The sequence below is a fragment of the Rhyacophila brunnea genome, unplaced genomic scaffold, assembly GCF_057557595.1.
Source record: "Rhyacophila brunnea isolate RB1 unplaced genomic scaffold, BYU_Rbru_1.0 scaffold_1, whole genome shotgun sequence".
In the NCBI taxonomy this organism is placed as follows: Eukaryota; Metazoa; Arthropoda; class Insecta; order Trichoptera; family Rhyacophilidae; genus Rhyacophila; species Rhyacophila brunnea.
In genome coordinates this window covers 43865198-44009376 of record NW_028232751.1, presented here as the reverse complement: position 1 = coordinate 44009376, position 144179 = coordinate 43865198, and the positions used below count along the sequence as shown (strand labels likewise).

The following is a 144179-nucleotide window of genomic DNA, read 5'->3' as shown; positions in this document are numbered from 1 at the left end:
GAGCAAACGCGGCACCCATCTTGCAGAAACTTTTTTCATGCCCAATTTGTCATGTAAAATAGAAATGACGCTACCTTTTGAGATCCCTGTAACCTCAATTATCTCACTCAACTTTAATCTTTGGTCACTTAACACCATATCGTGGATTTTATTGATCATTTCTGGTGTAGTCACCACTACAGGACGTCCTGAGCGTGGTTCATCCTTTGTTGATGTACGACCACGTTTAAATTCATTTAACCAGTTATAAATAGTTGCAAGTGAAGGAGCTGATATGCCGTGAACTAAATCCAACTCATTTTTTATTTCCTTTGCTGTTAACCCTTTTATATTAAAATGTTTAATAACAGCTCTAAACTCAATTTTCTCCATTTTTGTAAACAAGCAATTTTTTTTTTAAATGTACGAAAATAAAAAACAACAACCCGACCAATCTGATTGAAACTTCGCAGCATACTGAATCGGTAGTGCCGCTGCATGAAAACAAACCGCTTACAGTACTAGTCGCGCCACCTGTCGGCTTTTCTAAGGACTTATTGACCCACCCTCGTAAATGCAATGTTTTATCGTTCACTAAAGCCTCACGAGTATTGTTTTTCCAGTACGATCCGATGCATGGCAGAGTTCTCTCGCGAATATCATCTGTAAGAGATCTTGGAATTACGTTTGACGGTAAACTGACGTTTAGTGGTCATTTGTAAAAAGGCGCTAAAGATGTTGGGCTTTGTCTTGCGTACTTCCCGGGTCTTTTCGGATGTTACGGTACTAAAAATTCTCTATAATTCCTTAGTTAGAAGCAGGCTTGAGAGTGGGTCTATCGTTTGGGCCCTGCATCAGTTGAAATACGGCCTTATGATGGAGAGAGTCCAAAAGAAATTTTTAAGACTCCTTTACTTTCGGCTGTATGGATATTATCCGTGGCTCTATCCGACTGATTTTCTCTTAGGAATGCTTACATACTGTAGCTTAAAATTTAGAAGGGATCTTTATTTAGCTACATATTTTTTCAGACTTATACGCGGCGTAAATGTGAACTCTGCCATTTTTGGTGGTATTGGCTTGTGTGTCTCTGATAATTACCTTAGGAATCGAGGGCATCCGTTGTTTGTTCTCCCACGGTGCGGAACTAACCTGCCATTAGTCGTGTCGTGAACGCTTTGAATTTATAATTTGTTATGTTCATTATATGTAAAATAAATAAATTTGATTTGATAGGTTGTCACATTGGTTTTGTTGCATTATGTAGGAAGGAATGAAGAAGATTTTTCGACTTTTTACAATATCATTGTGTCTTACGCCAACAAGACAAGTGTTGTCTGCCAAAGCTTTAAATATGAAAGAAATCATGGATATTAAATTTAAGATAGGTATCTAATTCGATTCGTGCAACAGATGCGCCTTTTTAAACTACAAGTGGAAGAAACCAATAATGATGGACCGTCCGAATTGAGTAGGCATACCTACTGATGTTAGGTGGTTAAGTCCGTGTCCGGAAACTTGTACGTATGCAGTTCACCGTATCACACTTCACCGTGAAATGTTGTATCGGAAATATATGGCCGTATATTAAAGACCGTCCGCCCTCTTCCAAGTAATTCCAGGAAACCTATCCGACACTTTTCCATATGGATATGTTGAAACTTGAAGAGGAAATAATTTCGCTGCAGTAAGATATTTACATTAAAACAAGAGCTTCGGAAGATAAACTTTTGTAATATTTACCATATAGATCAGATAAGTACCTATTCAAATCTATTAAAATATGCTGAAAATTTGTCCGCCTGTTTTGGTTCGACTTACTTGTGCGAATCAGCGTTTTGCAAATGAAAACTATAAAATCGTAGTACAGAACAACTTACTTTAACGGACGAACATTTTGGAATGAATTCGATTTAATGTTTGAGAAATGGTTTGAGTAATTATACTCCCAATTATACAAAAATTGTAAACAACTTACAAAGTAGGGTAGGTAATTAATTCAAGCTCTGTAGTATCCGGAAGCTCAAAATAAAATGTAGGTATGTATTCAAAATAAAATAACTACAGCTATGTAAGTACCTACATATATTTTTCTATAAAAAACCCTTTATTTAATTTTAATTCTTCTTATTGTGCCATCCCCTAGCGGAGGTTGGCCACCACCAAGGCGATCTTATCTTTGTCGTCTGCTACCCGGAACAGTTCGGTGGAGCTGCACTCGTACCAATCACGGAGGTTCTTAAGCCACGAAATGCGGCGCCGTCCTCTACTACGCTTCCCATTGATCTTTCTCATTAATCATGAATGAGACATTGACCATTGATCTTGAATGACAAGTTGGGGAATGCTGTATTTTTGTCCTCTCATAATGTGGCCGAGATATTGTAGTTTCCTGGTTTTGATACTACGTAGAACTTCTCGGTCCTTCCCCATTCGATTGAGAACTTCAACATTTGTCACCCGGTTAGTCCAAGGAATTTTGAGGATGCGTCTATGCGTAGGATGCGAATAGTTGTAATATCATCACAATTATTAAGGATTCCAATCCCGGGATCCCGAACTATTTTCGATACCTATGAATCCCGGGATTTATTTTTTTATCAATTTTTATAGAAAATAAAATAAAAACGAAAATATAATGGAAAAAAATACTTCTAATAACAAATAACTACATTAGAAATAAACTGGGTTTGATTTCAGTTTATGCGTTCCTTCATAAACCAGTTCCATCAGATTTCAGTTGCGCCGTGGGAGGATGGCCTTATACCCATGTGTAAGTTACCGATTCATTTTATTTTTTCACATAAATTAATAAAATCTTTTCTTTCTTCTGATGAATTATTATGAATACAAAAATAATACTTTAATACTGGTAGAACATGAACTTGAACTAATAATTTATTTACATTGTAGTAATGACAATAAACCTGTGAAATGACCATCTTCCGATACGGTTGGTCACCGAGGAAGATCGCAACCAAAACCCTCCAAAGGAAAATACAACCACGCTAACAAACCTTGCATCTATTCCACCATCCAAAACACATATCAACCTACAATTGAACAAAAGGGAAACGCTACAGAGGAAGACCCCATGCGAGATGGCAAGACGACATCACAAAAAAAACAGCAGGCCCAATTTGGTTACAAATAGCCAGAGTCCAGTGGGATTTATTTCTTTGGAGGAGGCCTTCACCCGAAGAGGGGTTCTTACAAACCAAACAAACTAGTATCTTCACACTAAAAATATTATTTAAGTTACAAATACAAAAATATATACTATATTATAAACGTTACATTATAAAAACATTATTTATCAGTATTATACACAAAATAAAAATCTTATTATAGGTATATATGTATTATAAAAAATCATAGATAGATAGATAGATATTATATACATGATAGATATAATCATAGGTTATAATCGATGTTCCCTACGTAAACTCGGACATCTAACAATAAAGCATTTTTTCCTTTTTTATGCCAAAACACTTAAAATAAGTGCAGGTGGCCTAAACAAAGTATGTTAGAAACGCACGTGTATTATTTTGACTGTTTTCGTTCGTTATATCAGTTAAGAGGTATTTTTAAATGAGCAGTCACAACAAAAAATGTCGAAAAAAGTCGAAAATAAAAAATTTGAAAACCATCGTAAAAATCCCCGAAACAAGCATGGTCTTCATAAACTACAAAATATGTTGTTTATCGTAATGAACGCTGGTAGGTACCTACGGACTTCACAAACCTTGGATTTTTCAATCATAATATGCGTAGATACTTTTTCATTATTGTCGGCGAAAACAACAATTAGGTAGGTACTTAGACACTTAACTAGTGAAAAAAAACTTGCTAAAACAGTGAACAAATGTATGGAGAAAATCATAAACCAAAATGTCAACGAATGTTTCCTCATTACATCCGAGATCTCGCTATGTCCGAGATCGTAATAACCGAATCCGACTGTAGTGTGATTATTATTATGAGTGTGTTTTATTCGCTGAATGATACCAGTCTCAATTTTTTTTAAATAAAAAATGTTAGTTAATAGGAAGATAATAATATTCTTCTAAATAGTTAAAATTATGAGGATTTCAATAGTAATAAGTAAAGTTGCTAATAATTGATATGAATTCTTTCCCACGTAAAGTGAGACATGTGGAAGTTGTCTCATTAACGGATGTTTGGTCGACGTAAAGTCGGACAACTACAGTTCTACCAAAAGTATATAATTTAGAAAGAATGTAATAATGAGTAAATAAACTGTGTATAGTATTTATAATACTCCCTGAATTTCAGGTGCCTAGTAATAAAAACATAGAAGTTCAGAAGAAAACAAACTATTTTTACTTCAAATAGCTCTCCTGTAAAATTACGCTTTTGTAGATGTCCAAGTTTACGTAGGGACCGTTGAATATACATTAGATATAGTCAATTCACTGTTATTTACTTTTTTTGTCTGTAAGAAATAAAAAGGCTTTTTAATTTTGTATTGTTTTATAATGACAATGAAAACAAATTGTTGGACAATTAATAAAAACTACATTTCTTACAATTAAATTAGTATAATAATTCAAATCATATCGTAAGTGGAGCGCAAAATCAGATTTGCTGTTATAAAATAATTTAACATTGCAACAGTCTATTATCGAAACCAGCTTATGTCTTATCCTATACTATTAATTATACCATGGCTCATCATTTATTGGGTTATCATGGGTTATGTTATCATACATTATTCGAGAAGAACTGTTACTATAATTAAGTATAAATCACATTTATAGTGTATCACAATATAATGGAACAAGACAACATAGTGATGGCACCTTGCAAAGCCCAGAGCCTATAGGCAGTGATATCCATCCTTTAATATAACCATCTCAAACCATTCCGAAAAGAATGATTAAATGGGAAATAATAAATTATAAATAGAAATATAATCAACGAAATTTCTGTCAAGAAAAATTCTAAATCAGGATTTTAATGTATAACCTTCTTATTGTACTTACGAATTGGCGGCTGAAAATCACTGCCCTACCATTCTAAGCGTACTTTAAAATATAAACAACACTTTTGGCGACAAGATAAGTGGTTAGATCTCTCATATATGTTTGGTGAGTGCCTTAGTAATAAATAGAGTATCCCATATCTGCATCACGAATGTAATGTAATTATGTGCAGAAATCACTCGCTTAGTTACATTAATAAAATGTAATCAATATTGACATTTCTAATTGTGTATTTTTCTTTCTTCTATTAAAATTTCAATTCAATTCTATTCATCTACTTATATAAAAATACTAATGAATAAAATCTAATAGTAAATAGAAATAGCTAAAACTAAAACCACACTTTCCGTCATTTCTCTCAAAACAATTGGTTTGCTGGGTACGTTAAGTACGCTTATGACTGAAATGGTGAAGGTAATGAGGGAAGACAGGCTCTGTTTTATTTTTTACAAAATACAAATTTCGCTACGTTAAATATAAACTACAACCACAGCTAATGCTGTCTTTTTAGTTAAAATCACAGAATATTATAATATGTTAATAAATAGGCACAGAATTCACATGAATATTAAATCTAATGAAGTAAATTTTTGCTTATTGATAAATAATTAGTCAAAAATACTTTGGCGATATTGTAAAAAAACATTTAAATAAACTATAATGTCATAAACAAACTCTTGCCGAGACTTTCGCTGATAACATGTGAATACGTGTATTAATTAAGGCGCTAAGTACCAAATTAATAAAAACTGACATTTTTATAGAAAAATATTCTACATACCAACGCCAATAACTTCAACTATAGTCTAAGTGCCTCAAGCAAGTCAAAAAAACACAGCAAAATAATTAAACCTGTCGACGTTGTAAGTCCGTTGGCGTGTTTTATTTATAATGGTGTAAGTAGTACTGCAGTGGTCAACGGCATTCAATATAAAATAGCTGACGATGGTGTGTTGACACTTGCGAGTTCTTAATATCTAAAATTATAGAATCTGCCGTGATTACTTCACACTGTAAAACTACATTTTTCAAAAGGTCTGCTTCATGAAATTTTACTGCAATGACTCGGTATTTTGTAACTACAGGCAATACTACTTTTTGGTACTTACAGCCTTATTTAATACACGTATTCATGTGGTGCATGAAGGGGGACAAGTGCGCTTACGACTTTCTCGCGCTTATACGTGGTATAACAAATTTTTAAAATATACTTATTTGGCAAAAACTAATGAATAAATTTTACAAGAGCTTGTAAAAAATTGTATTTAGTACTTATCATTTATCCAATGGAATTCTACGAAGTAAATACTGACTCAATTAATAGTCTATCATCACATTTGGAATACAAATAAAAATATTTCAATTATACTTAGGTAAGTTGGTAAGTATATGTTTGTTAAATCTAATAGGCTGGTAATGTATTGCTGGTCAGTGCAAATACATAAAGGTAAAAATTACCAAAATAGGTCTAACCTTATTTCTAGTTGAAGACATGGTATATTATATTATTAAAAATAATTTCAAATATTATTTACACTATTCAAGTGAATGTAGCAATGCGATTACCACATAAAATATTGCATCAATGAAATAAAATTAACTAAACCCTTTACTGCATTCTGTCGCACATTTCAAACTACGGTAGAATCTCGATTATCCGGACTAATTGGGGATGGAGATAGTCCGGATAACGATAAATCAAAAAAATTGAAGGAACAAAAAAAACTTAAATATTTTACTCCCAGAATAAACCTTTAACAACTTTTGAAAAATTCACGTTTTTTTACTATCGATGAAATTGTATTTCGATACAATCAACACTATCAATGTAGGTATATTACTATTTAATATTACATTTTTTTCAATGCCGAGAATACTGTTTTACTATTAAAAATCTATTTTATCGGCATACTTATGTCTAATTTCTTACCATATACCTAGTTAATAATACATCATGAAACTGTAGGTAGTGTTCAGTAAATTAAAACTATAATTATTATTATTTATTTATGACCCTTCTACACAGTGTAATTTGCTCATAAAAACCACTCAGTATAAAGGGATAAATTAGGTTTATATGTTATATATAAAATGACACAACAGTTGGAGTACGATATTTAGTAGATTAGTAGGAATACACCAAACCAGGTATAACACCTTTGAACTATGTTAAGTATAGAGTAGGAACGTTTATATATAGAAATATCTATCGTCAAGAAATTTTACTAACTCTAACATTATAATTTCTACTAATATTATATTATAAACTTCAATATTAAACAAAATCACTTCTGTGTAATTACTTAATAATATCCACATGGCGAAACAATAATGTCGCAGTGACAACAAAAATGGGATACCTACCACAAATTGGTAATCCCTTCAATAAATAAATAAAATACTGGTTGTGCCATGGTTTAACCTATTTTTACAAAATATAAAGCAATACCACCTAATCATCTAAATTATAATTTAAATCTGCACACATTTACCAAGCCTGCTTAGTTATCGATACACCTCTGCTTACTAAATTAAAATAATACAATAATATGCTCTTATTCGTGATTGTTTTTGCATACAATAAACTAATTAAATTATTACTAGTCAGTTCTTTAATTTAACAGGAGTACGTCTTCAGATAATAATTTAATAGTACATAATATGTCATACGTTTCTTTTTAAAGCATAAGTAATAATATAAAAGTTTTAATAGTAACAATATTTTCAACATCATTATGTTTTTTTAACAATAAAAAATATGTTTTGAACATGAGAATTTAACGAAATCCTGTTTTTGAATATTGTGCCGTAGTACCCAGCTAACTTTTATCGAACTTTCACAAATATTAGTACCTAGTACATCTTTTAATTATTGCAACACATTAATTAGATTAATATTTTTTTAGCTATAGGAATTCAGGGCAGCAATTTGTACGTTTGGCTTTCTGTGGTTAACTGGTTCATTGGTTAACTTAACATAAAATATCTGAATATCTAGATATTTTGAAATTTTAGTAAAATGTTTGTAGATTCTCAACAAACTAAAATTTAAAAACATTCCACAGAAAACCAACCTTACCAGGAAACCAAGCTGCACATTACACAGTAGATAGAACCACTTATACTGTGCATGATAAGTATTGTAATATTTAAAAATATATATAAATTATATAAAATAGAGTCCTAATTAGACCAATGATATTCACATTATTCTAACACAACTTGATATTTCAACGGCAGGAGACAAAAATTAAAATTATACATAATAATCAATTAATCTGTTGGCCGTTAAAGCTTAGAAAGGCATTTAGAGTTTAGAGATAAATAAGGCACAGCGCTTTCATTATAAATAATTATCTTATAAAATGATGAGACTGATAATAGTGTTACACACCTCATTTCAAAGCAAATACAGTAAGAGACAAATGACAGGAGTATTGCAATATTTTACTATAATTATTCATCGCTAATTCTTAAATTACTGGGCAGTCTTTTACAAAATTAAGTCTTAATTTACAATGTAATTTTTTTTGAGATCGTATAACACAGTAGCTTTGTGTACATAGTGAAAAAAATTAGATAAATTTGTACCCTACACAGCCTCCAACAAACACCAATCATTCAGCATCAAAATCATGATCGATATTATATAAATATAAATCATATTAAACACCAGCGAAGGCTTCCTCATCTTCTGTCGAAGAATCGGTATCTGAAAATAAATAATATCAATTTATTATATAGTTAGGTATAAGGTAAATCATTTTACAGTGGCACCATAGGCGATTCGCGCGTGTATTGAATTGCTTGCGACAATGCCTGTTTCAATGCTAGCAAACAACACCACTACAACTGCAAGCCGCATTTGCCGTACCCATGGTGCCACTGTAAAGCGATTTACCTTATATCAGAGTAATGATAAAGAGCGCCTATTTTTCGGCAAAATAAAGCCGTGTTTCTGGCATATTATAACGCACAGTAGAACCTCAATTTTATTATTATCAACTTAACTATGAAACGTTATACCATCGTGTTGCGTCTACTGACTACGACTTCTACGACTACCAAATTTAAACACGACATAGTTAATGGCCCACGTGCGTCGCGTAGGTCAAAATGGAGTTTTTATGGTATTTTCAGAACAATATGATCATGGACATTCCTAAACGTTGTAGATAATCTATTTATATAATTTTGAAGCCTCACTATTCTTGATATTTATTTTAAGCATTTGATGACTGCATAAAGTATTTTTATTACATAAAATAGTATTCTTTTAAACCTCTCGATCTAATGTTTTAGAGTATAGTCATATTTCAGTACATCATGTGCAGTGGTTTAAGATTTATTATTTTTTAAACGCATTTATAAAACCATTTATAAAATTAATGTTAACATTATATAGTGAAATATTTACGATAAAAAAATATATTTTATAATCTCTGTGATCCCAAATTTGACAAGAGTTAGGCATTTTATTATTCAAAAAATGGGTACGATTGACACATTTGAAGATAATTCTAAAGATACTGATTATAAGCTATGTCTTTGACCATTCAAATGTGGTACACATCCTACGAATGATGATTGTTTTATAATAATTATTGACCTAAAAATAAAGTAGTATTTTTTTGAAATACGCCATTTCTATTGGCATTTCCCAGTGGTCAAGCTACAACATACGGCTGTAGCCAAAAGTTGACAAACGATACATAAAGTAGGGAATAAGATCATGTTAACGCGCGTGTTTGAACATGTAGCGTTAAAAAAAAGATTTTTTTTCGGTTAGGTACATGTTCAAACACGCGCGTTAACATGATCTTACTTGATGCCTGGCTGCATGGCTAAGTCAAAATTGATGTCATCGCAAATTATATTATTTATGTTATTTTTAATCAAGAATATTTAAGGACAACCTCAGTAAATTATGAAAACGAAAGGTAAATAATATATGAAAGTGAAACGTAAAAAGGTTATGATTAAAATTAGATATTTATGTCATCTCGCAGTTTTCTCTGACATGGCTGCACTCAAGAACATTAGTGAATGCAAAAAAAGGTCAAAACGGAAAGGAGGGCTTTCAATTTAAAACATAAATCATAAAAAATAAGCGATTTTTAAAAGTGGCGAAGGGTGGAGGTAGACTGCTAAGATCCGACATAAATAATACACAGTAAACTTTGTCAGTGATACTTATTTGTTTTCATTGAACTAAGTATACAAATTGCTGGTTAGTTTTTAAAAATCATTTAAACCCTGCCTAACCAAACCATAATAGTTTACGTATGCTATGGGCGATCTGACAAAAATAGAGCACACTTTTTCAGTCATACTTATTTGTTTTCGTTGAATTAAGAATACAAAATTTGTTACAGATGGCGTTAGTTAGTTTTTTTTGCCTAAGCCAAACCACAATAGATAAAAATTATTCGTCTATCTATTAAGTACCTATCTAAATTTATGTATAATTTAATGACCTAATTTTAACAAATATTTTTTGACTATTATCTATTAATTAGAATATTGAATTTTTTCATTTTTTAATTTGAATATTTAAATATTGACAACGCGAAGAAAACTAACGTATTGTGTAATAGCACCTGTCCTGATCCAGATTTCCCTCTGATTAGCCACGGAAAAAACATCGAGAGCGTCGACAGCTTCATGTACCTGGGGGTACACATCACGGGAGATGGCATGAGCTCGCTATCCGAATGGGAATGGCTGGAGCAACAGTCAACTCGATGCGGAATGTCTGGGACTCACGATTGTACGCGGTCAAAATGCCGCCTATTCGACGCTTGCATTCTGACGGTGCTGTTTTACGGTAGCGAATCATGGCACCTGATTATGCGGTGGTATGACTTTAAGAGCAATGAGGAGATCGCACCAAGCTGCCTCTCATCACGCTGAAAGTGAAGAGGCGACGTTAAGCCTGGCTCGGCCATGTGCTGCGGATGCCAGAAGAGAACCTTAACCTGGCTTGCCTGTTCTTCAAGCCAAACGGATTCCGGCATCCTGGAAGGCCGCTAAATACTATCTACAGAGTGTATACGGCGGAGCTACGGGATCCTGGTTTGACCTGGAACGAAGCAAGAAGACTGGTGAGCGACAGGGATTCTTGGAGGCGCCGCGTGGTGTCCATATGCCCCAATTAAGGGGCGGATATGGCCAAAGAAGAAGAAGATTATCTATTATGGCTTGGTTACGCAGGGTTTAATTGAATTTTAAAAAACTAACAAACACTATCTACAAATTGTAGTCTTTGTTCAATCAAAGCAGATTTATGTATAACTGACAAAGTTTAGTCCCCACTATTTATGTTGGATCTTAACAGCCTACCTCCACCCACCGCCACTGGTTTTAAATTATCTGCGAAACCAGCTTTTTTTTCAGACAAGACATAGAATTTCTTATCCAGATAGATGCAGATACACCTAAAACCCCCATCCTTTATAAAAATAGTGAATTATTAAGATACAAGATGGTATTGGTATGGATGGTATGGTACAAGATTAGCCTGCCATATTTGCTCACTATTAACAATCGAAAAATTAAAAATACGTAGAATTCCAGTTTAATGGTTACTAGATTATTAATTTATTTTCATAAATGCATGCACTACGGATAGAATGTCATTAGTATTATTTTTCTTTAATATTAAAATGGCAATACACTCGTCATGTTCATTATTCACAAATCTCGAGAAAAATAATTTGTGAAAATTTTTAATTCAATATATATGGTCTTTCTTTATCGATTATTATTATACGATTTTGATCCAAAATAAGTAAACAGCACTCAATACTGTATCTAACTTTGGTTCAAATTTAGCACATTTTTACAACTACGTAAAGTTGCCTTTCTACAATCCATATTATTGGGTAAATTTAATATATTTTCAAAAGGTTCAGCATTATTAATTTAGTTGATGGCAATTCCACCATCAGCAACTCGGAAAATATTTTTTAAGTTATTATAAAATTGCACCAATACAAACAAGTGGTTATTTTTCAGTTTGAAAAATAAAATTGAATATTGAAAATGTGCCATCACCAATATCAATTTCAAATAAGTATATTATTGTCATTCGTACCTGATGGTCCTTGATCCATGAAACATTGAATTGCAAGCGAATCGATTTCAATTACAGGAATTAAAGGAATTATGGAATCATTGGATTCTTCATCAACGTCAAGTACTATCGAAAGATCTTCAGAACTACCCACATTGATTTCAAAGACTATGTGTGATTCGGGGACTTGTTCAGGAACTTCATAAACAATGTTAACGATATGATCTTCATTAATCCTCGGCAATGTTTCGTTATTATATTCATAGACAACTTCAAAATCTTCTGGGTCTTCATCATCTTGCATGACGCGGAGAACAGCATGCGGAGGTACAAAATCAAATTCGAGATCGTCATCGTCAAATTCAGGATTTATATGCTCATCTTGCACTTCTTCATTACTGCCTTGATTTGGACTTGAATGATAAAAAAATGGAAAGAAAACATTTATTATAATCCTTGTAAATATTTATAAAGTGCATAAAATAATTTACCAGGCGAAACACCTGACCATTCTGTAATTAGTAATTAGCCATTTACTCACTCACTCAGTGAGTTGAGTAAGTGAGTGAGTGAATGAGTTGGCTTGACTACCTTTTATCTTCAGGACATGCAAGATAGAGGATTAAGATTGTATGGATTCTAGTGTCCAAAAATGGTGCAAGATGAAGCTTAATAGATGTCTTTGGCAGAGCTTAGCTTAAACAAGAGAATAAGAACAGTAGAGGAGGGTGGGTGAATGGATAGTAGTGAATATCAAAGTCGTCGCATGGTGGTCATGTGCTCCACCTACAAAGAAAACTATATGCATAGTATTTACTATTGATGCATCTAGATTTTAAATATAAATATATCAATGCTCTTTTATCAATTACTATTTATTAACAGTAAGATAACGCAACAAAAAAAAAAAAATTTGCTGAAGATCATTTATTGTCATATTTTATCAAGTATCTTCAATCATGAAAAGATATTTATTATATTTCAAATATTGTTTTTATTTAATCTAGTGAATATTCAAAATTACACGTGCATGGATTTACTGTGCACAGTAAGAAAATATATGGGGAAACATGTATTATCCTGCAGTTAGCAAGATTGCGTGCATGAATCAAACACGTTTGGAAACTTCTGAATTGTTCTGATTTGTTATGGCGAAAATAAGATCTGCGCCTGCGCAGTAGAACGATATTGGCGGACCTGCCGCTAAAAAAACGAACAACTCATTTTGAGGATAATGGATTTTCAATACGTCCTGTCAAAATAGTACTATAAAATGTCAACATCGCGTCTCGCTTACTCTTGAAGAATGAGATTGGAGAGACAGTCAGCACTTTTACATGTAAACAGTTATTGTCACGATATTTTAAAATAAGCACTATTGCCGACAGTAAATCCATGCATGTGTACAGGCACTATAAGATGTAAAATAGACTAGGTAGGGACATAAATACATTACAAAATAATTCTAAAATATATACATATAAATTTTTGGAGATTGGACAACATTCTACTACAGTACACCCTCAGTAATCCGTCGCTCACTTACCGACAACTACTATAATCCGCACAAAATCAAGCTCTATAATCCGCCGGTATGCGTATGTCAAATTCAGTAGTCCGCCGCGTGCCAATATTATGACTTACGACTCTTATGAGCTGTATGGCGTCTAGCCCAGTTCCGTTGGCCATTAAATTTAACCTGGGTAAATAATATTATCGTTTTCTTTCAGTTAGTCCGCTGTGTATTCTAGCAACTGACGCATGTGTTTCTATTCGTTTCTTCTGCCACGTTCTTTGAATAAGTTTAAAAAATGGAGTCTTCTCGAAAGCGTAAACATGACACATTCATTAGGTAACTTTAAAACAAAAATTGTAAATTTTACAAAAGATAGATAGCGGTGCTTCATTTATTGACATTGCTAAAATGTACAATATTGGTCTCTTAACTGTTTATGGTATAAGGAAGAAGAAAGCAAGATTGAAGATTTTGTGACAAGCACTGACTCTGGAATTAGGCACCGGCAAACAATGAGGACGGACGATTATCAACAATTAGAGGAAACGCTTTAATCGTGGTTCTTGCAAGAGCGTCAGTGGCATACATTGATTTCTGCAGATATTTTACACCAAAAGGCACTGTTCTTTTATGAGAAAATTTATAAAAAAACCATTTCTGAACTAGCGAAGGCTGGTTAAGTAAATTCAAAGGAGGATTTGACATCGACATTTTAACTATGACCGGAGAGAAGTTATCATAGTACAAACTTCTCAATAAAACTATTTTTACTAAATACATACCTGTTTTAATTTTTACCATATTATTTTGTATGACGTATGCACTATAATCCGCTGTTTCCACTAATTGGACACATGTCTGGTTTTTGGGGTGGCGGATTACTGAGAGTGTACATTTGAATCAATAAAATCTGTATCTGAAATGCAAAATATAATAACCAGGCCTCTGATTTATCTTTACTGAAAGATCGTATTGAGACTTAAAATAAAATAAGTACTTATGGTAAGTAAACAAAAAACATTGATTTAAAAAAAATTGTGTGCGACATAAAAATATTAGGAATTTCACGCAAGTAGATTTTTAGTGAATTAAGTTCATGCAAAATTGGACCACAATGCCCATCCACATCCAAAAATATCAGTTTTTTGGTTCGGTAGATGGTCAAACACGCGCGTTAACATGATCTTACTCCCCACTTCAGTAAAGTTGTTGTAGTATTTTAATTTTCCAGTTGAGTGAATCATGGTCATCTGTAAAATATAGAAACTGAGAACTATAACTTTACTATAACTGTTTTCCCAAACGCGCCAAAAGAAGTAAAACTTCCAAAATTATTTATTAAATAGGTATCTAAATTTATGCCATTAAACTGATTAAACCATACACAATTTTAGATATTTTCTAAAATAAAATATTAAAATAATTTTAGAAATACATTATTTACAATATTACAAATACAAAAGTATTATTACTTAATAAAAATATATAAGTAATATATTCATATTACATCAATCATTTTTTTTATCGTCAATTGTTTAATCTAAGCAAGTCTTGATGAATTAAAATACACATTAATAATTAAATACAATTAATATAAATTACTTAATAGTTTAAGACATACTAATAATGAAATACAAAAAAGTTGTATCTGCCAGGAATCGAACGCGGGATGTCTGCATGGCAGGCGAGCATTCTACCACCGAATCACTTATAAATTATCGATGATTGTTATATTTCATAATATAAAGGAAAGAACAACTCGCAATTTTATTTCATATTATTAGAATACATATAATGTAAATTAATAATTTAAGAAATATATATTAATAATAAAATAAAACACATAAAATATAAAAATATTTGTCAGAAGTAGGATTTGAGCCTACGCCTCGCCAAAATTTTTGTATAAGTAATCCAACTTGATTTCACGACTTATTCCCAGTTGTGAAATTGTTATTATTATACAGTGAAACCGTCGTTATCGCAGTATCTCGTGGCGTGAAAGCTGCGCGTGCGGCTAGTAAGCGAAAATCGGTAGTTCGAATTCACCGGAGTGCATTATTTTTTTTCAATTTCAACGTAATACAATGATTAGTGATTATTTGAAGTAAATTTAATAGTTTCGACAGTAATCGGACGAGACCATCAGCCACTCGGCTGGTAACATTCTGCGTTAACATTTGAAACTTATGCACAGAATTTTATTTTCATAGTCACGGCGAGCAGTAAAACATAATATATATATATGTTAATAATATATAAAACAGGCTACAAGTAGGTATTATGCTTTCTATTGACATAATAATATAAACGTCAACGCACAAGAGAATAGAAAACAAGACAAAATACATTAGTAGCTGCCAGACATCATAATCTATAAACTGACTAATTTTGTTGATCTAGATGATTCTTAGTGTTAATTTAATTTTTTCATCAAAATCAATATTCATCTTCCACATGCATGCCCTGCACACAACAATTGTATCGTTTGCTGAACTTGTATCTGATCACTGCCAGAACCGAGTTAACTCGTAAGAGCATGTATGTCACGTCAGGCCATGGACGAGTTAACTCATGCGTTCTTGTAAACGTCATAACTTATGAATAAACTGTTTGTGTACATTTTCTAAACAATATTTATCATTTTAGTGTTTAAATATTCACGATAAACTCGAGAAACATGTTGATTTGATAAATTATCATAAATATTAATCATTCTGCTCCTATTTAATATTTTTAAGGGATTTATTTTATTCCAAAGATAGCTGGCCTACAAGTAAGTGTCCAGTAAAAATTGGCTGGCAGAAAAAATATTAAATTAGTAAAAATATTGGATTTACTTGTTGCGGTTGTTTTGCTCCATTTTACATATCCAGTATGAATTCCCAGTTCTTATCTAAGAAAACAAAAACATTATAGTATCATAATAAACATAAACCAGTAATCTCTTAATTATTTCTTTGTGAAAGACCACAGTAATTAAATGAATCTAATCTTATACTTTTAGTACCTACTTCTTATAATATGTTCCATTGTTTTATAATATCGTGAGTTGCTGCCAAAATAGAACATATCATATTATAATATGTCACCAACGAAACTGGTATTGATTTATTTAAAAAATAAAATGGTTTTCATTTATTTATTTGGAAATATTATAAACGTCACTAACTAAAAATATCAATTGATTGCCGGAATTAAAACGATTACAAAAAATATATTTATATTATTACATGACAGCAATGGGTCTACACCAGTGGTTCTCACGTGAAATTTAACTGTGGCTGCACAATTGACATTAACAGTTCTATGGAAACGTCTGGTGGCCGCACCAAATTTCACTTTTGTTGTGATTGAAAAAATTAAAGCTTTGTTTTATTTACTAGGAAACGGATCAATTTATTTATAGACAAGTCCATTTAATAAAAGACATTTGAACATTTTAGTACATATATATTTATTTAAAAATAATGCAAATGGAAATTCCTCAATATCTACTCCTTTTTTCCAATGCGAGCCGCATGGCTGCTTCTAAGTTTACATCTCTAAACTGGCCTCGATATTTGTTTTTTTATAAAGTGCATTATACTGAATGATCTTTCACAATGCTCAGTAGTAGGAAAAATTGACAATATTAATAAAGAAATTGTTGCTGATTCTTTGAATTGACTTGATTCTTGGTCAACATATAACTTCGACCAAAATTTTTCAATCGTGGTATTATTAAAATGGTTTTTAAGTACTTGGTCATAACTCATTTCCAATTATGCATATGTTTGACGTTAGCTCAGTTAATTAAAAAATTAAATACTGAAAATGATGTTGGTGGTTGCAGCAAAATCCTGGCCGCACATGAGAACCACTAGTCTACACTCACACTACTTTATTACCTACATCATCAACGTAAGATCTCCAATAGTGAAAATTAAAGCAGTGCGTAGGATTTTCGGTCATGAGGGTAAAGAATTATTAAATTGCACTAAGAAAATTCTCATGTGTATAATTACCATTGATATACTACTGGATGAATCATATGCTTCTTAAAATGGCGCCCGATTTTCAGCGAGTCGGCCTTTGTTAAAACTTACTGAGTAAGCCCGGTCTAGCTTGCATCTTACTCTAACTAATAGTCAGCGCATGACGACTTGCTCTGTCCGTTTTGCGTTGCAGCACCCTTAGGTTCACTATTCCAAGAACGCAAATTTAGTTTTACAACCAGAGCAATACGGGTGAAATTCGGGAATCGGGAATTCGGGCATTATACCTACAAGGAAATATAATAAGACGATATTCGTTAGATCTTCTGTGGTACATTTTTAAAATGACACTTGTATGGGAACTGCTCATCTAGTAGTATATCAATGATAATTACTAAAATTAAGCAGTTTCTAATGAGCTATAAAATACTCTCAATAAATCTGTTAACTTTAATCACCCACAATTACGGTTTATATTAATTGAGTGGTTTCAGTAATTGTATTTTATTATTAAAGTTATTATTTGTCTCTTGTAAGGCGTTTATTTCACAGTAGTGATAGCAGATAACGAAAGCCAAGTTGTAAATTTCTGTTGGATGTACATGGGCATTTTTCAAAAAAATATAAAATTAAAAATATTTAGGGTTTTAACAAAATAAACATCTACAAATATTAGCAAGTCTTGCCTTCTTATTGCGCACACCATTGTCCTGAGTCAATGTCTTAATAAAATAATATGAACAGAATGGAATTCAGAGATACCTAAAACCACTGGTAGTCGATGATAACTGATGGAGAACGGACGGCTGATAAAAATAGTAGAATTTGTCTACCCATAACGTCCAATAATCATACAAAAAAATTGTTATATAAAAATTATTAGTAAGTTCAAGTAAGTTACAACAAAAAATCTTGGAGAGATCCATGACGTCGGTTAGTAATTAAAGTAATATCTACTTTGATTTAAAATACAAAAGCCGATCGCCAATAGTAGCTCAATTTGGAAAGCGCTTCAGTGAGTATTAAAAGCCATTAGTTAAAATGTGTCGCAATTAAGTATGACTCCGTTGGCATAGTAGTCTATGTGCGTGGGCGCGATACCCGAGAGATGCAGGTTCGATTCCTGTCTTACTTTTTTAAAAAAGATATTTTCTATTGGTTATAATATATTTTCTCAGAAGTAGTGTTTTCAAAATTAGGTGTGTTCAATTTATTATTACAGTATAACCCCTATTTTACGTTTTTTAAGGGACTGAAAAAAATAAACCTAATTCGAGGGAAAATGTAAAAGGGGGGTATTGAAAAAAAGAACATTTAAGTTGTATGTTTCTTAAAAAATAACGTTTTATTAAAAAACCAACATTCAATATAAATTTTTGCGCCGAACTCAGGGCAATCACAGCGTCGTTCGCCGACCAATCACCGTGCGCCGTTCTAAAGACACGGAGTTTTCCCTCCAAACACCTTACGCCGTTCGAATGTCACGACCCAATCATTGTCAAGCGCGCGTAACTCGCATATTTTGAATATTTCCGACGTAAATCGCGGGAAAGAAAAACGTAAATGCGGGTATTAAATGTACTGAAAAACATCGGGACTGAAAAAATTACACGCAATTGCCGGGAAAACGTGAATTCCGGGCACGTAAAAATTAGGTTATACTGTATATAGAACAAGAAGAAGAACATACAGCGTACAATTTACAATATAATTAAAATGATTTTTGATATTAAAATTTATTCAATAGATTTGCAAGTTCACATAATATTGATGATACATACAACACAGTAAAGCCCAAAATAATAATAGTACAGCGCGCAATTAAAATTATGTTGCTAATAATTGTCTAGCTATCAATTAACATGAAGATTTTCTATTCCACACGCATGGCATCACAGCAATACTTTTATAAAGCAACCAATTTTATATTATTCACTTAAATATCTACAAAGTACCTATATATCTTACAATCAGGGTCGCCATGCCTACATAACATTTCTTTTTTTTTAGAATTATTAATAACCATGTCCTTGCTTTTTCCTGACGGGGAATCGAACACAGAACTCTCGGGTGGAAGGCAAGCGCCTTACGCACTGCACCATAAGAACCGCCCTACATAACATATTGTTGTCATTCGAAATATAAACAAAAAGTGCGCGAGATTAATAATACATAATTTCTGATAATTATGTATTGGCTCAAGTAATAAATCGAGGGTTAAGAAACGACACCTGGTAAGTGACATTTTGTTAAAAATACGTTATTTGCCACCAGCGACCTTTCAGATGCATGCGAGTAATCCTCATACTATTCACTATAGATGACAAAAACATCGATTTACTATTATATTATACTACTATTACTATAAAGTTGTTATTTTGTCACTTACGAGGTGTCGTTACTTCACCCTCGAAATATTGAAATGCTGATCTGGTGTTCACTTCAGACATAGAAAAATCAATATTTTGACATCATTTAAATGTAAATCTTTCGCGCTACGAGGGTTGTCCAAGAATTAAAGACCTTTATTCATTTTCGGCGACGCGGATATTATTTCTCAAAAGATGGCAGCATTGGCATGTAGCGCAGACTTAACTCTCCAGAACGAGTTGTGAGCCGGCTCGATAGCTGCTTCAGTGGAACCAAGTATATTAGTCTATGGTGGGACCTTTGCGACCGTTTAAGAAGGACGCTCCGCTGTCGAATCCCGCTGCCTGCGTCGCGGGGTGCGTTCAATAAATCCCCTTTTCAACCAGGAGGGAGTCCACCCTATTGAAATTCATCGTCATCTCACGTCCATTTATGGTAATGTGATGAACCAGCGAAATGTCAGAAAACGGTGTGCTGAGTTTTCGAGTGGTAGAGCGAGTGTTGACGAGGAGGAGATAGGAAGGAGGTCCTCAATTGGTGACGTTTTGTTGAAAAAAATCAATGATAAAGTTCGTGAAGATCGCCTTCTGACTGTGTTAGCTCGCAATTTTGATCTCAGACATCAGTAAGTCTACCTTATAAACAATTTTGAGAGAAAATTTGGGGTATGCAAAGCTGTGCTCGTTGGGTGCCCAAAATGCTGACAGAAGCTCACAAGCAAAATCGTGTGAAAAGCGCTCAGGTCGTTATGGACCGTTTTTCTAACCAAAGTGAGCCTTTTTTGGACTCTATCGTCACAGGCAGTGACGTCCCTAAAAAAATGCCGCCCCTAGGCATTGCCAAAATGCCGCCTCATTTTTTATACATTATTTTTATAATCCTTTCATGAGTCCAATATCTAAGAAATGTGTTATATGGATACATTACTAACGAAATATCACACTAATTATTCGCAAATCTGCACGTGTCGTTTCTGGTCACCAATGACGTCGAAGGGAAACGGAAGTAAACTAGACATCGTGAACCCAGCAAATAAATACAGTCCTGTTAAACCTTTTATGTTAATTAATACATTATGTTTCTGGCCAATAAGCTGAATATTTGATGGAAAGATATTTTCGTTGTTACTACGTTTATGTGGCTATTTCTCCTCGATTTACCGCCGTTCGAGTAACTGCCGCCCCCAAGCGACGCTCAATCTGCCTACCCCCACGGGACGTCACTGGTCACAGGCGACGACACATGGGTACATACACTACCAAATCCCAGAGTGAAAAAGGCAATCAATGACATGGCTCCATCCCTCTTTACCTTGGTCCCGAAAATCAGACAAACTCATGTCGGTAAATCCTGACAACTGTATTTTGGGATCGAAAAGGCATTATTCTTGTCGATTTTTTGCCTCAAGGGACAACCATCAACGTCGATCGTCATTGCCAAACGTTAAAAAACCTCCAAATGGCTATCCAAAATAAGCGACGTGGAAAGCTGACCAAGGGCGTGTGTTTTCTGCATGACAACGCTCGGCCCCACACAGCCAACGTCACCACCACACTTTTGGACTCATTCAGATGGGATGTCCTCCGTCATTCTTTTTCTTCACCTGATGCAACATCTGGCCGGAAAACACTTCAAGACCGACGATGATGTGGAGGAAGAGGTGATGAAATTTTTGAGGACAGCGGCGTCGGAGTTCTACGACAAGGGAATTAAGGACCCAGTGCACCGATCGTAATGGGAACTACTTCGAAAAATAGTGGGGATACGTTTTTAAAAGGTTGTAGGTACTTATGTTTTTTTGTAAAAATAAAAATTTCTTGATTTTTAAAATAATAGAGGTCTTTAATTCTTGGACAACCCTCGTATGTTTTATACAATATTATTAGTTGCAATAAAAAATGTCGGCCAGTATATTTAAAAATAAAATTAATCAAACTAAATTTTGTTTTTATCATAGATAATAAGATAGTGTTCTATAATATCTAGGAAGACAGTAATGGGCAATGATAGATCTTTAACTGGTTCTATGCCTTCAGCGAGTTTTCTCGCTCTATGAGGACGTGATCGACAAGCCGGACATTCAAATTTCACGAATTATCTCGTCCGACTTTAAACTCAAATTACTAGCCACTGCATAATCTAAAAAATTAAACACACAGTGACATTATGACTATACATATTATACTGTTTGTATAATTTATTATGAAATACTAAACCACAAATAATCGATACTACAGCGATTTTAGTAAGAGCTTCGCTCTACATTCAACATGACGTGTCGTTAAAAATCTGCGATAATATCGTGAGGCAAAGGTTAATAAGTATTTTACATAATGACATCTATAGATGGGATAATTATTCATAACGCTACGCATTTTTTATATACTAATAACTGCAAACTATTCTATGGATTTTAAAAATAGCCACATATTTTCAATGTTTTTTGATGTGTATATTTTTATTAGTTAAAATACTTTTTCTGTAAATAATATTGAATCACACATTTTATAATAATTCTGACACAAGATATCTCTGGTAGCACTATACTCCTTGGTGAATAATTCATTTTAAACAAATTTAGCGATAACACAAAGGAGACCCATGTCTGGAAACTTGTACATAACTATCCAGTTCGCCGTATCATACTTCACCGTGAAATGTTGTATAGGAAATATATGGCCGTATGTTAAAGACTCTTTGGGTCGTATAGTAGTGACATAAAATTCATGTCTAAATAAAACACGATTCTTATCGGTTTACAGTTTACAGGAAGCCAGCAGCAAACAAATTTTTACGTTTATTTTACGTTCAATTTACATGTAACCAAGGAGATCAGCGTTTATCAGTAGAGCGTAATTTGTATTGATATCAATGTGATGCAACAATGCAATGAAGGATGGTTACAACCCATGACTGTTGACAAGTTATGCCTTTCTCCAGAACATCTACCAAATCTGCTTTCACATATGTGAGATACTTAATTACTAATTTAGTCCAGAAGAAACTTTTTTTAACGAAGGTACATTGATTCTAAAAAGTCTTTACTGAGCCAAGATCCCTCAGATGTCTGACTTTCTCAACTGAAAAGGCAAACAGGAAACATTTTGAAAATTATATCTGAGGTGTTTATTTTTAAAAAATATTATAGAAAAAATCTAATAATAAATATGTATTACAGATTAGATATAATAATAAATATTCTATAATTTTATTTATGTAATTTAACACATTTATAACTCCTAAAAACCACCAAAAGCACAAAAAACTAAAAGCCTAATCACGTAATGATTGATATATTATTGAAATCATACAAACAAAATATGTCCAATGTTATTTTGCTTGTGTCTATTGCAATTAAGGGTTAATCAGCTAATAAAATTTTTAATAAATGATATGTGGAAAACATTAAAACTGACCATTTACACTTGAAACAAAAAAATATTATTTTTTGGACAGATCGTTAGATGTTTTGGTCCCGGCACAAATTAAAAATGCTTAGTGTTCAAAATCAATCATTAATTAATGAAACTATCCATCCACAATGAATTCGACTTGACTGACTCCAAAATATGTTAAAATTCTGGTGGTATATGACAGATAATATGGGCGATAACTGTATAAAATTTGTTACAAATATGTTTATATTCAATGCGTTAAATAGCTTATGACTTACTTAACCATTAACCTTTTCGGTTCAGTACAGGTAACACTTTCATATAAACAGTTCTCAACATAAATAATTTCAAATCTCATAGAATTAACAAAAACTTTGCTTCCATCACTTTCATATAAATTTAGGCTCCATTCATATAGAACAGATTTTCTTCACTGTCTTCACTAATAATACTTATTTATCATATACAATTTGAAAACACCTCAGATATACCTATATACATACTAGAAAATAATTACAAGATAAAAAGAACTTTTTATATACAACGTTTTGAAATTTTCTGTTGAATCATATAAACTTGACTTGACTAGCTTAAACGATCAAAAAAATTTGTACTTGATAGAAATAATACTGAAATGTCATATTGACTTCCATAGTAACGCACGTACATATTAATAATTTAGTTGCTAGGACTCCAGACTCCTAGCAACCAATAATGGTGCCGAAATAACTTTTCATACAAAACAGAATTAACTGAAAATGAATTCAATTCTACTTAAAGATGGCTAAAAGTATTAAAAAATGCATTGGCATCGTGTTCTGATGTATTCTAGAAGTTTCAAATGTCTATCTAGTCGGGAAGTTAGTTAAAAATCGATTGCAAGATTTGTACCGGACAAAGAACCACTAGACAAATAAGAATACGAGCTAAGAAAAACGTTGTAAAAATAGTCCATTGTAAACTCTGTACAAAGCTTTCACAAAAATACTCTCCAACCGCATAGAAGCTGTGCTATGTGAAAACCAACCGGGAGAGATACCAGATTCATAAGAGGCTACAGCACAATGGTTCATATAGGTATAGGTTGTTAGGGAAGATATAGTATAGAGCGATATTGAATGTATATGAAAAGGTATTTGGTTCCAGTAAAAAAATCCTCAATTTTAGATGTCTTGTACAGCCAAGGCACTATATATATATCTCCGACCATGTCCGATCCTAATATGATCATATGGGCCTCCACAGGGTAGAGGTTTCTATTAACAGATTTTGTTTTTACGAGAAATGGATGTCAGCCACTTGATCAACCTATTAGGTACCCTTAGGTATACCCTGACTCACACACAAATTGAAAAACAATATGTGTACTTGCCAGACCCAGGATTCGAACCTGAGACCTACAGCTGATACATATATGAGCGAGACCTGAGATATATATATATATATATATATATAATAACATAATATTATTATTATACAGTGATGCAACAGCTAGCATTTAACGAAGGTTTCCTATTCGCAAGGGTGTCCGGCAAGGTGACATGATTATTCACCATTAACGGCAAATATCTCAGTCACCAATGCTTTACAGACAACATCGTTGTCTTTGCATCGACTCAGATGACCTTTTAAACAGGATGTAGGTGCTTGCAAATGAAAGCCACAAGAGTTAATTTAAAGATAAATGTCTCGAAGACGAAAGTAATAATAAATACACTGTTTTGTGGAATTAAAAGCGATTCTCATCAATGGCACTCAAATCAAACGATCAACAACTACGTCTATCTCAGAAAACAAATGTCATTTGACGGTTGGTATGTATGATGAGATCGCACACAGACCCAAATTGGCATGGACATTCCATTCTAAAATAATTTTATATTGTGAGAGGAAGAACTATGGCCGGAACACATTACGATCACGTCACATGCTGAGTTAGAGGTAAAAGACTGGTGCAAGAATCGGAGACAAGACTTTAATATTTGAAGATCAGACTATGCTACCAATTTGATGACCATTGAGTCAGTGTGTTTGTTAGCAAGTAGTTCGATATAGTTTCGAGTCAACGTGGTGAGTGACTGCAAATTAACAATTCTCGAAGATATCCACATGAATGATAGTGAACCAGGTACCTATGAGAAAAGTGGAAGAAACAGGAGATGGGTATATCCCGCAATTGACGTAAATTAGACTGCAGTTATTATGAAAACCATGCGTGGAGCATAGATCGATTGAAATTGAGGCAAGCTTTAAACATTCCATTATTAATATTTTATTTACGATAAAAACACAGAATTGTGTCTTACCTACAGACACGGTGACGGTTTAGTGATATCCTCTGTGAAGGATGAAAGGCGACAGCAGCTTAAGAAGAGATTGTGGGTAATTGAATAGACGTATATTCTAAATCCAAATGACACTGTTCGCAGATAAATTAATGAGATTTTAATTATAACAAGATGCATAAAACTCAGAGAAAAGGACACCAACCGTTTGAAACAAGTCATAGACAATAAATTGAAAAAGTGTGGCCAACGTATAATTTTATTGCCATGCAATTTATTTTTATATTTGGAAACCTGAGAGCAATAGTTTTATAAATAATATATCTATTTTATTGCAAAGCGATTCAGTCTATTTCATTTATTGATTATAATATTATTATTGTAGCTACGAATTGTTTAATTTTACATATTTTCTCACTTGTTTTGTTTGACTCTTTTATTATTAGTTACTATTACTATTTCTATATTTTTTATTAATTTTTCTCAATGTTATTTAATATTATGTAGCCAAAGAGATTGAAGACTGGGAGAAGTCCAATCTCTTTGTATGTACCTAGCTATTTTTTATAATTAAAAAATATTATAATAAAGTTATAAAAATAGAAAAAAAATATATCAGCTATTGACAAGCCAAAACACCGCGGCTTAAAGTTTGCTGGCTATGCAAGTAAAATAATCGATCTTTCGATAGATATGATAATAATATAATCTATCTCTTTAATACTTAGGCATATAATTATCGTGAAAAATTAATGTTAAGTGAAGTTAAGAGATAATAATAATAATAGGTATTTAGGAGTGAAAATTTTGAAAGACGCATCAGACCAAAGAGGTTGGACAGTAGCTGAGAAAAACTTTATGGCGATATGGCAATACTTGCTTGACACATGAATTTGATAATCAGAATTTAGTTTATTATCTATGTTCAGTTCAGATTTCAGAATTTGATTAGAAATCTGGTAGTGCGGAAGGTCGTCCAAAGATTACAAACCGAGAGCGTCAAATTGCGTGTCACTCTTCTTCAATACTTGATTGATAACTATTGTATTCTCTGCATTTATATAACAGCTGAGATCCACCGGACACAAGGTATGTAACATTAATACATGACATTATCGAAGCTTGTTTGGATTTGGCATCAAAGATTTGGAGTTTGAATAACTGTTTTATTGACCACTGTTAATTAATTATTGAAGCAGTTAATTATGTACTTGAATTGTTATTCGACTTTCTATAATTGACTTTTGTGTACCTATGTGGAAATAACTTTTTGCTTAAGATTCATATTAAGTAAAACGATTTCCTTGGATAGATCAATATTATATAGCTTTTAACGTTATAACTTCACTTATTTTTATTCCAAATACTATGTAAGAAGACATTTATATTTTTTAATATGTACCTTAGCAATAAATGTATGCTAACAACAACTTGTAATAATCTGGCACTCTCATAAACACATTGACTTGTATGCATATAATAATATCATAATAAATCATAATAATATCATAATAAATCAGATTATTATAAGAGACCAACCTAAATCCATTATCATTTGTATTGGATTGCTAAAATTAATGCTTGGTGCACAGCATTGCTTTAGATTAATGTTTGCTATTATTGAGTGAATTATCAAAAAGAATGAGTTGATATTTAATAAAAAGTTTTGTCATTAACATTTTTAACAGAGGTGTTATATTGAGCGCTTTACGTATCAAAATAATTATATTCTCAAATACCAAGCAGGTATACAGTTACCTCTTACTGGCAATTTATGTCTGTATAATAATTGTTCTTTCTACACTGGTTAAGATTCTCATAGATGTCATCATGGCGTCTAATAACAAAAACCAGTAACATTTAGATAATATGGTTTAACCTAAACCTAACAAAAAATATGTCCATATTCTAAGTGCAATTCTATACAATATTAAATTTAATGGTCTATAACTTCTAAAAAAAATGTTTGAAAACTGAACGGTTTATAGAAACTGACTAGATATTTAAAGTAATATAAATAGATCTTGACATGTCCGTATTTATTTTTAATCAGCTTTTAGAAATATGCATATTGTATTTGTTTGAAAATATAATACATACAGCTACAGCTGTCATTACATTGCCGGGAATTTACCGCGGGGAGGTCAACAAATGGGACTTGCTAGCAGTTTGGCATTTTCCAACTTTTGCTATGGATACATGTCCTGTCGTCAATTTGGTCACTTGTGCGGATAGCCAGCTATTGACAACCAAACCGTTTTTTATTAGACCTCATTTATTAATACAATTGAGACCTTTATTACAAGTATACATATGGATTTATGGCAGTAATGATATTCACTGATTGTGTTGTCATCATTACTTAGGTTGTTATTTTTACAATGATTTGTAGTCATCTGACTGCCGATCATGATATTCTGTCGGAAAAGCTTTGATTTCTCAGTTAATTTGGGAGCTATTTTAGAAATCGTCAAATATATGTCGTATTGTCTTCAGACAGCTTTTTAACACATTTTCTGGTTTTATTCATGACTCAAACTTGGACCCGTTATTGTATACGCTACAGTTACAATACAATTATAAATGACATAGCTAGTACCATCAAAAGTGCTATATTGTTGTATTTGGAAAATTACTTGATATAGATATTGGGTAAATATTAGATCGAGGCAGATTTAACAGACTAAATGTCATTATTGAAAAATGTAATCTTTTGTCGCTTACTAGCCTGGAGTATTTTTTTAATATTCAATGGTTCGCAAAGTTCTCTTGCGAATATCATCTGTAAAGGATCTTAGCATTACATTTGAGATATGTATAGTTAAAATTTGTAACAAAGCACTGCAGATGTTTGGCCTTGTCTTGCATACTTCCCTGTATTATTTTTCTGGATGTTGCCGTATTAAAATTTATTTATAATTCGTTGTTTGGCCATGGTTATAAATGTCATATTTCATTTGATTTCTCTTTTAACGATACTTAAATGCTATCTTATTTTTCAGAATGCCATCTTTAACACCTATTGGACCTCTGATAGGAGCAATAGATGAAGGGACTTCCAGTGCACGATTCATTCTATTTAAAGTGGGCTCATCGGAAGTTGTTACTTTTCACCAAATCAGTCTTGACCAGCAGACTCCGCAGGAAGGATGGGTAGAGCAAGATGCCATGCAAATTATGTCAGTGGTTAATGAGTGCATAGAGGAAACCGTTAAAAAACTTATCAAGTTGGGTGGCTCAGTTAAGGTAATATAAAATATGTAGTTCCCCATTATTAAACATGGTATTTTGAGATATAAGTATAATTCAACATGTTTAGTTTTATTTATAAATCAAGGTGATGACGCACGTACCATATGAAGAATTTCGGGCATCGTAGTTCACCGAATCGCTATGATTATTAACACAACAATTTAACAGTTCATAGTGTAATGATAATTTGAAATAATAATTGTTGAAATACATACACTATTATCAGAATAGATTTAGTATTTGGTTCATATTATGCATCCAAACACATCAATAAAACAACATGTCATGAGTGTAGTACTACGAGGTCGTAAGTGTTATTGGCCAAACAAAATTAACAATAAAGCAGTTTTCTAAACTACCCCAATGTTACTTTTGTTTTGCACAAAAATGGATACTTCGAATTTTGTAATACGCTCGCTATGTGCATTTACCGGACCAAAGATTTGAACCGAAAATACGAAACTTCGTAAGTGGACACTTTACCACTTGTCCATCGCGGGGCTAACATTTACTTAAACTTAACAACGATAAAAAAATAATACTAACTGATTAATGATAATAATAATTATCACAAATTTGCATATACCAAATATAATATTATATAGTCAGAAATAAATGTAAGTCATAAAATTAACTGAATTTTGAGTTTTTACAGTAACAGAAACGTTTGTTATCTGAAATGATTAATTATCTATGAGTTAACATTACAAATAGTTCATAGCCTCCTTAATTCAATTGTTATCAACCAAGTTCCAATGTCTATTTTTTTTTCCGTAAATTGTTAACATGATAAGAATGTCCTACAATCGCATTGTTTGTCAATATTTGATCAATAAAATAGTATATCACTTTTATAATTCTATGACTCACAACTTGTGTACTTTTATAATTTTTATTTAGTATTGGTTAATATTTTTTTGTTAATCAAATAATACACAAGATTTATGAATGTAATATTCTTTACCGACTTTCTTACCTCAGACACATACATTGAAAATACAATATACAGTCGAACTTGGTTATTACGAGTAGGGAATCCAATCCCGAGCCAAAATTCTGATCCCGGGATTTCGGGATTACAATTTGACAATCCCGGGATTGGCATTTTTTCCATTGTTTATAAAAAAAATTTATATTTACAAATAACATTGATAAAATCGGTCAAAAATAAATCTAGTATAATTTATACTATTTAAGACATTTATTGTTAATATTGTACACGTTCAATCTTGGAAATACACAAGTTTAACGGAGTAAATAATATTGTAATATAAATAATAATGTGAATGTAATAGGAGATTGCTGTTTCTGATAGTAAAAACTTAATGAATGGATTAGCGAAATTTAAAATAGTATAGCAAATAATCATGGCGTACTTATGGCCTTTCCGCTTCATAAATCTAATTAGTCAGCCAAATCTGAAAACCATCGTAAAATCCCCGAAACAAACATGGCATTCATAAACTACAAAAGAAGTTGTTTATTGTACCAAGCATATGCGTGGATACTTTTTCAATGTTGTCGATGATAACACCAATTAGGTACTTAGTAGACACTTAACTTGTATCATAAACGTAATCCGATCCCGGTGGCATCGGTCGTATTTTATTGCTTAGGGTCAAAAATGTCGTTTTTAAACGATCGACCATTAACAGTTTTGCTCGGTATACCCGAGAAGTAGCTCGTTATAAAAGTGAATAGATGTATGGAGAAAATCATAAACTGAAATGTCAACGAAAGTTTCCTCATTACATCGGAGATCTCACTATTTCCATGATCTTAATCCTTTCTATGCCGCAATTAGTTAATTGATAGTAATTAACATAAGAATTGGTGTAATTAGGGCGTCCAAAGACGCTTTGGGCACTTAACCGGTTAATAACCAAGTTCGACTGTACTATGAATCAGAAGCGGGCAAAAGCATTTTTGTTAATATATTTATTATTTACAGGACATAGTTGCTATCGGCATTACAAATCAACGAGAAACTACAATTGTTTGGGATAAACACACCGGAAAACCCCTGTATAACGCTATCTTATGGTTAGATACACGCACTACATCAACCATAGAAAAACTTATGAAGACTGTGCCGCATAACTGTAATGAAAATTTTTTAAAAGTAAGTTTTATGTACCATTATTATATGTGTATTTTTGTGATCTTAAGTAAGGCCATAATGACCTTTTGGATTAACTAGACATTCTGGGTAAAGTTTGAAACCACCAATAAGAAAAGATTATATAATATATTTAGAATTAGCGAAAATCGCTATAAATCGAATTTTCCAAAAAAAAAAATTTTTTTGTCAATTTGTATGGAGACAATGTAGTATTGAAAAATAGTATTACGTGGTATTTAGCTGTGAAAAAAGTAATTCAATGGTGAACTAGTTCGAAATATGTGTTTTTACACTTTGTAATTAAGCACTAATTACTGAGTAATTAGACATCCAGTTAGATAGGTACCTACCAACAATAAAAATTCTTAAATAAGAATGTTGTTCCTTACGAAAATCTAATCTAGATTCATACAAATTCACAGTAAAAACGGGTACCTATGTAGGTGTGTATTGTATTTAAAATAAAATTCTTTAATATTCTATAAACAATAATAAAAATGTCAAGTGAACTCATTCAGTCAATTAGTGAACTAGTCCTGTCAAACAAAGGGTCACTTTGTATTCATTATTGCCAGTTTAATCTAAACATTCAGTTGTTATCAACTTAAATTTTAAAAGAAAAGAAACTCATTGTTTATTAAAATACATATTAAAAACGTAATTCTGTCAGTTTAAAAAAATGTCACTTTCACTGAAAACCATTTAATGGCTATGTGGTAAGATTACCTTGTAAAACAACATGTTTTTCACATTAATAAAATAATGGATTCTTAATTTACATGAACCTTGATTGATTTTCACTGCAATAATAATATTGATGCTTGGATAAGTCATTTGTGTCATAGTACATTAGGAGTTTTTGGGTATTTCCACAACTTGAACTTTGGGTTTTGCCTCCCATCAGTAAATTTGCAGGTGGTTGCCTACTTAATTGCAGTCATTAAATTTATTACATTCCAAGAAAATAAGTATTTTACTATTATTTATTTCGATTATTTGGATAAAAATGGCCTTTGGGACCAAATTTCAATTCGAATTTACGAAATATTTTATTTATAATGAACTTTTTGTATGAAAAATGATTCTTGGGGGTTAAAATTGACGAAAAATTCGATTTAACGTTTTTCGAATTATCGAGGTTCTACTGTATAAACGATTCCAATTAAATTTGAATTTGAATCTGAAAAAAATGTATGTAATATCTTATAATGTTAAAAATTAACAGTGACGTCCCGTGAGGAAAGGCAGATTGAGCGTTGCTCAATCTGCTCGAGCGTGGCAAATCGAGGAGAATTGTTTGGAATATATAGAAATAGCTAAAATCAATTTTTTACTTACATGTTATGCAATAATACGAGGGTGGGTCAATAATTCCTTAGAAAAAAGCATTAAAACAGTTTTTATTTTTGTATTTTTTTTTTATTTCTCAACATAATCTCCTTGGAGCTCAATACACTTGGTTAGACGTTTCTCAATTTTTTTTAAACCGTCAGAAAAATAAGTTTTCGGAAGGTCCTCAAAATAAGCATTTGTCCGATCGATGACTTCTTCATTTGAAAAAAAACGTTGTCCACTTAGCCATTTTTTTAAGTTTGGGAAAAGGAAAAAGTCACTGGGGGCTAAATCTGGCGAATACGGTGGGTGGTCGACCAATTCGAACTTCAATTCTTCAATTTTAGCCATTGATCATAAACATGTGTGAACACGGGCATTGTCCTGATGAAAGAGGATTTTTTTCCTGTTTAAATGAGGCCGTTTTTCTTCAATTTCGTTTTTTAGCTGGTCCAATAAAAATGCATAATAATCCCCTGTTATTGTTTTTCCTTTTTCCAAATAGTCAACGAAAATAATTCCACGTGCATCCCAAAATACAGTAGCCATAACCTTACCAGCTGATTTTACGGTTTTCGCCTTCTTTGGACATGGTTCGCCTTTCGCAATCCACTGCTTTGACTGTTCTTTCGTCTCGGGAGTATAGTGGTGTATCCATGTTTCATCTACAGTCACAAAGCGACGAAAAAATTCATCCGGATTGCGTTGCATGAGCGACAACAGGGCTTTAGAGGCCACCACCCTATTGCGTTTATTGTCGACTGTGAGCAAACGCGGCACCCATCTTGCAGAAACTTTTTTCATGCCCAATTTGTCATGTAAAATAGAAATGACGCTCCCTTTTGAGATCCCTGTAACCTCAATTATCTCACTCAACTTTAATCTTCGGTCACTTAACACCATATCGTGGATTTTATTGATCATTTCTGGTGTAGTCACCTCTACAGGACGTCCTGAGCGTGGTTCATCCTTTGTTGATGTACGACCACGTTTAAATTCATTTAACCAGTTATAAATAGTTGCAAGTGAAGGAGCAGATATGCCGTGAACTAAATCCAACTCATTTTTTATTTCCTTTGCTGTTAACCCTTTTATATTAAAATGTTTAATAACAGCTCTAAACTCAATTTTCTCCATTTTTGTAAACAAGCAAATTTTTTTTTAAATGTACGAAAATAAAAAACAACAACCCGACCAATCTGATTGAAACTTCGCAGCATACTGAATCGGTAGTGCCGCTGCATGAAAACAAACCGCTTACAGTACTAGTCGCGCCACCTGTCGGCTTTTCTAAGGACTTATTGACCCACCCTCGTAGCATAGTAAAAATGGTATCAAAATAATAGCTCTGTGTACGTATTGCTAAATGGTACAAACCAAATGTGTCAGAAAAATCAACCAAATAAACCTCGAGACTTGTGTCTAGCTTAATTACCTTTATTATATTTACTTGTTCGCTTTTTATAACTAAATTTAATTTTGTATGTTTTAGTGGTGTATTTTTTTAATAATGTACCTATACATACAATACATCCCTTAGATAATGGAGTCATGAAAGGACGATAAAAAATAGATAACATATAAAAAAAATGGGGCAGCATTTTGTCTAAGGACGTCGCTAAAAATTAACATATGATTTAAATTTGAATCGAGCATGTTAATATTTTATAAATATTTATAGCAAGTATACAAATGGAGAACGAAGTTGCTGTCATTTTAACGGCAGACTCATTGACCAATCTCTCTTGCACCTAGTGTGAATTGGAATTGAAATTCTGCCGAAACTCGAAATTAAATTGATTGATTGAATTGAAGGATGGTGGAGTTGAGATGGGTGGGTGGTTGCTGTCTGACAACAGTGAGGTGTCTGAAACAACTCCACGGTGACATGATGTATGTTTGTGTAAATTATTTTTAATAAATAATAATATTCTCTTTATTTTTAGCCAATCTGTGGTCTTAGGCTTGCGACTTATTTCAGTGCTGTCAAATTACATTGGCTGATAGATCATGTAACAGAAGTGAAAAAAGCTGTCGAGGAAGATAGATGTCTCTTTGGGACAGTTGATTCATGGCTGCTCTGGAATCTTACAGGTTTGTCTTCACTGTCTCATGTATTCTCGTATCAAGTTTTTATATAACACAAGATCTTTAATCATTATCGAAGGAAAAAACTGTGCAGAAGAAATTATAATAATTTAACGGCTGGTTAGTTTACGATATTGTCATAATGTTTCATATTGAAAATGTAGAAATTTGAATGAAATATACCATAATTATCAGAAATTTAGTTGTTTCTTGAATTTTTAATTACCTTGTCATAATGATATGTATGTAATTAAGAATAAATTAAATTATTGGAAAATACATTTGCCATATTTATTTCATGTGTGTCATATTTGTTAAACTTAAAGTGATAGAGATATAAATCATGGCTTTTTGATAATATATGTAATATTAATGGCTATCTGCTTATTTAAAATATTAATCATTATTTTCAGGGAAACATATTACCGATGTCACAAATGCTTCACGTACAATGTTGATGAATATTAAGACTTTACAATGGGATCAAAGGCTTATGTCATTTTTTGAACTTCCTCGTTCAATGCTTCCTGATATTAAATCCAGCTCTGAGGTATGTTGTAATTCCTAGTTAATAAGTATGAATGTGTAGAGCATGATCTTGCAATCGTGAATACATTGTTTCAACATCACCCTAGGAGTTTATATACACGGATATAATCCAGTGATCTCTACAGAAACTAGATTGATTTCATAACAACCAATAAAAATGATGGCGATTTTTAATGTAAAAACCTTCCTAGGTCCAGACTGCGACATGAGACTAAAGTTGAAAAAGACCAAACAATCTGAGAGTACTACACTGCGCTGTCTCACTTTGAGGTTAACCGATTTTCACGACGTGTCAAATAGTATTATAAAATGACAACATCGCGTCTCGCTTACTCTTGAAGAATGAGATTGGCGAGACAGTCGGCACCTTTATGTGTAAACAGTTATTATCGCGATAGTTTAAAATACGGCTACAAGAAAATTGTACATATTGCATTTCACCGTAGCACAGTTCGCCGTAAGCTTTCTTATCAAAAAGAGATGACCGTATACTATACGGTTATCTCTATATCACCGAAATGAAAAAATTACACGTTCGTGTAGCATTGAAGACAATAATGTTCCTTCAAGAATGAAAACCTAACCGAACAAGTAATCGAATATATATCGGCCACGGTGGCCGTGCGGCATAAGCGTTGGACTATAAAGCCGTGGGTCCCAGGTTTGAATCCTGGGTCTGGCAAGTACACATATTGTTTTTCAATTTGTGTGTGTCAGGGTATGGACCTAATAGGTTGAGCAAGTGGCTGACATCCATTTCTCGTAAAAAAAAAAATCTGTCAATACAAACCTCCACTCTGTGGAGGCCCATATGATCCTATCAGGATCGGACATGGTCGGAAAAAAAAAAAAATTGAAAATTTGTTTGCCACTCACTGGCTTCCTGTAAACTGACAAGAATCATGTTTTATTTAGACATAAGATAAGATTTAGATATAACCCAAAGAGGTTGAATGGTCGTTAATATAAGACCATAGACACATAAAATACGCACTATTTTTGCAAGTAAATCCATGCTCGTTTACAGGCGCTATAAGTTGTACCAGCCGGAATTAAGTTTTTTTATAAAATGAACTATCATTACTGACATCATAATATAAAATTGCAAGTAACAATAATTAATACCGCAACAAGAAACCTAGTAACAAGATCCTTACCAGCAAGTCGCTACAATCTTTTTATTTACTAAGAATGTATGTATTTGGTTCAATCGCTAGACTTATTCCTTTTGTATTAGTCTAAACTCTCTGAAGTGTACTTAACTCTATTTCAGATATATGGAGAAATTAAAGATGGCCCCTTAAAAGGTGTTCGTATTTCGGGCTGCTTGGGTGATCAGCAGGCAGCTCTGGTCGGTCAACAGTGTATGAGTCCCGGAGATGCGAAGGCCACATACGGAACTGGATGCTTTATTTTGTACAACATGGGGACGACTCCTCATCAGAATTCTGAAGGCCTGATAACTACGGTTGCTTATCAGCTTGGACCTGAAAGTCCGCCCCATTACGCTTTGGAAGGTTCTGTAAGTAAACCAACCAAAATTATCATAATGATACTAAATACTAATAAACTCCCTACTTTTTACACTAACATTAATATTCTTACCACTACTTAAACGCTGGTCCTTGGCTGATAAGCTTCCAAATGACTTACTCCAAAGTTTTCGCTCGCCACCAGAACATAGTAACCTTTTTGCATCCTTGTGCAAACCAATGGTAATATACAAAATATCAAATATGTTTGCATTGAAATATTGAAAAAATAAAAGCTTGAATTGTTGAAATGTCTTCGGTAAATTACTGTTCGACGACAAGAAATCGGCGATAACAGGAAGTCACTGTAGTCGCATATAAAAGACTTCTCAGTGACGTACCTATCATAGCGGAAACGCGTGTTTAAATAATGTATCGGCTCTCTTTTTAGACGCGACTCCTTTTCTTCTTTGCAAAAAACCAAAAATTTACTAATAATAATTTTAACATCACTCCTAATCGTTTTAGACATATTTTTATCATAAAAAGCTTCAAAGTACATAAATTGATAGATCTGTAAACCACGGCAGTGTAAAATGAAATGTTAAATTTAGGGGCATTCCTCATTTGAAAACGGAAGTGCGATTAGCTTTATTGGAGGGGATTGTTAGTACACAGTTTTAACATGTGGGCAAGAAGTATATTATTCAATAAAAAAATACAAAAACTCCTCTACTTCTCTTCACTAACATAAAATTTGTGATTTTTCAAAAAAAAAAATTTAAAACATGTGACATACCATGGTGACTACAGATTCCAATCCCGAATCTCGGGATCCTGAACTATTTTCGATACCTATGAATCCCGGGATTGGTAAACATAATCCTGAAACTTTCGGGATTGATTTTTTTTATCAAGTTTTATCAAAAATAAAATAAAGAAAATATAACAGAAAAAATACTTTTAATAATATATAACTACATTAGAAATAATCAGAGTATGAATGAAGTTTGATTTATTACCCATGTGTTGCTAATTCATTTTATTTTTTCACAAAAATGAAAAAGATTCAAAAAAACATTGCTTCGCGCTTTTAACAAAGTGATTCCACCATGATCTCATACGTTTTACGACAGTTTGATATTTGGCTGACTAATTAGATTTATGAAGCGGAAAGGTCATAAACCATGATTTACTTATTTTAAATCTCGCTGACCCATTCATTACGTCTTTATAATATATGTATGTTATCTCATGTAATATATGTGAACACTAAATACAATTTTGATTCTGTGAAATTTTATAAATGAAAATCGCTTAGACTTATAAATAGTTTAACATAAATTAAAAATTCCACATAATAATTATGTACGTTACAGGTAACATCCGTGAAGTGACTTAGCATTTACACCTAAACTGTCATCTTTTTATAGAAAGTAAATCGTGAGACTCACTGGGCACAGGGGGAATCACCGGATAATAAATAACCATTTTTTGCTGCCTTACGCAATCGTAACATCAGAAAAATAATAAATCAGTTTATTTAAATGAGTTTAGAGGATGAAAAATATTAAAAAGAAAAAGTAGAGCTCGTTTAAGGTGATACATAATGTTTTAATGAATGTAAAATGCATTAAAATCTGAACTCTATCGTAACATCTGGGGAAATTAATACATTTGTCATTAATAAAAACGTTATTTATTATCTCTCCTTTTAAAATAATAACAATTGAAATTTGAAAATATGACGAATCAACAAAAAATCACAGGCTGCCTGGGTACCAAAATTAGATCCAGATTAAATGACGAAACACTTGATGCTTTGGTATTACTTCGGGCATATTATTCAGAATAATGTTTAATTACTTAAATCTTTAATTTTTTATATTGTACAAGCTGAAGTACCCGGCTTAAGGGGTCTAACGGGGTAGTGCATGTGTACCACACGACACTGTATCCTTATAGTGTCGCATAGCCTCTCCTACTCAATTCCTATCTCTACCTCCACGTGGTGAACCCTGGAAACCTGAGCAACTACACCTAAGATCAGTTAGTCAACCCTGGTGGAAGGTGTAGTCAGGGCTAACGGAGAAGGAAGAAATGGCCCTCCGAAAAGGGGGTTGGGCGTGGGGCTAACAACCTCATCCCGTGAAAAAACACATTGTTACGAAACCACAACAACAGCCTCGGAAACCGGACACTAAACTCAGACAACCTGGCAAATGCTTTAAGGAAATACGATTTGGAACATGGAATACATTATCACTCTTATACGTTTCACTTTCACATACTTATACATTATCACGATATTACGGCCCTACAGGAGATGCGATGGATAGGTCAAGGAGTGATGTAGAAACGCGACTGCACTATACTCTATAGCTGCCATGATAGTGAACATCACTTTGGGACTGGATTCATCGTAAGCAAACGAGTGAAACATTTAATTATTGGGTTCGAACCAGTCAACCCAAGGATCATGCGACTTTGAATTAAAGGAAGTTTCTTCAATTACTCGTTTATAAGTGTACATGCCCCTACAGAGGATAAGTCGGATGAGGAAAAAAAGGACTTCTACGATGCATTAGAAAGCATGTACAACAGTTGCCCAAATCACGATGTGAAAATAATACTCGGTTATCTAAATGCCAAAATATGACGGGAGGAGATCTACACTGCCATTGTTGGGAAAACATAGTCTTCACAATGAAAGTAATGACAATGGTACCCGACTAATTAACTGTGCAGCGTCACTAAATATGGTTATTGGTAGCACAATGTTTCCCCGTAAGGATATATATAAGGGAACTTGGAAATCCCCGGATGGGTGTACAATAAACCAAATAGACCATATTTTGATAGACAACAGGCACAGATCGGATCTAATGAGCATATGAGAATAAGAGAATGACATACAGAGGGGTAATGTAGACTCAGACCATTTCCTAGTGTGTGGAAAAGTTAGAGCAAAGATCTCAAACACCAAAAAGGAAATGGGAGCAAGAGCAAAACCCTTTGACACAGAGAATGAAGATTTCGCAGGAACTGGCTCGGTACCAGGAGAGCTTGAACACTCACCTGAGCGACAATGTTGAGGTTGGAGACCATCAAGAGGTGAATCAACACTGAAAAACAGGTGAACGATCAGAATGGTTTGACGAAGATTGCCGCGAAATCACTACGAGAAAGAATGAGGCTTACTTAATGATGCTACAGAAGAAAAAATGGGCATCAGACGGTGAGTATAAAAAGCGCCGGCGTGACGAAAAGAAACTACACAAGAAAAAGAAACGTGATTATTTAAAAAAGAAAATGATCCTACTACAAGAACACTATAAAGCCCAAGAAAGTCGGCTGTTCTATAGAAAGATAAATAATGTTAGAAGGGTTTCAAGCCTCGTATCACGATGTGCAAGGATGACAATGGCATGATACTCACAGAAAAGCACTGTATTCTTGCCCGGTGGTTGGGTTTCTTTGATCAACATTTAAATACCCCCCTTAATGATGCCGGCAACTCTAACATTAATACTCATAACCAGGAATCAGTACAAAGTGGCATGGATGAACACGAAGAACCACCGACATTAAATGAGGTAAAAGGTGCCATGTCAAGGTTAAAAACAAACAAATCGCCTGGAATAGATAACCTACAGAGTGAATTAATAAAATGTGGGGGAGAAAGCCTGCTCAAACATTTACGTAGCCTAAAGCCGGGAATATACGGGCAACTTCATGTTGCTGCTGCCGGCAGTGGCAACTCGGAGATCCCCAATTTTTCATACAAAACTCATAATGGACACACACACAGCAACTCACTGTTGCCGACCTCGGCAGCTGCAGTCGACGCGCTGCCTGGAACCGCCGAGTTGCGGCAGTTAATTTGTCGCCGCGTCAAAAATACACTCGGCAGCTCTAGCTGCCCGGTATAGCAACTCAGCCCCTCCCAGCTCTCTCACCGCCTGGCGCCTAGTCATGCGCACCGTCATTCCAGTCCCGAGTTTTTGCCAAATATGGACGACAATAATTTTGACACGGACGCTTTTATAAGTGACATAAAAAACTATGAGTGCATTTGGAATCTAAAATGTGAATCATATAGTGATAGTAGTAGTTCGTAAACTCCAGCTCCCGCTGACACATTTGCTGCCAAGTACGGCAGCATAAGTTGCCTTGGTCGGCAGCTCTTTTGCTGCCGATCACGGCAGCACGAGTTGCTGTAGTCGGCTGCTTGTTTGCTGCCAGCAGGAGCAACACGAAGTTGCCCGTATATTCCCGGCCTAATCCACCAAGTATGGACTTCAGAAAAGATGCCAGAGGAGTGGAAGGATGGGCTGATTTGTCCTCTGCACAAAAAAGGAGACCAACTACAATGTAGTAACTACAGAGGGGTGACATTCCTTAACTCTGCATATAAACTGTTGTCGATTCTGATATTCCAGCGGCTGGAACCCATTGTAAAAGGAATACTCGGCACTACCAAGGAGGCTTTCGACGAGGGAGATCATGTGTTACTCAAATATTCACTCTAAGGTAGATTCTAGAAAAGACCACTGAATTCAATATTAACACGTATCACCTGTTCATCGATTTTAAGGCAGCTTATGATAGCATTAATCGATACCGGTTATACGAAGCAATGCGAGAATTTTAAATTCCGAGAAAATAATTAAACTTGTAGAGATGACAATGACACCAGTACAATGCCGGGTAAAGCTTCAAGCGGAAATATCCGAGCCATTTATATCACTGAATGGCCTAAGGCAAGGTGACGCTCTGGCATGCCTTCTTTTCAATATTGCGCTAGAAAAGGCGATACGGGATGCAAAGATTGATGCCCGTGGCAGCGGCACGATATTTACTAAACCTGTGCAGTTGGTGGCGTATGCCGATGATATCGACATCATTGCCATATCAGAATTGGCACTGAAATAGGCATTCACAGCACTAGAAGCCTCTGCCAAAAGAATGGGTTTACAAATAAACGAGGCAAAAACTTAATTCATGCCTGTCTATGTCACACCACGAGAAGTTGCACCAAAGTTAGATATTGGTGCATACAAGTTTGATACGGTCGACAGTTTCATATACCTTGGATCTCTTGTAACTCGACAAAATGATATTACAGAAGAAATCAACAAGAGAATCATGTCTGCGAATAAATGCTACTTTGGTCTGTTAAGACATTTTAAGTCCCGCTTACTATCTCGCCGAACTAAAAGCACTCTTTACAAGACACTTGTAAAGCCAGTGCTCACCTACACATCGGAAACCTGGACATTAACTCTGCGAAATGAACGAGCCCTGAACATCTTTGAAAGAAAAATTCTCCGCCGTATATATGGACCGATCAGGGATGGCACCAATTGGAGGAGAAGATATAATGCTGAGCTCTACGGACTGTACGAAGATTGCAGCGCAGTTCAATCAATTAAAGAGAGTGATGTCCAGCAATCTAATAGGACGTAGAAGACGAGGGAGGCCGAAGATTCGCTGGTTAGATGGAGCTGCCATTGACTGCCGTATTCGGGGGGTACCAAATTGGAAAGCGGCCACACTGGATAGGGACAGGTGGAGGGAGCTGTTGGAGGCCAGGACCCACACCGGGTTGTCGCGCCCCTGATGATGATGAAGTACCCGGCTTTGCACATGGTCGCTTCGTGGATACATTTATCTTAGATATTTAAAAAATAATAAAAAGTAATTATCTTTTATAAGGGTAAAAGAAGGGACCTCCTTAATAAATTCGTAAGGGGTTCGTTGTGTTGTTGAAGGTGGAACTATGGCGAAACCCTGAGCTTGAGCCTCGCTCACCACAATAGCTCACTGTACTCTGATAGAGTCACGGCTAACTGTGTATACCGTTGTCAGAGCAAGCAAGACTACTGTGCTGAGCTGGGTGTGCAAGAATAGCCCACTGTACTCTGATAGAGTCACGGCTAACCGTGTATACCGTTGTCAGAGTAAGCAAGACTACTATGCTAAGCTGAGTCAGGGCCAAGCTGGCCCGAAGTTAACTAATGGTTTAAGGCCGTGTATCGCCTTATATAGCAAACTAGGCGGCCCCTTCTTCGCCGTCCAGCTGATAACGCCGGTGCGCTTCGGTGGGGGAACACCAGATAGCAGGGACCCGTGGTGGTGGAGACGCCCGCGTTGACTGTAGGTGACGTCCGATGTGCGAGCGAGAAAGTATTCGGAGACCCCGCGCTATACTTTTTAATATTAAAATATCTGTGTAATACGATATGGCAATATGAAAATAATTCTAATAGGAGTAAAGGTCAAACAAAAGAACACTAAATTAATATTGAATCCAAAATATGCAAACATAGCATTAATATGTAGTAAAAAATTCAAAATTGGATGGAACAAATATACAACAAACTTTGTATTTTATTTAATACTAATTTAGAAACCTTCGCGGGTGTGCGCACAACAACTGACAAAAATTTCATTGCAATCGGATGAATGGTATAGGAACGCATACGAATAGAAGTGAATAGAATAGAATATAAGAAGAAGAAGATGTTTGTACTAATTCAGAAACCTTCGCGGGTATTGGCATAACAACTGACGAAAGTTTTATTGCAACCGGATGAATGGTATAGGAACGCATACGAATAGAAGAAGAAGAAGAACATTGTTGTACTAATTCAGAAACCTTTGGCTCGGGATTGGATTCGCTAATGGTGACGATGATACATTAGATTATAATGCCCCTGTTTATTATCATCCTTGTTGACTTTGTGTGTAATTTTTTTAATACAGGTTGCAGTTGCTGGGCTAGCCTTTGAATGGCTTCGGCAGAACATTGGAATGATGGAAAATGTTTCAGATGCACAGTCCATTATAGAGAGGGCCCCCGATGCTGGAGCTGTTACTTTCGTGCCAGCGTTCAGTGGACTGTTTGCTCCGTATTGGCAATCCGATGCTCGAGGGTATTTATGATTATTCTATGGAAAACGCAGTGCTAAATTTAACCTTTTCTAATTCATTTTATTATTTAACAAATAAACATAGGTAATAGACAATATACATACTGTTCTTAAATATATATTTTTTATTTTATGACTTTAAATTCATTTTCAAATGTCGAGTCCTATTAGACCCTAAGAGTTTTAATGGTTAACATAATCTAAAATAATGCTGTCAATGTTTTGATTACTATTAATTTTAGCTTTTTCACGCCCGGACAGCAATTTCCAGCTGATGTGTAATGAATTATTGTCACAGCCAATACAAAAATCTTAATGAACATTTGAATTATAATATAAATGATTTGTTTTTGGTACAAGTCGACAATGTGAAAAGTTTTAAATAGTCAACGTGTGTAGTAATTAATTAAACAATTCTATCCATTTACTTAAAGCAAATTCAGATTTCAGGGTTTTTGTTGGCGATATTTGTTAAACTTAATGTTTGCTGTTTTTAACTGATGCCGGCTGTAACAATGTGAAGTTTGCTAGAAATTAATGCGAAATGATCTGCAACTAATTTAATAATTCATATAAATAGGCTCATTTATATAGAGAGGTTTTTGTTCAACGTTTTGTTAGTAATAAATTTACTATCTACATCAGTGGTTTCCAAACTTTATGTTACCATACCTCCTTTTTCAAAATTTTTTATCTTGGCGCCTCCCCCCTATATTTCATCAAATTATACAAACACATTTTAAATTTTTGTTTAAATGAAGTATCGAATGGTAATTCTATCAATTTACCTTTTCAATAGTAGTCAATCCAAATTCATCATCTTATTCATCGACAAATGGATTCTATATCCACGTGAACTTTGTAAAATCGAGATTTTCTAAATAAATAATGCGAAAAGTGCATTAGCAAACTATCCAAGTGTCGAGTAAATAGATTTTTGTTTGCTTCAATATATCTGGCGCAGAAATCATTTAAAAGTAGATACAAAAACTAATTTTTTTGAAATTTCGATTTCCATAGCTCCATTTTTTATGAATGTTTTCACATTGTCTTTTTAAACCAGTGAATGCATTAATGGTCCTTGCATTGATTTATTCAAAATACTCATTTTTTTAAATTTCAACCAAGCAGACAAGTTTAACAATAAAGTTATTGTTCCAAATGAAATTTGCCTCTTCTATATGATTATTAGACCCTTTGAATCAGTTTTTCACGAGATAGCCAGCACTTCACAATTCAGTATATAAGTGAGATTATAATAAAATTAGTATCCATATCTTCAGACAAGGTTGCAAATAACCCACCTTTTATAGGACTGTTTTTTATGTAGTTTATAACTAGCGGCTGTTTTATGAACAATGCATATTTTCGCACCACCCCTTGCAGCAGTCCGCGCCTCTCAGTTTGGAAATCACTGATCTACATCATGAAATTATGAAAATGACGAATTTCTTACTAAAAAAGTACATAATTCAATGACAATAAAGTAGTTTGGAAAGATTGTAACATTTCAATATGATAATTATAGCATTATGCGGGTCTGCCTTCTGGCAAGTTGGTTTACTAATTATGTATGGATTTACCCAAAAAGAATACATCGAAGACTAAATACAGAGTAGGTATTCCATACATTTTAAACACATACAGTGGTTGCCATGAGTAATCTTATTTTTAATATAACATGCATTTATTTTCTCAGTGGTTAGTTTAGAAATATAAAAAAAAATATCACCGGATGACATCTTTATATTTTTAAGTGTATTGATATATGAGGGAGTTTGTTTTTGCTATTTATCTTTTTACGACCCATAGTCATTGCCACAGAATAGATTAATAAGGTAGGAGTGTAAAAGCTGTTATACCGCAACAGTAGTGTAAAGCAGTTCTCATTGATTCTATGTACCCTGATATAATTGATTTCATTTTATTCACACACTTCCTGGTTATATATAAAAAAAAATATTGGTTTGATCAGTTATTTTATAAAAACATTAATATTGTAGCAAGCATATTGACTGTTAAGGCACAAGTATCTCATATGAATAACATTGTTGCGCTTGCGAAACTGACTGTTTTTTTGCAAAACTAGGGACAAAAAACATTATTTATCATTGCAAAAAAACAACATTCAATTATTATGACATACTTTTGTTTATTTGTTCGGCTGTTGATGATAACGTATTATGTGTATATCCCTATTTTATTATTATCTTACGTTTAAATAAAAACCTCTTTGTTTTTAGGGTGATCTGTGGAATAACAGAGGACACTGAAGCTCATCATTTTGTCAGAGCTGCCCTTGAGGCAATTTGTTTTCAAGTTAAGGATGTTGTGGACGTCATGAGTGAGCAGTGTGGTCTTGTTGTTCAGAGTTTAAAGGTTAGTATTTCTAAATAAATCATACAAATCACTTTTTAATATTGTTGTGCTTATGGTTGGTATATCACAAAATTAATAATCAAAGTAGGTATCTATCAAATTTTATGTATTTTTTTATATCTGTCAATTGGATATCTCAATTTCATATTATTATAAGCCCTATATTTCAAATATAGAAAGAAACACTGTAATACTGAAATACACAGAAATACAGCTCCATTTTTACACGGTTTTTTTTTACACGAGACCAATTTGTCCAGAATGTGTTAAAACATGGTGAATAATTTTTGGTTCCTTTGATTTTTAGTGTATACTTTTTTTAACACGGTATTGTGTGGAACATTTCTACTGTGTAAATGGGGAGTTCAGTATATAGGGTTTTTTTATTTAGAACCAGTGACCATAGAAATCCATAATCTCCCGGAATGCATGTGGCACTGTGGTATTGGAATCACATATTTGTTAGATCCATACCTTCCAATTGAGACCAAAAGAAATATCCCAGATCATCAAACGGTATCGGCCGCACTTTAACGATCAGTGCAGGACCAGCCTCATATTGGAATAAATAAGGGCCAATGATACTGCTGCCAAACCAAAGTCCGCACCGGATGGTCATTTATTTTATAATGTAATTCACTCACAGGAAGCCTACCATCGATTATAGCCCTTTGGTTTCCAATTTGTCCACAATTTGATGTGTAGGATTTTTGGTTTACGGTCAATAAACGGTTGACCGTAAACCAGAAAAAATCGGACATCAATTTTGATGATAAAATTTATTTATTCATTCATGTTTTCTTTTTCGAGTAAATGTGTAACGTTTTTTAGTCATCTTTACACGATTTAAGAATATATACCTCCAACGCCATCATAAAACAAATTGACGTGCTCACAGCTTGACTATCGCTCTCCGATTGGCAACGAGTGCGAAACTACGTCCCACCTATTGTTGAAAATTATTTGCCGTTTCACTGAAGTATGTTAACACATTTTGCGCGGGCCTCAGTACAAATTCACAGGTACACGCAGCGGGCGAAAACCAGCGGCAATTGAAATAAAATCGAATTTTACAAAAATCGCTCTATCTTCCAAACTATCAGTTATTTTTAAATGAAATTTGGAATTCACACTCACGATATATTGCTCCTCAGTGCTGTGTTTATTTTTAGAACAAATTGTTTAAAATAACATAAGTACATGGTGCTAATCACATATTTACAGGAAGGTTTCGTAAAAAATATTCCATTCACTATAAATAAATTCCCGCACAAAAATTATTATTCTAATATTTGGATAAAGTATGATATTTATGAAAACACTCACCCCTGTGTAGGGGGATGTCACAAAATGTACACATATAACTAGTCAAACTTTTCTTTTTGTGCACCGAACACACTCGACACTGTCTTTGTGGGTATTTTCTTTTACCATCTGTAACAATTTTTATCATTCGATGCTTCTTCAAATCGAGTGATAACCTACCAGGATGATCACTTTTACCCACTCTTCTTGGTAATCGTGATGTAGATGGCCCTGCTTCTTCCAAAATTGCGTCGGTTTCAACGATATGGTCGGCTATCCAAAATTTGCTTATACTACGCAAAAACTGTTTGTAAGTTAGCCTTTTGGTCGGATTTAATACTTTATAAACTAAAAGAATTAAAAAAAGCACAATTTAACAAATACATGACAATTTGTCCATTTTTTTGTTCTTCGTATGATCGAGTAGTAAGAGAGATACTGATCCGCACGGTCAACCCCTTTCATATATTTATTATATTCGATAACACATAGCGGTTTCCAAATGTGTAGTCTCATATTCCAATCGGTGTTGTGACTCTCTAAAATGGTAGATGGATGTATTGTTGAAATCATTCGAACATCTCTCTTTGATTTCCAGAGTTGTAACAATACATCCTTTCGCCGACGGAAAATACTCTGTCCTGCACTAAGATTGACGTGTTTAAAACATTCTGGGAAGTCTCGGTTTATTCGCATTGTTCCACACGTCCTAATTTTATTTTCTAAAAGTGCTTCACTGGTTTTTACACTATTATAATAATTGTCCATATAGACATGATGCCACAAATTTAAATACGGACCAAGAAGCAATTGGATGGTGTCTAATAGTGGTCTTCCTTGCCCACTGTAAATGAGCATATTACAGATGTATCCCGTAGTGGCTTCACTGACCATGCGCACTAGGATACCGTATTTTATTATCTTAGATGCATTATATACTTTAAATACAAGTCTTCCCCGCCACGGTATAATACCTTCATCTAAAGAAAGTTCCCTTTGAGGCTTATAAACCGAAGAAAACTTCGGTATTAGGTATGTCATAATTGGCCTAATCTTTTCAAGGCGATCGCTGGAATCCGTAATGATATCGTTATTTGAAAAGTGCCACGATTGCCAAATTTGTCTAAAACGATCACGACTCATTGTTTTAGAATATATTGGTGTTTCTATACTCGGATCAGTAGACCAATAATCATCTCTTGTGTCTTTTCGAACTTGTCCCATAAGCAAAATGAGTCCGAGGAATTTTTTCATCTCACCAAGATTTACAGGCTTCCATTTGATAGATTTCTTCATTTTCTTGATTCGGGATTCATTTTGTGTGCGGTATCGATTGCTTTCTTCTACCATCATGCTAAGTAAATCATCTCCAATAAATAAACTAACTATATCCATCACATTTTCAGAATTGTTTGGTGCTACGCAAACACCAACGTTGCCTAAAAATGGTTCAATATGCGGTGGGTTGTCTATTTCAGACCATTCCATGACTTCCTCTTCCTCCACTTCACTGTCTTCAGAATCACTGATTTGTAACGGTATCACTGGTACCCTTCTCGTGCGAGGGAACTCTTCACTATCGCTGTCGCTATCACTGTCGCTGCCTAATTCTGGTAAATCTTCACCAGAATAGGCAGACAAATTATCGGCAAATATTTCGTCATCGCTTTCATAATTGTCTATATTCAATATAGATCGTAGTAGATTACAGACATCTAAATAACATTGGTTTCCACTCATGTTATAATTTATTGCTCCGCTCGCATACCTGCGTTATCGCACCGCACAATATCACTTACAACAAGTGCGAAGAATGCATTCCGTCTATCACAAATTGTCGTCTTTACACTCGCTCACAAAGGATAATATTATAGTATGAAAAGGAGGCCTATATATTTATCACACATCATAAAAATATACATATAATCGCATTCACAGTACAGCGAACAAACCATGTTTAAAGAATACATCGATATTTCACAAAATGTTGTCTTCCTGCTCACCCATCAAAAAATAAACAAGTGTAAAAAGAAGACGCATATAGTTTTAGCATTCTTATCGTCTACAGAAATATAGTTCGCTGATTTAGGACTCTAAACAAATTTCCTGATTACGCACAAGCTCTCATATGGGCTGCGCAAGAGTGTGTGTGTAAGTAAATGAATCGACGGTAAATTATTTTTTTTTGTAGATGTGTGTGTAGTTTGAAACATTTTCAAACCGTTGACATAAAATATTCGTATGCAATAATCGGGTAGAAATACCTTTCCCGCACTTCAAGTAGAGCCGGCGTAAAAGGTATTTCTACCCGTCCCGCCGACGAACACCGGTCCGGCGCGCGGGTAGAAATACCCTTCCCGCTCAAGATGTGTTAAGCAAAAATTTAAAAAAAATAACTTTATTACAGCTACAGCCTACATTACAATGAGAAGGGGGGTGATTGCATTTTTCAATGTAATGTAAAGTGGGAAAAAAGTTCTGATTTTTTTGTCATGAAGAAAGAGGTGAAGTTCATTACTAAGTTCACAATTCTTATGCATATCGGATAAAGTATTGTGATGGTGTAAAAATTCGACCTCGAGATTTTGACTGATTTGTATCTGGTATCGTCCAGTGATCACATTATGATTTTTGTTTTTTCAAATACTGAAATATTTCGCGGCTCCTTTGCAGGAGCTCCATGGCTCCCCGGGGGGCCGCGCCTCCCAATTTGAATTTGAGAAGTACTGGATTAGACGGCTAACTGATTATAATTGTTACAATAAGTGCTAACTAATAATTCGATACAAAAAGTGAAAAACTACCCTCGATAGCAGTCTTGTGTATAGAATAGATGCGCAGGATTATATCTTTCAGTTTAGCATCCATATATCGGTATTCCTTAACTTATAACCGAGTTATGTTTCTACGCTTTGGTGATAAATTGAGTAGAATATTTTAATTATCTAATTCAGGGTTTCCCAAACTTTTTCTGCAATGGAACACTTTACAAACCCGGAAATTTTAACAGAACACTTAGCTTATTTTTTAGATTGATTCCTACTAGTTAAAATTAAAAAAAATATATTAAAAAACATTATTTATTTAGTAATAACATATTTTTAAATATACAACTATATATAATATAAACATAAACAAAGCACTTAGGTAATGACTGATAATTTTGAGTCCTTTAATTGCATATGTTCTTGATATCGGGCACAATATTGGTAAGTTACATTTTAATATCTGGTGTGGCATCGAGCTTGTTCCTGCACTTTGACTTTGAGTGTAAATTCGTCATATCGCGATGGATTTTTAATAACATTATTTGTTTTGTTTTTCAAATCCCCCATTGTTCGCAAAATTTTGCTTATCATGACCCTGTCCAAAACCTATCCCCTGCGTTCGATTACCAGTATATAACGTTAATTGTAATACATTTTTAGGTTGACGGTGGCATGACAGCCAATGAATTACTCCTACAAACTCAAGCTGATCTAGGGGGTTTCGACGTGGTGAAGGCCGGCTTATCGCAGAGCACAGCTCTTGGTGCGGCCATGGTGGCACAGTGGGGGGTCGGTATCGTCGATCAAGGGCATACCTTTATCATGAAGGAAGGCCAGCGATTTTCTCCAAGAATGGAACTGTCACAAAGAAATTCCAGATACGATGAATGGAAAAAAGCTTTAGAGCGGTCCTTTGGATGGAGTATTGCCAAAGAGGATTCCGCGCTATCTTAAATGCTTAATTACTTTGATTATCATATAATGTTTAAGCGGCCCAGATTAAAATGCACTTCAGAAAAATTAATTTAAGGTTTATAAGCTAATTTTATAATTTAATTTGTAATCTAAATAAGGATCGTTGATTCCCGAGACATACGGTTGCCTAAATCATAGTTTCTTAACCGGTGGTCCGCGAAGATTTTTGGGTGGGCAGCAAAAATTTTCTCCATTTCAAAAATAGTTACCTTCGAACCCAAGATTTGAAGTGAGGTTGTATTATATTTCGACAATTTTTTCAAAAATATTGTAAATATAATTATTTATTATTTTATTCCAATGTTTATGCTTCGCAAAATATTTTTTGATATTTTTGTGGTCCGCGGATGTAAAAAGGTTAAGAAACATTGGCCTAAATCATAACTTCGTAATCGTACCTTGATAAGTCTGTGGGCGATCTTGAGGTTTAGTTTTCAATGTAGAACCAGTCTTTTCGAGCCTTTTAATTAACTCAATATAGTATAGTACAAGCAATTCTTGCTGCGCCATGAAGTGACTCATAAAGACTGAAATTCCCAGAACAGTGCTAGCAAATGATGCCACCCACGCCCTTCTTGGGTTATATATTAATAAACTGCATTTTTTTTCTGGGGAGTTACCCTATAGTATAGGTAAATCGTTTGACAGTGGCACCATGGTTACGGCAAATGCGGCTTGCAGTTGTAGTGGTATTGTTTGCTAGCATTGAAACAGGCATTGTCGCAAGCAATTCAATACACGCGCGAATCGCCTATGGTGCCACTGTAGAATGATTTACCTATACTGATGATAATTTAGGGCTATGCCACAACTTTAATTCAGCAAATAAAACATACACTTTTTCTTTTGGTGCCATCTTCAATCGTTCTAATCTTCTGATAGCCCGTTTCCAGGCTTCGGCTCCATAATTACAATGTAGCATAGAATGCTGAGACTTATCACAGAAATGAAGACAGATTACAGAAGAATTTTCTTTCATTTACTTATTCAAAACTGATTTTTGCCGACTTATTGAACATGGATTAAGATATGAATCTTTATCTCATGGTCTGGGATCCAGTCTTTGTGTGGATGGCATCTCAAGTAGTTTGTAGTGTGGTGTATCCAGTTTTCCGGCTTATCGACAATCTACAAGTGAAAATTTTTGCTTACTGATTACCAGATTTATGCAAATTCATACTATGTAGACACAGATCACAAATGACATGAAAAGTGATCACACGTAGGTATATCATGTATGAAAAATAGAGGAAGGATGTATATACCTACAAGTATGTTTTATTTTGGTTGCAGAGTACCCTTAAACTATCACATGCGGTATGTACATATCATGTTAAAAATAATTATCTTGTAAAAGTTCCTTTACGTTTACTTAGTGAGCCTTAATTATGGATAATTATAATAAGATTAAAAAAATGTGTAAAGTGGCACTAATAATTACTTTTTGAATAAAGTACACTTTTGAAGGTTAATATAAAAATGCACACTATTTTATTAAAAAAAAGCTCTTTATAAACGGTGTTTGGAATATTATGTTGGATTGCTTGATATTTGGTTTAAGGGTAAAGTATTATGCAAGCTTGTATGTTTGAGTGCCATACAGGGTTAGTTTAGATAGTTTAAGTATTTTGGACTATAAGCTTGTATCTATATGTAACTGTTATTGCTAGGGCAAAAATACATCAACAATTACTGTTATGAGGTGTCTATTTTCAAAAACTATTGAGTCTATAATTCAATATGTGTCTGCCGACCGTAACTGGCCGGTTATAACGTTAGTTTCTTTTCCCATTGTATTGTATTTTCAAATACGAACAATATGCCTTATTTTGTTGACTGATAAACCCTATATTGCATATTAACATTAAACAACTGAATACTGAACTATTCTAACTCGCATTTGAAATATTTTAGAAGAGAGTTCTTTGAAACAATCTACTTAAATTATTTATTACTTGTATAGATAAATGTATCCTTACATCATATTTTAGTAAGATTATTGATGAAAATAATGATGTATAAATGTGTACATAAATAATAAATAACTTAAATAGGATGTTTCGAAAAACACTCCTATAAAATATTTAAAATGTAAGTTAGAATAGTTCTTCATTCAGCGGACGATTTATTTGTATCATTTTAAATAATAATTGGGTTTTGTAATACAGGCTCTTTATTGCCACGCAGGTCAGGCGAATTAGAGAAATAGCATTCTAAATAAAAAGCCTTCTCAGCAAAGTTTTTCACATGGATGGTGCATTGTATTGCACCATACCTCACCTCCGCTTTACAATATGTTGGCGTGGTGGACTAGTCTGGTTGGCATGTTGCTTTGCAGTGAAGGCTTTTTGTTTAGATTTGCATTTTTTAAGTCTTCTGACTTGCGTGGCAATGGTAGTATTTGTCATATTATTTTTAATAAATTTGTACGTATTTTTTATGTGGACTTATGGATTTTTGCAAATCGACGCCTCCATATGTTGTATATTAAAGTTTATATGAATGTTCACATACTTTAGCATTAGCTATTGTTTTATTATGTGTTTTTTGTATACTAAATCTGTACTTACATTAATAAGTTACCTATTGTGCCAATCACTTAAAGAATTCCACACCATTCCTTAGTTATTTCATTGTTTGCACTATCTGTTTGCACTTCATTATTATTTACACTATTATACACAAAATGATAGGTTTTTATTATTTAGATATTATGTATACGTACGTACCTTTATACTATATAAATAGTATCCATCCACCAATTGCAACACTATAGAATATAATATCTCTCAATTTATCATTGATACTAGAAAAAGGTGAAACTCCATTTTAATTATAAACATTAATAATTGATATATAGCATTTAATTTACTTATTAGAATTCCATTTTATAACATATATTAAATTCCATAAAATTTGTGTTTTAGTCAAAGTTATTAAAAATTGGTTGTAACCAGAGGGTTGGAGCGGACCCTTTTTTGAGTTGCTCCGCTCTCGGACCTAATACTTGCTCTAGGCTCCGGATAAAAAAGTTATAATCTGTATTATATGTCTAATGTTAAAAAAAAAAAACAATAAGTAGATTTACATGGTTTTTTATTCATCATTTTCATTATTAATTCTATTAAACAAAATTCCAGACAGCAAATCATCTTTCATTATCTGCCTCTTCTGTCAAAAAAAGTAAGGTTATTTATCACTGGGCAGTGTTACCGTATTTAAAATACTTCAGTGTTGTAAAGTGTCAAATATAATATTTACATTGGATTTTAGGATGAAAATTTAATAATAATTAAAAAAACATCTGGAATAGTGGAGCACTACAAATTTTCGGTGCTCCTGCACCGGGTAAAACCCCATTGTTCCACTGCTTCTAGCTCCGTGCCAACGCTCTGATTGTAATACCATTATTAAATCATATTACGAAATGGTAATATATTAATTGCTGGGGTTTAGTGCACTGATGGTGATGTATTGAAAATTATTAAGTAAGACCAATTAGAATTTCATGGACCTTGAGTTTTCGCAAATTTACATAATGAATAAAAAGGGACAACAGAAAGTTATGAGGCAGACAGGCATTTTTTTTTAATATTTTAATTTCAGTAAAAATTGTACATGTAAAATCTGCACGTTAACACATTGATATGTACATTCAAGTTGTCGATACCCTACTTCTATAGGGAAACAGCTCAAAATTTCACAGTTTTGAGTTAATAATGCCTGAATTAATAATAATGAATTATAATGAAAGTTGTTTTCTTTATAATTCAACAAAAATTTCTTCAACGGGTTATAAAATGGAATTACACTTTCTGGGATTAATCGTTAATTCAATTATAAACTGGAATGTCTGGGTTGATTATTTGTTAAAGTGTAAAATTTCATAGTACATTACTAATTTAATTAGAACTAAACAGAATATAAACACATTTACCTATAAATCAAAGTCAAACTCCTTAAATGAGAATTTGTATAAAATTTTCAAACGCCATTATCTTAGAACCAAGTATTTTGTGTTGTTTCGCTATAGAAGTTGTGTATCATTATGTACAAAATCAACAGGTCTATTCTTAACGGTTACCACTTTAGCACGTTTCCATTATTTTCATTGGTCAAAATTAGCATGGGAGGCATCCTATAAACAAAACAGTTATTGACTGCTATCTCTAATTCATAATATGTACGGTGAAAATTTAGATATGCCAGTCAAATTTAGATATGTTTGTAATGCCAAACCCAAGCGGATAATACTGAAAACAAGCGGATAAAGCCAAACGAGCGCCATCTAGTTGGTAATGTGTCGAACACAAGATTTTTTTATTGACACATCGGACATATCAACGTAACCTACAATTTTCGTAGTCATGTCATTGTGATTGCAGCAAAACCGTCAGATCTTGCGTCTTAATTTTCAATATGTAAAATTGACATACTCTGTCTCGTTCTCAAAGTTAGCACGGCTAAGCGAGGGGCTGTTAAAAGATAGCACCTTTTGACAGTTCAGACAGTTAACTTTTTTTTACATAATTTACCGCCAGAATACGTAAAGTGATAATTGTGATATATTTATCACAATTAACTCTTTTTTTATGTTAAGTGATATGTTAGAATAGGCCTGCAGCTCTGTATTTTGTATTCTTCACTATTCTCCTCTACTTAGAGTTACAAACTTTTCTAGTTTCAATGAATAATTTTACTGACAATAATACTCTTTATATTTTACACGTCATGTTATTTGCCATACATTGCCACAATTTTCATAAAAAGAAAAAACCTGTTTTAAGTTTTTTTGTTTATTTTATTATTTAAGAGTTATCAAGACATTGTGTAATAATTATTTATATTTGTAATATTATGTAACTTGTTTATGTGTTTATGAACAGTATTATATTAAAATAAAATGATGAATGATATCAATGTCTTATGGTTTTTATTGTTATGTATTTTCTTGAAATAATATTTTTATTCAGATAAATGGTTTATTATAATAAAATATCAATTGTTTTACTTATATTTAACTATCGTTCAAATCTTGGTAGCACACTAGCGTTATACTTTGGTGGACTGACTGTGATACCAACATTGGGCTTGATGGAAGGCATAATACCGTTGGTCGTTACAATTTTAAAGCGCTGCATAACTCCCGCGAAGAATAGGAAGAAACATCCACGGGCAAGCGCTTCTCCAAGACACCTCCTACGACCTGCAAAATAGAAATAATGTTAATAGGATCCAAGTGTCAATTTAAAAATATTATTAAAAAAAATATATTCCAATTCTTTATTGAAAATATAATATAATAGCTTAAGAAACATACTTATTAGACAAAATCTTTAAAAAATATTTTAGTCAGTGGGATCTATTGCAATCTGGGTGAGTACTTTAACAATTAGCTCATTAAGTCAAAGTGTCTGCAGATAATATTTCTAATATCCATGTAAGTAAAGATGTTTTCAAATTCCCTCAATTGATAGCTACCATCTTTGTAATTCAATCAATATAACAACACTACCAAATTAGATCCATTGATGGCGTTCGGTTTCAAAAATTTTTTTTTTAATAAAGAATGCTACATTATTTAATCTTTTGTATATCACGATATTAATTATTAATGTCGCTAACTTCCTGAAGATTACCAATTGGACTATAAGAGATAACCAATTCTATTATGCTAGTATCAATTTAGGCAATAATTGGCTCCTTAAATTGAAGATCATCATTATGTTGATGCTTGTAGGTAGTCTAAATCAGTAGTCTCGAAAATCAGGTATATGTGAGCATATGCCAAGGAAAACAGGTTTTATATGTGCCGGTATTAATTGGAACAAATATTAACTTCTTATGTTAATCAAACATATTGTATTCTAATATAGATATTATAAAAAGCCTGTAAACTTGAAATTGCGAGTATCACACAGCAAACGATGTGCGCCTATCGTTTGATACCTATGTAAGGTATCATTTTCTGTGGTGTCGCGAATATACATGTTATATTATTCGATACCCAACTTAAATAGGGAAGCAACTTAAAATTTCAAAGTTTTGAGTTAATAATGTCATTCGATGTAGAAAGGTCTTTTATTCATAATTCAACAAAAAAAATAATCAAAAATTTCTTTAGCGGGTCATAAAATCGAATAACCCTTTCTGAGATTAATCATTAATTCAATTACGAGTATAAACAGGAATGTCTGGGTTGATTATTTATTAAACTGTAAAGTTTCATTGTGCATTGGTAAGTATTAAAGAACTAATTAAAAAATAAACACATTTACCTAAAAAATCAAGGAGGCTTTGTACAAAACTTTCAAACGCCGTTATCTTAGAACAAGGTATTTTGAGTTGTTTCCCTATGAAAATTGGGTATCGATTTATACAGATATAACAAGTTTGTACACCAGTTTGATGATTCTTACCTAATCCAAATGGCATCATACGATCGACAAGACTATCGATAAGTTTTCCATCATTTCCAATAAACCGTTCAGGTCTAAACGCTTGGGGATCACCCCAGATCTCTGGATCCATATGAACTGAGAATAGGCTGATGAGGACGACCGTATTCTTCGGGATTGTGTAGCCTTCAAGTTGTGTATCGCGAACAACTCTGCGGGGTCCAGTCAGAGGAACAATATTGAAATATCGCTGAATCTCGTGTAATACTGCCATTGTGTAAGGAAGCCTGTGAAAAAACACTTTTAATTAAAATGACATTCAATTAGCGACAATTGAATACATCACATTACTTTGATATTTGCAAAAGGTTTTCTAAACTGCATTAAAATATAATATAATTTGACTTTTAATAAAATTTATTAATAGGTTCTTTTTCGTTTATATTAATTTTATTTTCTTTTAACATGAGAATTTTTTAAACTCTTTATTTCTTGGTCATTGTAATGCATTATTCTACTTTAATGTCAGACAACCATTTATCAATAATTATTGCAATGCCAGTGATGAGCTTTTGCCGGTCTGCATGCAAAATATATGTCTAATTAGTACCTATACCCAGGTCTTAAAAACCTATGTACGACAATCATCATTGTCTCATCAATAATTTTATAACAAATCGATGTTAGCCACTTACTTAAGACAAAAACGAAATTTGTCAGACCTGGGATTCGAACGCGAAACCTACTACTTCATAAACGGACATTACCACTCGTCAATCGCAAGTGTAATAATATGATAACAATATATCAGTTAATGAGATAAAAAAATATAATATTATAAAATAAATCATTCATCACTATCGTTAATTTGGAGTTAACAATAATATATAAACTTTCCATTTGTAGGTAGGTATGTACTTATCATCATAGAAGATCCAAAGTTCTAAACAGTACAATTAATTTTCCCTGATTTTAAAACAAAGTTTTTTACTAATTCTACAATAATAATTAATTGCCCAAGTATAGAATAGATAATATAACAATAGAATTATTGCGATCAAAAAGTAAATAAAACCGAGAGTGTTCACTGAATTGTGCGTTGAAAAGTTTCCCACTGAAAATTCTTCATTAATAATAAATTATCATTAGAAAAAATATCTTACAAATGTTTATCTTCTAAGCATGGTGTTCTATTCAGCAGGACTTTGTCCAGCTCGGCGTGCACTTTTGCCTGGATCTCAGGGTGTGTCAACATCATGAGGAAGGCGAAATCTAAGGAGTTACTTGTGGTTTGTGAACCGGCAATGAACAAGTCCAGACACACCATGATGAGCTGATCGTCTGAAAAATAACATTTTAACTTTTATTTAGAAATAAGTTTTCATTTAATTACAATGAAGAATAGGTAACGACCCGACAGTATAGACTTAGAGGTAGGTATTAAAACCTTTTTTATATGACAATTGTCGCAATAAGTCGCTTGATTGTGGAAGGAGTGAAAAAATTATCTCGAATGCAAGTTATCGTTGAAAAATCAATTGGTATTAAATTTTAAGCTAATTATTGTTAATGCTAATTCGATACTTTACCAACATAACTTTCATTAATGTACTATGTTAAAGAATAAATTAAGAATGAAAAATAACATCTTTCGCCGGCAAGCAAACTTACTATAAGTACCTACATAGAATCAGAGGGGATTTACTGGCGTGCAAGAGTAGGGCTTCGCGCTTACTGGGGCTCCCAAATTAAAAAAGAAACCAAAAGATATAAGGTAAAGAAAAATATTGAAATCTTTTTCAACATTTCAAAATTGTGTTCTTGCAGTACTATGAACCGTATACAGTGACATTCCGTGGGGATAGGAAGGAAGACGTTGCATAGGGCCGGCACACAGTTAAGGGCAAGGAATGAAGGAGGGATGTGCAGTGGGGGTTTCCATGAAGCAGACAATGCGGTCTAACGAGAAAGTAAATTAATCAAAGCATGAAAAATCCTTACAACTTAATTATCTTTATGTTGTCATACAATGTCGTGGGTCCCAGGTTCGAATCCTGGGTCTGACAAATACAAATATTGTTTTTCAATTTATGTTTGGAGTCAAAGTGGTTAACATCCATTTCTCGTAAAAACAAAATCCCCATATGATCATGTAAGGATCAAACATGGTGAAGTAGTAGTAGTAGTAATACATATTGTTATGGCAATTTATCGCACAGGCGACATTTTTACAAGGGTGACTACAAACTTGTCAGCGCCACATACCTAAAACGATCACTGTTTGAGAGTAGGTTTTGTGAAAATGCTCAGTAGATTGTGTAGGTAGGTATATGTCAATTTAAGATTTGTATGTATTTTTGTCTGTTTAAGATAGCCAAAAATAAATAATAAGTAGGTGGGTACCTAACAAATTTGTAGACAATTTGAAATTACAAATAAAAGAGGGCGGCACATTGCTTAAGGACGTCACTGACCAGCTCACACAGAAAAGTAGGTACGTCCTCAGAAAATATTAGTAGGTATATAGGTATAGATATATTTGGAAAAAAAGTGTTCATTTAACAATCAATCATTTTGAAATGCGGGGTTTCGCGCTATTTTAAAATATGTAGGAGTTCAATCTTTATTAAACTATAAATGAATTACTACACTGTCTAAAAAGAGCTGGATTATTGGTACCTACCTACTGTAAATAGTGCAGCCGAATGGCCCTAGAGACATCCTAGCAAGACCAACTCAAAGCATAATTAAAATTTATAAGCATTTTTACCGCCACTGTACTTTTATTTAATTATTTTACATCAAGGACTGCCTAAAATATGTTATTAAATAAACATAATTCATTTTTCGAATTTTTGATATTATGCATGTTTTCTGACTTTATTGTTATTATGTTGTTTTCTGGATTCTAGTGTCGTTTTTCTTCGAAAATAACAGTAAGTATTTAATAGAAATCTATATGTCGTTGACTACTCACATAATACTATAAAAAGAGTATTATTATTAATGTTAATCAATGGTGTTGCGTAAATGTTTTTATTATTATTTTTTAGCGATCTGGAAACATAAATACTTTTCCCTATGCCAATTAATTTGTTTTTCAGCCCCCGGGGCAGGTGCCATTTAGAGAGCCCTATTAGTCTTATGGTAAAGGGTCTTCAGGTCTGAAAAATATTTAGATAAATAGAGCCCTTTAAAAATTGTTTAACACAAAAAAATCCACAGTGTTATTTTCCTCTAGGGCTGAATTGCAACTTGCGAGACAGTGAACATATTTTATCTCTTGCATGGAAAACGATAAAATTTTGTAAATATCGCTAAGAATGTATTAAGTATGTATTTTTGGATAACCATGATTTTATTTTGTTAATTTAACTCTATTATTCAGAAAATATGCCAACAGCACTTGCTACAGTTCGAAAATTTTAACAAAGACTTGACCGAGTAATGCCACTGAACTTCTAAATGCAAAAGTATTTTGGAAATGCTAAACAATTTCTGTATTTTGAATATTCATATTTAAACTGTGAAACAATAAATTATTCGCGCTACTAAGCAAAAATGAATATGTAGACAATAATATAATATAGTATGCGTTTGCTACTGCAGTTTTATAGCTAGGTATTATAATTTTTCAGTTTTTTTATTTATTTTTAGACAACCAATTAGTGGCGGATTTTCATGAAGCAGATGAGGTGGTCACTTCGTCAAAAAGTACCATAATATTTATAAATAAGTCAAAACATAAAAAATTAAGGGAAATACAGATTAATACACCTGGTGACGATTTATCGCATACCATAAACAAACTTTTCGCAAGGAGGCGGCAAAATCTGTCAGAACCTCAAGGGGGCACCCAAAACCACCACCACAGCCAGCACGTACATAAATTCTTTCGACCATGTTTGATCCTAATATGATCATATGGACCTCCACAGAATGGAGGTTTGTATTGACAGATATTGTTTTTACGAGAAATGAATGTTAGCCACTTGCTCAACCTGTTAGGTCCATACTCTGACTCATACACAAATTGAAAAACAATATAATGCAGTTGTCAGACCCAGGATTCGAACCTGGGACCGACGATGCAATAGGCAAACGTTCATACATGCACGTACATAAATAATAACCGAAAACACAAGAACAGCCGAACGCAAATAACATGTTATAAAGAAAATCTTAATTTATTGAAAATACGAAATAATAATATTTATTTACCAGTGAACGTAGATCTTTTGTCCCCTTTCTTCTCGTTCATTTCACACAAAAACGTGTGAATAAGATCTTCATCAGCTATGGAAGTAGTTTTTCTGTGTTCATTGATTGCTTCCTGTAGAAATTATAAAATTTTAATGACCGTGTCATACCAATTAATAGGTCGGACTGCAAAAGTACATCTTTTAATGACCGTGTCATACCAATTAATTGGTCGGACTGCAAAAGTCCTATATCTTTGACGACTCTTAAAAATTTTAATAGGACGCGCACTGTTTTAGCAACATGCTTGTATTTGGATTATGATTTATAATATATAATATGTACCATAATTCTTATAATATTATTATACAAATAGTTACATTTAAAAAAAGAAAAAAATAATATAGGTACAATGTCTATAATATTTCGTGCAAACAAAACATCAATCAATTAACTCGCTGTCATTAAACGCAGAAATTTAAAGAAAAACACACACACACACTGCAAACACATGAAACAAATTTGAAATTACACATTGATAGGGCTGAACAAAAATTATTGATGGAGCATAAACGTGTAAATGTAATAAAGTGTAAGTAAACGTGTAAATAAATAAAAAAAAAACGTGCAAAAAAGACTACGTTCGTCACGCTTTTTTAGAGTACTTATACGTTTTATAACTTGTTTGCACTCTTTACCATACTGATACGCCTCTTTGCCTGATTACCTTGCATAAAATTAGATCAAATGATATTCACTTGTATTATTATATGTAGTAATAAATAAAAAGATATATACTGTGTGTAAAATATATTCTAAATTATATTTTTAGAATATATTAAGATCATTTTCATCCTAGAGCCGGAGATTTCAGATTTCCAAACTGGGAGGCGCGAAAACTTCAACACAATTCACTTAAAACCAGAATCCATATTTTCATATAGTGAAAGTGACGTGACAAATATTTATTTGAATATGTAGATGTTGAATTTATATAAAATTGAAGAAAAAAATAATATAGCCACAGGTTTGCAGTTTGCAAATGCATAGTTTATAAAACGGCCGCTAGTTATAAACTATACAAAAAACAGTCCTATAAAAGGAAATATGGCGACATTTTTTATAACACCTCACTTCTATACTATTGTGAAGCGCGCTGGCTATCTCGTGAAAAAATTAAGTCTGAATAAAAGGGTCAAATCATAATGTTGAAATTTGACGCAAGTTTGTTTAGGAACGATAATTTTGTTGTATTTGGTTGGAATTTAAAAAAAAAATGAGTGAATAAATCAATGCAAGGACCACTAATGCATTCACTGATTTAAAAAGACAGAGTGAAGGCATTCATAAAAATTTGGAGCTTTGGAAATCAAAATTACAAAAAAAATAAGTTCGCCATATATCCACATTTAAATTATTTCTACGCCAGATATATATTGAAGCAAACAAAAATCTATTTTCTGAGTTCTTGGTTTGTTTGATAATGCACTTTTAACATTCATACTAAAAACTATTAATAGTAAAAAAAAAAAGTCTAGTCTGTTCTGTTTCAGGACTATTAAATATTTTAAATATGTGGTTGAAAGATCCTTATCTCGGGCTCCGCATGTGGGGCCAGTGATAGAATCCATTTGTCAATGAACGATGACACATTTGGATTGACTACTATCGAAATTGATTGTGCTAATAAACAAGCACATTCATCGCATGAAAAACAAATTAATTTAAAAATGAATATATAAGTACTTAGTAAAAGTTTTTTTCATTTTTGTATTAGTACATTGTTGACTATTTAAAAAGGGGTCTGTATTATTTAATGAAATAAAGGGAGGCGCCAAGATTGTTTTTTTTTAAGGGAGGCGTAGTAACATAAAGCTTGGAAATCACTGCTCTACATAAACAAGTATAGTGGCACTTACTGATGAATTAAATTTATCACAATCACAGAAGGACCCATCAAGGAGAAGACTCAATGTAATTATTCCTAAATAACAAATAATTACAAAAACAAATCGCTTTACCACATCTCAGTGTAAATTACAAACACAATTCTACAATTTGAACTAATTACTGAATAAAACAAAATAGCGCAGGCGAACATAAGACCATACAAATTTAATTATATACAGTACATGGGCATTCATTTATAATAAAATCGAGAGATGTCGATCTAATTCGCTTCATTGAAATAACTTCAAAAAGAGTATTTGAACAGTTGTAATATAACACCAGGAATTTCAATCATATACCAACTCAAAATGATTGTTTTAAAATACGCGTTTTCTTTATACCTGCAATATTATTGAAGCTGTTGACCAATATATTTTCTGAGATATTTGAAAAATAGATAAGCAAAGGTGCGTTTCCCTAACGCAGTAGATCAGCAATAGAAATTAAAAGAGCGCCCCCAAAGAATTAAAACCTGTCACTCAGTTATTCAATTATATCTAAATTAAAAAAAAATGCATATTTATCACAAACTGAGTGGGGAAAAGTTATTGCCTAAAGCATGACAAAAGTAGGGGTTCTAATAGCTCCTGATTGGAAGTAAAAATAGGTTATTAAAGTAGGTAAATACGAACAGTGAACAAAACAAGAAAATGCGCCCCCTACGTAAATTTGTGTCTATAATATCGATTTATTTTCAATTAACTTGTAGGTATTTAGGTAGGTATATACAAATACACCTAATAAGCAATAAGCAGAGATAATACAAAAAAAATGTTTGAATGCATTTATTTATTTGGAAAATTAAAATTAGATTGTTATTTTTTTATTGTAGGGAACCTCAAAGTCAGTCAGTGCGTCGGGCCTCTATGTCACTTAACGCGCCACTGCGGATAAGTGTAAAAAAATGAAAGATTTAGGCACATTTGTTGCTGTATGTCCAATCAATGGCCGTTAATCCATTGGAAAAAATTGTAAGGGGGTCTTCAAGTCTGTCAGATCTTCGGAATTCACTTACCCAGGCAAAATGTGCATTGCACGAGAGCGGGCAAAAATCCAGTTTTTTTTAATTAGTGGCCGCCGACTTTTACATTTATATTTCCTCTCAGTGGACCAAAATTGAACAATAACACTGTCATATTAATACTATTACTTAATACCAATCATAAAATATATGCATACATATTTAAAATATGTTATATTATACAATTACACCTTACTTACATAATTTTTAAAGTAGGTTATTTATTGACTAAGGTAATTTGCATCCCCCCTCCCCTCCCCCCACCAACTCATGGGATTTTTTTATTACTTAACTACAATTTACACCACAGTCTACTATACCATTCATAATTATTTTTCTTTAGCCATGGGATATGTAAAATACATAGTACATCTGTTGACATGTTGACACATATTTTTTTATTGGATGTATTTGTGACGGCCTGTTGAATTTCGAACAACACAAACACACCCTCCAAAATAAACACGCCCCGCACCACACTCGGTTTTAATCGAGCGTATCACGAGTCACTACGTTTTATGTGAAGCATCTGTACAGTTGTTTACGCCTGGTGATGTCCTAGGAGCAGTTACAAGAGACTGAGGTCGCCACGCTCTCAAGTGAGCTTTGACTGAGTTTACTGATTTTACTCTAATGCAAAGTGCCGGGGAGAGAAAAGGCACAAGGAAATTAACAAAAAAGAAAGGAATTTATCAAACATAATACAAAAAAAATGAAGCTGAAGAGATCTTCAAATTAAGGTAAGACGCCGCAAATTTAGAACAGGGGTAGCCGAGTTTCAAGGGGAAGGGACATATTTTATTAAGTACCAAAATATACTGACCATAAAGAATACGTGTAACTGTTGATTCAGGCTCTTTAATAAATTATATCCTGTCTTGTTTGGAGCGATAAACCTGAGCCACGGAAATTGGTTGAGGAAACCGCCGGCCATGTCGAAGGCTCGAGACCGCTCACTCAATAAAGTCAGCAACTTTGGGAGACGAGCATCATCTTTATCAATTCTTTTACCTGAAAAACACCACTTGTTAAATTATTCACTTAATAATTTATTATTATTATAAGTCTAAATGACAAATTTTATGAGAATATAATGCATTTTGTTTCTAATATCCACTGCTTAATTCGCTAACCAGCTAACTGCTCTTTTAACCAAAAATTAAATTTTTATGGATTTTTTTTATAAAACATATTTTCTATCCTCACACAAAATTTCAAATTCATAAACTTATAAATACATGCGTTATCGTTCTTCACACAAAATAGCCAACTGCAGGTGCCAAATTTCTAATATCATAAGAAAATAGAACAACTCCGCTCTTTATATAACTGTTCTTTATATAAAAGGGAAGCTAAAATAGTATATTAATTCATAGTGCAGCTTATATTATGTAAAAAAATCCAAGTGTATTTTTGGAAATGTTAAATTCCGCTCGATAGTTAATTTATTAGTTTATTAAGTATTTTAAGCAGATTAAGCTGTCGATATCCTTTTTTAAAAAGTAGGTACAATATGGAATCTCAAGGTGTTGACCTTATTTTTTTTTGGAATTGTCACCGTTCTCTCATAGTCTGGCCTGGTCCTTAATTTCCCAATTTCAACCACATTCTTCTATTATTTTTACAGGATGTGATAATATAACAAATGGCATTATTTTACAAAAATCAATTAAAGTATAATATTAATTAATTAATATAATTAATAATTAATGATGAACTCAAAATATGAATGCAGCTGAAATGGTGGACTGCTTTGAGAGAAAGATCCCGAGGTGGATATACGGACCCATGAATGATGGTGGGGAGTGGAGAATTAGGTACAACACGGAACTATACCGCTTATACCAAGATTCAAAACTCTCTACCTTCATAAAACTCCAGAGGCTAAGCTGGGCTGGCCATGTCCAGCGTATGCCTGAGTCACGGATACCGAAGAAGATCCTCGAAGGAAACCCACGGGGGGAAAGGCCAGTGGGAAAACCACGCACACGATGGGGTGATAACATTACAAAAGATGCCAACCAGCTGCTAAAAATCAGGAACTAGAAAAGACGTGCGGAGGACCGTTCCGGCTGGAGGACGGCGGTGGAGGAGGCCAGGGCTCGACTTGAGCTGTAGCGCCATCGAAGAAGAAGAAGAATTAATTAATGTGCTTCGATTCGTATTTACCAAGTCTGATTGTAGAAGGAGAAAATATTGTAAATGATTAAAAACTTTATACGATTAACAATGAATAAGTCAAGAATGACTAAAAAGACCGATGAGACTCATTCCGTAACAAAACAAAATTTGCAGAAGCTAAATCATTAAAAGTTTTTGATAATACTATTTGTTTTTGTATGTAAATAAATAGGTACAATGAACAACAATAATTGGCATTTTATATTTTCTAAAAAAGATAACCCAAAAAACACCTAGTTAACGGGTCAATCTGAATTATAATAATAATATGTTTTAGAATTAGCTATCTGTTAAAAAAACTGTATAATTTAAAGAAAACCGCCATAAATGTCAATATTATTAAAATAGTTATTTTATATTAAATACGTACCGACCTTATAGATTAAGTACCTATACGCAATTGCAAACATATTTACGTTAAAATAGGCCAAATAACTTTTTCAGTGAAAATAGATACGGTTTATCATAATAGCGATTAGACAACAACAGTCTTAGTCAGCATTAAGCATTTAAATTTCAAATAATTAATCAAAATTTTGATAATTGTTATTGTTATTATTAATTAAATATATTATTGAAAATGAAACAACGTTATAGCCAAAAATATAGGGCAAATAGTGCGGACATTGGACACTATGATAATGATAATATTGCCAATCTCAACTGATAGCTATATATATTTTTTGGTTTATTTATTTGTATGTAAGTATATATTTTTAAATCCGTTGCTTTATTCAAAACCAATTAACGCGCATTTATGATTTTATGTATCAAGGTGTGAAAAACGTCTTATAGTATTGACATGTTATGTACGTGGTTAGTGTTTAGCGAGGTGTAAATTATAATAATGTAGGTACTTATTATGAATAACACAATATTTTATTGATACAGTGAAACCCCGATTCTACGGTTTTCAAGGGACCCTAAGAAAAAAACGATTAATGCGGGATATATAAATATCAAAAAAATAAAAACTCGTTTTTCTTTATTATTTTCTTCTTTCTTAATTATTTTCAGTTTCTTAGCTAGAGTTACAGTTTTTTCATGGGGGGCATTTTAGTTGCGACTTATAAAAATTCGTGTCTGAATGTATCATAAACAATTCTCCGAAAGCGAAATGAAAAATATTCAACAAAAACAGTCAATCGGGATAATATTTGTGACGGGACCATAATATTTAGACGATAAATATCGAGGAAAACGATAAATCGGGGAACAGTTGATGCGGGAATATTTAACATTGTTATTATGGGTGTTTAGCGGGACTTTCAAAAATGAACGATCCATGCGGGAAAAGGATTTATGCGAGAACGGTAGATCGGGGTTCCACTCTACTAGTACTACTGAGGCGCCCAGTTCCGAAATCCGCCATAACAAAACCACGAAAAACTATTCCAACATCGTTACTCTGAGATTCCGACAATTTTTTTTTTCATTGTGAGCATTATTTAAAGACCTTTTCATAATATAAAACAATACAGAGCATATTAAAATAATAACACAATTAGTTAAACTCCTAGTAAGTAGGTACCTACCACAGTAACTGAATTTCAAACTATCAAAATGTGGATTTCGGAACTATATCAGTGATATTTATTTTTGATTTTCGAGACTTTTGGAACTGTAACGCAACGAAAACTATATAGTTACTTATAATAATAATATTATAGTAGCAGAGCCAGCTGGCTATGGCCACTGGCCAGTCAGTCTCGCTAGTAATATTATATTCTCTTAGGATATTAAGTCAAGGTGGGTGGTCTTAAAGAAATGACAATTTGCCAATATTACATAATTAATAGCCTACAGTATTTTTTTGTTTACATTAAAAAAATATCTTATAACGGCTATATTCAGCTGAGGGTATGGACTAAAAATATAATGACTATGCGACGCGCGGATTGTGTAAATGACGCGTGCCGAACAAAACATAATTTGTCATAAAAATCCAACATGCGTCACTTTAATGTTATGTTTATTGTTGTATTAGTAATAATAATAATATATTAATTGACATGTTTTCTTTTTCAGGTACATACATAACGTTTTTTAGTCATCTTTACACGATATAAGAATCACACCTCGACTACCGCTCTCCGATTGGCGACGAATGCGAAATCTCGTCCCACCTATTGTTGAAAATTATTTGTCGTTTCACTTATCTATGCTCTTAGTTGTACCGTGTAATTACAAGATTCACATGGAGGACTGATTTCACAACTTTTATAGAATATTATATCGTCCAAATGGAGGCAAGAATGTGCCTTTTTGCTAATTTGACTTAAGTGCATGGATATGCTAGAAATAGGCAAAATTTTAATATGCCAAAGACCAGAAGTGCTACTGGTTCTAGAAATGGGCGAAATAACGACATTACTTTTCACAAAATTGCGCGCCAAAATACGAAATAAAGGCACTAAATATATAATAGACAACAAGACTCCAAAATAGATAAGTAATATTATTATATAAATCAAAATTGTAAGGCTCATAATAAACCTAGGTTAAGGTAATGAATTCCCAAAAAGTTTAATCTTGATTATCTCAGAAGTGACTGTGGCATGGTTGGGACGATATACGACGGGTTTTGGAAATGACAATCAAATAACGGTTTTGAGGAACCATTATTGTCATGAATGTAGCGGATTTTGCAAATGGGCACGTTTTTATATGAAAAAAAATGTAATACATACTTGTTTTAGGATTCTTCTAAAATGTTATATTACATCTACGCTATTGGACGTAAAATGTACTGTTTTGAGCACTGATCGTACACGGACGAAGCATTTAATTTCCATATGGTATTTTTTACGTGAGTAAAAATCAGTTATTTGAGTATTGAAAACAGCGATTTTTAATTTTGAATAAATATACCTATACTAAATACTATACTACGAAATAGCAGAAAACTGGAAACACCGTTATTTTTGTCGGAACGAAAACCGGAACTGGACCAATATATATATTTTTACTTAAACTGGAACGAAAAAAATAACGAATCGAAGAACAAAAGCGGAATAATTTGACTTTAGTCGTTTCTTCCACCTTGCCTCAATTATATCATTAATATAATGTTTATATTAATTCAATAATATAATATTGTTATTAAATATAATATTATTATTTATTTTACATTTATCAATATTCTTAAACATATTATATCATTTTGCTAATGCGTGATTACGCAAATGTTCTGATTTTATTATTCTTCTAATTATTATATTATTAGTTCAATATTATGAAAACCGGCGATAACTAGAATTAATAGACCAGCACAAATTATTTATTTATAAATAGATATATATAATAATAAATAATATTTCCTAATTTTTTATAATTTTCCAAATACCTACGTTGTTTGTTCTATAATTTTCCATGTAACCTTTGACAATGTTACTGCGTAGACCAATCTCCATTTTATTATATATTTATTTATATTAAACTAAACATCTGGAATAACCAAGCTGTAACGTGTCGGCTTATGAAGTCGTGGATCTTGGTAATTAATGTTGTTTTGATTGCAATTGTGTACGACGGAAACTGTCCAAAGTATATTTAGTTTGATAATACTGTGTGACTGTATACGGACATTTCTGTAGGGATAGTTAACAAAACTCGTCTCACGTTAGTTTGAAAATTAACGCGAAGAAAACGTTTTATGCAACAGCACCTGTTCTAAACCAGATTTCCCTCTGATTAGCGAGGGGCAAATTCCTGGGGGTATACATCACGGGAGAAGGCATTTTGCAGAGAGAGCTCGCTATCTGAATGGGAATGGCTGGAGCAACGTTCAACTCGATGCGAAGTGTCTTTGACGATTGTACTTGATCAAAACCAAATGCCGCCTATTCGACGCTTGCATTCAGACGGTGCTGCTTTAGGGTAGCGAATCATGGCACCGTACAAAGGCTCAGAGCAATGTATATTGAGCTTCAAAAACAGATGTTTGACGCATGCTGGGTGAGTGGTGGTATGACTTTAGGAGCAACGAGGACATAAGAGAAGGCACCAACCAGCCTCTCATCACGCTGAGAGTTAAGAGGCGATGTTGGACCTGGCTGGGCCACATGCTGCGAATGTCAAAGGAGAAACTCAACCTGGCTTGCCTGTTCTTCAAGCCAACTAGATTCCGGCGTCCAGGAAGGCCGCTAAATACTATCTATATAGTGGCTGGTTTGACCTGGAACGATGCAAGAAGACTGGCGAGCAACATGGATTCTTAGCGGCGTCTCGTGGTGTCCATACGATCTAACTAAGGGGCGGATATGGCCGAAGAAGAGTTTACAAAACAGTTGTGAGCTGTTCATGCGTGGATGTATTTTTGTCTAGACTAGGTTGATGGGAAGATTGTGTTCGAATTAAATTGTACAATAATATTAGCTTACCTGCGGTGAACATCCATAGCACATTGATAACGTGTGGCGCCAACATGGTGTTCAAGTAAACGTCTTTGCCGTGTTCTTCGCATGACTTCACGAGCTGGTGCAACTCTTCGATAATGTATTCCTCCATTATTGGTTTTCCGAAGCCGACATTACGCAAATGTCTCATCGCAAATTGACGATGCTCTTGCCACAGGGGTCCATCAACTCCAGTTATGCCTAAAACAATTAATACACGCATTCAAATATTTCTCGTGATTATAAGATATATTATAAAAATGTGTAACACTAAATAATTTGTACTATCAATAAAATTGACGCACAGCACTTACATAATGAATAATGATATAGGTACATTTACCTTTATGAATGCATTACTGATATTGGTAATTATTTGGATATTAATTTTGGTGTGTGAATGTCTATACCAGCGCATCTATTCTATACACAAGACAACTATCGGCCGCTATCGGCAGTATTGAAGTATTATAATTGTTACAATCTGCCGTCTGAACAGTCAAAACTGTCTATCTCGCTCTAGAATTTATGCACAACCAAGAGACATGCTGTTAAAACATATCACTTATTGTAATAATTACAACTAACTTATCTAACGTAATTATTGCAATAAGTGCTAATACTTCAATACAAAAATATGAGAAACTATCCTCTATAGCTGCCGATAGCAGTCTTGTGTATAGAATAGATGCGCTGAGATGGGTAATCTTTTTATGTTGGAAAGTCGCATAAAGTTAGCATCAGGGAACTCAGAAATAATGGGAACTGAAATACACAACGGGTAAGGCGATAGCAGGTAACCGACTCGAGTAAGGATGAATCCGGATTAAACTTACACACGTGTTAAAAATACGTTTTACGTCGAATACTAAAAACTGCTCTCGGTTTATGCATTTACGCTCATTTAATGTTGGTGTATTACACACACTATTGCACGTGCATAATGCGTGTTTCATTTTCGTAGGACACTCATACATTCAAAAGCCTGCTTCACCATGCGGCGTATTGAATATTGCCTATTGCTATTCTATTTATTATCTGTTATGTGGTTAGCATAATAATTTAATAACTAGAAACTTCAATTAAATGCACGTCAAGATGCTATTTCGTAAATATCTAACCTCGCACCTCGTAGGTGTACACTTATTTAATACCTCTATGGTGTACCTACACCAGTGATCGCCAAACGGTCGTTCGCAGCGGCATTTTCGGTGGCTCGCATAGGATATTTTATCATTTTTAAATTTGCCTCTCATATTTTATTATTGGACTACGAAATGAAAAATTATCCAGCTGTATCGTCGAAAATTTTCACAAAGATGGCCCTTCATCAGATATGGAATTGATAGAAATTCAATGTGAATATCGCTTAAGAGTTTTGCCTCAAGTGTAGAATCTGTAGGGCGTTTCGTCCTAACAGAAAAGTATCCAATTTTAATTCGAATTGCGCTCAGGCATTGTTTTGTTCTACCTACTTAGTGAACCAACGTTTTCCACTATGAAGGTGGTTAAAAGTAAATATACTCACATATGTACAACTTGATAATTGCATTCGGATAGGAGTGATAAGGTACTCACCGAAAATTGAAAACAAATGTGCAGGAAAGTGAATGCAATTCTTTTCACTAGTTAATTTTAATTTTACTCGCTTATTTCAAGATATTTTTCAATTATTATTTAGTTTATAAATGAATAATTAAAGTACCTACGCATTTTATGTTTTATTGGAAGTTCGATGTCCTAATTTATTTAAAGTAATATAATAATAATATTATATATTGTACGATAAAGGACGATGATAAAAAAATTATAAAGGAGGAACATGTATAAGTCGTTCGGCAGACAATTTCAATTTCTGAAAGTAGCTCACATCCTTATTGAGTTTGGAGACCACTGGTGTACACGTTATAAATGAGAAATTTGCCATTCTTAGTATATTTCTACTAGTAATGACTTGTGTCCCCCTATCTTGATTATCTTATAAATCGGGAGCATCGGTTGCTTGCTCTCCTACTGTGCGATGCCAATGGTGAGGCCAATAAATATGTTCAACCAAATCGTTTCGGATATTGATATATCCCACTTACGTGAAGATTAGTATTACTTGTCGTATAACTACTTAGCCACTTTTATATACCTTCTTTATAATGTTTGTATTTAACCATTATACTCTTTTTATGGTGTTTTTGAAATAGGTATAAGTATGCTTCATAACTTTGCATTCCGGCTTTAGGATGAAAATGCTGTAATATATTCTAAAAATATGTTTTTTTATATAATATTACATAAAATCTATTTATTATTACATATATAATTACAAATGTATATCATTATTTGATCTAATTTTATACGAGGTAATCAGACAAAGAGGCGTATCAAAAAGTGCAAAATTATTAAACGTGCACTCTACTGCTTATATTAAATTTCTTCGGTTTTCATGTCATATTGTAAACATGTCACTATATGAATTTGAATGTGAAGTTAATCATTTAATGACACTAGTTTTTAATGTATACCTACTGAATACAGCTTTTGTAGAGAAGAATGTGCATATTTGATTAATTTTAACATTCAAAACTTATTGCCAAATAAAAAGGATATATTCTGCCATCTTAGATTCATTTCAAAAGGCCGCACTTAATGAATTTTCTGTATACAAAGCCGAAGGCGGACTGAATACCAGACTGCATATCCTTCTAGAAGGTATCTATATCGATATAATACCATTGAGACCGAAATGAATATTATCATAATAACACGCCAATAAAAATTGTTTTTTTTTATTAATTCATCATGGGCACTTCTGAATCGATTATAACCGTTGTAATATAGCAAAGATGAGTTTTGGTCCAATGCAATAATTATTATTTGTTTTGTTACGCCAAATAAGTATAACTTATAACGCGCGTACATACGTACACACACCGATTTTTTTTTTGTAAAAGAAATATTTCGCTAAAAAGTATATACACAGCTTCAGTAGTTGGACTTCTCGTTCGGAAAGCCTGGTTTGCCTAGAATAACATAGCCAATGCGCAATGATAGGTAGGCGTTGTCAAGAAATCATTACTAATTTCGTGCAATGAAGTAGACAGTCCTTCGATCTCAAGGGCAAGCACCATCAAAGTCCATTAAAAAAACTTTGGGTTAGGTATACCAAGCCTTTATTAATTTACTTTGTTAGTAGAAGATTCAATAGACTTGAATAAAGTATATGTGTCTGTGGTACCTATATTCTATAGGTACTTAGAGATGGCTCTGTTGCTTATATTTATGTTGTATAAAAGACGAAGGCGTAGTGATGTGATCATTCAATAACAAAGGGATATGAGTGGAAATTATTGGAGGTGTCGTTCAACACGAAAATAGCAATAAGAAACTACGATTATTTTTAATGTAGTACACCAAAAATAATTGTTTTATCGAGAAGCTGGCTGCGAGGTGAATTACAGATCTTTTCGCAAGTGGATAACAAACATCCTTAAAAAAATTGAATTGAAAAAAAAATCAGTACATGTAGGTACTATAGGAATTAATAAATTTATCTGATTAACTGATCTACCGCAAAGTCCTGTTAAACAAACTTGTTTTGTACGTAAGCATTCCACGACCTCTGCTATTTGAATAAATTATTGTTTTTAAATGTCAAAAAAAATGTGTTTTTGCAAAGTTAAATGTTTTTTAGACGTTATAATTTATTGAATGATACAATATTTACTATCAAATTTTCCCGCCACATAACGGGATGTAGACTTTAAATATGGGCCTCCCAAAACTGAGGTTATCAGCTCAGTTTTATTGTTTGCCATTCATCACATACATCGGTGTCTTACTCTAGTTCAAACATAAATTAAAACACACAATATCTACTTAATTTATATTTACATACTAATAGGTATATATTTATATTATAATATTATATACTTTTTAATAGCATTTCTAGAACGGATAGGACAAATTTGAAACTACAATTATTTAGCAAATGAAAATAGTCGTTTATCATTGTTTTTTACATTTCTAACAACCAATTAACTTATAATGCAGGGACAGGAAGAAGGCAGCACAAGCGTAAGTAGAATGTCTTGGCTACGTAACTTCTGTAAGTGGTTCAATTTCTGAGGCATTACGGACCTGATACGAATAGCTGAGGTTAGAGAGATGTTCTGCAAGACCTTCATCTACACAATATAAGATCCAGCTTACACAAGAATGTCAATGGACCGCGGGCAGCGTCGGAGATTTGCTGATTGGGCCTTGAAAGAGCAGGCAACCGATGATGATTTTCAAGGAAAATCATCATCATCAGTGATAAAGCACATTTTCACCTCAATAGTTACGGAAATTGCCGTATTTAGGGCGAGGTAAACCCACAGGCTGCGAAAGATACTACGAGTATTTGGAGCGGTTTTTGGGCTGGAGGCGTCATCGGGCCATACTTCTTCGAAAATGGTGAAAGAGTGATCGTTACGGTCAATGGTGTCCGCTATAGGCAATTGATAACTGATTTTTTGTGGCCATAATTGATAGATTTATATTTGGAAAACATGTGGTTCCAATAGGATAGGACCACATGCTATGCATCTAGTGAAACACTGGCTTTATTGCGGGTAAAAAAAACAAATTCGTACCAGAGTCCAGAACTTGAATAGCCTTTTATGTAATTGTATTTGCCATTCATACTGTCAGGCATGGCCTCCAAAAGGGAGCTGACAGGGCTTTAGCGTGGGGGCCCGGCGTTGCGGGTCGACCAGTTAAGTGAGAAAAACACACCACAAATTTCTTCTAATAGTAATAAAATTCTCCTTTAACTCTATTTTCTTTAATGATTATTAACATTTAAAAATATGTGGCTGAGCTATGGAATTTGATGTGATATGCTGATTGACATAATTAAATGATTATTCACTTGTAGAATTTTATTTTATGGTTATTTTAGATGACTGTGTTTCCTGACTTACAAAATGTCTATATATAATATGGCGAAGGGTTGCATGTTACTTGACTACGACAAAAGCAGGTTGCAACTAGTGCTTCATAATATGCTGAGTGCCGAAAAGATTGCATATTACTTTCCTTCCTTAAATATAGAAAATTATGACTGGATACGAAATCCATTTGCTACGATTGATACATCGAGTTGAATTGATCACCTTGTCAACGTATCGTACTCTAAAAATTAAATTTTCTGAAATAACTATGAAGGAATTTTGGATTTCTGTCCAAGACGAATATCCAGCTCTCTACATGAGGGCACTGAAAATCTTGCTACAGTTTTCAACAGTGTGAGCTCGGTTTCTCAACAATAACTAAACTAATATAAAAACGAGAAAAACTTACGAATTTAGACGAAGAATCATTGAGGGTAGCTATATCAAATATTCGACCTACTATTTCTAATATCTGCAAGGTATCACATTAATTGATTTTGACATCAAATAAAATTCATTATTATTAAGGGTAATTTTAGTTACGGTTTTCCATTTAATATGTATATATCTTTTCTTTCATATTTTTTTCTTTGATTGTTATGTAATATCTTTAATTTTGAATTAAAGGTATGTCATATTTTTCTTTGTTTTCTGACCGTTTGATTTTGGTGCAGCGCAATTTTTTCATATGATCAAAAGTGCACCGTGACTTCAAAAAGGTTAAGAACCACTGGCTTAACACATGCACAATAACCGATTTCGTCCACTTAAAAAGACGTTAATATCAGCTGTTAACACGAATACCTATAGTAGTTTTCTCTTAATTCGTAAAAACGTGTATAATATTTTTTTTCTAAGTAGTATTGTGAAACTATAAAAACAAACAATTTACCAACTTTAATGGACATTTTTTATTAGATCAAAATAATTCATTGTTATGAATTTAATAAAAGTGTTGATACACATTTTTCAATTAAGTAGCAGCTACGGTAGAGTTATTATCGATTATATTATTATGTATTATATACATGGAAAAAGGTTGTTTTAGAATTTCACATTCAAGATAAGTACTTGATCGATTTTGAAAAAAATACATTTTTCATTATAACCATTCACTGCTGGATGAAGGCATTTCTAAACATTTTACACTCTTCTCGGTTCATGATTATTCGCTGCCACGTACTTACCTGCTGAACTTTATAAGGTCGCCGATTCGTCATGTCGTGCCCAGTGGATACCAATTAATATATCTCCTTTTGTCCAGCAGTTACCTACTCGCCAAGCGATATATTATAATATATATTATCATTGCCAGCGAGGCTTTATAGCAGTGGTCATTCGCGAAATGATTTTTGGTCGATCTCCAATAATATTTATTTTTATTTATTCATATTTTGGAAGCAGATAAGTATTCAAATCTATTAAAATGTGCTGAAAATTAAGTTAAGTTTGACATACTTGTGCGAATCACCGTTTTCGCAAATGGAAATTATAAAATCGAAGTACATACAGAACAACTTTAACGGAAGAACACTTGGAATGGATTCGAATTCATGTTTGAGAAATGGTTTGAGAAATTACACTCCCAATTATACAAAAATTGTTAACACCTTACAATGTAGGGTAAGTAATTCATGCTCTGTAGCATCCGGAAGCTCAAAATAAAATGTATGTATTCAAATAACTACAGTTAAGTACTTATATAAATATTTTTTTTCTATATACAACTCTTTATTTAATTTTCTTAGAAAGATTCTGTTTTGGTTTAAAAATATATCTATTATATAGTAAGTATATATTATAATATGTGTTTAATTTCAGAAAAAGTAGATCGCGGAGGATTTTTATTCTCCAAAGTAGATAGTATGTAAAAAATAGTGCACACCCCTGCAGTCTTTTCACGTTATAATTAATAAGTACGTTATAGTTAATATTATTTTTTTCTTATTGTTTGAGGATACATACACGTTTCACATGTGTACTAAGCACTGGTAACACACATTGTGTGGATTACTTTAAGATTTGGTCATAATAGGAGGTTAATTTTGCAGATACTATGCAGGTACCTGCAGTGACGTCCCATGGGGGTAGGCAGATTGAGCTTCGCTTGGAGGCGGCAGTTACTTGAAGGGCGGTAAATCGAGGAGAACCATTTGGTATATAAATAAATAGCTAACTAGACTTACAACGACGAAAATATATTTCCATTAAAAAAATCAGCTCACTGGTTGGATACAAAAGTTATTAGTACCTAACATAAAAGATTAAAGAGGACTGTAATTTTTTGTCGGGTTTGCGATGTCTAGTTTCCTTCCGTTGGCCTTCGACGTCCTTTTCGAACCAGAGACGACACACGCACGGACGATAAAAAATATTGTATAAAAATGGGGTGGCATTTTGTCTAGGGACGTCACTGGGTACCTGAACATAGTCCATGCCAGTTTGATTCTGCAAGAAATCTCGTCGTATGTCTTCGGGTGGAGGATTTGCATACTTGATCCAGGATTGTACATACATATATCTTAGTTTTTCTCTAAAGATAGCTGTTTATATAATATATACACAGCTATTAATTGTTAAAAAGTTGTTATAACTAATGATAAACGTGTTTGTTAATTAACTCTTAGTTTCATTGACCCCTTAATATTACATTAGATCAATTTATTACGGCTGTAATGGTACATTACAATATAGGTAGGTGTACCTAACTACAATCATTTACGTTGTTTGGTAAACAATTACAAGATTGCCAAAATATGATATCGATAATTCCTACTACGTTATCTGAGTAAGCCACCGGTGCTAAACTGGTCTGTCGCGAAGCAAAAGTTAGTCGATCCATCACCGATATGATAATTTAGTCTATCAACGCTTTTAATTGTTTTGACGTAATTGTCTTAGGCTTCAGCCACATAGGCAGGTGCCTTTCTTAGTGGCTACGTGCTAGGTGACATATCTTAGTGAACGAACGCACACTATTCTATCGCAATGGCCACACTGCACGCTTCGCGCCTCACTACGTGATTATCATAGTCACCTCGTGAGTCTCCTGGCAAACAAACGTGTTGGTTATTTTTATTATGTCACCAGTGATTTTGCCATTGTCTATGGATTTTGCAAGATGGCGGATGTTTCTTCAGTATGACAAACGTCAAACACCGTATATTTTGAGGTTCGAATTTGAGACTTTCGAAATTTTAAACATAAATTCTCTGTGAGAAGTAGCTTTCTGGCTAGTTTTGAGAGTGACATATCGTTGTTGACTTGAGCGCTCTCAAATGTCAAATGAATTTATACGTAAGCACGTAGCCTGCAATGCAACAGTGGTGTTTTTTAGTAGACTAGGATAGCATTTAGCTCAGGACTAGCGAAGCACCTGCCTATGTGGCCGAAGCCTTACATTTCGGTACCTACATTATAGGGGTCACCTCGGGGCTCGTGGTGCCTAGCTATATTTCTTCAAAGCGATTCGCTTGTATTTCGACTAGAGCGGTGAACGATACATCGTTTGAAAGGTAAGAAATATGCCTACACACTAAAAACTCATTGAAATTTCTTGAAAACCGTCAAAATGGTAGCAATGTGAAGATCACATGAAAATAACTCAATACGTCATTCTAAAGAATTAAGACTCTTTAGAAAGGTGTAACGATGCCTAATGAGATCGTAACATTTTTTATCTTACAACACAAACATGGACCTTAATCTTAATCGAGCGTATCACGAGGCCTTATGTTTGGATGTGAAGTATTAAGTTTATCGTATAGGTTCACGATGGAGAAATTAATTGTACCAAAAAACCAACGAAATTACCGAAAACGGAAGATCGATTCATAATATTAGGGTTCACAAAGTCTGAAAATATTAAATTTCTACTATAGTCAATTTTTTTCTTTCTCTTGACAATCGCCATTTTTATTGTCATAAAAAATATATCCTAAACTTAAAAGGTTCAGCGCTCTGTGCATGAGCGATATACAATGCTTTCTCTTCGATTCTCATCTTCATCAATTATTTAGGTTGTCAAGTTTGAATACAATATTAAAAACAAATCTTTTCTAATTATTTGAAAACGTCCTAGGTAGCAACTTTTCATTACATACACATATAAATAGATATTATTACATACTATTTATTATCAATCACGGTACGAAATAAATTTCTATAATAGTTAAATAAATTGTCTGTTTATCATTTGCAATTTATTGATTGGACTCTGGTGTACCTTGGAATGTTGTTATGGATAAATATCATTTAGTTAGGCACTTCCTACACTAAAACAGTTTCTAAAGTTGATATACTATTTATTTTATAATATATACAAAGCTGGATAACAAATAGAATGACGGTGTCCGTATCAAGAAGCACGTTCAGTCATAATTTATCACTTATTAACCAGTGGCGAATTCTACCAATACTAACGAACTGTTAACGACAATCAGTATAGTATTAGGTAATAGGTGTTGATGAATGAATATACGATTAAAAACCGAGAAATACGGTTTAAAATCTCAGAGACGATATAACATTAATTAACAAGGTTTTGACACTCTTTTGTGAAAATGTTGTCTATGTAACAAACCATCATTGAGGATTAAAAACACCGCATTCATTTGAACACGGCTAGGATTTTTAAGGCTTTCATAAAATTTGTATACTCTCATTGTGAAAAATTCCTAAATTGTTAAAATTTTAATACATTTTGACGAGGCGGCTCTCGTGATGCAGTGGGTAAGGCGCTGGCCTTCCACGCGAGAGTTCTGGGTTCGATTCCCGGTCATGACAAAAACATTTATGTGTTTTTCTCAAAGCCTGGGTGTTTGTGATTGTTCAAAATTACTAACAATCACAAATAATTCTATTAAAAAAAAAAAAACATTTTGACGAAAAATGTAAATCTATGCATCCTCAGTTGCACGATTATTTATTGTTTTATTAAATGAACCGAATCTAACGAATAGGAAAAATTCTCCGATTGAGGATTTACAGAAATGTAAGACAATGAATGAAATTCTGAAGCCACAGCTTGTATGTGCATTTCTTTAAAATTATATACTGCTTTCATGGTCTTTAAAACAGAGTCAAAACAAAAAGACTTAAAAAGATTTGCACCCATGTCTGGCTCCCAAGCCACGGAAAATGTATTAAATATGAAGATCTGTCAAAAAATAAAGGTTGGACAACAACTTAAGAGGATTTTAAACTGTCATAAACTTAAAATAAATTATAAGTACAACATTATATAAACTGCTCTAATACCAACTCAACTCCTGAAATAAGAACCAATTTCGACATTGTATCACAAATGAAACAACAAAACCTGGCATCAAAATGTTTTCAATGATTTTTTCAATTCAATAAAAAATACTTATTATTTTTGTTTACTAGGTACCTATGTAGTATTTTATCCGTGCAGCTTATTTTTATTTGATTATTAAGTTTCTTGTTTTTATTATTTACAATAGATATATACACTATTTTTATATTATGTATAACTCTATATAAATGGATTAAATAAACTATTTTATATTTAAATGCTCTTTGTGTTTTTCGAATTCTATAGAATTTATCGGAAAATCATTTACACTTTCAACTTGAGGGGGTAATATCGTAAACAAATATATTTTGAGTAGGTAATAATCGAAAAACTTCCTAAAACCTTGATTTTAAAATATTTATATGAATAACCCCGTATCAAATCATTGGTGGCTTTGAAAAATCAAATAAGCCCACATATTATTTATTAATTATTACAAATGATATCGTGTCGCTTTCTTTATTCGGAAACTTTTTACTTTATTTTCAATTCGCCAAAGAATTCTCTATGTACATAATATGTTTCATTATTATATCAACTGATACAAAAATACAGTATGTTATCATTTATTTATAAATTAAATTTATTAACGATTTTCATAATTGTTCACTACAATAATTGTTAATACTAATTGAATATTAAATACGTGTCATTACAAATGTTGTATAGATTTTGACCGTGATTAAATTAATTCACACACAGAAAAAAATAGTTCATTAATATTATTTAACATTTATTTTTTCAATGTTGCAGTTTTTACCGAATTAAGTATTGGTTTCATTACGCTGCAACTGGATTTCGTGGTAGACTATAATAGGTACATCATATAGAATCGTTTAAACACCCTAAACCATAGAAATCACAATATATGATGTATAGGTAACATTGTAACTGACGATATTATTAATTGTCGTCCACCAATGGAATTCATATTTTTTAGTTGGTTTCATTTGTATATTAAGATTATTTCATGTCAAGCTAAAAATGCACAATCTAACCAGCCGATACTTTTTTTATAGTTTTTCCGGCCTGAGATTTTTCTAGCTGCTAATCGAAAGTGTCGTGTTAATGTGTTATTAAAAAAAACTCTGTGTACATGCAGTATTTTATATACATACTTATTACTATTACCGTTTTGTTACCAAAGAAATTATGTAAACCTAATTATTTCAAATTAGATGACAGATGTAGATTTTTTAATAAAAATATGTATATCTAAAAGTTAAAAAAACTAGAAACATTACTATTGTCTAAAAATAAAGGACGAATTAGGGCGATCAGTAGTCCTTTTTTATCGACTGAACCATACAAATATTATGATTTCACATTCGGATTAATATATTAGTTTTTCTTATAATTTCAATAGAAAACCCCACTAAACGCCAAAGGGTAGTATTTCATGTATTAACTTAGTTAAACTGTACCGAAGTCTCGTAGTATTTTAATGAATTGCTCACGTAGATTGTAAATAATCGAGAATATATCAATAATTACTTACTATTATTTGGTATATTATGTTAATACCCACACAATGTGACAATCGACCCCATTTTGGATTCAGAAACTCTGTTATATTTAATAATCGGTATACCGACTGTTATAGAATAATATTTATAATTTAGTGTTTACCTTTTCTGGTTCCCATAGATCTGAGTCTCAAGAAGAAGTTGTCAGGGCGACCTTCATAGTCTTCTGAGGTTAAAACTTTTCGCACCAAGGCATCGGTGAAAACAATCACTAGACGATCCCTGGCAAGCTTGAGACCCAACACATCTGTCTTATATTGAGCTGCAAGTTGCTTTACTGCGAGGTGCTGCCCTCCGAGTTTGATCGTCATCCGCTTTACAACAGTTGAGCATCCGAAGAATGGCAGCCATACTGGACCTGATGAAGAAACGAAAATTATATCATTTTGATAGTAAGTAATTTGATAATGTACCAATATGACAAATAATAAACAAACCTATTCCAATGTTGTAAAATGTCTAAGCCTCAATTTAAAAAATAACCAATACTTTCAAATTACAATATATTATAAGTAAACGAATCAGATGTTTCATTATCAGTCAAGACGGAACATATTATAAACTGTAAAATTAAATGACTTTTTTATGAAAGTCGATTGTTACCCAAATGGTTCAAGCAATTGGACTGATTCGACACGAAAAACTGTCGAATTGAAGGCGTTGACGGATTTCACTGCATTCAATAATATAAATCAAGTCGATAGGTAAAATAAATAAATAATTAATTTAATATTATTACTTTCAATTCAGTTGTATGGATACACAGATCAACATTCGTATTTTACGACAGATTTCATCGACCCTTTGCGAAATTTACCTATGCGATATGTCGCCAGTGTTAAATATATAAAAATAGAGGTGTTGTCCAACAATGTTTTATTTTCTTAAAAAAAACTCCCAGACTGTAAATAATACACGTATCTTTAAATTTCTTTCTAAACAGCGAGTGCCTCCTGATCTTCACTGTAGAATGATTTAGCTATACCTTGAGAAGTACATTGAAAATAAGCTAAAAACAATATTATTAGGCGGCTATATATATTTTTCTGTCGTTCTTGAGTTACCCGGGAAACGAAAATTTCCCTGACAAAAATTTCAATATGGCTATAACATTTCAAAGTACCTATCTAGTTATCATTATGGCGTTAACACGGTTTCTTCTCTCTAGAACCCAGATGCTAGATGATTAAATCATAACCTCGCACTTGCTAGGACTTTGTAAATGGCAAGACCTGTTGTGAAACATGCTATATCTCGTCCTGGAATCCAGCGTTTTGGCGAAGATAAAAACAACACAATGCTTAGAATTTTTATATGTTTAAACATACATTTAAAACTGTCCATAACGCCACAAAATCTCGCACTGTGGAAATAAGTGTAAGTACTTATATTGTTATATTTTGGGTAAAAGATTCGTTTTTTAGATTTTTTAAATTATTATCGTAATATTATACAACTTATTGAGAACATTGATTATTTGGGAAATAAATAACCAACTACAACTTTTTCTTTCAGATGGGAAAACCAAGACGAGATATATATTCATGAATTGTTTATAAGTATAATCAAAAGTCTCAACGCAAGAGACGTCAATATGACCGTGACACAGTGGCAATATAATTAAGACAATTGGAGGCCCCGGGCCCATACTGATTTTAAGACATCATAATAAAAATGCAAATATTGCGATGTGTGAGCTACGTAGTTACAATAATTACTATGCACTCAAAAACATTATATGGTAGAGGGGGGAAGATTCAATTCTAAATTATATCCGTTAGGTATGTAATAATATTTAATTTTCATTGAAGACGGGAGGAGTTATCGCGCCTAGTTGCTTCCACCGTGGGTCCCTGTACTGTATCTAGACCTGGGGACAGCCCCCGTACTTCCTATCCCTTGTGTGCACGCCAGCAGAATGCCGGAAAAGTAATGAAAGAAAGAGTACCGAGCCAAAGATGGCTGGACCACGCCAAGATGCCCAACCAAAAGATTCAGCTGGGTGGAGAATGTTTCCGGGAGAAACTAAGACTTGCTAAGGGCTGTAGAGCTAAAAACGATGAAAATAAAGATATCTAATAGGTTTGCGGTCAGAGTGAATTGAGGCAGATGACGCAATCGATTTATCAGAAGATTTAAAATAGGCCCTCGAAACAATTTACACGATCAAATAATTATTAAAGCCACTAACAATTCATACAGTATTTATACATACAAAATAATCCACTAATATTTTCATGTCACATCACTTTCATTCTTCATAATAATTAATTTTGGTCAAATTATATGATTTATGAATTTGATTTTGTTTTCTTATCGTGTGAGTCAAAATGGTCAAAACACAAAATCACTTAGCGCATCGGGCCTGCATGTCCCTAAATCCGATATGTTTGCGGTATAATGGCGTCGATGTTAATAGCTTTTCATTTTTAAATAAATAAATACAATATAAAGTAGTACATTCCCAGCATTAAAAATATGCTTCTGACTTACTCAGATACGCCGTAACTTTTATGTTCTGACAGCCAATCAAAATGCACTACTGGTATTAAATAAAAATTAGCCGTATCTATCACAACTGAAAACAAAAAAGTAAAAAAAACTTAGAATTTTTTTCTAATAACAATTTATTGGTGCATTACCTACTTAATCGATGATCACCGCTAAATATCTACTGTACCGTCCCAAGTAATCAGAATAGGACATAGTCAATCGGGGATTGACTACTTGATTTAAAATAACATTATTAAAATTACCTACATATTAAAAAAAAAATGTCTTCAAAAGCGCGCGTAATCTTAAATTAGGAAGACAGAAAAAAACTATTGCAATTTCTGTGGGGTAAACCTCATCTTCATATTAATAAATAATAGGTACTACCGACTAATGCGGCGTCTTAATATTATGTGGGCGAAATGTTGCGTGAGGGTACTTGGCATTTATTATAATTCGAATTAAAATTCTAATTGTTTTGTACTTTTCCGTTTGAATCATTTTTTGCTACCCTGGTTTCGCTTTTAGGCATCTTCATGCACTATGTCCTCACCACCAATCATCGATGGCAAATGTACAACTGGCATAATATATACTAATGTAGATGCTTACTTTATTAACGCTGGGTATTTTCATTATACTTATAGAATATTCAGTTAAAATTTTACAATGCCTGCGTAATTCTTTCGTAATAATAATGTTTTCACTATCATTTTAATGTGTTCATCATGGCCCCCACACCCTGAAGCGGGCCCTCAGGCCAGGATCTTTGGTAGGCCTCTCTACCTCTCAATAAGATTAAAGGAATGTGGAATTATGGAACTCTACAATAACATTTTACAAATGAAGCGCCTAGTTTCAAAAGCCCCTAAAACGGTTTTTGAACATTTTTGAGTTAGATATATATTTAGATGGATATTTTGTTACCTATATTATGGCCAAAGATTGAACTTTATAAAACGCCAAAAACCGTTAATACGTAGGTATGATCAAAAATTAAGGTAAATTTCAAAACCCGCTAAAATGGGTGGGTGTCCCTTTCAAATACACCTAAAATGCAAAGCCAAAATACTCTTTGGAATGTAACGAATTAAAAAATAAATACATAAAGTACACAGATTTAATAAATATGATTTTTTCTCATTTTTCTCAAAACCACCTACGATCGTTTTTCTCATTTTTCTCAGAAATACCTAAAACCGTTTTAGGGGCTTTTGAAACTAGGCGCTTCAAATGGTGTTCGAGGTAAAATTAAGAGTATTTAGTATATTTTTTAGTGATTTTTAGTATTTTTTAATACATCCACTTGAATTATTGAATTATCGAGTATCGGCACATATCAAAGATTGCATCGCATGACTACATGCTTTAAAATCATAATCAACATTAAACATTTGAAGTAAATTAGAGCCGCATGTGACTTTTTTACTATTAGGGTCAATTTGTGATGTGTGTATATCTCACTTATCCCCTATGGCCCCAGGTTAGAGCCCTGTCAGCCCCCCCCCCCTTGTGGGGCATGGTATTCATTCTTTATAGTATATAATATAAACGGCATATAATGTACTCATTGTAAATTTACTTAAGTTTTGCATAGTGAGTGCCTAAAGATGACTAAAGGCGATACACGAGTCGAAAAAAATGTTTCAAATAGAAAAGTACAAAACTTTACTTTGGTGTTCTATATATTATATTGTATAATATAAACGGTATATTATGTACATACTCATTGTAATTATTACTTAAGTTTAGCATAGTGAGTGCCAAAAGATGACTAAAGCGAAACACGGGTCGAAAAAAATGTTTCAAATAGAAAAGTACAATAATAATATACATAAATAAGTGGACATGTTATATAATGCTTCTGGATTGGTAAAGTTTTATATACATACACATCGTCTACATTAAAATCACAACTGTTTTTCGCTGAAAGCTTGATTCTATTTTATAAAACTGTTTATCTAATTAATATAATATGTAAATTTTATAAAATCTGTATTAACACAAATAGTTATTAGAGCAAAAATAACGATTATATAAATTAATAATATCCTGTTTTCTAAAACGAGGTACCTAACAATATTTTTTTAATTAAAATCGATATCATGCAGTATAATTTCTATTCTTGCACAAGGTTAATAGATAAAAGATTTTATATAGAACAAGTAGGTAGTAAAAATGAACGAAATGTATTTGAGATATTTCGTACCTAGCTATGGAATATCGTTACTTGTAATAACCCTACAATGTCTTTATTCAAATACACTCTTTGTATATACATATATTTTAGTATTAATGATTTAAATTAGGTTTTATTTGAGCAGTTTGGTAATTACATTAAAACTTCTTTATTATTTCACGCATACGAGGTATTTTATTATGAAACATAACATTATATTATAGTCACTCCAGGGCCAAATCGACGAGTACTTTGATTATGGATAGGAATACGCTCCCACAATGTCAACACCCAAATTCAATATTTTTAAAAAAATAATAGTAAAATCCTAATCAAAAAGGCAAAAGAATTAGACAACTATTAAAATTCTGTTCTTCTGAAAATAATGACTGCATTCAAGTTAATGCTCATTTATTAACGCCTGTAGAATTATCATCTTCTCTCAAAATATTTATTGTCGAAAGAAGAAATGATTTTTCGAAAACCTATTGAATCAGTGGCGAAGGGTTAAGGAAGGCAATGGAGATTCAACATAAATAGTGTAGGTACACAAAACTTTGTCAGTCATTCTTATTGCTTTCATTGAACTAAGAATACGAATTGCAGATGGTATTGATTAGTTTTTAAAAGTCAATCAAACCCCGCTTAAAGCAAACCATAATAGATATTAGATAAAAACATTCGTCTATCTATAAATTTTCTAAAATTATGCCATTAAATCATACATAATGTTGGATATTTTAAATATAGAATAATATTTTTATTTTTTTATAGTTTGATTTTGGCAGGGATGTATGGATTTAAAAAGCACCATCTGCAATTTATTAATTAATAAAACTATTAAGTATGGATGAAAAGGTGTGTATATTTTTGCCAGATCTCCACAGCCTATCTCTACTATTAATTAATACGATTTGGTCTATGCGGGGTTTAATTAAATTTTAAAAATTAATCAATTCTAACTGCAATTTGTATTTTTAGTTAAATGAAAACAAATAAGTTAGACTGAATGTTTTGAAGTGTAGAATGCTATATTTATGTCAAATCTTCACAGCCTACCTCCACCCTTCACTACTGCTATTTAGAAAAATGTACCATCTTTCACAGAGCTTATAATATAATCTTGATTACGAAACAAAAAGACTAATGTACAATTAAACATTAAAAAATATATTCAATGATACTGAAACATTAAAAATGAAATAACTTTGAAATAAATTTTGGAAATAGTCAAACGACGGTGATACATTAGTGAAATGAAATAAGACATCTAATAACATTATTTAAGAAATCAATAATTATGTTTGATTATATATAATATAAAATTATTATCTATTTATGCGAGTAGCCTTCCCCCGTATGTCGGTCACTATTTCGGTTGCCACAAAATTATATTGTTACTACATAATAAAATTCGCTAATAGGTAACTGAATTATTTACATTTAGAATTATTTTCATAAAAATCGGTGTGTTTACTTATGTTTGCGCGTTAGAAGTTATACTTCTTTGGCGTAACAAAACAAAAAATAATAAAACGAAAAATATTATTCTTTGGAATAAAAAAATTCTCAAAACCTGTGTTTGAATAATTTTGCAAACCACTATTTCGACCATATTTGCTTAAACAGATGACTGTACAACTATTTTCGTTAACAGTAATAATTTATTACAAATCAAAAGTAAAACATAGTCTATGCCTTATTTAATGATTTAACTGTAACGTGATATTGGCTTTTGTGATGAAACATAATAATTATTATTGTCTTCAATTTTTATAAACCGCTAATAAATAAATTGACATGGGATATACGACGAATATTATCCTAAACTGTAAAAATATGTATTTTTGTGTATGAAGTGTCTAAATATTGTAAATTTACAACATACCATTGTTTGAATTATTTACCAACTCAACATTCACAAAAATTATTTATTTATTGACATATAATTTTACTCATAAATAAAAGTTGCAACATTCAGTATTTACCTAACCGGCCCAAACCACAGCCCTCAATATCACAGCTGAAAATTACAAACCTCCAGCATTTGGAACACCCGAACGTCGCCGCGCAAAATAAATTATGTTGCATCGGTGGGCAAAACTTCCGTCCCACGCCAAATTTATGCGTTACATTTGCGCGCGCAACTTCGTCCCACGCCAAAAATACACTCTGATCTGTTTTCTCAAACGCGTCTAATGCATCAATTACATTGTGCTACTTTACGAGCTGTTTGTTGGTGAATTTAAAAGCGGGCGATTCAGCTACTGCGATTGTGATGATGACAAACAAAACTTTCCATTCGCTGAGAAGCCACAAGCCAGTGACTATTTTGAAAGAACGTAGTTCGTTTTTTTACCGGGAGGTTGCTACTACGCTCTACTGCGCAGACGCAGTAAGCCCACACGCCGACGTGTAGCGTGTAAAGTTGTCCGGCTTTCAACTTTTCTCTGTAGATTGTTTACAATCTGCTTGTTAGCTTGTTCAATGATTACACTGGGCGACTTTACAGGCAGATTGTAAATTCGCCAACAAACAGCTCGTAAAGTAGCTCAATGTAATTGACGCATAAAGAAGTATAACATTTATAAATATAACACAAAAGTTTAGCTCGATTTTCTGTAAAGCGTCATGTGTATTAATGTTTTGATAATAGGTTGCAGCATAATGCGTATTTACAATATTTACTATTTATAAATACTGTTGTTTGTATTTATAGTTTATTTGCATGACCAGCAAAATGTTTGCCAATACAATAAATATTTATTCAATTGATTAAGTTTCCGTCTGCCAACACACATAATTAAAATATGAATCGTTTATATTAAATAGATACCTACTAGGTACGCATATTAAATGAATCGATATGCGTAATTAAAATCTGTTTCAGATTCGTCACATATGGCCATATTCAATAATGTAACACAAGTGAAACTTTTTTTTGCAATTTATTATAATACCGTCGGCATAGTAAATCAGTTTAACCTAAGTGTTCATGAGACAGTTAAAACTAAATATTTCAACTTACGGAATCAAATGCATATACTATTTTTGTTGTAGGACAATCTTTCACTATTCTGAATTATGCTTTAAACAAAATATTCAATAATTTTTAAATATAATGTCTATACAGGACTTACATGTTATTAGAATTAACAAGTGTATGAGTTACGTGTTATTATCGAGTCAATAGTATTCGAAACAAAAGAGATACAATGTGATTTATTTCGGTTTTTTAACATAAAGTAACATAAGTACATAATTTTGAAAACACTTCTGAGAAAGTGTATTATAACCAATAGAAAAAATCTTTTTGAAAAAAGTAAGACAACGCAGGAATCGAACCTGCATCTCTTGGGTTTCGCACCCGTGTACATTGACAATAATGATTTTTTCTATTGGTTTATATCTAATACATTTTCTCAGAAGTTTTTTCAAAATTATGTATGTTCAATACTTAGAATATTATATTCTTAAATTTTGTGAATTATTCGTGAATAAAAAAAATATTAATAAAGTAACATGTTATGAAATCAGAATAATATTAAAGTATGTTGCTGATTGTGATATTAAAATATTACATTAAATTAAAAAAAAAAAAAACAAAGGATTAGTAGAAAAAATGTTCAAATAATGCCATTAAAAAGACAAATTAATAAATCTCTAAACATAGGGTAACTCATCATAACAAGAATGTGTATCGGCAGGTAGTTGACTTGTAATATATCGTAATAATGTATAATAGTCTACAAATTCTCAAGACTAGATAATTTTAGCGAAGTATAATTTTATGTAAATGTTGGTGCGTAGAATTTTGTCTCATACTTGTTATACCTAACTCTGGGGTCACTTCACTTTCATAGTGATAAAAGCCTGATTTCGCGTGTCGCTTGCTTGTATTTATTATTTACAATTAATTTCTTCTACTACAATGTTACATAGGTCGATAACACTTTGACAGTTGACCAGATAGTAATCTAAAATATATTTTATAAGTGCGCAATTATTATTAGAAATCTTTTAATACTTTCAGACGCTCTCTCATCGAATCGCTAAATTATTTGTGTTATTTCCAATTAAGGAAAATGTAAATTTTATTCAAAATTTTATATTCTTAATGGCTACATAACATTTATTTTATAATTAATTAGTTGAATAAGCTAAACACTGGAATCATTATGAAGTAAATTTATACTACGCAAGTATCTTTAGATGTTGAATTAATTGATTAATTATACACACGTAAAACACTGAATTTTGCTTCAATGTTTTCCTTAACGAGATCATTATCGCCAATCGATACAAATCGTAGCATTTACAGGTACACATTCAAAGTACAATAGTATGTCAATGAATTAGAAGTAGGTACGTATGTGCAGTATTGTATGTTTTGAGAAAATCTCAATAAAAAATACGAATCGATTATAAATGAATTATAAAGACCAGATGGATAATATTATGTTGATAGTTTATACAACAGACTTAGTAGGTATGTTAAAATATCATGTTTTTGCAAACGTCAATTGAACTACGTCTTTTCTTTCTTTCGACCATGTCCGATTCAAATAGGATCATATGGGCCTCCACAGAGTAGAGGTTTGTTGAACTACGTGAGTGATGGTAAACTAATAATTCTCAAATTTGAAATCACGATGAATATACTAAACTGTATTATTATTAATAATAAAGCACAATATGTAGTAATAATAAGATCCGTTTCGTCGCTTCATGGTACATTGTCAACTGATGACAACCAGTCTAAACTAGTACTGATAAATATTTAAAAAAGTGGAACTAGTATTACATAATATTGTGTTTTATTTTAATCAATACAATGAATTTCCACCAAGAATTGACAGTTAACAACATAAAAGAAAAATAAACTGTGTTATTATCTAAATATTGACCACAATGGACATACACCATCAGCTGTGCAACTATCGATCTATTTGAATATATTATCTTCTCAATAATACTATATTCTAACGAACAATATTTTTACACAACAAAGGTATGATATAGACGGGACTTTAGTGTATAAAGAATAACTCATTATTCAACAATATTTACGCAAAAACCTATCGATGCGTATTGATTTTACAAATTTTAATACACAGTGTATCAAATTTAAAAGATTCGATGGTTTAGTCAGTTTAGTGCTAAGATATTGTATGTCCAATTTTTGTCGAAATTGAGTTAACATACACAAAATGTTCATCTGCATCATATCTTTATGCTGTAAAAATATCATACGTCCAAATACGATATTTGAGAAGATACCGTATCATTCAAATACACAATAGTTATGTCCATTTCTCATGCATCTCAAACTTTAAACTTCGATTTTCTCAAAACATACTAAACTGGACATTCAATATCTTTGCACTATATAAATTATAATATTAAATTGAATATTTCATTGTTAAAAAATACCTTTATATAAATTAGATTCGTTTGCAGTAAAAATGAAATGAAAATCATTTTCATCATATTATTTTCATAAATTTTCATTAAATAGTTTAATTAATTAGATACCTACAATGTTTTTAAACACAATACAATGTTAGATATTCACTGTATTAATATCATTAATATAACACTGTATAACTTCTGATTAATAACTGTATGACATAATAGTAACAAGATTAAATATCATTGACGAAACTGTATAATCAAATTATTATTATTTAAGTAAATCGGCATGTGTACGATAAGACGTTTTTATTGGTCTTGTTTAAATCTTGTAACCAACTGAATAATATATCCTGCGATAACTTTTTTTTTTTTTATAATCCTTGCTAATAAAAATATCTAGCAAATTTAATTTACTAATTTGAATATTATTCGATTATATAATAATGATCAGAAGTATCGCGAATAAAATTAGAAATTATTGAACGAATTTTCCGTGTTTTTTGAATGAAAATATTTGAATATAATAATTGTAAAAAAAAACTGCTTACCTGGAGGATAATTTCTCGGTTTAATCACTTGGGACACGATGTATATTACGAGGAAGAATAAAAAGACAACACCGATGACCAACATTTTGTGTTTTGATGTGTTTGGCTGTCGGACCTTTTTTAACGAGGAGCTCGGCGGGTGAAGACTACTACACGCACGACTCCTGGACACGGTGTGACAGTGAGACGCAGCGAGGTCTCAAGTCGGCTTAGCTGACTAGGCACTGCCTATGCTCGCCAACCAAACTCGTTGTCAATTCGTATTTGCCCGTTTTCAGCGTATCCAAGGTCAATTTATGATATGCCAAATGAAAATAATAACATTAATGCAGAATACGTACGCAGGGACGAACCGGGGAGTAACTAGCGCCCCTAACAAAGGAAATTACAACATTGTAAAAATCACCTAATAAATCATAATATTGATTCCTTGATCCATAACATCAACATAGATATTTTTTTCTCCCGCTGATATTACTAGTTGACACCAATTTCATAGGTGTTGTATCCATGGCCCTCACAAGAGGGGGGCTGACAGGGCTCTAGCCTGGGGGCCTGGGCTTAGGGGGGGCGGCGTTCATGTCAAGCAGTTAAGTGAGATAAACACACAACGCAAATTTGCTCTAATAGTAAAAAAGTCGCCTGCGGTGCGCTATCATATTGATGAACTATTAACATTTTAAAATATGTTACTATGTGATACAACTTGATATGTTGTAATGATTGATATTTACGTGTAGAATTTTATGTTATGATTATATTTTAATGTTTCCTGACTGATAAAAATGCCATTTTATCCAATATGGCAAAGGGACACATTAATTTAAAAATACAAAAAAACCCTAAAAATACTTCATCGTGGAACCGTGGGGTTCCGCGGAATACCATTTTGGGAACAGTATTATAGAACATCACACTGCCCTTAAACTTAAAGATAGGTAGGGGGCCCGCTAAACATCCTGGCCTAGGGGCCCGCTTTAGGATGTGGGGCCATGGTTGTATCAATACCTATGTCACTTGTTTTCTTTTTTTCCTTCAATTATTGAGTGGACACTGTCACACTCCATGTGACTGTGCCCAGGTTAAAGAAAAATTTTGGTCAATTGATTTGACTGCTAGTGATTGAGACATATAATATAAAAACATGGAATTCACGTAACTATTTCTGTTTTGTCCCCTGATAAAAATTTAATGTAGAGGTATAATTCTATTTAAAAAGTGAAATAAACTGGGCGCAATTTGATTAGCCCCAACTGACATCTATAATATGTATTATCTATATGTATGCATCTTAAAAAACAGTGCAGAACTCACTCGTAAATTAAAAATCTTCATGAAATCCCGAGGATAAATATAAATCCATCAACGAAGTGACCTCGGCAAAGCCGAGCAATTTAGATAGTAACATATTTTTTTGAATAATTCATAGTTTTAATGTATTATTTAATTTTAAAACCATCTATTTTTTATAAAAAAATGTAGAATCCTTTCTATTCATATCAAACAAAGCTTCAATATTGTGATTATGTTGAAACTAGATGTATTAGAGAAAAATAATATATTTAATCTTATTGATAAACATAGCCTAAGGCCGGGAATATACGGACAACTTCGTGTTGCTGCTGCCGGCAGTGGCAACTCGGAGATCCCCAATTTTTCATACAAAACTCATAACGGACGCACACACAGCAACTCACTGCTGCCGACCTCGGCAGCTGCAGTCGATGCGCTGCCCGGAACCGCCGAGTTGCGGCAGTTAATTTGTCGCCGCGTCAGAAATACACTTGGCAGCTCTAGCTGCCCGGTATAGCAACTCATCCCCTCCCACCTCTCACCGCCTGACGCCTAGTCATGCGCACCGTCATTCCAGTCCGAGTTTTTGCCAAATATGGACGACAATAATTTTGACATGGACGCTTTTATAAGTGACATAAAAAACTATGAGTGTATTTGAAATCTAAAATGTGATTTATTTGTAAAATGTGCCGTCTAAAATGTGACGTAGTTGCATAAATAGAGTATGAAATTCATCATGCCCAGCCCTTTGAGACATGATAGAATGTATCCAAAATCTGCGAATTTTTCTTTTACGTACTAAAAGCACAAGCAACAACACTTTCATAAACAACACAGCTTCTCCTTCTACAATCTTTTTTGATATGAGTCGAGATTCGTTCGTAAACTCTAGCTCCCGCTGACACATTTGCTGCCAAGCACGGCAGCATAAGTTGCCTTGGTCGGCAGCTCGTTTGCTGCGATCACGGCAGCATAAGTTGCTGTAGCCGGCTGCTTGTTTGCTGCCAGCAGCAGCAACACAAAGTTGCCCGCATATTCCCGGCCTAACATAAATATAACATTGCAATATTTTTTTTTTTTTGTAAATTACATGTTTGTCTTCGTATTTAAGTATTTTTTCATATTAATGTTTTAGATACGCATGTGTTCATAAAGACATTTTAAAACTTAAATTATCAATAATTTGTTTCAAATTGCAAAAAAAAAAAAAAACTTGGGTAACACGGATGTTGCGATTTTATCGCCTTGCGGCGGCCCTGCTTTGGAGACATCTTTGTTTCCCAGAATACACATACCTAACACATGATCGAATAAATCAAATATGGAAATTATTATAATGGGCGCAGATACAATTGACGGTTTTGATAATACTTACAGTTAGTGATGTGCTAAAGTGGATCGCGAGATCCCATTATCAACATTTTGAAAAAAATGCGAATAAGTACCTACTGCTTATTTGGTTGGTATTTATAATCAATACGCCTTTATTTACAAGTAAGTTGTATAATAGCTAACTCAACTGAGAAAAACTATACATAAGTAATTATACTTACCTACCTATATTTCGACTAAGCAGACATTTTCGGAGCAGATAGCAAAAAAAGGAAAACAGAAATTTCATTTTTGAATTCCCAAATTATTGGAATAATAATAAACATAACTAACTTAATTGATGATATACTTTTGAAAGTGTCTTAGTTAATCAATACGTATCGAAACACACTAAAACACAATAAATATATTTTTATTTCAATGATAAACTTAGGTACAAGTTTTAAAAAATCTTTATAAAAATAGATATGTTGACTGGAAACTTGAAATATTTTTTTCTATGGCTGTGATGTCAAATAGACCTTCAATATCGATAAAATTTCAAAAAGTAAAAAAAAAATCAAATTACAAAAATATTTTTTTTATATAAAAAACCGATGTTTTTTAATGAAATATAAAATACTTTCAAACTATGAATGATTTGAAAACCTTTGTACAACATTCGAACAAACTAAACTACTATTAATACTATCGACCGAAGGTACTTGATGGAATTTTAAGTAAACTACATTTTAATGGTAAAAATAACAATAAAATAAACTTATAGTAATAAAATGATTTTTTTAATATATTTTAGATATCTTTGTTTTCAGTAGGTTATGAAAAAAGTAATTATTATTGTTTTATTCAATGGTACTGAATACCCACAAAATTTATTAATGTTAGATTCTTTAATATATATTTAATATTATTTTTTTCTATGATTTTATGTAGGTAGGTATGTATGTTTTTGTAGTTATAGTAATTTAATTACAGAGTTTACAAGAAATTTTAATTATCTCAGATAATCTCGTACACATGAAATAATTTGCATGGCTCATAAATATACCTATAGTTCAAAGGCTAGAGCATACACCCAGAAAGTGAATATTGTGAGTTCGAATCCCACTCAGTCCAACTTTTTTCGTATCATATTTTCTGATCTGAATATTATCCTGGATTTTACAAAATAATGTATTTTCTATTAAAAATGTACTAAATTCCAGTTTTCGTTCTCGGTCAATAGAGTAATAGATAATTTCTCTCACGCTTAATCTAATTCTCCACTCTTACAACACGCCCTGAGAATTGATGATCGCCAGATCGACGAACTGGTCGGAAATTTGTGTGAGCAAAAAAAAACTTTGGGGGACTACCTAGGTTTTCACCGCCACCTGTCATGTATGTCATGTATGTACAGCCGTGGATAAGCACGACCGCCTTCCATAACGCGATAAACGTGTCTGAAAGAAGTGATTTTAAGTTCTCATTCCGTCCCGAGACGGAGCCGCACGGGACTGATGCTGCAACCATGCACCGTAGTGCTTGAAGAAGGAAGTTAAAAAAGAAGAAGAAAAAAATTGGACTGGCTCTGCTGTCCACCGACGTTAACGGCCTTGTGTATCAACATACTGCGTGTCACGAGTTGAGGGGAGACTATAATCCAGCAATCCTCATTTACCAAAACTTTATTAAAATATTTAATTAATTGAATCATTTGTTATGTTTTAATTCAAATAGTTATGTTTGAAATAAATAAAACTATGTGTGATTCCTGATATAACATGCATACCGACATCTCAATTATTAATTTATTTATTTTGACTAATATGAAATAATATCTGTACCTCAGAGGCAGACGGATGCAAATCCAAATACCCAATTGTTCAGGAGAGCCAAAAAACAATTTTTATTTTAAACGAATACTTATAACTTCTAAAAAAATATACATAGAAAGATCATTATTTTTTTTTATTCTAATTCAATTAAAGTACTTCTGGAATATGTAAGAAAGGAATAAATATAATACAATTTTATATCTAAAAAAAATGAAATAAAAAACGTAGTGTGGATTTTCACCCTTCTGCCTCAAAAGATATTTTGTTAATGTGGATTTGTATCTTATTTACCTAGCCAAAATAAAACAATTTATAAGTTAAAAAAAATTATAGGTATAAATATAACAAAGCAAAACACATTTTTTTTGTTAATTTTTATTATGTCATCATCATCATCACCAGCCTGAATCTATTCACTGCTGGATGAAGGCCTCGCTAATCTCCAAGCTGATTCCACTTCTCTCGTTGCGTTGCCAAGTTTTTTCCGCAGAACTTTATCATTTCATCGATCCAGCGGCCTATAGGTCTACCTTGCGGATGTTTTTTACCTCTTGGATACCACTGGATGACTAAATTTGTCCAACGATTGTCCTTTCTTCGAGCCATGTTCCATCCCATTTCCATTTGAGGTTTTTAGCAAACTCTATCACATCATTAATCCTTGTCTGTTCCCTTATCCACTCGTTCCTCTTTTTGTCCTTTTGCGTTATGCCCAGCATGCACCTTTCCATACCACGTTGTGATACTCTAAGTTTCTGGATCTCTCTTTTACTTAGGCTCAATGTTTCACACGCATGTGGTTACGGGAAGTACACACTGGTTGAACACTTTGCACTTTAGGCATTTTCGAAGAAATTATTCAGGCGGCCAAAAGCACTCCAGTCTAGCTTTACTCTGCGAACAATTTCATCAAATATACTCGTGCAACCATCTATAGACACTTATTGTGCCAGATAGATGTAGTTTTTCACCTGTTCGAGCTGAATGCCATTGATGAGGATCTCTTTTTGGCCCGCAAAGCAGTTGAACATGACTTTATTCTTTGATACATTTATTTTCAAGCCTACTTTGTTGCTTACACCAGCGAGTTACTGCATTCTGCTTTGGAGGCCTTCTGAGTCTTGCAAACTACTATTTATTGTTATCGGCAAAGCGTAGATGACTCACGTATTTTCCATTTATGGGGACCCGTGTGATTCCAGTCAAGTTGTCTAAATAAGTCTTCAAATGTAGCTGTAAATAGTTTAGGTGAGATTGTATCACCTTGTCGGACTCCTTTGCTGATAGAAAATGCGCGATGGTTTATGGAGATGTTGTTGCGCTACTGTATATATTATTGAAAATATTTATATAGCGCCCGGGGATTCCTTGATTTCTGAGTGCATCGAGTATTGAAAATTTCTTTATGGAATCGAACGCTTTCTCATAGTCCCATGGATAGCGGCAGCTTGTATTCCTGTTACCGCTCTGATTTCTCTGTTGACTTGGATAATATGGTCCATAGTGCTGTATCCTCCTCTAAGGCTCGTTCTCCTGACTGGTTCTCGTCTAGTACATATTGCAGACGGTTTGAGAGAATTTTATCTTAGTGGATTATTGGATTTGCATCCTTCTGCTTCTAAGGTAGGTATGGCATTTGCATCTTTATGCTATGCATATCTTGGACTAGAAATTTCATCTCTCTGCCACTAATAGATAAATCCTTTAGCAAAACGATGCTTAAAAAAACTCATTTTCCCCAAAAACGGAGTTGCATCTGTCTGCCTCTGAGGTATAGATATAATGTTAGGTATCCTTGTTATCCCTAGACGAAGCATATTGAATATACAACATAACGCTGGTAATCTGGGAACCGTTTCTTAAAGTTATTTGCTCATCATTTATTAGCTTTGATATTTTTATTGATTGAAGTATTTTTTCCGGAAGCTTTTTGACCGGGGATTTTATTGGGACACTACTATGACACTGTTTACATTCATCTCACCGGTCGAGCCGTATCTCAGTCAATTCTGTTATCGCGCTCGTTTTTGGAAAACCCAGTCTCCTAACTGTCCGGTGCCCTTAATAACACGTACGATGCTTATGTAAACAATAACAAATCGTAATACTGATTGGTAATTGATTATTTTTTTTATAAAATACCCCGAAATATTATGTGGAAATCGTCATTGTGTGATGTCATAAAAATTCCAAACTTTAAAATATTTCGAATCAGAGAGTAACATAGATTTTTTGTTTCTTTATTGTTGGGTGAACATTTTCCGAATCGTTATTCCTTTTAAATTTCCTATTTCATCTCTCTAATGATCATGGCCCCCATATCCTGAAGCGGGCCCCCAGGCTAGGATTTTTGGCGGGCACCCCTACCTATCGCTAAAGATAAAGGCAGTGTGACACTCTACTGTAGCGTTTTCCAAATGATGTATGCGGTAAAATTAATGTGTATATTTAGTGAGTTTTTTGTATATTTTAATAGGTACAACCATTTGAATTATGGAGTTGTCGAGTATCGATACACAATTAAAAATTCTATCGTATAACAACATAATTTAAAATAATAACATCATTGAAGAAAATTAGCGCCGCAGCCGACTTTTTTCACTATTAGAGATATTTTGTGATCTATGTTTATATCACTTATCTGGTTGACTCGTCACGCCGGGCCCCCAGGCTAGAGCACTGCCACCCCCCCCCCCTTTGTGAGGGCCATGCTAATGATCCTGTTTATCTCTGTCCTCATAACTGAGTGTATTGAAAGGGCTCTGGCAGACCCAGTTTTAGCAAATGGTGAGATTCAATCGGAATATTTACGCGAGGGGCCTAAGTAGAATTTCTTAAAAATCTCGCAAGCAGATCACCTAGAGAAGAGAAACTTTACCATAGCAATAACTAGGCACTCTGAAATGTTATAGTCATATTGACATTAAATTTTTGTTAGGGACATTTTTTTAGAATGACAGCAAAATAGATTATGGTTGCTTTCATTCGCCTATAAATATTGCTTTTATCTTATTTTCAATGGACTTCCCAAGGTATACTACATATTATATACCCGCAATGAGCAACAACGACAAAGGCGATTCGCATTTGTATTGATATCGCTTGCTAGCATTGAAACAATCATACACAGCAAATTAAACCAAAACACCCGCGAATCACCCATTATGGGCATAATGGCACCCTACAAATGATTTACCTTTACTGATTATTTATTATAAACTCATCGATGTATTTTGAAAATGGGTCCAATTTTCTTTATATTATGCATTTAAAATATTAGACAATTAAATTAAGAAGCAACTTTTAGAAAGTTCACAGAAAAGTTCAATTAAACCAAAACAATGCTTATACACGAAACTCTTGGGATGTCAAAGGTATCGCAAGATGGGTGCAATGAATGCTTATGCCACATCAAAAAAGTTCCCGTGTGGAATGTGCTAAGCCGTTTTTAAAGCTGGAGATGAAACATGGGTTCATCACTATGACCTTAAATTAAAACAGGAGTCCACGCAGTGGCATAAAAAAGTGGTTCAGCCCTCGTACCAACATAGGAAAATCCTCTGTTTACATTTTTGTGTTTATGATATATTTTCGAGCAGTGAGTGGTCCACAACTAATATTATACTTTTACGGATAAGTCATTAACCGTCACCACGATGATGACCTGTAATAGTGCAGGATCCCATAGACTTTTCGTATACATAATATGCGGAACGCATTCTGACAATTGGAATAGGTTTTTGGGGTCACAAAGATATATAATGTCGATGTTGCCAGGCGATATTAGTGGTCAATTTTTTTTATTGAGGTTTTAATTTTTTTTCTTATAATCCACCAAAAATTGTTCTGTGTTCTTCAATAAAACCAAGACCGAATCAGGGATTGATTGAAAATACAATAATTATTGTACCATGCCATCGGCATGGTCGTAGAACGGTTTTTAATCTCCAAGCTCCAAAATTTGGAGATTATCAGTCCCGATACAGATGTTTTAATCTTAGGCATTTATTTCTGGAATAAACTTGAAACGATTGGTTCTCAAGCTCATCTGATCCACTATTTGAGCCTGTTGATTTCCTACAACTTGGCTATGAGTTAAGAGAAAATAATTTATATCCAAGACAAATGACGAATGTACCTCTACCAAATTATTTAGTTAAACCATGAAAATGTAATTCTAACTGCCGTTCATTATCATGTAGTTATATTAAGAAATCGGCTTTGACATCTATATCATTGTGTAAATCTGTAAGTAGTGTTTATAAAAACTGTGATCATGATACTTAAAGCAGTTTGAACACTTGACTTGTTTCTTTTTTTTAATAAAGTGCACTTAGTGTGGTTAGTGGTTATCGTTATCATTTATTCACCTACCTATATGTGCAACCTACACTGTTTCTGGATTGACCATTATACTAAAACTAATGTCATATATATATGGTAAAGAAACCAATCTGGGTGTTTCTATACAAAAATATTACTAAATAAAATAATTTAAGCCAAGGAGGATCCTAAGAATCAATAATTTTGAACACATTGCACTACTCGCTATTTTTATTTTTTCAAATGGGACGAACCGTTTTACGACCATGCCGATGGCTGATTCGGTCTTGGTTTTATTGAAGAACACAGAACAATTTTTGGTGGGTTATAAGAAAAAAAATTAAAACCTCAATAAAATAAAATTGACCACTAATATCGCCTGGCAACATCGACATTATATATCTTTATGACCCCAAAAACCTATAATTCTGTGTTCCCTGGGTGTAGGCTATAGCATATAGAAATTCAAACAAAAGAACAGCATTAGAGAAGCACGCGTAGAACTTCAATATCCAATTCACCATTAAAATAACTGTTGTAATTATGCCATGGCCCGTCACTTCCTGAAGCGGACCTCCAGGCCAGAATCTATGGCGCCCCCCCCCCTACCTATTGCTAAGGTTAAGGGCAGTGCGATTTTCTACGGTAGTGTTCCCCAAGTGATTTCCACGGTACCCCAGTGCTATGGATATTCCATGTATTTTTAGGATTTTTAAATAAATCCAGTCGATTTGTTGTCGGCACTTAGCATACTATTATGAAGCACTGATCGCGACCTCCTTTTGTGGTAACCAAGTAACATGCAACCCTACGCCATATTGGATAAAAAGCCATTTTGTAAGTCAGGAAACACACTTAAATTAATTGTAAAATAAAATTCTACAGGTAGAGCCCTGTCAGCCCGCCCTTGTGGGGCCATGAATTATGCAGTACTTTACGCGACGCTGTTTCGACAGGCTTTGACGTCAGAATTAATATAATCATCCACTACACAGTGGCGAGGGATGTTAAGATCCGACATAAAAAGTGCATATCTACTACAGTTTGTCAGTTAAACGAATTTGTTTTCATTTAATTAAGACTGCAATGTGTGGATAGTATCTATAGTCTAAGGTGGATAGTGTTTGTTAGTTTTTTTTTAAATTGTACTGTAGTGGGGTATTTGGAATTATATTAATTAATCTATTCTGTGCCTACACCCTACCGTTATATAACTGAATGAATATAATATAGTATAGGTAATAATTATAACCGTTTGATAAATCTTTTGTAACTTACTATAATATAGTTCGGTAATATTATAATGTAGTAACTTTTCAACAGTGCGATTTCAGTAATATATTTTATTTGACAATTAAAAATAATTATTTTAATGTTGTATTTTTTAAAAATACCTATTACTTACCTTGAACTATGAACAGACCTCTAGACCAGTATATTTCATATTATTTTTAATGGATTTATTTTATTCTAAAAATAACTGGCCTACAAGTGTCTACCTAGAAATAAATATTGGCTGGCAGTGATAAGGTTAAGCCCGGACCCCCAAGCTAGAGCCCTGTCACCCCCTCCCCCCTTTGTGGGGGCCGTGATACATACATATAATATATTATATATATATCTAATTATTAAGAAAAAAAACTGGGCACTTAAAAGGCTTTCTTTCTGATTCCTTCTATGTAAATTAGCGAAATCAAAGAATTGAAGATGATCGAATTCTAACATTATAATATATCGTTCAAGAGGTAAAAAAAATACAATGATGAGACGTATAATACTACTAATTTTAAAAACATCCTTTTATAGAGATAGATAGAGCCTAAATTAAATGTATGAAATTAACGCAAAAAAGGACAATTGATGGCAAACAACTTCACACTACTGCTATGACATTTTATTTGACAATTTACAGGGCGTATAAAAGGATAATCCGTCACGAAGAGTAAATAATCTGCCAATAATTTGTATCTACTAATCTTCGGCATTATTATTTAGTTGAAAAATTCTATAAAAATTGAGTAAAACCACTTATAACTAACTACTGTACTCGAGTAAGGTACTTAATCACAATGAACATAGAAATTGGACGCCGTTGAAATGATAACTGAGTAAACTTAATATTTGTGGATTTTAATAAACTTCATGAGCTTGCAAAATAATTTCAAATGCCCCAACAGAAATAACGCATTCCTTCGATTTATAGTCCAAATTATTCGCTAAAAACTATTTTTTATATACTCTTAGTATGGTAGAATTTTTTCTGGTCTTCTAGCCTGTGATAACATGCTTAATATTTACTTTATGAGTGCTAGACGAATTATTAATTTTTGTGTATTCCCCAAAAATTCTATGTATATGTGTCACTTATCTTTTGGGTGACCGCATAATTATTACAATTTAGAAAAACCCATCATCTCTTTGTTGTATAGATAGACGAGTTATGATTAATTGTTTGAGATTTAAGTACAAACGTCATTTTAAAGTAGCGAGTACCAATGCTGTTAGGGTGTTTATAAAGACTCACTCAATATTTCACGCCAAAATTGTAGACAATCAAATAAATATTTATGCAATTGTCACGGATTTATCATTGTAATAAGGTGTCTTGAATATTACTTATAGACTTATGTTAAGAGTGTACTTCAGTGAAATGGCAAATAATTTTCAACAGTATGTGCGACGAAATTTGGCACTCGGACGACCGATAGTCGAGGTGTGCGCACGTCGATTTGTTTTGTCATGGCGTCGGATGAATATGTTCTTAAATCGTGTAAAGATGACTAAAAAACTTTACGTATGTAGTTGAAAAAAAAATCATGTCAATTAATATATTATTATTATTACTAATACAACAATAAAAATAACATTAAATGGACGCATGTTGGATTTTTATGACAAATTATGTTTTGTTCGGCACGCGTCATTTGCACAATCCGCGCGTCGCATAGTCATTATATTTTTAGACCATGCCTCAACTAAAGTATAGCCTTTATAATTAATGGTTTCATTTCATTATTAAATTCCTATTAACTATTTGTTATGGAAATATAAATATTCAATTTACTCAGTGCCTAAGAAGTGTGATTATAATAATATCTGTATTATTATCTAGGTAAACGTATATGATTTATTTTGAACAGTGGATTTTTTAAAAGTTTAATTAATTAAGTATTAATTTCAACAAAATATTTATTGTTTTTTTTTACCCTCTGAAGCGGAGGAAAGCTGTAAAGAATAATATTAAGAATGTGGAATCAGTACTAAATATTGTGTTTTATTGAATTACTAATAATTAAAGAAAAAAATACAGTACAATAAAATATTTTAGATAAAATTAAGTAAAACTTTGAAATGATAAATAAATATAATATAATTTATTATATATACTATTTTTTTCATTTTAGGTAATATAATCATATAGTTATTGAATAGAGCAGAATTTGTGTGATGTAATTGTTTCAAGCAGTGGCGAGAGGTGGAGGTAGGCTGTTAAGATTCGACATAAATAGGGCATTATAAACTTTATCAGTCATACTCGTTTGTTTTCAATGAACTAAGAATACAATTTGCAGATGGTGCTTATTAGTTTTAGAAATTCAATTCAACCCTACCAAAACCAAGCCATTCTAGTTTAGACAAGAAAAAAAAACCAAACCATACTCGAAAAAAAATTATCCATAAAATATTATTTAAAATTATGTTTCATTTAATGGAATAATTTTGGATATTTTATAGGTAAACAAATGTTTTTTGACTATTATCAGAACTCGAAATGGACCGGAGTGCTTCGGAACGCCGTTCCGGTTCATAAGATCCCCAAAATAATTACTCCGTCTCATGGAAAAAAATATTTGACCGTTTGAGCTAAATACGCCATATAACAAAAAATCAAACACACTTATTTTTTATAAAATACACATAAAATTAGATAACCAGGTTAATTATCGAGCGGTCCGGTTCTTAAAATGTCCCATTTCAAGCGCTGCTTATTATATAATATGGGTTGGATTAAGCAGGGTTTAATTTACTTTTAAACAAGCAACAAATACCATCTATCTACTCATTGTAGTCGTTGAAAAAAATATTTTTGACTAACAAAGTTTAGTGTGCGCTATTTATGTCGGATCTTAACAGCCCATCTCCAACCTTCGCCACTGATTTCAAGTTATACCTAATTGTTTTTATTATGTATCATTATATTGCTAAGCTTTAACCTTTAATGTGTATAAGAATATTGTACATTGCAGTGGCTTTCATCATGTATTCAATCGATAGTATATGTGAATATAATGCATAAGGTTAGTTTAAAACGCGATGTTCACCAGACGTTGGTCTGGTTGGTCACCACTAATTTATGTTTAAATGAAACTGTTGCCGATTTGTTTGGTTCCTGTGTTTTATCTTTCGTTACTGATTAGTGAATACCACACTGGGAGATATTAATTATTGTATTGGCGCGGAATGCTAAAATTGTGATAGTGATTACACATTACATTGTAAATAAATAAAATTAAAAAAAAAATGCAAAATTATTATCGGAGGTCAATACTTTATAATATCACGTATACAAAATACTGAGTATTACATAACTATTGTCTCTTTATCTTTAAAGAGCAATAATTTATTATTGAGAATCCGGTTTAAAAAGACGTAGGTACATATACATTAAAAATGAACTATACGTTTGATAAAATAATAAGTCGGTACCTATTCAATGGCGAAGGGTGGAGGTAGGCTGTTAATATCTGTCATAAATAGTGTACAATAAACTTTGTCAGTCATGCGTATTTGTTTTCATTGAAATAAGACTACAATAATTTACAGACGGTGTTGGTTAGTTTTAAAATTAAATTAAACCCTGCGAAACCAAGCCATAATAAATAATAGTAAAAAAATACTCATCTATCTATAAAATATCTGAAATTAGGCAATTAAATCATACATAACTTTTGATGTTTTATAGATAGAATAATATTTTTTATCAATAATTATAGTTTGGTTTAGGCAGGGCTTAATGAATGTTTGTATGTTTCTTTGTTAATAAACACCACAACATGCCGTGAAGCCCAGTTACAGTGGCAAAACTCCTAGGCTTGAGGAATTTAAATATTAGATTATGTAAATATATTTTGACCTCACCGGGATCGAACCCGGAGCTCCCGGATAGAAAGCCAGCGCCTTACGCACTGCACCACGAGGGCTGCCAATAAAATGAAAGTAAAAAAAATTAACCAGCAATATGTGTAATATGGAAAACAAATAAGTAAGAATGAAAAAGTGTGCACATTTTTGTCGCATCCCCCAAAGTATTATACCACAATTATAATGGTTCGGTTTATGCAGGTTTTAATTGATTTTCAAAAACTAACACCATCTGTAAATTATTGTACTATTAGTTCAATAAAAACAAATACCTATGATGACTAACAAAGTTTAATATGCACTATATATGGCGGATCTTAATAGCCTACTTCCACCCTTCGTTACTACATTAGAAAGAAACACAATAATATAGGCCTGGGGCTCTTTTTAAAATCTGCCTATTTTACTACGTTTTTATTAACACGTATTCTTGTTCGTCTGGTACAGATTTTTTCTTGTGTGCCCAGTACAAATGTTTTCTCTTTTTGTCCAAGATTTGTATTGGACGATTGAAGATTTTTAACTACCCGATTAGCTAGACATTTGAAACTTTTAGAATATATCAGAACACGACGACAATGCATTATTTGAATACTTTTGGCCATCTTTAAGCAGAATTGAATTCATTTTCAGATAATTCTGTTTTGCATGTTTCGTAAAAAAAATGTTAAAAGTAAAAGACTACATATTATTGGTTGATAAAGGGGTCCTAGCAATTAAATTATTAATATATACGTGCGTTACTATGGAAATCAATATGAAATGCTAAAATTACATTTCAGTATTCTATATTTATAAGTGTCATCATTACAAGCGTCGCTTGGGGGCGGCAGTTACCCGAAGGGCGGCAAATCGAGAGAATCATTTCGAAAAAGGCATAGGCTACCTAAATTTAGTATGTAATAATAAAAATATCTTTCCATTTAAAAAAAATCATTGGTTAGAAACAAAATGTATTAATTAACATAAAAGTTTTAACACGACCAAAAGTTTTTGTCGTGTTCGCGTTTACTTCTGTTGCCCTTCAGCATCCTTGGTAACCAGAAATGACACGTGCAGATTTAGGAATAATTATTACAGTATGCAGTTAACATAACCAGTACGCACGGAAATTGCGTTGGCCGTCGAAAGTGAACATGCACTCCTCTCTTACAAAGCGTCCTATCTACCGCTCCTCATAAAACGATTTTATTTTGTTTTCAGTGGTTAATATTCTGTTAGTAGGTATTGTATCCATACAACACATTTCTTAGATATTGGAGTCATGAAAGGATGATAAAAAATACTGTATAAAAAGGGGCCGCATTTTAGCGCTGCCTAGGAGCGGCATTTTGTCTAGGGACGTCACTGAAATGATTATATGTATTCTAAAAATATATTTAATTTATTTATTTATTACCACACATTATATTATTAATGCAAGTGAATATCATAATTTGATCTAATTTTATGCGAGGTAATCGGGAAAAAAGGCGATATAAGACCATTCTCGAATAAATGATATTGATAAGCCATATTATTATTATCATTGTTAATGTCTTGATTAATGTGGTTTGCCATTTATACTAAGCGATAGCGCCCATAGAACGCGTCGAGCGGGCGAAGTCGGCATATGAAGCGTTTATTCATAACCATAATCACACGTCTCTTGCCGCTCATTACCCTTCACCTATGTAATAAGCGGCCCAAGCAACACAAAATAATTATTATTACAGCGTCTCTCATAACAAAGCAATAAAAATTTTATATTATTTCGGGGCTTGTAATTAATATTTACGACGACATTATTCAACCAGCGAAATATAGGACATGCAATAAAATTGAACAATGAGATCTCTGTTATTAAATAATGACTTCTCGCCCGTCGATCGACGACGCCGTCCAGAGCGTGATTTTGCTCGCTGTGTTCAATGAATGGACTCCATTGTATTTTCTTTCATTCGTATCGCCGAGACGCGGTGATTCGCGAAAAAACGATGATTCATGCGACGGGCGCGTATAATGCGTCGTCAAATCCAGTGGGCGCTGGCGTATTTGATTACGTTGTATTTTCGTTGATTTACGCGCCACTTGTGAAATTTTGCGCGAGAGCCACACTTGCTGCGTTAAGTGGGTTTTACGCCTAAAACTAAACCAATAACGCACTAACAATTATTATTATGTTCTATGACGACTCTGACATGTCGTAAACATGGAATTAATTAACTTTAAATAAAAATCATTTGTATAATATTATTATGTAATTCATGCATTATGATGGGATAAATTGAACAATCTCTGTGTTTTATTTTCAATTATAATAAAATAGGTAGCTAGTTTTAACTACTTATCCCTGATATCTTAAAACAACGAAGATAGAAAGTGAAAAAATCAATTTAGAGATGGCTCATATTTAGACGAGTCACTACGGATCAGTGTTGCCATCTTTTTCTATGCTGATTATAGTACAAAGGCATAAAAATTATAGTATTTCTAAAAAATATATAGTAAGTACAGGAACATTTTTCGTCTTGAATCCTTTAAAATTATAGCATTTTGCTATATTTGGTGTAAAATTATAGTATTTTACATTTTTCGCAGAATTTAAATTATAGTATTGTACTTTAATTATAGTACGGTTTGCATCACTGCTACGGATGATCACCCGTAGAGAATTGAATCCAGGCATTCAGTTTTTGTTTACACGTCTCACCGAAACTGAAATTCTCAATTTATTCCAAAATAGCATCAAGTGAAATTGCGGTGCAGGTTGGACTTTTTGTGATTGTTTTTTTGTTATGATATGAATGCAGAAATTTTATCGAGAGAAAGATGAATAGGAAAAAGAAGCATTGGTGGATTAAACCATCGGTAATGCGACCTAATATCATGGCTCCTAACTGAATGGGCTGCAGAAGATCAACATGTACAAAAATCAACTGAGAATGTCTGAATGAATAATAATGACGATGACAGTACTCAGGGGCAGCAGTAAGCAGTTGCTTGGGTGCGCATGCGCACTCCCGTATCATCATCCGTAGTGATCAAAACGTGGAGCCAGTAGAACTTCATTTACTTTTTATTCCGGATGATCCGTTGATGAATGTGCACTTACACTGGGGATGTTTCCTCCGCAATGATCGTCAAAAGTGAATCACGTAAACGGGGCTTAAGTAATATGCCAATCGATTGATGAAAGCAATAAATCACTTTTTTTTTAATTATAATAGCTCGTTTAAAAGAAATTTATTACAATTGTCCTGTAACTTCAATGTTACATATGATAATCTGAGATAACCCACTGTTAATAATGTTTTACAAAAAATCTTACCATTATCATAGGCAGGTTTAGAAAAGTGGTTATTAAATCATTTGGATTAAAGGGTTTTGGGACGAAACATCGAATGCCGTTATCCCGAATACTTAAATTCCGAAAAACAAAACAATAATAATAATTCTCAACAACTACATACCCAATTGAAAAAAAATCTTCTTTTTAAAAGAATATTATGTTGAAAATTTCTGTTTAATTTTCCTATACAATTATCAAAAATTACATAGGTATGACGATTAATTAACCTCTCCAGTAGGTACAGATATCGTCACCTCACGATTACGTTCTTTTTATTAATATAATGTAAATTCACACTGTAGAGCCGTACAATATTTTTTTATGTATGTCGTACCTGGAAGTATTGCTATCTAATTAAATGACATTTAATCAGATAGCAATTGTAGTTTTGAAGAGTTGAAATCGTTCAAATTTATGCGCTTTAACCAAAACCACATTCCGGAAGACCATTCGTCGCTGATGACCAAGTGATGAGTAAAAAATCCCCCAAATATAATTTGTATAAAAACTATTTATTTTAAACAATTTACACGATGTTCATTTATTTACGTAACGATTTATATTAGACTGCACTAGGTGACAACGGACATAGCTCAAAGTAAAAAAAATGCTACTCTGAATAATTAAGATCCGATGTACTGGAATGAGCTGGAAGCCATGAATAATTAAGATCCGATGTACTGGAATGAGCTGGAAGCCATGAATAATTAAGATCCGATGTACTGGAATGAGCCAATGAGGAAGCCATGACACTTTCAACGGTCGCCGGTCGCTCTTATTAATATTGTCAGGGTGTCAGTGTATTGCAGTGGTATCCTTTACCGAGAGCGAACAGTTTTCCTTCTGAAAGGAGAAGAAACATAATACCGAAAAACATAGTGTAGTTTTATTTTATTTGTATACAAAATTAATGTACACCTCTGCTATATAATATTAGCAAAAATTTTCCCATTTTTTTAAGAGTGGCGAGGATATAATAAAGCTTTCCACGCAGACTCTCGTTATATCGAAGGAGCTTCGTAAGACCTGGTACGGCACACGGATGCCTCAAGAAATTCTCAATATGGCGTGGCCTTCCTCCATGTCAACCGTATTCTGACGTTCTGGATGCCAAATAAATAAGATCCACAGGCTCGTACACAGTGGTGTTTCCCGATGCTGTAATTACCTGAGAAGATGTAAGAAGACAGGCGAACAACAGGAATTCTTGGAGGCGCCTCCTGATGTCCATATGCTGTAACTAGGTGGCTGATATGAACTTTGAAAAAAGAAAAAAATCCTTCATCATATAATACACTATTTTCGTTTGTTTATAATTATTTATTTTTGCACGTATTCGTCAATATAAAAGCATTAGTAACTACTATATTAATGACCAATAAAATAAACACTGGATACACGTTATTTAAACTCTTATCTACTTTTTGTTAGATAAGTAAATTATCTACATATTTTATGCATGTGTAATATAAATCATTAATAATAATTATTCTATAATATAGACTAATTAATTCAGTGATGCACAAACCACGGCCCAAAATGGCATTTATTGCGGCACAAAATGACAAGTAGTTCATCACCAAATTTTTCATTGAATATGACAGCATTCTAATTTCCTACATACTTAGTTCTATCGTGCAAATACATATGGTCGCAATGTAGAGTGGAGACAGATTGGAGTAGCTGATATGTAAATATTAAATTAAAAATAATAAAACGATGTCTCGTCTAGTATATATAATATTATATATCATTATTCATTATTTTTCAACACTCTTACCTATGCGGCTCGTGAAAAATTACAAAATGGGTAAATTGGCCCTTATTTCAATTAGATTGTCCACCACTGGACTAATTGAACTAATTAGCATGTTAATTATAATTATTATATATATCTATTGATCTGTGCAGCTAATGTTTAGTAAAAAATATAGTAATTAATAGTGTTACCATAACGCATTGAGGTCACAAAGTCGGTGATAGATATTAGAAGTCAAGATCTCATTATGTAGTAATGAGTGAAAAATCATAATCACGCGGTGGAATCCTACCCAATAATGTTTATTTCATAACAGCCATTTAGATATTAATAACACGATAATCGCGGGATGGATTTTGGTCGATCGTACCATAGGTGAATGATCGAGAAAATGTAATATTATATTGTTAAAATTGATTCTGTTATTCAAGAGATCGAAAAGACATTATGTCGATTCCAAAAAAACTTGCAAACGACACATTATCAAATCAGATTTGGATATTAAAGAAATTGCAGCACTATCAGTGAAAATTACCAGGGCTCGAAAAGGACCAGAACGCACCGGAGCGCCGTTCCGTTTCGTGAAACCGGTAAAATTATCGCTTTGTCTCGTGGAAAAAATATGTTGATCGTCTGAACTAGATAAGCCTTTTAACACACTTATTTTTATAAAATACACATAAATTTAGATAACTTTCTAAATATCTTCAGAAAATTGTCGAGCGCTCCGGTTCGTAAACTTTTCCATTTCGAGCGCTGAAAATTACTCATTGACCATTACTATCCATCAAAAATGAAAAGGGTCTTTTTTCTGAAGGCTCGCGCAGGAGAGGAATCATTTTAGAAGTTTGTGCCTAGACATAAAAAAACACGATGCAGTGAAAATAAACTTATTTGTGTGAATCTACATTTCTATTCATATATAAAATTGATGAAGAGTAGCCAACGCTCCAACATGTGAGAGACACACTTGCAGGATTCCCTAACGCTAGTGCCTGATATCAAAACAAGGGCGGTTCTTCCTTAAGGGTTCGTAAGGACCATTCCCATATCGTCGTCATATCAAAAATATACATCCGATATTTTTATCATTGTATACCTACTACCTACGTAATTATATGATTAAATAAACTGTTTAATTTATTTTATCTATCTAAAACCGTTGCAATTTTATAGAGATATTTATTAATAAAATAAATAAAATAAAGAGGCCTTTTTATTTCTTACAAACAAAAGTAAATGACAGTTAAATGACTATATATTGTAATGAATATATATATATATATATATATATATATATAAACTATGCATATATCTATAACCTATGAATATATCTATTATGTATATATATATCCATCTATGGTTGTATTTTGTATTATCTACTTGTTTTCTAGTTTATATAATATTAATTATTATTATTTTTTTATATTTTTTGTATAATACATATTATATATATATTAAGATTTTTATTTTTGTAAATAATATCTACTATTAGATAATGTTTATAAATTTATTATTATTATTATTATTATTAGTATACAAATAAATAAATAAAGCAATTATGATTGTTTATTATTAATTGTGAATATTTTTAAGCACGCTTTTTAGATGTGATTAAGTAACGACTCAGATAATCATATTATTTATTTAGAAAAAAATACTCATTTCCACATTAATAAAATCATATTATTATAAGTAGCTTGATACATAATGTAAAATATGAGAAAGTAGGTAGGTATGTATGTGTAGTAATTAATGGCTAAGCCCAACGCAAGTCACACCAATGACAAAGGTAAGAATTCACTTTTAAATATCTATATAATTATATTGAATGTATGTATATTGAATTATAACGAAATTATCAGCTTTTGTGGAAGCTAATATCATTGTTAATTATTATTACCATAATCTCAACCAAATATAAATACGTGTGTTTTAGTTGAAGAATTGCAATGGGAGAGTTTGGTACCTACTTACAGCACTACCAATTTTGATACAGGAGCATTGCTTAATTGAAGTTGGACATGAATTTTGACAATACATTATGGCAGTCGGGATAGTCGGTATTCACCAAGGGCCACAAACGTATCTGTTTTTTTTCACATAAGTTTTGTGTGTCTAGGACGATTTGGCGCCGGGACAACTGGACGCCACGCAATTCGAAAATAAATCGACGTTAGGTACTTATACGTACTTTAAAAAAATATATTATTATTTAATATGTAAATTATTATATTATGATTTAATAGTTCGTGAGAATTTAAATATGCACACGTAAATAATGATTTAATCCTGCATATGTTTAAGTTCCAATGAAAAGAGAGTTTTTTATTTTTATACAAAGCCATTTAATATTTTATATAAAGGCATGGTAAGTCTCAATCCGCAATAAAAAACGGTACTGTTCGGTTACACGGAATACAGCAGAAAACGCATTTTGAAAATAGCCGATAAACTGGATTATTTGTTAGGTTAACCTAACCAAACCTAACCTAACCTAACCTAACCTAACCTAACTCAACCTAACCTAAACTAACCCAAACTAACAAATAATCCAGTTTATCGACTATTTTCAAAATGCGTTTTCCGCTGTATTCCGGATAACCGAATAGTACCTAAAAAACATTATGTTAAGAGTAAAATGAATTAAAACTACTAAGTAGTAGATAGAAACTGATTAAAATTCATCGTCTACGTTCTGTTTACGTGTCTACGACAGTGGGGCGTCCAATTGTCCTGGCATCCAGTTATCCCATTCCCAGTTTTGTAGGCAGGGAACTTATTATCAGGCTTCAGATGAGACAAAAATTATCAACTGATATTAACCATCGTATTGCGACGAAATAATGTCGATTCCTTCTTAGATGCGTTACTTTCAACTCCTTACTTGGGCAGAGTATCAGTACACGGGTACATAGGATACTCCATGTCACTAAAGATAACTGACGGTAGAGTAAGTCAAGATTATTTTGCGGATTCGACTCGGGACAAGAAAGTGTGACACTAAAATCTGTTCATTCAGACACTTTTACAGTAGGGCTTGAAATGGACCGGAACGCACCGGAGCGCTGTCCGGTATTATTAATATAAATAATAATTCGACCGTCTGATCGAGATATGCCATATAATAAAAAAAATCTAACAACTAATTTTTATAAAATATATATACAATTAATTACATAATGATATCGAGCGCTCCGGTTCTTAAAATTGTCCATTTCGAGCGCTGGTTTATAGCGGCATGGAAGGCAGCTGTGCCATGGTCGTTTTTAAGCGTATGAGCGTATGAATACAAATACATGCACAGTAGAATATCAATTATATGTAATAATCGGAAATAACCTACTTTCTATCTAACTACCTTTCTCTAACTACTATCTAACGATAATGATAAATTTGGATAGTCAAAAAATTGACAATAAACCTCATTTTACTTCCGGGATAACCGTTATTCTTTGATTTGTTGTCAAGTTTTGTGCAGCGTTCGAAATGGAAAAGTTTACGAACCGGAGCGATCGACAATTTTCTGAAGTTATTTACATAGACATCAAATTTAATGGGTATTTTAGAAAAAAAAAAGATTTTTATTATATATTTATTAGATAGATTTTTTTTATATGGCATATCTCGCTCAGATGGCCAAAATATTTTTTCCACGAGACGGAGCGATAATTTTACCGATTTCGTGAATCGGAACGGCGGTCCGGTTCACTCCGATTCATTTCGAGCCCTGCATTCTAGTTCCTGCGAAAAAAGGATCACTCGTCCGTACAAATTCATAAAAATAACAGGGCATTGTTTTAAATCAATTTAAATCTCAATCACAACAATGCATTGGCTTATAAACCATGTCGATGCAATAATATGATTCTGACAGTATGCACCTGAATAATGCATTTATAATATACCACCGTTGACCTTAGGTGGGTAATGTAAGATTTGAAATCTTTTTATTTTTAATTAATAAAACAATGATGAAAGTGTAAACAAAAATTTCGTTTACTTTGTTGTGGTAACGGGTTGCTAATCAATATTATGAACAAAAACTACACTATCAACAGCAGAGCTATTTGCATTTAAAATGTCGAAACCTTATCCGGAAATATAAAATAATAACTAATAGATATCGACATCCACGATGGCCTTCTTGCATCTTATCAAAAATCCGCGAGCGAGTGGCGAAAATATTTGATAAAGTTAAGGAAGTTGGTAGGCACCTTACCTATCGTCGCTATAGGATTTGTTTCCCGAATAGACCAAATGTCAATTTTACAGGAGACGAAAAACAAATTTCACTGTCGTATATTTAAATATCAGTAGATGTATCAATCATTCTTTCTATACTGTATGGTTGCAACATTATCTAAGAATAGATTCAAAGAATAATATACTGGTATAAATCATTAAATGCACAGAAAATGCGTTTTATTTACAAGTACTCACAGTGGATATTCGGGAAATTTTTAGCGCTCTCTCAGAATAGTGGATATTCGGGACAAAACAAGGACGTTCGGGATTTAAGACCGTAGCGTATTGCTGCACGGCCCACGGATTACTGAGTGGTCAAAAAGTACGCGCCTCAAATGTTATATTTATTTACACGATACTTGTTAATAATTACTTCTACTATTTAAATACTTAATGATCGTAATTACACAAGTTCGTATGTGATAATAACATGCGGCAATCGCTTTTTCGGTTTTTTTCAGATTAAGTAATAAAATAGTTTTTGAGTAATTAACTATTTTTTTTTGAACGAATAATTCACAAGATTTAAGAATGTACCATTCTAATAATTGAAAATACATAATTTTTAAAATCACTTCTGAGAAAATATATTATAACCAATAGAAAATATCTTTATGAAAAAAAGTAAGAAACCCGGTAGGAATCGACCCTGCATCTCCTGGGTTTACACCCCTGTCCACGAATTATCCACTATGCTACGAGGTGACATACTTATGACTACAAACTTTAACTATTAGCCTTTTAATACCTGCTCTTCAGCATTCTTCAAAATCAAGCGAGTATCGGCGATCGGTTTTTGTTTATTAAATAAAAGTAGGTATCTACAACTACAATTACTAACCGACGTCACAGATTTCTCCAATAATTGATGATGGTACTTACTCGTACTTGCTAACAATTTTATATTAATACTTTTTTCAAAAAAAAATCTATGTATATATATCTGTATATTATTATGTCTATATATTTCTATAATTAACAATTAAACTTATTACAAACCACCAAATAATATTATATAATATTTACTATTGTAAGGAATAACAACACAAAATAATAGCATGTACCTATAAATTAATTACCATTGGCTGCTAATATTAGGTAGGTACCAATATCCTAAGTATATAATATTCACCAAATAAATAGTTACTAACATACATATTAAATTAAATTAACTATCAGCGCAAAATAAATAATAGCATCGCCTTTATTGTCATAGAAATACATAGATTAAAAGTAAAATAAAGACAAACAATGTTTGATTAATAATAATTTGAAATAATATTTATTTTTTACGTCATACTAGTTGCTGGGTCACACTGTAGAATTTATATAACCGTTGGGATTTTGTGTCATTTACCTAAACAAAATGCAGTTATTAAGGTTAAAATACTCATTTCCATAACTCTACTATAAGTTCAGGGCGAACTGGTGATGTATCAGCTATGAATGATCCTTCAAATTTGATGAATTCACTATTAAAACAATAGTAACTTTAAAAACAATATCAATAAGACGAAATTTGAAAGAGGACTTCGGGCGGCCGAAAAATATGAAAGTGGGCGTGATTGTTTTAGAGCTAGATAGCGTGAATGTGGGAGAGAGATATACGACGCCAGCGCGGTTTGATTGGCTAAAAGTCATATTCGGGAAATAAAAACTCAGCCAGAGATCTATTTCGACCGAAATTAGCTTGGATATTCAGGTACGAATCGTTGGACATTCGGGAGAACACCACGGAGTAATTGTAACTTAACATGGAGTATTCGGGTTTTTTAAAAAAATATCTCTGTTCCTAGATAAAAATATATTGTTTTTGTAAATGATTTCGGTAGAGTTCGATAAAAGAAATTGAACTGCATTAAAATGTCGATTTCGACAAAAATGGATATTCGGGAAACAAATTCTATAGCGACGCTATGGTGCAAATATATTTCGAAAATCTGCACGTGTCTTTGCTGGTCACCAAGGAAATCGAAGGGCAACGGAAGTAATCCAAACATAGCGTAATCAGGCAAAAAATACAGCCATATTAAACCATGTATGTTAATAAGTACATGTTATTTCCACTTTCAATACCGAAAACATCGGTATTGTCTGTTTTAAAAAAACGGTATTTTGGTATCGAAAAATACCTACTCTGTCAGTAATCCGCCACCCCAAAAATCAGACAAGTGTCCAATCAGTGAAAGCGGCGGATTATGTTGCATACATACACAATATGGTAAAAAGGTATTTCGTAAAAATAGTTTTTTTTTTGAGTTTTTAAATTACGGTTTTATTTATAATCAAAATCAAGTATTTACTAAATTATACATATTTATTAACTAAATATTAAACAGTAAATCACTTGACACAACCAGTTGTTCAGTGAGGCGGATATTCTTGAATGGTTTAGGATTCCTGGCTTTCCCTATGACCGAAAGCTTCAGTTTGTGTCCCGGTTACATTGGAGCACGGCATAATTGTGATGCGGTCCTTAGGCACTTTCCTCCCGTGTACATTACTTTCTTCGCGATGAACGTACGTTTTAAGAAGAAGTTTCCAAAATAAATCCGTCTCATCTGCGTTGTACACTTGTACGCGGCGGACTAGTTTTTGACTTTGAATTTGACAATCGAATACCGGCGAATTATAGAGCTTGATTTTGTGCTTTCAACTAGTAAAAATAACGGTGGATTAGAGTAGTTGTCGGATAATCGAGCGGCGGATTACTGAGAGTGTACTATACCGGTATTAGTATCCCTATTCCAGACATAATGACGACAAACTGGTGCCCATTACTTGCAACACAGAGTGCAAGCTATCCTCGGTACTACTCTTTTCGGTGACACAAAATATTATGAACTGCCTATTCAATCACACCAAATTTTAGGCATGAGGTTGTGATCGTGGTTTTTCGTTTCGAGAATTCACAAGAAATTATCAGAAAAGTTGATTTTCATTTCACGAGATTTTTTTTCAAAAATTTCGATCTTCTTCAATGAGAATTTTAAACCAGGAATATATTATGTACAAAAAAGATTAGTTTTGGAAGAAGCATAGAACAATGTCGTGAACCTGAAGGCCTGAACAAAAACGATGCATGAGTGCGAGTGAGAAAGTATTCGGCACCCTTACAATCTCTGCGACACGCGCTAGAGTAAGATAAAAGGTCTACATATCTGTGAGCTAGTTTCCAAAAGTATCGCCATCAAATCGGGGCGAAACGCTTCACATAGCGTCGATTACTTGCGAGCTCGAGTTGCTAAAATTGATATTTTTTGTGTTAAACATAAAGTCAATGGTAAATATTTTTAGTTAATTAAGTAGAAATGATGGTTCTGTGCGTTGTCTTAAAATGTGGTAGCCGTACTGATAAGCAAGAAGATGGTCTTACGTTTCATAGGTAAGTTGATAGATCTTCGTGATAATTTATTTGTATTTTATTATATATTTTAATATCAGTGACCTAGTGTTTCTTTAAAATAACTTAAATTATGGATATTTTTACCTAATGGTTGCATTTTGACCGCTTAAAAATACTATATAACGTAAAAAAATAGAAGATTATATTTTAATTCTGAGCGTCTAGTGCGAGCACTTTGGGTGAGCACTAACGAAATGGTCTATGGTCTCGAACATTTGTATACGAATGCGTTCGCTTGCCCACAAACCAAACGCAAGGCACGCGGCTTCATTTAGCAATGCAACGGGTGGCGTCTAGATGTATCTATAGTCTAAGGTCGTGAACCATTTTCAAAAATATACAATACCGAAACATGCATACGACATGCAGGGTTATTGTTTAGTATTCATAGTCTGGCTTGTAGTATTGCATTTTTTTTAAGTCGAAAGAGCTAAAAAATTACAAAAATTTTCTCGCATGATATCTGAACCTTTAAAAGTCCTATGTATCTTGAGAAATCAATAAACCGATCTTGAATTCGGAAGAATATAAAAGAACATAAAAATTAAATATATATATACAGAAAAAACAGGCAATGTATAAGAAAAAAATACAATAAAAAATACAGTCATCCAGTTATGAGTGGAAAATTTTGGACCAATATAATTTAAAAGAGGCAAGAGAATAAAACAGTTCCACTCGATCATTGTGATGATTCTTAGATATACAGAGTTGAGCCACAGGGCACTAGTAACCTAGATCGGTTTTATATGTTTGAATGTGTAGAAGCGAAAATATGCGACGACGAATATTATTGTCTTTGTATACGTTACGCCGAATGTGCGAAATTGACTATTACATGAAATGGGCAAAATTTTGCCTAAATCATGAAAAATGCAAGCCCGTTGCCTTATTCATGAATTAGGCAAAATATCTGCCAAGTGCGTGAATTCGGCAGTAATTTTTATGCCTAGTTCATGCATTGGGAAAATTAGATAGTAGCGCTACGGTGGTATTTTTTGCAACTAAAGCAAATGTGTCAAATGCTCATGCATTGGTCAAAATAGATGGTCGTGCTCCGGTGCTGTTTTTTGCAACTAATCAAACTAACCAAATGTGTCAAATGTCATTGATTATAATTATAAAAATATAGGTACCAATCAATAATTACAATAACGTTCATATCCATTTACTATGCCCAAAAAAATCTAGAACTATAATATGATAACGGAAGAACTTTATTAAAAGGTATTTTCGAGATTTGATTCGTGCTTGGGTATCAATTGTGCAATGGTCGATTGTTTATTTGTGATAGTATGATTATTTGATAGTTTGTTGACACTTGTTAGCTAACCTCAAAATGGAAATTCAGTTGAATTCAGAATTACAAAACAAAACCTAACCTAATAATAATAATATTATATCATCTCCAATTATAATTAATAAAACCATCCGTATTAAATTTACTTTTTCTACTGTCATGTTGACAGTTTAAGAATTCCATACTCTGGCGAATTCATGCACTCGGCAGATAATTTACCTAATTCACGAATAAAGCAACGGGCTTGACTATTACATGAATTAGTCAAAATTTTTCCCATTTCATGTAATAGTCAATTTTGCACATTCGGCATAACATATACGTTAAACCTAATGTTTGACAGTACCTAAATTATGTGCAATCTCAATAATTATTAATTAATTTAAAGATAACATTAAGTTCAGAAATGATGCGCTGATTTATAGATTGGATTTTAAATATTATTAATCATAATCTCCTATATATTATTATCCTAAGAGATTTTGGAAAATACGTCAACTTTTTTATTTAAATACCACTTTGTTGATTATTAAAGGAATTCACTTCAATTTTTGGAGTCCCGAATCTACTTCCATTTGAATCGGGCACAATCTGATAAAACTCGACACAATCACAGAAAATATCGTTTTTAAATAGCGTTTTATATCCGTCACCATGCATTTTCGCCACTTTACTGTCGATCTACCGCAAATTGATTATAATGTCGCTTAATACTGTCTGTTTAATCGAAATTTCCCAAATCTGAATTAATATTCCACAAAATTATTCAAATCTGTACAGTGACGTCCCTAGACAAAATGCCGCCCCTAGGCAGCGTCAAAATGCCGCCCCATTTTTTTTATATCTAAGAAATGTGTTGTATCGATGCATTAATAACAAAATATATACCACTAAAACATACAAAATTAAATTTAGATATTAAAAGCGAATAAACATAATATTAGTTAGACACTTACCCAAATCACCAGAGTCTGAGATTCTATTTGTTGATATGTCTGACAAATTTGGTTTGCAGAGTACCATTTAGTAATAATACGCAGATGTATTATTTTCACACTATTTTTCTATGCTATTATTGTACAACATGTAAACAAAATCATTTTCCTTATCATTCATTTAATATGAACATACTTTTAATCACAAATACACTATTAATTAATTGTCTCAACACTCAACTGTTACAATAAACAAACTTTCCTGGCCTTTTTTGTAGCAAAGTCCGTAACTATGTCATCCAAATCTAATTTATATGCCATTTCTGCTTCAATAGACAATATTGCAAGTCCATTTAGCCTTTCTTCGGTCATCCTAGATCGGAGATAATTTTTAATAATTTTCAGTTTTGAAAAACTCCTCTCTGCGCTAGCCACCGTTATTGGCATTGTCAATATTATCCTAATTGAAGTGACCGTATTTGGATAGATTTCTTTCAAATTATTATCATAAATAAATTTTAGTACGTCATGTGGCGAAGACTTTTCAGTCACAAGTCTACACAGTAATTTTAACTCCTCACAAAGCTCCACTGCATCGACATCAGATGTCCCGTTTGCAGTGAGTTTAATTTCTAAATTTTGACAATCTTCCAATAAATTTTCAGGAGTCATGTTTCTTAAGAGGCTAATATTATACATAAATTTGAAAAATCTTCCATGATATTTTAATTCCTCAAATCGATCTTCAATTGAATTTATAGCCTTATCTACTACTTGATTGAAAAACTCGACTTCAAATTTTTTTTCAGGGTTATGTAGAGGCGTTTCATCACAACTCTCATACTCGAAATGTTTCGGTACTCTTCGTCTTCTGCAATCTGTTTCTTTGGGAAATTCTGCAGGTATTTCGAGGGCTTCTGCTAATTGGTGTGCGATTATTTTCATTTGTACTAAGCCATTTTTTCTATAATTACGCAAAAAATTTAAAACAGCTTCAATGGAATCAAGCGCGCTGGTTATATTAAATTCTATCATTTGCAACTGTTTACTGACTGGATTTATAGAACTCAAAATATCATACCAAACTATGAGACAATTTATAAATTTAAAGTTGCATATATTTTTTGATAATGCGATGGCATCATTTTTGGTCTGCAAACTATTTTCAGTGCGTGAATTGGCATGTTTCTCTTCAATATATAATAAGGCATCGTAAATTTCTACCAATTGGTATCTAATAGGCCTGATTGCTTCAATTCGGGACTCCCATCGCGTATCAGAAACTGCCTTTAATGTTAATGATGGTAAAAATTTTAAAAGTATATTCCATCTATCAGTAGATGCCGAGAAAAAAACATAAATCTTTTGGATTAACCCAAAAAATGATATCGCATCTAAGTTGCATTTTGCAGCATCATTTACCACTAAATTTAGCGTATGTGAGTTACAAGGTACATAAAATGCACGAGGATTCATGTCTCTAATATGCTTTTGGACACCATTCTTTTTTCCCCGCATATTCGCACCATTATCATAACTTTGACCTCTCATGTTTTGTATATTTATGTTTAAATTTTCTAGTTCTTCAACAATGCGTTTTGCTAATCCTGCTCCAGTTTTATCGTCAATTTCTATAAAACCTAAAAAATGCTCACGTACTTCCTCTGAGTGTTTTCGAACAAATCGTACTATAATCGACATCTGTTCTATATGTCCTATGTCAGGTGTACAATCTAATATAAGAGAAAAATATTTTGCCTCATTTAACATATTAATAATTTCTGATTTGATTTTTTGCGACATTATGGCAATTAATTCATTTTGAATTCTTGGTCCAAGATAATGAGTAGTGCGGGGCTTACAGCTTATGGTTTTCAAATGTTCCTTAATAACATTATCAAACAGTCCAAAACATTCAATTAATTTTAAGAAATTTCCATTGTGCAGTGTGTTGATTGTGGACTTAGGTCCGCGTAAAGCCATATTCTGCACCGCCATGACTCGCAAAACTGCACATAATCGAGTTAAAATTGACCGCCACCGTATAATTTCTTCATTGAAAAGTTTTTGTTGACAACAATCAATTGTTTTATTTAGCTTTAATCTGATTAGAATATCTTGCCAGATTGAAAAGTTTTCGTGGTGATTTTTTGACTTTTCGTGGGTTTGTATAGTTTGCGACAAGTTTTTCCAATTATCATAGCCAACTGATGATCCCATTCCAGTCTCACATTTTTTTTTATTAAATATTATACAGCAAAAGCAATGCGCAGAATCATTTTTTACAGAATACACTAACCAAGTTCTTTCATATGTTTCGCCATTTTTCAACGTACGTTCATAATATGCATTGGAAAACTTTCTATTGCACGTATTGATAGGATAATCAGCAAGTTTTTTCTGTATAGGTCCTTTTTTTAATATCATTATCCTTGTACTCTCATCAAGAAAACTTGGCCAAAAATGTGGATCATCAAAATTATTGTCTTCTTCTTTGTCTAAAATGTCTAAATAATCAAAATTATCGTCGTCTGAATTATTATCGTTGGCATCGTAATTTACATTTTCTTCTAGCGTTGTAGCATCTGATTCTTGAATTATTATTGGTTCTTTAGTTTTAGACGATATGTATTCTGCGCTGACTTTCTGATTTTGCTTTTCACTTTTGATAAAATAATTGTTAAGTGTACCTGTATTATTTGTAGCATTTGCCTCCTTTCGTTCTCTTATCTTTTTATACGCTGCTCCTGAAAGTCGTTGTCTTGCACTCATGTTGATGATTTAAATAAACCACAAATCCACACTATTATCAGCAAAAGATATGTTTACAAAAAACAAATTAAAATAAGGTATTGTTATTCACAGCACAATAATTACTAACAAATAGTAGTAAACAGATGATATTATGATGATAGATGAGGTAGGTATCTACTAGTGTAAATTTTTATTACAATTAGCTGGTACTTAACGTAAACGTATATGCACGAATACTAGATTATGTCAAATATCAATTTTACAATAGATACATCCAGCAACTTTTAAATCTCGCGGGAGACTGGCAAAAATGTTTGGATAAATTATAAAATACGGATGTATATACCTATAAATCTCCACCATAATTTTTATTGTTTCGTTACCTACGTTGACATATTGGTATAAAATATTATTTTGTTTCAATAACTTCTTGGCTCATTGGCGCCATATAATTGGCTTTTGCGCAGCCACTGTTATGAAAGGAATTCTTTAATCTGAGTAAATGACATTACATTATATTATGCATAATGTGTCTAGGTGGCAAAAGACTCGTAAAAATATTTTTTATTGGCATTTGTATTACGAACCCGAGCAGTTAAAAATAATAGAAAAAATCACTGGCTGAGAGTGGTGACATCATACTAAAATCGCCGCGAATACCAACTCACTACTGGGTAATAAATAATATAATTAAAAAACATCCGGAGCCGTGAAGTACTACAAATATTCGGTGCTCCGGGCCGTTCCCGCTCCAACGCTCTGGTTATAATGTAACTAAGATTAGGTACCTAGCTATTTCTATATAATACCAAATGATCCTCCTCGGTTTGCCGCCCTTCGAGTATCTGCCGCCCCCAAGCGACGCTCAATCTGCCTACCCCCACGGGACGTCACTGAATCTGTAAGCAGCACATTAGCGTATTCTTGAGTTTTAACACAAAATAAATACTTACATATTTCCTCACTAATTATTACAAAAATATAACCTAAAACTACTTCACTGCCACTTATCTGTCAAACTGAAATATATGATTGATTTTCAATTGTTTTCGCCTATAACAAGTTCATTTGACGTGTCTGAATTCAAATTTAGAATTTGCAGAAACAATCGAAAAATGTGACATTTCTATTAGCATGTTAAATAATCAATTTCAATCAAGACATTTTTATTGTAAGATGAGTTTTCTATTAATTAATAACAAATTTGATTTTTTTAAATACTTCTTTGTGGTTGTTCACGAACTATTTTTTATTGAATAATTAGGCTACTAATTTCGATAGATTACAATATAGTCATATTAAGTTGCCATTGCAAACAATGAAATAAATTAATACGAATTGGTATAGTTAACAAAATTTGTGATATTGTATAATATCTACCTATTTTTACCATCCTTATCATCATCAATCTGGACCTATCCACTGCTGGATGAAGGCCTCCTCAGCCTTATTATACTCCTTACTTACACATGAATTATTATCTTTATCAAAATCAGTGATATTATACTATCTACCTATCTATATTTATAATGCCATTATTATCACGAGCCTTAATAAATCCACTGCTGGATGACGGCCTCTCTACGTTGATTGTATTCTTGATAGTCTTGAATTTCATCATCATCAATCCACTGCTGGATGAAGGGTTTGTTTTAACGAATTTGTGATATTATACTTATTTCTATCATCCTTATCATCATCGACCTGAACCAATCTACTGCTGGATAAAGGCCTCCCATAGCCTGATTATACTCCTTTCTGTCATATGAATTGCTGTATTTATCAAAATTGGTGATATTATATTATATCTATTTATATTATATCATGAGCCTGAATTAATCCACTGATGGATGAAGGGTTCCACAACCTGATTCTACTACTATATGTTTAACGAATTTGTGATATTATACCTATTTCTATCGTCCTTATCATCATCGACCTGAACCAATCCACTGCTGGATAAAGGCCTCCCTAGCCTGATTCTACTCCTTTATGTCATTTGAATTACTGTATTTATCAAAATTGGTGATATTATATTATATCTATTTATGTTATATCATGAGCCTGAATCAATGCACTGATGGATGAATGCCTTTCTAATTTGTTTGTATTTCTGTCAGTCATACGGTCATATGAATTGCTATATTTATCAAAATTGCTGATATTATATTCACCCATTCATAATATTGTCATTATCGTCATCAACCAAGATCAATCCACTGCTGGATGAAGGTTATCCCAACCTAATTCTACTCTTCTTAGTCATATAAACTGCTATATTTTTTTAAATTTGTGATTTTATATACCTACCCATTTATATCGTCATTATCGTCATCAACCTGTATCAATCCACTGCTGGATGAAGGCCTCTTTAAGCTGATTCCACATGTTTAGGTTTTATAAATTCCTGTTTTTATCAGAATTGGTCTATTCCTCTCAGATATAATATCTATTGTTTTTTTATTTATTAACATTTGTCTCAATATGAATGTCCCGCACTGGAAAACTACATTGGTTAAGGTTAATTTGAATTCAAAATTTGATTTTGTAAATTATATTCTATGGCTGCAGACATTTATTTTTTATAGACAATGAAATAAAACAATGTTTAAATTTGTTTTTTATGCTGCTAACCTTTTTTTAATATGTAAATGGGACCCGAAAGAGAATAATATTTTGATATAATGGATCGCTTTTTAAGATAATCACATATTATTGCTGTATATTCGAACGAATGAGATGTTTAATTATTTATCATATTTAAATGCACATACCTACACATATATTGTATTAAAATTAAAATGTCATTGGTAGTAATCGGCGATTCTGCTAGGGCTAGCAGCCTGAAGTGGTGTCAGACGATATTGTGAAGGCCAGACTCCAGAATAGACTACGCATACAACTCTAAATTTGTATGGCAGTGACGACATGCAAATCGTAAAACTGACAAATCAGCGAAATGTCAAACTGTCTAACTTCAATGAAAATCCATCCCGAAGAGAAAACTATGGCGCCGTCTATACATACTTTACAATTATATTAAAATCCAACACCATGTCATTATAACGAAAAGCTGTCTGCAAAACCTAGCAAGACAGACTGGCGATAGCCAGCTGGCTCAGCTAGTATTATATTAATATATTAAACACGATATTATTCCACAAAACGGTTCGTTGCAAATTGGCTTGATGTCAATCATGGACACATGGTAATTACCTACCTACATAGAGTAATAAAGCTATACAATTGTTGTAATAAATTATTTGACCTGTCTCATATGTACCAATCTCACTGATTGATTGTTAAATGTATAAACATTTTCAATAGATAAGTTAAATTGGCCGACATGCAAGCCGATAAGAACAGTAGATATGTATAGATTGAAAAATAATGAATTGCAATAATATAAATTGACGAAAGTGAAAAAATGTATCGGAATAATCAGATGGTGCTAGTTTATTATTACTACGTACGCAGTTATCAGGTGTGGATACTTTGGCCCTTGGGATCAATTTAATGCTTAGGTACTTAGTTTAAATAATTGGTTAATCGTCGAATTTTGCTGTAGGTATAACTCATAATCAGTGTTGCCACTTTAGCGCTTTTCTTGCCAGATCTAGCATATTTCGATAGCTTGCATAAAACGCATCTGGCTTGTGGCGTATTTACTAGCAATTTTTGATGCCTCTTGCATTTTTTAAATATGCTGAAAATACGCTAGATATTTGATTTATTTATTTTCATGGACATCAAATTTCCATCAGATACCTACTTAATCCAGGTAGGTTGATACCTATTTAATTATGTTGCGTAAGAAATAAAACATCATATTAACACTTGAAACAATAGGAGTATACATGACCTTATAGTGAAACGGTATCGTATTATTAATGTGTGCTAATGTGGATATGTGACCTCAGTTTGACGATTATCGGAATTACATGAAATGAATCTTGAACGCCATTGACACAATATAAACATTTGTTGTCAAATCAAAAAATGTGATCTTTAGACGTAAGTATATACATTTTTCGATTATTGCACCTTTTTTCGATGCGCGAAAGGAAAGGTATTGACGTCGTTCTTAGTAGAATAACGTAAATTTACTTGCAATTTTATTTTCACCAAATCTAACGTTTTTCTTGCCAAATAACTTGTTTTCGTACCCCGTCTGACAGGTTTTTGTCAACGACAGTTGACAACACTGTTCATAATAGAGCGTATGTACTATTATTTTGCGCATATTTAACATATTGATTGTACAAGCGACAAAGTTACCAACTTAGCGTTTTTCTTGCCATATCAAGCATGTTTGATAGTACTATAGTCACGCCGGGGTACTGAATAGCGAGTTACGATGGTAGTGCTAGTTATTGATCATATTCGAATACAAGGCGATAACCTGTTCGCAGTAAATGAAGATTTTGTTATATTAATTATTGTATTACCATTTTAAAACAATCGCTTAGACCAGGGGTCGGCAAACTCTTGGACCAAAAGAGCCAAATATGAGTATCATAACGGTAAAAAAATTTTTCGAGAGCCATACATATATTTTTATAAATATGATTTATTTCAGTGAATGTTATTGTTTATTTATCAAGTCTTGGTGAAAAAGATTTTGCGAATAAAACTAACGCGTTATAAGTTTTTTTATTGTTGAAATTATAAATATATTTTTTACAGAAAATGAGTTACATACAATTTTCACGCATTCCTTAAAACTAATGTAATAACCTTCCTTGGATTTATTTGGAGAGTGTCTGTATTAGGGATTGCAATACCAGTATTTAAAAACCGGTATTAAATTATTTATCAATACCGAAATACCGGTTTCAAAAATCCAAAATACAGATATTTTCGGTATTTAGAAACCATACACGTATATGTTTTTTAAAAATGAATTTAATGTTATCTTTTCATTACTTACTACTATATTATATATTAAATTTAGTGTACAGGTTTTATGCTACTAAAACGCAAATATATTGACTGTAATTAACAAAAATTAAATAATAATTTAAACAAAATCCGTTAAATATACTTATAGAATTGTCGCGATGAATTAACATATTTCGAAAAATAAAGCATTCATGGCAAATATTTTCAATTATTCTATAACTAACTATTGATCCAACGTTGATAGTACATCCAACAAACGTTGGATTTCAAAGAGATATTTCTATACCCGGACTCTCGTAAAAGTTAACAGTCCTAAAATATTATGATTTATACATATTTACAAAGGTTAACATAATTAATGTAGGTAAGTACTTCAGATTGCTTGATAAGGGTTTCTTTGTTTCTAGAATATGTTTTGAAAAATACCGATATTAATAGCGATATTCAATAGTAAATACAGAAATACCAGTATTGATAATATATTCATTCTGCATTGTAATCACTAGTCTGTATGTTTGGTATGTAACTTGTAGTTTTCAATTTTAGGTGCGACTCCAAATTCTCATCTGTTATTTGGCTTCTTTAAATGCTATTTATATTATTCATGTTTCAAAATGATTGTTCAAATACATATTATGTAGACTCGAATATGAGTTCGGAAAGCTATACCATGTATTAAAATCGTAGTATCTACCTTATTATGTGGATCTTTTAGAGCGCTCGGCTGAGTTGTGAAATTAAATTGCTCTCTCTCCAAATCCTCAATTTTGGTGGCAAGACCTACAAATTTGGAGCTACATAACTTTTTGCGTGTTATAAGTACTCGTGTCAATATGAAATGGAGAGAAATTTAATTTGTCGAGTTTTGCAATGGGCCGATTTAAAACGACAACAATCATACTTTTTTTGTAAAAAATGTGAATTGGGAATTTGGCAAAGAGCCGCACGCCAATACCCAAAGAGCCACATGTGGCTCGCGAGCCGTGGTTTGCCGACCCCTGGCTTAGACTATAGATACAACAATCGTCATTTTTTAAAAACAATTTAACATGTTGCATATCTCCTTCTATTTTCGGTGTGAAATTTTAATTAAATTCATTAGTTGCTCAATATCGCGGACAAATACAACATAATAATAACATACTTAATAGATTTTTTGGGTTTCCGCTGTGTGTACTTTTTCCTTCATTCCTCGACGTTTCGGGCTCGTTGTAGAGGTCCCGAAACGTCGAAGAAAGAAGGAAGAAGTACACACGGTGGAAACCCAAAAGTCTATTACGATAAAAAAAACAACAGTGAAAGTCTGAAACATTATACAATAATAACATTTAAAATTCTGACATAGAAAAATACCTAGGTATGTAGGTACCTACAGTAAAAAACGAAACAATAATGCGGTCGGTCGATAGTGTGCGTGCGTATGGGGAGTCGTGATAAATGCCTGGCAGCCGATGACCACGTATACGTACATATACAATCGACGAACCGCATCATTGTTTCGCTTTTACTGTACGGCGAAACTTATTTTCATTCCCTCAACTATTAATCGCCCCTTAGCTATATAAATTATGAATTAAATTATTATATAATATCAGTCAAGTCTTACTGTCACGTTGGACATATGCCTAAACTCAGAGTAGGTAAACGGCTGAGCAAGTAGAAGAGGATACAAGATTGGTTGTCTCTTTTACACCAACCACAACCCTGCGGCAGGACAAGATTCCTATTTTTCTTGCCCTCGATCACTTTTAGTTTTTACCTTGGCGGGACTGGGGGATGGATCTCTAGCTCAGTCACTTTAACCCTGGCAGCACACATGGACGGATCTCCTTAAAACAGTTAACATTGACGGTCGCCGTCGGCCGGTGGCCATCCTTAAATTCAGTGTTCATTTGAACCTTTTGTAACATATTATAGAATCAGTGATTATCTTCGAACATATGAATACCCACTTGTATACATTGTAAACAGTGACGTCCCGAGACAAAATGCCGCCCCTAGGCAGCGAAAAAAGGCCGCCCTATTTTTATACAGTATTTTTCATTATCCTTTCATGACTAAAATTTTTAAGAGATGTGTTGTATAAATACATTACCGACAAAATATATAATACATACTAAATTTAAATGCTATCTCTGCTTCAATAGAAATATTGTGAGTCCACGGTTTCAGATACATTTAAAAATACACCTGGCAACTTCCAAAATTCGCGAGTGACTGGCAAAAATATTTGGATGAATTTTAAATTAGGCAAGTATGTACCTCCCTATAATTCAAAAATCTGCACGTGTCATTGCTGGTCATCAAGAACTTGATCTCCAACGACAACGGAAGTAAACTAGACATCGCGAACCCGACAAAAAATACACCCCTGTTAAACCTTGTAGGTATGTTAATTAATACATTTTGTTTCCAACCAGTGAGGTGATTTTTTAATCGAAAAATATTTCCGTTATTACTAAGTTTAAGTAGCTATTTCTATAATAGAAACACATATTATGTGCCTAATGATTCTCCTCTTGCCGCCCTTCGAGTAACTGCCGCCCCCAAGCGACGCTCAATCTGCCTATCCCCACGGGACGTCACTGCTTGTAAAGTGTTTGAAGTTATAATTCTTTTGGCTTGTGACTAAGTTGCGCGCGCCGATGCAACACAATAGGTCATACGGCGGTTGCCCAAACCTGTGATAATTTATTATTGGCATAAGTAGGTACTTATAAGTTTAATGATTTCTGAATATACCTACGTATAGCATGCAACATTAAGTAGATATACCTACTAATAGGTACCTATTATGTAATTGCGCATAATGTGACACTCTGCCAAAGTAATACCAATCAATCCCTACGCATTTAGGTAGGTACCTATGCTTATTTAAATTGTTACCTATTTATAGGTAAGTATCTATGTAATCTATAAATTTATCAGTTAGATAGTATAAATAATATGAAATTTATTATTTACTTTTTTGTTGAATACCTACAAGTCTTAATCAGTTAATATCTTGGTATGTACCTATGTAGGTATATAACCAGTAAGTACCAATGGCAATTCAGATCCTGTAAAATAGTGTAAAACTAGCAGTGGCCAAGTTGAGTAAATCGACATCAAAGGACCTACGCAATTTCTTGTAAACTCTGCATAGGTACTTGTTTTTAACATTAGGTAGGTGTATCTATTTATAATGAGGTCTCATTTTAAAATGATTCTTTATTACTAATAACTACATGAAAATATTGATAGGTAGGTAAGTTGGTTTTATTGAATTTAAGATTTTGTGAAATTTTCGAATTATTTTGTTTAATTGTGTAAAAATAATTTAACTGCGTACAAATAAATATCATTTTAATTTGATTATGCATTTAATCAAAACTTTATTAATTGTATTAAATATCTTTCTTCAATTATTATATCGTATTTTCTACATACGTAAATTATTGGCACGCGGGATGATTTTTTTTTGGATTTCTTACGCCAAAGAAGTATAACTTCTAACGCGCGTACATAAGTACACACACCGATTTTCTTTTATTATAATTTTTAGATTCAAGTTTCACTGATAGTCAGATCCACGTGACAGCGCGGTCGCACGCGTTGATATTAATGCTTCCTCTACACTTTATCGTATCACACTTTTTCAGTCTATATCTATTAGATATCTCTTTTTATTCCTATTGCTCTATTGCAACTCGTTTCTCTATTATATTACCTACAAATCTATTTCATGTTTTGTGAGTATAATAATTTCCGGTGGATTTATTTAATATTGGTATTAAAACATACTTATCAAGCATTAATAATAATATTATGTTTCTACAAAACAATCAATACCTACTTCACTGTAACTAAAACAAGGAAAATATCTGCATATTTTTTATATTTTTCAATATAGTTTTCCAGGGCTTTGAACGGGAACTGAACCGAAAACTGGAAAACCGTTATTTTTGTCGGAACAAAAACTGGAGCCGAACCGGAAAAAATATCGGCTTTTTCGATTCGGTACATGTTCAAACACTCACGTTAACATGATCTTACTCCAACACCTCAGTAAAGTTGTCGTTCAGTTGTCGTGACGCATCTCGACATAATTTATAATATTATTTTCTAAATTTAAAGCTATGGCCGTGCGGTGCAGCATAGCCATTGGTTTCGGAGTAGTAAGTACCATAAAATGTTCTAAATTATGATAGAAAATATTTTTTTATTACAAATAAAAACATTTAAAAATTAATGACTCGGAGCTGAACCGAAAACCAGAAAAACTGTTATTTTTTTCGGAACGAAAACCGGAACCGAACAGATATTTTTTTTTACTTAAGCCGGAACGAAAACCGAAACGGGAAAAAGTATATGTTCGAAGCCTTGGATATGTCCAGTAATTTATTATAATATATAGGTACTCGTATAAACCAAAATAAAACAAAATAACAACATATGAAGGATCTAAATTTACAGATAGGTATTTTATTATTGTAATATACCTACATATAGACCGTAGGGATACCACAATTCAACACACCAGAAATAATCAAAAATTATAAAACAATTGAACCTCCCGAACCACGACGTTTTTCAGGGGTTCCGGTTCCGGTTTAGGAACTCAACAAACGGAATTAAATGTTCCTGTTCCAAAATAATTTAGGGGTTTTTAGAAATCCGGTTCTGTTTCCGGCTCTAGTTACTAGACGTAGTTCTACCCATTTTCACTAAAAATTAAATAGTTTTTGTGATATTTTGGACCGAAGCAGGTAATTTACACAATGTATAAATGAACTATTAAATAGGAAATTGGACTACTATATACCTACCTGAATGGAGTTTTTATAACCCTTTACAATACACGACTATTCCAAAACGTTTTTGTGTGGTTGTATTGAAAGTTATATAATAGGGGACAGTGTATACTGTCCATGTGACCATTCAAGTTATTGTTTGTAAACTAACAAGATGTTAGTTTATTTTGACGTTTTGCTTTGGTTACTTACTTGCACAGTGTTGATTGTTTATTACACTTGTAATCAGCGCTCAAACTAGAAACGAAACGAACCAGAGCACTCGATAATTTTCCGAAAAATATTAACATATTTTATTTGTCTAATTTTATGTATAGGCCACCTGTCAACATTCGATATGTTACAAAATAAAATCCTATATAGACTAAGTATATGAAAATTAGCATATAGTAAACATTACAAATTATAAATTTAAGACGTTCACAACACATTTAGAATCAAAGAAATAGATGCAGTACCTAGAACAGTATAAAGAGTCAATACAAAAATTATATCGTATTATAAGAATTTATAAAACAACACCTACCTATACTCATCCTCACGTAAGTGGAATATATCAATATTCACGAGGTGGTTCGATTGAACATAGTTATTTCCCGCACAATTGGTATTACTAATGGCAGGTTAATTCTGCACCACGGGAGAACTATCAACTGATGCTTCCGATTTCTAAGATAATTATCATGGATACACAGGTACCATATTATAGTAGGTATATAATATGTCAGTGGCAATGGGTAGGGGTAGGATGTTAACATTTTACATAAATAGTGCATTTCAAACTTTACCAGTCATACGTATTTGTTTTCATTGAATTGAGGATACAATATGCTGATGGTGCTGGTTAGTTTTTAAAATGTAATTAAATCCTGCATAAACCAAACCATAATTGATTAGGTATGCTATGGGCGATCCGACAAAAATAGTACACACTTTTTCAGTCATAATTATTTTGTTTTCGTTAAATTAAGAATTCATAATTATTACAGATGGTGTTTGTTTATCCATAAGTCTTGCCAAATCAAACCATAATCGATAAAAAATATTCTTCTATCTAAAATTATGTATAATTTAATTTTAGATATGCTTACGAGTATTTTTTGACGATTATCTACTATGGCTAATTGGGGCTAGAATCGGGATAGATAATCGATAATTGGGGCTAGAATCGGGATAGATAATCGATAATTGGGGCTAGAATCGGGATAGATAATCGATAATTGGGGCTAGAATCGGGTAGGGTGTAATTGAATTTTAAAAAGCTATTTACACACTGAAGTCTTGGTTTATTGACATAAAATACGTTTGACTGACAAATTTTAGTATGCAATATTTATGTCGGATCTTAACAACCTCTACCTCCACACATCGGCGCTGTAATATGTAGATATTACAACAGCATCTCCACACTATAAAAGATACAGTCGTTACAGGCGCATATAGTACCTATTTTTAATAAATTAAACAGTGGATAACTTTAAAAGATAATATTTTTATTAAAATTCAGTTATTTTTGCATTAGGCGATCCCGACTAATTATTTTATGGGTAGGTATTACTTTTAAATTAATACAATAATAATAATTATGTTCATATTATAAACACCCAACTTACCATCGCCTTGAATCACAGCGCTCGAAATGGGAAAGTTTACGAACCGGAGCGCTCGACAAATTTTCTGAAGATATTTACATAGTCATCAAATCGTATGTGTATTTTATAATAACAATCTAGCTCAGATGGTCAACATATTTTTTCCACGAGACGGAGCGATATTTTTACAAATTTCACGAGCCGGAACGGCGCTCCGGTGCGTTCCGTTCCATTTCGAGCCCTGCTTGAATGTTATTACTTATTACAAGCATAAATAATTAACCTAATCAATTATTTCATACAGAACATAACAGTATAATATTAGCTATATGACTACAGATTTTTTTATCAATAACAATTTCTCGGGCGTAAAGCAAAAAAAGGCTCAGAACTAAACCACGGCACAGTCGCGTGGAATCGTAGATAGGCATTTTGATAACTGGTATAGTGTATTAGCGAATATCTCGGTGCATTAACTTACCCGGCGGGAAATACCGAAGACAGTGTTACTATTCATTGACGACAGAGGTACAAAATGCGTAGAGCATCTACGAGACGTAGGCCGTAGAAGACGGTATATTATTTTATGTTGCTACGTCGCGTAGGCCGTAGGCGACGTAGCCATTGAAGGTTCGTGTTAATTTACTATTTCGTTGCATATTTTAGTAATGGCAGAGTTTACGAATTCTAACTGACTTGTACAAAAAGTGAGAATGTTGTTTGAGTTTTGAAACAACATTTATCCAATCAACTTTAACTTAAACACTACACTCTTGTCTCTCATTTTTAGACCGGCGGTTGTTTTCAACATAAACAATATTTCCGTAGATAAAAATGACATGAAACAAACAGTTTATAATAATTAACTCCATCTATATCAACAAGTTTAGTAAGTACTTATTAAATTTAATGCTCCCGCCAATTTCAAAATACCCCATCGCTTGACAAACGTTGTGGATCATTTTGCTGTATGCAGCGTTTCTGAAACAGAACAAGGACCACAGGACACGTGTCAAAAAATGGCGGACAAATTTTTAATTTTCCAACAATCATCGTCGTACCTATTCGATTTATTTTATTTTCGGTTTATTAGAGGTATTCAGTACTAATTTGAAGTTTTCTTGATATTTTGCAGTTGGAAGCCGATAAAATACCAAGATGATAGGCCAAAATCACAATTTTATAAATTTAATTATCGTCTGATTCGATAGACTTTTAGTTTATACCCGTATTTTATCACTTTCCATAATATTATGTCCATTAATTGTAGCGTACCAAAATAATATATTAAAAAAACTATACAAGGGAACAGAAATAAAATGTACATAATGAAAAGACATATTTTAAAGATAGAATATTCGAAACAAGTTCGTTTGACATTTTAGTCAGACTCGTTGCATTCGAATCGAATGTAAACCTCCTCACATACCATACTGCCCTGATTCTTTATTCTTCGCTTTCCAAACATAGCGAGGATTATGAATCATGGGTATTTATTCTACTGGGAAAAATGGTGTACTGAGGGTAAATAAATATGTATGTGATTTTTGCCCGAACCTACCAAAACCAAAACCTACCTACTAAAGATACCTACTATCGCAATAAGTGAATTTAGTGAATCTATATTTTGTAAGAAACGCCCACGGAATCCAAAATTTCATATATATACCATGGGTGGATAGTGATAAAGTACACACCTCTTATATCTACAACAATGCAATCAATGTTTGCAATATCTCTAGAGAGTGACGTCCTCTGGGGGGTAGGCAGGTCACGTATTTCATAGGGGTGGTTTACTACAGGGGGCGGATGAAGGAACGAATCCAAATATTACAGCTTTTGAAAGCAGTAGTGGTTTTTCATAAAGTAGACGAACCTGTCACTATCGTAAGTATCGCTATCTAAGTTTAAAAAGTAGACGAAGCATTACAAATTCAAACAACATAAAAAAGATCTAACAACACAATATTGAGGATCGGGGATTTATGGATAAATATATTTTTTAAGTTTTTAGGGGGGAGAGTGTGTCAAAAATGTGACAAGTAATATAGAGGGGTGGGTAAAAGGTTATGTAACGAAACGTGTGACCTCATATGTGGAGGTATTAAATATACAAAGTTTCGTAACAATATCATAATATATTCTATATATAAGGCTTAGTACGTACGTAGTAAGTACGACTAACTTATTGTAAAAATAATAATACGAGGGTTGTCCAAGAATTAAAGACCTTCATTCATTTTTGGAGACGCAGATGCTATTTCTGAAAAGATGGCGTGTAGCATAGACTTCTCTGTCCAGAACGAGTGGTGAGCCGGCTCGGTAGCTTCTTTAGTATGTATGACCTTTGCGTCCGTTTGAGATGGACGCTCTGCTGTCTAATCCCGCCGCCGTCGAGGTTCGCTCAATCTTTCGGTTTCTCAGCCAGGAGGGAGTCCACCCTGTTGAAATCCATCGTAGTCTCACATCCAATTATGGTAATGTGATGTACCAGCGGAATGTCAGGAAGTAGTGTACTGAGTTTTCGAGTGGTAGAACGAGTGTTCATGATGAGGAGGGGAGAGGAAGGAGGTCCTCAATTGGAAACGTTTTGTTGAACAAAATCAATGATAAAGTTCATGAAGATTGCCGTCTGACAGTCCGTGAGCTCACAATTTTGATCGCAGACGTCAGTAAGTCCACAGTACAAATGAGTTGAGGGGACATCGGGGTATGCAAAGGTGTGGTCGTTGGGTGCCCAAAATACTAACGAACTAACGGAAGCTTACAAAAATAATGTGTGAAGAAGTGCAAGGTTTTTTGAACCTTTTGGACTCATTCAAATAGGATGTCCTCCGTCATCCTGCACATAGCCCCGACCTGGTGCCAAGTTATTTCCATCTTTTTCTTCACCTGAAGCAACATTTGGCTGGAAAACGCTTCGAGACCGACGAGGATGTGGAGGAAGAGGTAAGAACATTTTTGCGGTGGAGTTCTACGACAAGGGAATCAAGGACCTAGTGCCACGGCCCACCAAGTGCATCGATCGTAACGGGGACTACGTCGAAAAATAGTGGGGATATGTACCTAAAATTTCGTATGCTTTTTTAATAAAAATAAAAGTTTCCTGATTTTTTAAATAATAAAGGTCTTTAATTCTTGGACAACCCTCTTTATCTCAATATATAAATATGATAAACTACGCTCGATAGCCGCCGATAGCAGCCTTGTGTATAAAATAGATAGTGAATCTGTGGTCGTAGGTATATACTCGTACGTAGTTCTAATAATATAACTGTACCTACAATTATGTAGGTAATCAGTTAATATAATAGATTATCTATCAGTTTTGCAGAGATAAAATTGTTATTTATGAATACTACTTATCTACTACGTACTCTCAAGTACTTAAGTAGGTAGGTACCTTTTGTTTTTTTGTTTTTTTTTTTTAAATATTGGATAACGCATATGCGGAAGTTTACTTTATATTAATTATTATTATGTTAGACTATTTTTGGGGGTCATATTTATTAGAAATCGATATACTACAAATATAAACAACAAATAATATTGTTATTATTGCGTGGTGAAATTTTTATTAGCGTTGTTTTTTATGGGATAACCTATTCATTTCTCAGAATACTGCAACACGTGACATTTAAAAAATGTAAATACCCGTAGTAGCGTACGTATGGACATATCTTTGAAGGCCGTATATTTGTTGTTTGTTTATATTACAAATTGGATTATCTTAAGAAATCTACCTAATAATTGCGTAAGAAAAGACAATATAACACAAATACTTTGAAAAAAACACCTCGGACGGCACGGACACGGGACACGAACCCGCATACACTGGATCCACACAAATGTGCTTTACCAAAATTGAACTATGCGCATTCTACCTAATTACGACGAAATTTCTAGTAATTTTGGCAATCGATTTTTTTTGTTTTAAATTAAGGTATTAAATTAATTACTAACCGGCGTCAAAATCTCTCCAAATTTTAGTTATAACGTATTCTACTTGCTAATCCCTTCAAACCCACGACGAGTAGCCAAGCGCTCTTAGTCAATTGGTATACAAATGCGAGTACTACATATGACGAGGATAAAAAGCCTTTTGGCCTTGGTGCCTCATATTATACTTATATATAATTGAATTGAATTAAATTAATAATTTAATAAACTATTTTTTTTTTCAACGATTTTCGAATGTAACATTCTTTTATCGAGCATACATAATTTTAAAACTGAAGGTGTAAAAAGACTAGTTATTTTCGTCGTAATTGGATACGCCCACGATGGCCGAGCGGCTAAAACGTCGGCTCATAATCTCGTGGTTCCCAGGTTTGAATCCTGAGTCTGGTAAATGCCCATATTGTTTTTCAATTTGTGTTTGGAGTCAGAGTATGGACCACAGAACAGATTGTTAAATACAATTCCAATAGTCTATACCCCAATACACTACATTTTGATGCAGGGTTTTGAATATGTGAGTGTCCTACGAAAATGAATCACACATTATATAGAAGTGCAATCGTGTATATTGCAACATTCAAATACACCAATAAGTATTGAATGACTGTCAGTGCACATCCGAGAGCAGTCAGAGAGTGCAGTCAGAACGAAGAGCAAGCGTATTCTTGACACGTGTTTAGAGTATCCCATATTCTTCCACACTTGAGATCGGTTTGCTGTTACTCCACACGCATTAGGTATTTCAGTTCCCATTATTACTGTGTTCCCTGGTATGGACCTAATATGTTGAACAAGTGGCTAACATCCATTTCTCGTAAAAACGAAATCTGTTAATACAACTTACACCCTGTGGAGGCCCATATGATATTCGAAGGATGATGGTGAAGTAGTTTCTAGTAGTAGATACGACACACGTAGCTCAAGTGGTAAAGCACATTGGCGCGAATCCAGTGGATACGGGTTCATCAAGCGTCGTATATTTTTCAAAAAAGATTTTATCTAGTAGGTGTAGGTATATTATCTGAAGTGTTCTAAAATTATATAGGTATGTACCACCAGTAAAAGAATTCTACATTCTAAAATTTTGTGAAGTTGTCTTCAATAAAACAACTAGTTTATTAATACACTTATGGAACGTTGCACCATTTCGCTAGGACCACATCGTCCAGATCAAATTAATCTAATTCATGCCAGAAAAAATCAGTAAGAATGTTTCTGTAGCGTTCTCCATTGACAGTAGCTACATTTCTATTTTTGTTGTCAAAAAAATTCAGCCCAATTACACCTCCATACCATAAACCACGCCAAACTGTTATTTTTTTGTGAATGTAAATGTGTTTCAAGAATAGCTTAGGGCTCGAAATGGACCGGATCGCACCAGAGCGCCGTTCCGGTTGATGAAACCCCCTCAAATTATCATTCCGTCTCTGAACTAGATTGGCCATATAATAAAAAATCGAACACTCATTTTATAAATTACACATACAAATTAGATAGGTAACTACGTAAATATTTTCTGAAAATTATTTAGGGCTCCACTTAGGAACACACTATAGATTGGTGACAAAGCGATGTAGGTAGGTCACTCTTTTTTCTTATGATGTGGATGTAGAATAAAATATACAGTGGTTCGCTGAACCTTAGTTTACTCAGCTATAATATTCTTCAGTCTCGTGTCCATCGCCGTTGATCATTATGACTCAAATATTAAAATTAATTTATTTAACATAATAATGAAGGTGACAAATTATAAATTCAAAGCGTTCACGGCATGATATAAAAAATGAATGTTAACAATATTGAAATAAAAATATATGATAATAATATGAGGAAATAATAAAAATATGGAAACTCAGTGAGTGAACTAAGTAGACCCTATCTTAAAAACATATAAAACAACGTGCAGCTCAGCATCGAAGAAGATTTTTCCGATTCTTGGTAGTGAGCAAATTTTCAGGTTAATTAACATCTTGTATCTTAAAAATTCACTATTTTTGTAAAATTTGGGGTTTTGGGTTTATCTGGATAAGAAATTAGGGTTTAGGACGATTCGGCGCCGGAACAACTGGGCGCCACGCAATCGACTGAAATTCGAAAATAAATATACGTTCGTGAGTTTTACGTAGGTACTTTTAATATTATTATTTAATACTTGCTGAGAATTTAAATATGCACACGTAAATAATGATTTAATTATGCACATGTTTAACTTACAACGAAAAGATGGGTCTATAATTTTTATATAAAGCCTCACGCATGATAATTCTCAATCCGCAATAAAAAAGTAAAATGAATTAAATCTACTAAGTAGTAGAAAAATTCCTCATCTACTTTCTGTATAATTCATTGTATAATACATTCGACAGTGCGGTGCCCAATTGACCTAGCGACCAGTTGTCCTGGTCCCAGAAATTATAGGTATGTCTTGTCTGAAAAAAATATCGCAGATAATTTAATTTGTTAGTTATACCTACGTAGGTATTTGTTTTTATTGAACTAAGACTAAAATTTACAGATGGTGTAGGTTAATTTTTAAAAACCAATTAAACCCTGCGAAAACCAAGCCATAATAGATAATAGTACTATAAATATATATAACTTAACTTAGGTACATAAGAAAAAGTTAAAAAATCAGTGAGAAAAAAATATTCCACCTCGCTAATTTGCGATTCCACGCAGTCTAAAAGGGTGGTTATTAAGGTATGTTCCTACTTATTAGCAAGAATAAAATATTCATGTCAGAAATGACGGACCAATGACACGCGTCAAACTTTTTTTTTAATTCCGTTTTCACTGGCGTGTTTTAATCGGTTTTCAAATATTTAATAATTTATTTATTTTATTCAACGAATTCCTTAAGAAATATTTTTTCAAAAAATAGTTCGGATGGAAATCATTACCCGATACGAGAAATTCAATAAAAATAGCAAACCGCTATTTCGGCCATCTTTGTTTAAACATATAACCATATTATAAAATGAATTATTTCGATTAGAAAATAAAGCATCGCCTTCGTATGGTGTGACCGAGCCATGATAGGATTCTCTCTCATACATAAACCGCGTGTTCAATAATATTATCTTCGAAAAGTCTTTAACACAAAACAGTTTAATAAATAGAATTCCGATTGGCTATATATGCCTACAACATTTTGACTCAGGGTTTTGAATGTGTGAATGTCCTACGAAAATTAACCACACATTATAGACGTACAATGGTGTGTGTTATGCCTACACCAATATTGAACGAGTGTCAATGCATAAAACGAGAGCAGTTGTCAGAACGAAATACGAGCGTATTCTTGACACATGTTTAAGTCCATCCCATATTCTTCCACACTCGAGATCAGTCGCCTATTTCTACACACTCGTTAGGTATTTCCTTCAATTATAAAGGTAGGTACCGTAAATAAATTTAATAAATTGACATTCGACAAACAAGAAATATCTCACTAAAATGTAAAAAAAATATTTTTGTGTCATGTGTCAGTTTACAATAAATCATTAGGTAGGTACCTATGTATAAACATTAGATATTATCAAACATTTTTTTTAGTTGTGCTAGCATTGGCGTACCTATAATATTATTTTTCCATACATTTAGACATTATACTTACCTACTTTTTGCCATCGCTACTCTAATTATAAATCAATGGCTTGGTCATCACAATCTCTACTTCTGACTGAAGACAGTCTATCATAGTGACCATAGACTAATATACTATAGTGACCAATATCGACATTCTATAATAATGGTCTATCGCATTAGTGGCCAAACCGTGGCGCATTGGATGATTACAAGTGGCGCATTGCATCTTTGCGCCTACTTATTCTTTTGAAGTAGGCGCCATAACTGAATACATCTTCATATTTTACACCTGAGTGCTCTCAGTTCAAGTAATACAGCCTTCTTACTCATTAATTCGTCCCATTTTTTTGACAGTTTACAATATT

At 33.0% G+C, this 144179-nt stretch overlaps 2 protein-coding genes across 2 annotated transcripts; one reads left to right on the top strand and one right to left on the bottom strand.

Moving 5' to 3' along the window:
• Positions 1 to 26533: 26533 nt before the first annotated feature.
• LOC147079815 (glycerol kinase-like) lies at positions 26534 to 50962 on the top strand. The gene is made up of 9 exons (XM_085944511.1): positions 26534 to 26695; positions 28609 to 28852; positions 30810 to 30980; positions 34259 to 34406; positions 34814 to 34950; positions 36223 to 36471; positions 43190 to 43359; positions 45600 to 45735; positions 50469 to 50962. Exons 2-9 carry the CDS (start codon positions 28610 to 28612, stop codon positions 50760 to 50762), a joined length of 1548 nt encoding a protein of 515 aa, XP_085800637.1. The 5' UTR covers positions 26534 to 26695; position 28609; the 3' UTR covers positions 50763 to 50962.
• A 4601-nt stretch (positions 50963 to 55563) lies between these two features.
• On the bottom strand, positions 55564 to 93513 carry Cyp305a1 (Cytochrome P450 305a1). Its single transcript, XM_085944523.1, has 8 exons — positions 93337 to 93513; positions 82805 to 83059; positions 70916 to 71131; positions 65176 to 65363; positions 61403 to 61514; positions 58345 to 58522; positions 57203 to 57468; positions 55564 to 55989 (listed from the first exon to the last, which is right to left on the bottom strand). The coding sequence occupies exons 1-8, from the start codon at positions 93419 to 93421 to the stop codon at positions 55805 to 55807; spliced, it is 1485 nt and encodes a 494-aa protein (XP_085800649.1). The 5' UTR covers positions 93422 to 93513; the 3' UTR covers positions 55564 to 55804.
• Positions 93514 to 144179: the final 50666 nt, after the last annotated feature.

Excerpts from the sequence above, each read along its gene's own strand:
- LOC147079815 (XM_085944511.1), top strand. The coding sequence starts at position 28,610 with ATGCCATCTTTAACACCTATTGGACCTCTGATAGGAGCAATAGATGAA. Across the intron at positions 34,407-34,813 it reads GCTGCTCTGGAATCTTACAG|GGAAACATATTACCGATGTC; the intron begins GTTTGTCTTCAC and ends CATTATTTTCAG. Across the intron at positions 36,472-43,189 it reads ATTACGCTTTGGAAGGTTCT|GTTGCAGTTGCTGGGCTAGC; the intron begins GTAAGTAAACCA and ends TTTTTAATACAG.
- Cyp305a1 (XM_085944523.1), bottom strand. The coding sequence starts at position 93,421 with ATGTTGGTCATCGGTGTTGTCTTTTTATTCTTCCTCGTAATATACATC. Across the intron at positions 83,060-93,336 it reads ACCGAGAAATTATCCTCCAG|GTCCAGTATGGCTGCCATTC; the intron begins GTAAGCAGTTTT and ends TTTCTTCATCAG. Across the intron at positions 57,469-58,344 it reads TGCTTAGAAGATAAACATTT|GCTTCCTTACACAATGGCAG; the intron begins GTAAGATATTTT and ends GTTTTTTCACAG.